The sequence below is a fragment of the Taudactylus pleione genome, unplaced genomic scaffold (genome assembly GCF_031769625.1).
Source record: "Taudactylus pleione unplaced genomic scaffold, aTauple2 ptg000017l, whole genome shotgun sequence".
Classification (NCBI taxonomy): domain Eukaryota; kingdom Metazoa; phylum Chordata; class Amphibia; order Anura; family Myobatrachidae; genus Taudactylus; species Taudactylus pleione.
The window spans coordinates 12,627,967-12,772,145 of NW_028284419.1; the positions used below are offsets into that span (position 1 = coordinate 12,627,967).

General features: G+C 43.0%; 1 protein-coding gene across 1 annotated transcript; it reads left to right on the forward strand.

Annotated features, from left to right (window-relative positions):
• The first annotated feature begins 832 nt into the window (after positions 1–832).
• LOC148540812 (calcium-activated chloride channel regulator 1-like) lies at positions 833–96,991 on the forward strand. The gene is made up of 15 exons (XM_088481971.1): positions 833–991; positions 12,591–12,731; positions 35,659–35,809; positions 45,972–46,080; positions 46,334–46,517; positions 49,461–49,685; positions 53,448–53,672; positions 60,808–60,988; positions 63,138–63,244; positions 71,034–71,255; positions 75,481–75,751; positions 77,378–77,542; positions 81,907–82,143; positions 94,578–95,072; positions 96,399–96,991. Exons 1-15 carry the CDS (start codon positions 833–835, stop codon positions 96,989–96,991), a joined length of 3,465 nt encoding a protein of 1,154 aa, XP_088338097.1.
• Positions 96,992–144,179: the final 47,188 nt, after the last annotated feature.

The following is a 144,179-nucleotide window of genomic DNA, read 5'->3' on the forward strand; positions in this document are numbered from 1 at the left end:
TTAATTGATTTGCAAATGTAATTCGCAAGGCAAATTTCCAGTGATTTCACCTTGAGGGACCAAACTCGCACCTAAATGAATTCCCCCCTTAGTCCGTGTGCTATGTATTTGACTCTTCCCATTAGAAAAATTACAAGGGGGACAGAAGTCCTGTTTGTGCATCTGTGAAGAAGCGAGATGCTATACTTCGGGAAAAACGTGAAGTTCATCCTCAGTGGAAGCTTTTGGCTAGATACGTTCTTATTAATACTATTGAACCATATAATATAAATTGTGTCTCACTGTAACAAATATTAGGGCATTGACCCACTGACATTGCTTTTACATAAAAAAGTAAAGCAAAGCTCCCATGTAAAAACAGATAGAAACACAATGTGCTTCCACATGCTTTTGTTATGTGGTACTGTATATCTGAGGTTGATATGTGCTTGACATGCCAAGGACAGCATTTAACCACCAGTGGGTAAGGGCACTTAGGAAAGTTGTATACTGTACAGTTTTTTAATATATAATGGATTACTTTTATTGCGCCCTCAGCAATCCTATAAGTGTAAATATGCTGCAATTGTTGCAGTTATTTCCTGCTTTCTAGCTAAATCAGCAAGATGTTACAGTTTTCCAATCTTTGCTCCATATGGGGGTTAGAAATGTAAATGTATGCAAATCAAATGATAATCTCAGTTAAGTTATCATTCCTCATTGTTACATGCTCTTGTCTGGGACTGAAAGCTGTTCCCATTCATTTGACTAATTTGTAGCAAAGGTCATGTGATAAGACAATTATATTGCTCTCGATGAGGTTATTTCATTTTTTGCTCGTGTAAGCTGTACAATGGCTCTACGCAATGTATTTCTTTTAACATTAATCTATCCACTGATGTATACAGTTGAAGGGTCTCTGGTGAAGGTTAACAACGGTGGATATGAAGATATGGTAATTGCAATTAATCCAGAAGTGAAGGAGGATAACAGAATTATTGAAAATATACAAGTAAGACTAAAATACTAGAGGCTAGAGAACTTCTTATACATGGTTTCTCTTAAGTAGGAAATCATAGGACTGTATTTTTGCCCCTTATTACAGTGGAAGTGCTATTATGCAGGGATTATTTTAGAAATATCCTGTAACAGAATTGTGAGGAGTATTGAATTTTTTTTTTTTTTTTTAAAGTGCTTGTAGGATTTTTAATTTCAATATTTATTATAAAATTGATTTTTTTTTTAGATTTAAAGGTTTAATTTAGAAATGTTACTTAAAACTCTGTGTAAATAAAAAGTGTTGTATACTTGACTCCCTAAATTTTATATTTTACTAACTGAATGCAGCCATTATCTTTAAGTGGGTAATAGCGTGCAATATTAGCTGAGATCAAACAGAACTCTATTTACACGTTGTTTTTAATGTGACAAGCAAAGAAAGGGAAAGGATTATTATAGTATACAATATACATAACAATTTGGTTGATGGCATTAATGATTTTCCGGAATTTAAGGAATGTAACTAGTATGGAAAACCAATCTCTGTTACAGATAGAATGTTTATTCAATAGTGTGGAATACAGGTGATATGTTGGAGGTTTGTTGGATGTCTAATTGTGTAGAATAAGAATTATTTGGATGGGGTATGTGGGGGTTTAGATATGGTGAAATATCACCAACAGAAGAAATATATAAGCAAAATGACTAAGCATTATAGAAGATGATTGTAAGATGTAAGAGGTATTATTTTGTTTTGACAGGGTGAGAAAATTGCAGCATGGAGATATTACAGTCAGAGGAGGTTTGATAATGAATTGCAAGGGATCAAGGCAAACAACAGAATGTAGCCAGAAATAAATGCAGCAAGTTGTTTCTTTATCCAGGGCAGTGAGGTGATGCCAGTTTGTTAATGTAACAGATTAAGATCATTGGGCCTGATTCAGAGCCGGACGCTCTTTCAGAGCTTTTTTGAGAGCTGGCCTCCTGGCCCCGGCTAAGATGTGGGCAACCACCCACAGCTTTTGCGAGCGGCCAGGTGATGGTCATGAAGGTCGCGACCTTGCGACCATCGGGCTTGCGATGAGACCCTTGTGGTAGGGTCTTGTCCATCGCAAGCTACAGTGCGTTTCCGGCTCTAATAGAGCCGGAAGCTCACTACTGAGGCCACCCCCAAATGGCAAGCATTCCTTTGGGAACGCCTCCGTTTGGCCAGCCACCCCCATGTCCGCCTCCAAAATGGGGCGAGCTGTCAATCACAATCGACAGCCGCCCCCTTTTGGAGCGAGACCCGTAGCAACGGAGCGCCCGTCGCTGGCCAGGTCTCACGCACGCGCACACCAGAACCACCTCCGGTGTGCGCATGTGCAGTGGAGGACCATCGACCCGCTTGCAAGAGGTATGTTATCATGTGCCTGATGTCATGATGCCGGGCGCTCAGGGGGCAGGGTGACACAGGTTGCTTTTGAGCCCTGCTTCAGCAATACTGCTGTGTGCCTGCCCAATATGTGAAGAGTTAAATTTTTACATTCCCAGACATGCATCACATCAACATGAGAATGTCAACATGGTCAACATGTCGACATACCACATGTCAACAGCAACCATGTGGACAGGGATGTAGTCAGGATCCCAACAATTAGGATGCTGATGGTCACAATACTGATAGCGGCATCCCAATGATCACACTTCAGTCAGATTCCGATAGTAAGTATTAGGGTTAGGCACTTGTGGCAGGGTAAGGGTTAGATAGCGGGAGGGGAGGGTTAGGGTTGGACTACAGGGAGGGATGGTTATGATTAGGCTGCTGGAGGAGTGGGTTAAAGGTAGGCTGCGGGAGTGGTGGGTAAGGATTAGTTGGAGGGTTAGGTTATGGGTTAAAATACTTACCACAATTTGTTGGAATTTTAACTGTCGGGATACCGCTGTATGATCATTGATAATTGATAATTGGCATCCTGACCATTGGGATCCTATACCCAAGCCTGTGGATATTGATCATGACTACACCAATGACATGTCAACATGACAGCATGTCAACCTAACATCCCTGGTGGCCCAGCAGTCACTTTCCTAATTCCGGTGGCAGTGTAGTTTCCAGCATCATCTTTCAGGTCCAGTTGGATGTGACCAGCACCTCCAGCAGAGGTGTCTAATTTCTGGGGATGTTTACATGATGCCAGTCAACATGTTGAACCATGTCAACACTCTACATTGTGGTGTTGACATTATGAATGTTGACATGATAACTGCTAACTATGTGACCGAATCCCATGCCTCATAGTCCCTTCTTACTCCTGTATCAGTCTAACAAGAGCTCCTTCAAGCCCCTATATATGCCAGCCCTGAGCCTCCTCATGCCCTTACATATAGCACATGCCTAACGGCACTAACAGCTGGGGTTTTCAAAGTAGTCCTGATGCTCCAGAAATTTCTAGTGCCTCAATTGAGCTGTGACTATTTGGATACAGAACAAAGACTAAATCCCCCATGGTGCACCAGGGGTGTCTCAGGATTGGGTGTATGTGCAGTTCAAGAGTCCGGAACATTAGGATCATATAAGGTGGAGTCTCAGGAACCATCACATGTGCAATCTGAAAGCCTGGAAGAGTAAGATCTTAGCCCATATTAGAAGCCTGTGAAAGACAAAAAAACCATGTAGCTGGAGCAGGAGGCATCTTGACAGAAGCCCGTGGGGGGTACGGGGAGCAATAATATTGTGCCTATGGATGGCCTGACCCCTAAATTTGCCCTTTGATGATGACAAGCTTTCCAATGTCCCCACCTACTTTAATTGATTTGGGAGGGTTGAACTGCTTCAGGATACATACTCATGTAATTTTTGGTGTTCTACCTAATGCGATTGCAGCAAAAATACAAACCCTCAGAAAAAGCATTCACAGTGATGACTGTAGGAAAAAAAAACAAGGCAGGCTACATGATACATCACTCTTCACTTGCTCTTCCCAGAATAGCGGAAGTCTTTAACATGGTGTCAAGCTAATTAGGAAACGGTCTGACAAAATGATCAAAAAACAAGTCCTACCTGGATTATGCCTGGGACTGTGCAGTGAAACAGAAGACCTGCGTGCAAAAGGGAAATTAATTTAAACAATCTCCATCTGAATTTAATGGAAGCCACGTCCAGGTCCCATACAATCCCTCCACACTGTCTGGTCTGCTCGTCCAACATATATGCGCACTGCACAGTTGACTGGTAGGCTGGCGACATCACTGTGATAGAGTGAATGATTAGTCTACTCATTCTCTCAGGAGTGTAAGAGCTGTGCCATTTTGCATGCTGATTGGGCTGCAGTTGGTGTCAGAGTCTTGTGAGACTCATGAGATACCAACTGCAGCTGCGCTGGAAGTTGTAGTTGATTTCTGGACATGTACTATCCATGAATATAACCTTCCCAGACTCTGGACAGTCTGGCTGATTTCTGAACTGTCTGGAGTAATCCTGGATGGGTGGTAATCCTAAATATGTCCTGCACCTCCCCATCCCCTCATCCCCAGCGGAAATATATAATTTCCCAGCATATCACATTGATTTGAAAGGATTTTCAAGGTAATTATAATGTTTCTTGATGCACAGTTGTTCTTTAACCACATAATAGTGTTTTTTTATGCTTGGATGGACATTTTGGGCTACATGTAATAGGGTGAGAGTTTAGAAAATATGAGAGTTTAGCAGTAAAACTACATTGATCGAGTTGTATTTTCAATACAGGAATCACCTGGATGAGAGTTTAAATCTTGAGAGTTTTTTGAGTATGAAAAACATGCAAGTTTGCATGTTCTGTGACTCTATTACATTGGCTGACTTTAAAAATGATAGAGTTTTCTCTTACAGTTTCTAAACTCTCACCCTATTACATTTGGCCCCATAAATGTTTAATTTTCTATTATATAATGCAAATATTGATAAATAACTCATCATGTTAAAATAATATACCATAAATATTGTGGGCCTGATTCTAAAGTCCAAAGGTGGTCTCATGTAGTGTTTTTTAATCAAATTGCCAGTGTGTTACTGCTAACATAGGCATATAAGAGTATCTACAAGCAATAGCGAGTTGGAAGCATCTCAGTTGCTTCTGACCAATGGAAGAATGGGCATTACTGGTGGCAATGAGTGACAGTAACAAGGCTGGCCCTGGACATAGGCAACCTAGGCACTTGCCTAGGGTGACCTAGGTCCAGAGGGAGCACCCAGAGGTGGGCTGAGTAGAGACCACTGCTCAAATGGAGAAAGAGCAGCACCACAGCACTGATTTGCATCTGATTCTGAGCACCGCAACCGCTTCCTTTAGTCTGCCCACCTCCACTGTTCCACCCACCTCCTCTGATCTGCCCACCACCTGCCTTCTCTGTTGATGCATTAGGCACCAGGCAGTCACATTGATTTGTATCATGCACCGAAGTAGCCCACTTTGAAGAACACCCTAGTCCAGGATGATGGAAGTGTTGGTGAGAGATATGGGTGGATGCAAGCTGGAGTCAGACAGTGAGGAGAAGGTGTTTGAAGATAGAGCTTCTGTAGTGGGAGTGGAAGAGATCCATGGCTTTTCTCAGTGCCTTCAGAGTTGATCTACCGCTGGGGATCCAGAGTCAAACTGAGACCACTCATAGGCTTGCTGTTACTGTGCCAGTACTATGTATACAACATAAGCCAAGGACAAGAGGGCAGGGGATAAATCTTTAATTAGCAGTAACAGCATATAAGATGGGTCATGAGGGCTATGGTATACAAGTGGTAGGTCAGCTACTAATGGCATAAAGACAGGCATAAATGCTGTCAAATAAAAATTGGTCATGAGTCGGCTCTGGCATAAGTAGGGGCATGAAGAGGCTCTATCCGGAATATGTAGAGGCTAGAGGGGGCTGTGACATATGAAGGAGCTTTATCTGGCACATGTAGGGCCATGAATGGGCTCTGTCATGTGTTGCATCATGATTTGGTCTGATGCCATATATAGGTACACAAGAGGGGTCTGATGACATAAAGCTGCAATTTAGGTGCTTCAGCTAAAATCTTCTCTCTTACCTAGAGTAGGATATTGGTGCTTTGACTTGCCATCTATTTCTGGGAGGAGGGCCATAAGCTAAAATCTTGCCTAGGGCACCAAATTGGTCATGGCCAGCCCTGGGCAGCAGGAAGCTTTTACATAAAGGAAGTGTCCCATGCACATGTAGTCAGAGTTGCAACCTATTCTGAGTTGTGTGCAGTGCTTGAAGAGAGCTGATATGCGACAGTATGACATACCGGCACTTCAGGACAATGCAAATTTAGAAGTGGGCTTCACAACAATCTACACTGTAATTTACACTGTAGATTGCTGTGCAGTACACTTCTAAATTTGACAGGTGCACAGCTGTGCTGCTGTTCAGAGGAGAAGAGTCTTGCTTGCAGAGCAATGTCACTGTGTAACATGTCTGAGAGGCACTAGTTGCCAAGCCATGTAAGGAATGTCTGGACGTCCCAGCCCACAGCCCACAAGCAGAACACTTGCCCAGAGTGTGACAGTCCTGTCCCAGTTCTGTTCCTGTGTTTAATTTCAAGTGAAACCTAAGAGCAGGATTCAGTTAGTCCCTGCAGTCGACACAGATTTCTGTTTGACTATGAGGAGGCTCGATCAGAAATCCATGTTTAATGCCCTGAACGCAGGTGCCGCAAATGTGTTAACCCATAGCTCTGGGAACTTATCCCGGATCTATGGGTTAACGCACATTAGCAGTTTATTTACCACACAAGGAAAAGGGGCTGTAATTGAATAACCCTAGGCAATAAAACCCAAGGCTACCACCTTTTTTTGGTGCGGTAAATTACAGCATCTAATTGAGTCTGACTATGGGCCTGATTCAGTTTGGATCTCAGTTGCTAATGAGTACACAATCGGATGATTGTTGCCTACTGTGCATGCTTATGCATCTCAGTGCGCGAACCGGACACTGCGATCGGGACTGCGATCACAGTGACAGCGTAGACCCATTGCAGAGTGATTGACAGGAAGTGCCGTTTGTGGGTGATTATGGGAGTGTGTTCGGCAAAACACAGGCGTGCCAGTGCGTTTGACCATCGTTGCAGGGGCGTGCATAAATTATCCAATGAGATGCTTTATGCAGCTTGAGGACTTATAGCATGCACTGAAGTTAGCAATTTCTGAGTAAGGTCAGACCTTGTGCAAGTGTGCGTGAGGCTGTGATGGTACTCGATTGTGCCGATGGTTTCGCAGTCTTGCTAAACATTACGGATGTGTGTAAGGTAAAGTGGGCATCCCATGTAGTGCTGCAGAGGCATAGCGATCACAATGAATTAGCATGCTATCGCAGTTGAACTGCTTGCATATTAGCAGCTGCGATCGCAATAGCGATCCTTGCTGAATCAGGCCCTATGTCTTTTATTTTTTAAGTCCTTTGGGAACCTATGTGTTTTATTTTTTAAGTCCTTTGGGAACCTATGTGTTTTATTTTTTTCCTATCTAGGCTATTGTGTTTTATATTTCTTCTGGGGAACCTATGTGTTTGCTTTTTTTACCTATCAGGACCAATGTGTGTGTTTTTTTTTCATGTGAAGCCTATTTTTTTTATTCTTCCTGTGTTCAGGTCAATTTGTTTTTGTTTTTTTCCTGTTAGGGCCCATTGTGTTTAATTTTTTTCTATCGAGGTCAATGTGTGTTTTTTTTTTCATGTGGAGCAAATTTAAAAAATAAATTCCTGTGGGGACCTATGTGTTTGTTTTTGTCCTGGTGTGGCCATTGTGTTATATTACTAAATATTTCCTTATGGTTGGATACATATTGGAACACTTTTAAAAAGGGGAGCCAAATGTATTTTCCATACCCCGACTTCAAATTTCCACTTAGACCACTGGTTGTGTGTATATAGGGCCTGATTCATTAATCCTGCTCTGGTACCATGAAAAACCTTACGTTGACAGTACCATGGGGTCAAATTGACCCCATGGTAAAAAAAACTTACTATATCACCAGAATAAAAACACTTTATTACAATATTTTGGTTTTCTCCAAATAATATTATACAACAAACGTTTGTACTTAAATCTCGACAAACAGAGGCGTATTTGTCTTTCAAATAGCCTATATAGAAGCAGATACATAAAATGTATTACAAAATCCAAATAATATTGCACAAGACTTCATGTGTGAGTTTCTGATTTTTTTACATTACTGTAAGCCTAACTTTTACTGCTGGCATTGGTTGCACAACCATTTACTGTGTTCTTCGCACACAAACTTATTGCACTCATTACTTATTGCACTGTCGAGGTCACAAACTTATTGCACTGTCGAGGTCACTTAGGTCACTTAAAATCACCAGAATGTCTTCGCCTGACAATCCCTGTCGTTTCGCCATTGTGTTACACTGTGCACATCACAGAATCTCAAAAAAAGAGAAAAATATTTTTAGCAAATGGGAGGTATTATGGGATCCATTTGATCCCAAATGGAAATAAACATAAATAAAAACTAAACAGAAAGACACGAAAACTAGTGAACATGTGCCACATTGTTAGGAAGGCCTTATAAAAAAATATGTGAAAGGGGAGGTCACTAATCGTGATAGTTTAAAAAAAACATGGGTCAAAGAGGAGTGGGGTCACATAACTTCTACCTCGCCATGTCTACCTCCTTCCCTGGCACACTCTTATACAGTCAGGTGCATAAATATTGGGACATTGACAGAATTTTAATATTTTGGCCTCTATTCACCACCACAATGGCTTTGAAATGAAACAAACAAGATGTGCTTTAAGTACAGACTTTCAGATTTAATTTGAGGATAATTACATTCAAATCAGGTGAACGGTGTAGGAATTACAACGGTTTCTATATGTGCCTCCCACTTTTTAAGGGGCCAAAAGTAATGGGACTATCTACTCAAAAGCTATTTCATGGACAGGTGTGGGCTATTTTCTCATTATTTCATTATCAATTAAGCAGGAAAAAGGTCTGGAGTTGATTCTAGGTGTGACATTTGCATTTGGAATCAGTTGCTGTCGACTCTCACTATGAGATCCAAAGAGCTGTCACTATCAGTGAAGCATGCCATCATGAGGCTGAAAAATCAAAACAAACCCATCAGAGAGATAGCAAAAATATTAGGTGTGGCCAAATCAACTGTTTGGAACATTCTTATAAAGGAAGAACGCTCCATAGAGCTCAGCAACACCAAAAGACCCGGAAGACCACGGAAAACAACTGTGGTGGATGACAGAAGAATTATTTCCCTGGTGAAGAAAAACCCCTTCACAACAGTTGGCCAAATCAAGAACACTCTCCAGGAGGTAGGTGTATATGTGTCAAAGTCAACAATCAAGAGAAGACTTTACAAGAGTGAATATAGAGGGTTCACCACAAGATGTAAACCATTGGTGAGCCTCATAAACAGGAAGACCAGATTAGAGTCTGCCAAACATCCCATGGAGAGATGAGACAAATATCAACTTGTACCAACGTGATGGGAAGAGAAGAGTATGGAGAAGGAAAGGAACTGCTCATGATCCAAAACATACCACCTCATCAGTAAAGCATGGTGGTGGTAGTGTCATGGTGGGGGCATGTATGGCTGCCAATGGAACTGGTTCCCTTGTATTTATTGATGATGTGACTGCTGACAAAAGCAGCAGAATGAATTCTGAAGTGTTTTGGGCAATATGATATGCTCATATTCAGTCAAATGCTTCAGAACTCATTGGATGGCGCTTCACAGTGCAGATGGACAATGACCAGAAGCACACTGCAAAAGCAACCAAAGAGTTTTTTAAGGCTAAAAAGTGGAATGTTATGCAATGGCCACGTCAATCCCCTGACCTGAATCTAATTGAGCATGCATTTCACTTGATGTAGACAAAATTGAAGGGAAAATGCACCAAGAACAAGCAGGAATGGAAGACATTTGCAGTAGAGGCTTGGCAGAGCATCACCAGGGATGAAACCCAACGTCTGGTGATGTCTATGTGTTCCAGACTTCAGGCTGTAATTGCCTGCAAAGGATTTGTAACAAAGTATTAAAAAGTGAAAGTTTGATTTAGGATTGTTTAGTTTGTCCCATTACTTTTGGCCCCTTAAAAAGTGGGAGGCACATATAGAAACCGTTGTAATTCCTACACCGTTCACCTGATTTGGATGTAATTACCCTCAAATTAAATCTGAAAGTCTGCAGTTAAAGCACATCTTGTTTGTTTCATTTCAAAGCCATTGTGGTGGTGAATAGAGGCCAAAATATGAAAATTATGTCAATGTCCCAATATTTATGCACCTGACTGTATATCTCTTTCTACAATTGTTCTAACATCAAAAGCAGGCATCTCAGGCATGGTGGAGACTGTAATTTTTCAGTAGTGAGGTTGCTTTCAATGACCTCCAATTCTGGTAATGCTTTTTTCTCGCATCAATCAACTCATGTGAAATGTCTTCCTATTACTCAATTCTCAGTAAACACCCCTCGTCACATGTGAGTGCTACATCCAGAGGTTACATGTACATTTTAATATTGATCATTATATTTTGCTTGTTGCAATAGATGGTAACAGGAAAATTGCTTCAACATAAATAAAAAAATTCTGGTTTAACATAAGAACAATATCTTTTTGTCTTCAAGATGGTTACAATTAAGCTTGTGTATTGTATGTGAAATGTTATTTTATGGTGTTGGTAACTGTGTATTAGAGATGAATGAAGATGTGGCAAAACCATTCAGACTGAATTATATTGTTGAACGGTCCATTTCCATAAATTGCTCTTTGGTGATAAGGGGCAATTCATTCTTATCTCTACTCTAATTTCTAATCATTTCCATCTGCAAAGTTTGCCAAGGTTTTCACCCATATCGAAGAAATCAGAGAAAAAAGGGTAAAGGTTTAAACTTTTTTTTATGAAGGTTTATCTTTTGTTACCTGTCAAACAGATTATTGCACTTTGCAACCATTACTTAACTGGAATTAACATTAATAGAACATAATAGAAAGGGGATAATTCAATCAACAACAATGTGCAGTCACAATGGGGAGATGTACTATGCTCTGGAAAGTGATACATTGGAATGTGATGAACTACCAGACACTTTCCAGAGCTTAGTACGTGTGCCCCAATGTATGGCTAAGCACATTACTACTATAAACTTACAATAATCCAACATGGTCTTGAGTTATCAAAAAATTAGTTGGCTTGATGATATCTTGCGCCCATTGCAACTGGGTGTGGTATAGAAGATCAACAGTTTCTAGATAGACACTAAATAGATTGACAACTAATTGTAGACACACAATAGGTTGACAGGTACAAAAGGACAACACAAAAATGGTCAACACATGTTTTTTTGTAATTTAAGGCTAATGTTCACCCATAGCCTAACCCTAATCCTCCCCCTAGTGCCTAACCCTAACTGCCCCTTCAGCAACTTAACGCTAATCTTACGGCAAGTACCTAACCCTCACTCATACCCTAACCATAACCCCAAAATTTCTTGAACACACATGTGTCGACCATTTTTGTGTTGACCATTTGTGTGTTCACCATTTTACTTGTTGACCATTTGCCCCTGTTGCCCATTTGTCCCTGATGATCCTTTGCACTGAAGACCATTTGTCAGTCAACATTTTGTAACTCTTGACCTTTTGTCCCTGTCGACCTGTTGACCATCTGGTGTTGATCTATTAAGTGTCTATATAGACACTGTCGATCGTTAATCTGGATACCATTGCAGCTAATTAAATACTCTGAAAAAAGTAATGCTGTTATCACATTTTCCTCATTGGAAAAATTAGTCTCTTTCAGGTGATATTTAATAATCACCATAAATATGGGAAATATTCAAGTAATCAGTCAAACTAGTAGCACATGACAAGCAGACAAAGTATAATTTCCTTAAATATACTCAGCATTGTTAGTCTATGACAAAGTTGATGTATACTACTGTCACACATCACCCCTCCTAACACCCTGGATTTATGAAAAAAAATTTGATGTTTGCTGATACAGCATCAATTTATTACCTACAGTGTACTGCAATAAGCAGCATTGTTACAAAAATCCCTGTGGTTGTTTGCAGTGACTGGTATAAGCCTTATGTTGGGTAAACAGTGAGATGACTGATTGGTCAGTAGACTAATCCGCCATCCGAGCGGCAAAACACTTACCAATCTGGGCTGACATCACAACTGCGGTGGCTGATAAAAGCAATCACTTCCTGGAGTGTTTAAGGCAGAAATTTAAAAGGACAATGCTTTTAATAGCAAAATTGTGGGTGTTTTCCATTTAAAAGCAATTCCTTTTTAAATTTTGGTCTTAAACGTAACTATTTAACTTAGTAAATAAACCCTTTAGTTTATATGTAACTGTTTTAAGAGACAGATTATATATTTATTTAAATATGTTCTCTAACTTCCACTAGTCCGGCATTACACAGGGGTTCTCTGTACTTCACAGTTATCTTAGTTCATTGATGTACACGTCAGGGTTCCCATGCACCACATACTGTATTGCCAAATATCAATTGTATAGTTTGGTGCAATGCACTCCATAGTATCAATAGACCAGAGCATGACATATTCCTGTTAAAACAGATTCTTTATCTTTTTTCTTTTCTAGAATATGGTAAAAGAAGCAACAAGTTATTTATTTTTTGCAACAAAGAAAAGGCTTTACATAAAAAGCGTTAAAATCCTTTTGCCGTCTACTTGGACACAAGTAAATAATTATACAAAGCCAACAACAGAAACATATGACACGGTAGGTCATTACAGATTTTTAGGAAATGGTGTGTGTGTCTTTGCAGCAGGACAATGGCATTTGCTGAGGATTTTACCCAGGTGATGGGAGTTGAGAGGTGCAAGATCTTTTATAGGTAAGTACAAAGTAGGCACACTGTTGCACCTAGTTTTGTGACATAGGGCACAAAAATGGAACACTAATAATGGAACACACTTAACACCATTCTTTTGCACTTCTGCAGATAAGCACATTTCCATGCAATGTAAAAAAAAAAAGTTTCAAATACACAAAACTGCCCCATGTGAGAAAGGCATTCTGTATCTTTTATTTTGCACTGTTAATTTAAGCTGTAAAGGAGAATCACCTGAGTGATATTTTAAAACAAAAGCTTAATTAATTCAGATAAAAGGAAGTTCTTAAGTGGAAGACAGCTGAAATTTATTGTTATGTTACTTTGATGTGATATATTATGCATCTTCAAATATTCTACCCCATGCTGATCTAGGCTTACTTCCAATTTTCAGAGATAACTCCAAAATTGGACAATCGATTAACACTTTAAAAATACACTGCCTGCAATTATATCCAGGCTTTTGGGACTTAGCAGATGAGTGTTATTGGCAGAATAGGTTGTACTGTATCGAAATGTTGCAAACTAGGTAACAAAGTTGGAAACTTTTTTGAATACTAAAAATGTTTTAAACCAAGAATTACTCAGTTGCTTACATTTTACTGCTATTTTATATTGCTTTGATGGTAATTTTATTATGGTTTCAGAATATTTTTTATGGATTAAATAATGCTATTGCTATTCCAAAATTAGTTGATAAAGACTGGAGATTGATAGAGCGATTCATAATAATTTCACCATGATTTCATGACAATGAATAATATGATAACAAGACAAGGAAATGCATTTTATGTTAATTATGTCACAGTGATATCATAAAGTTGTGTAAGAAATGTAATTTTGATTTATACTGATTTAAAAAAAATTGGACAAGTAATTGATTTTAAGGATTCATTTTTTATCAATTTATTGTTCTATTTTTATAATCATTTAAATTCACAGTTAATTTAGTTTGGTTCCCAATTGATTACATAATGGTTTCATATCGGTTTTATGTTCATTTTATTGTGATGTTATATTGATTTCTAGCTATTTCCTATAAAAGTGTCATTTTTCATGAATTCATAGAATTACTTTAGTCCATATTGCTTTATGTAATTGATTTTTATGTCATAATACATTTTATTTTGATTTAAAATGCATTTTATAATGATATCAAAATAGATTTAAAGTGAATTTATATTAACTTCAGATTGGCTTTATGGGAGTTTACACAAATTTTAAAGCAATGTCAAAGTATTCCAATCGTGATTACTAGTGATTTTGCAGCCATTTTTTAAAAATAAGTGATTTTGTATATCATTTGGTTTCATGTAGATTTGAAATTGATTTGCATTGCTTTTAGAATGTGTACAAAGTGGTCTTGAATTTTTTTAGAAAAAAAATGTTTAAATAATTTTTTATTGATTACACATTGACCTCAGGTTTATTTATTTTTTGTATTATTATTGTATTTAACATTTATTTATTAGTGTGTTTCAAAAACTTTGTATAATTATTTGAACATTGAATTCAAGTTACTGTATCTTACAGTGATGTAATATTAATTTTGCAGTTGTCAATTTTATAGTATTTCATGTGCAATTACTTTAATTCTACAACATTGAGAAATAAGTTTGGTATTTACATTGTACATTCACATGTTATTCTATTATGATTTCCTGTAGGAGTTATTTGATCTAATTTCACTATCATTTCAGAATTGTTTATGTTAATTGCAGTAGTAGTTTAGATTAATTTTGCTGTAAATTTCCAATAATATTCAGCAATTTCATTATTTATTATAAGACAGTTATGTCAGTTTTTTTTAGAGTTTTTTAATTGTGCAGTGATTTCACTATGGTTTTACAGTTATTGAGAGCATTTTGATTTTGTAGCTTTTATTTATTACTAGTAAACTAGACTTAATTTCAATTGGAATGAAATAGCTGTAACTTGGGCTCTGAAATGCTGCTTAGTCTATAACTTGGCACACCAAAACCTTTACTACTTTGACAAGAAAAAATTTGGACTAGTCCGCAAGCGCCATCCACCAAGACTCAATTAGTTGGTATGGTCCCCAACATCTCTTTTCGTAATTCTTTTTGAATTTTAATCAGCGGCTTTTTTTCTTCACTCTAATTCCAAAATGGATAGAACTCACCATCAAAAAGTATACAATGTTCCCTGAAAGGTTTCTTTAACACCTTCATTCAATGTACACATATCCTCCTTCCTAACACCTCCCAATTAGTGGAAAGGTACTCACCAATTGACCACCTTATTTTGTTCCCCAAAAGGTTTCTTTAAATATTCGGTCCCACAATCTCACACAGGCACCAAAAATCTTCTTATAAGTAGTGCATTTTAATAAAAATAGATATCAAGGAAACAATCCACATATTTTAATAAAACATATAGATGTAGTCACCCACTATTCAGCCAAGGAGCGTATCCTCACTTACCCGAGAAGTGAGTGTGCCACTCCTGTCAGTATATAAGTGGGCAAGCTTACATGGATGAAATAAAAAAGGTTCAGATCCACCACCATCAGTCCTTCCTCAGGATGATACCAACTAATTGAGTCTTGGTGGACTATTCCATATTTTTTCTAGACTTCATTTCAGGTTGCTCCCACTCCACCCCATCCTGTCTCCATTGCCTGCCAGCTATACTAACCTCCTGTCCCATCTCTGTTGAAGGCAACAGGAGTCACAGATGTGTTTCCTGGATCCCACTTCGCATGATGGAAATATGACAGCAATACACAATTATTATATTGATTCCCTAATAATTTTAGCATTATTCTAAAAGGCATTTAAGTGATTATAAAGTCATTTTAGAATAATTTCAGTTTCACTTTGGATAAAGGTTTGCTAATTTCTGAATGGTTTTAGTGACTTTTTTTATAATAATTTTGTACAAATTCAATGATATTTCAGAGTAAAAGCACAGTGATCAAAATGTTATTCTAAATGTTTTCATTTGATTTCAAGATTATTTCTAATTGTATAGTTATTTCAGAATGATAGCATAGTAAGTAAAGAATACTTATAGAATTTTTTGTAAACTTCATTGTTCTTTCATTGTGAATTTACAATAATTTTAAAACTCACTTTTAAATCACACATAATTTGTTGTAAACAAACTTTTTAAACTGCTGTACACTTACTATAAAATCAGTGTAAAAATAAATCTGAAACTAAGGACACATAGAAAAATCACATTATAAACTCAAGGTATTAGCTAAACATATTTATATATTTCTCTGAAACCCCTAAACTACACCAACCAAGACATCTGAATTGTTCCTATTGCATGTATAAATATTCACTGTGGACCATATTTAATAATTATTGGGACTTAGTCCCAATAATTAGAATTTCTTATATTAGGTATCGCCCCAGTGTATGACAAAACACATGTGGGGACAGGGGCTAATGCATTGAATTTACTTCTGATTCAGCTTTTGACATGAGAAGGAGCAAACTTGGAAAAATATGTGCCTCAAGTCCCAACTCCACATTTTAATTCGTCAGTGCAAAGTAGCAAACATCCTCATACCTTTCCTAGTGAGCTCCATCCACTAATTGTAGGAGCCTACAGCAGTTGCACTGCATTCTATGATGTTGAGCAACAGGGAAAGTGGGAGAGCACACTCTCCAGAGTCTCCTCCTTTTCCTCTAATTTGATAGCAAGTGCTGACAGTCCTTTTTAGGAGCATCAGATTGATGGTTGCAAACAGTAGAGCTGATTGGCAGGAGCACATCCTCTGAGACTCGGTCTTCATTTTTTAAAGTCCCTGCCAACACTGTCAGTTTTAGGTCAAAAACACACTATAGCAGAGTTCTGGATACTAGACTTCGGCTGCTCGGGCCAGCTGCATAGGTGTCATTTTTAAGACCTTTTCAAAATGGGTATAAGCTGCTCCCCTGCATACCCCTGGCAATATAACTGGCAAGAGACCATTGCCAAAAAGGGTTCTTACAGTAAATGTTAAAGAATTTGACCAAAGGCTACAATAAATTATTTTTTTTGTGACAGAAGTGCTTACATCAACATTAGTCTTACACAATTCCCAACATACTAATACCAAATACAAGGTTTTATTACTTTCTCAAATGATCTGGGGGCCTAACCCCACAACCAATCTCACCACTATCAACGTTGCTCCTTCTGCACACAGCATAAAGATACAAAAAGTACAGTAGCAATGCTGGAGGTGTGGGAGTCATGCAACAAATAAACAAGCTCCTATATATAAAAGCAGAATACATAAAAACTGTGGAATAGGGTAGAGTCTAGGCAATATCCTATGGTAGAACAGTATTGTAGCTCAATAGACTGTGTGGCCAATGCAGATTACGACATAAATATCACGCAAAAAAATAAATTCACTAAAAACGCCACAGATATATGTATACAGTAGATAAAATGCAACTATTGCAAGATACATGCACATTTGCACCAGTAGCATATGCACCAGGTTTACGCCAGGTATATACACTTGCACTCATGTTTTCAATCATTTATTTTTCTTGAAAAAACACATTCGCTACACGGCTTTAAGAAGACTTAAAAAGACCCTCTCTAATACATCAGGCACAACAACAACAAGTGAATATATGCATGAGCAACAAAGAAAACACTGTTCAATGTAGGCAGTGAATCCACAATCAGCCAATCAGAATCAGTTTGTTTGTGATGGCGACCATCTTCACCATTATTATGTATTTGTACTAGGGGTGAGCGGGTTCGGATTTCTGAAATCCGAACCCCCCCGAGCCCCCCCGATCCGAGTCCGATCCGAGTCAGGCTCGACTTTTCCCGCCTGACTCGGATCTGAAATCGAGGAAAAAACGTCATCATCCCGCCTTCCAAGTCTCGCGGGTTTTGGATCCTATATAAGGTACCCGCGTCGGCGCCATTTTCTCACTCGGCTGTGGACAGTGAAGAGGGAGGGTGGGAGTTAGGGCTGTGTAGTGTAGTGTAGTGTAGTGCTGCTGTTGTCCACTACTTCAAAGTCCATAGGGGCTGGCTGTGTTGTGCTGTGCTGCTGTTGTTAATAGGGGCTGTGTCCACTACTTCAAAGTCCATAGGGGCTGGCTGGACTGTGTTGTGCAGTCAGTTCTCCATAGGGGCTGTGTCCACTCCAAAGTCCTGTGCAGTGTCCCAGTCCTAAAGGGGTGCTGTAGTGTTGTCCAGTTGGTGCTCTGTCCATCAGCGGTGCTCCCCCCAAGTGATAAAAAAATAATATATTTTCTGTGTCTGTGAATTGTGTGCGCAGTAGCCGCACGTGCATCAACAAAGTAGTGCCAAGCGTGCGCCTGTGTCATAAGTAAAGGGCCGGCTGGCTTGACCGTTAAAGGGTGCTGTAACCCCCGAAAGTACACTCCAGTCCAAACAAAAAAAAAATTATTTTCTGTGATTGTGAATTGTGTGCGCAGTAGCCGCACGTGCATCAACAAAGAAGTGCCAAGCATGCGCCTGTGTCATAAGTAAAGGGCCGGCTGGCTTGACCATTAAAGGGTGCTGTAACCCCCAAAAGTACACTCCAGTCCAAACCCCCAAAAAAATTATTTTCTGTGTTTGTGAATTGTGTGCGCAGTAGCCGCACGTGCATCAACAAAGTAGTGCCAAGCGTGCGCCTGTGTCATAAGTAAAGGGCCGGCTGGCTTGACCGTTAAAGGGTGCTGTAACCCCCGAAAGTACACTCCAGTCCAAACCAAAAAAAAATGATTTTCTGTGTTTGTGAATTGTGTGCGCAGTAGCCGCACGTGCATCAACAAAGTAGTGCCAAGTGTGCGCCTGTGTCATAAGTAAAGGGCCAGCTGGCTTGACCGTTAAAGGGTGCTGTAACCCCCGAAAGTACACTCCAGTCCAAACCAAAAAAAAATTATTTTCTGTGTTTGTGAATTGTGTGAGCAGTAGCCGCACGTGCATCAACAAAGTAGTGCCAAGCGTGCGCCTGTGTCATAAGTAAAGGGCCAGCTGGCTTGACCGTTCAAGGGTGCTGTAACCCCCAAAGTACACTCCAGTCCAAACCAAAAAAAAAATTATTTTCTGTGTTTGTGAATTGTGTGCGCAGTAGCCGCACATGCATCAACAAAGTAGTGCAAAGCGTGCGCCTGTGTCATAAGTAAAGGGCCAGCTGGCTTGACCGTTAAAGGGTGCTGTAACCCCCGAAAGTACACTCCAGTCCAAACCCCAAAAAAAAATTATTTTCTGTGTTTGTGAATTGTGTGCGCAGTAGCCGCACGTGCATCAACAAAGTAGTGCCAAGCGTGCGCCTGTGTCATAAGTAAAGGGCCGGCTGGCTTGACCGTTAAAGGGTGCTGTAACCCAAGAAAGTACACTCCAGTCCAAACCAAAAAAAAAAATATTTTCTGTGTTTGTGAATTGTGTGCGCAGTAGCCGCACGTGCATCAACAAAGTAGTGCCAAGCGTGCGCCTGTGTCATAAGTAAAGGGCCGGCTGGCTTGACCGTTAAAGGGTGCTGTAACCCCCGAAAGTACACTCCAGTCCAAACCAAGAAAAAAATTATTTTCTGTGTTTGTGAATTGTGTGCGCAGTAGCCGCACGTGCATCAACAAAGTAGTGCCAAGCGTGCGCCTGTGTCATAAGTAAAGGGCCGGCTGGCTTGACCGGGAAAGGGTGCAGTAACCCCCGAAAGTACTCCAGTCCAACCAAAAAAAAAAATTATTTTCTGTGTTTGTGAATTGTGTGCGCAGTCGCCGCACGTGCATCAACAATGTAGTGCCAAGCGTGCGCCTGTGTCATAAGTAAAGGGCCGGCTGGCTTGACAGTTAAAGGGTGCTGTAACCCCCGAAAGTACACTCCAGTCCAAACCAAAAAAAAAATTATTTTCTGTGTTTGTGAATTGTGTGCGCAGTAGCCGCACGTGCATCAACAAAGTAGTGCCAAGCATGCGCCTGTGTCATAAGTAAAGGGCCGGCTGGCTTGACCATTAAAGCGTGCTGTAACCCCTGAAAGTACACTCCAGTCCAAACAAAAAAAAAAAATATTTTCTGTGTTTGTGAATTGTGTGCGCAGTAGCCGCACGTGCATCAACAAAGTAGTGCCAAGCGTGCCCTGTGTCTTAAGTAAAGGGCCGGCTGGCTTGACCGTTAAAGGGTGCAGTAACCCCCGAAAGTACACTCCAGTCCAAACAAAAAAAAAAATAATTTTCTGTGTTTGTGAATTGTGTGCGCAGTAGCCGCACGTGCATCAACAAAGTAGTGCCAAGCGTGCGCCTGTGTCATAAGTAAAGGGCCGGCTGGCTTGACCGTTAAAGGGTGCTGTTACCCCCGAAAGTACACTCCAGTCCAAACCAAAAAAAAAATTATTTTCTGTGTTTGTGAATTGTGTGCGCAGTAGCCGCACGTGCATCAACAAAGTAGTGCCAAGCGTGCGCCTGTGTCATAAGTAAAGGGCCGGCTGGCTTGACCGTTAAAGGGTGCTGTAACCCCCGAAAGTATACTCCAGTCCAAACCAAAAAAAAAATTATTTTCTGTGTTTGTGAATTGTGTGCGCAGTAGCCGCACGTGCATCAACAAAGTAGTGCCAAGCGTGCGCCTGTGTCATAAGTAAAGGGCCGGCTGGCTTGACCGTTAAAGGGTGCTGTAACCCCTGAAAGTACACTCCAGTCCAAACCAAAAAAAAAATTATTTTCTGTGTTTGTGAATTGTGTGTGCAGTAGCCGCACGTGCATCAACAAAGTAGTGCCAAGCGTGCGCCTGTGTCATAAGTAAAGGGCTGGCTGGCTTGACTGTTAAAGGGTGCTGTAACCCCCAGTGTACACTCCAGTCCAAACCAAAAAAAAAATTATTTTCTGTGTTTGTGAATTGTGTGCGCAGTAGCAGCATGTGCATCAACAAAGTAGTGCCAAGCGTGCGCCTGTGTCATAAGTAAAGGGCCGGCTGGCTTGACCGTTAAAGGGTGCTGTAACCCCCGAAAGTACACTCCAGTCCAAACCAAAAAAAAAAATATTTTCTGTGTTTGTGAATTGTGTGCGCAGTAGCCGCACGTGCATCAACAAAGTAGTGCCAAGCGTGCGCCTGTGTCATAAGTAAAGGGCTGGCTGGCTTGACCGTTAAAGGGTGCTGTAACCCCCCAAAGTACACTCCAGTCCAAACCAAAAAAAAAATATTTTCTGTGTTTGTGAATTGTGTGCGCAGTAGCCGCATGTGCATCAACAAAGTAGTGCCAAGCGTGCGCCTGTGTCATAAGTAAAGGTCCGGCTGGCTTGACCGTTAAAGGGTGCTGTAACCCCCGAAGGTACACTCCAGTCCAAACCAAAAAAAAAATAATTTTCTGTGTTTGTGAATTGTGTGCGCAGTAGCCGCACGTGCATCAACAAAGTAGTGCCAAGCGTGCGCCTGTGTCATAAGTAAAGGGCCGGCTGGCTTGACCGTTAAAGGGTGCTGTAACCCCCGAAAGTACACTCCAGTCCAAACCAAAAAAAAAATAATTTTCTGTGTTTGTGAATTGTGTGCGCTGTAGCCGCACGTGCATCAACAAAGTTGTGCCAATCGTGCGCCTGTGTCATAAGTAAAGGGCCGGCTGGCTTGACCGTTAAAGGGTGCTGTAACCCCCGAAAGTACACTCCAGTCCTAACCCAAAAAAAATTATTTTCTGTGTTTGTGAATTGTGTGCGCAGTAGCCGCACGTGCATCAACAAAGTAGTGCCAAGCGTGCGCCTGTGTCATAAGTAAAGGGCTGGCTGGCTTGACCGTTAAAGGGTGCTGTAACCCCCGAAAGTACACTCCAGTCCAAACCAAAAAAAAAATTATTTTCTGTGTTTGTGAATTGTGTGCGCAGTAGCCGCACGTGCATCAACAAAGTAGTGCCAAGCGTGCGCCTGTGTCATAAGTAAAGGGCCGGCTGGCTTTACCGTTAAAGGGTGCTGTAACCCAAGAAAGTACACTCCAGTCCAAACAAAAAAAAATTATTTTCTGTGTTTGTGAATTGTGTGCGCAGTAGCCGCACGTGCATCAACAAAGTAGTGCCAAGCGTGCGCCTGTGTCATAAGTAAAGGGCCGGCTGGCTTGACCGTTAAAGGGTGCTGTAACCCCCGAAAGTACACTCCAGTCCAAACCAAAAAAAAATTTATTTTCTGTGTTTGTGAATTGTCTTGCGCAGTAGCCGCACGTGCATCAACAAAGTAGTGCCAAGCGTGCGCCTGTGTCTTAAGTATAGGGCCGGCTGGCTTGACCGTTAAAGGGTGCAGTAACCCCCGAAAGTACACTCCAGTCCAAACAAAAAAAAAAATTATTTTCTGTGTTTGTGAATTGTGTGCGCAGTAGCCGCACGTGCATCAACAAAGTAGTGCCAAGCGTGCGCCTGTGTCATAAGTAAAGGGCCAGCTGGCTTGACCGTTAAAGGGTGCTGTAACCCCCGAAAGAACACTCCAGTCCAAACCAAAAAAATAATAATTTTCTGTGTTTGTGAATTGTGTGCGCAGTAGCCGCACGTGCATCAACAAAGTAGTGCCAAGCGTGCGCCTGTGTCATAAGTAAAGGGCCGGCTGGCTTGACCGTTAAAGGGTGCTGTAACCCAAGAAAGTACACTCCAGTCCAAACAAAAAAAAAAATTATTTTCTGTGTTTGTGAATTGTGTGCGCAGTAGCCGCACGTGCATCAACAAAGTAGTGCCAAGCGTGCGCCTGTGTCATAAGTAAAGGGCCGGCTGGCTTGACCGTTAAAGGGTGCTGTTACCCCCGAAAGTACACTCCAGTCCAAACCAAAAAAAAAATTATTTTCTGTGTTTGTGAATTGTGTGCGCAGTAGCCGCACGTGCATCAACAAAGTAGTGCCAAGCGTGCGCCTGTGTCATAAGTAAAGGGCCGGCTGGCTTGACCGTTAAAGGGTGCTGTAACCCCCGAAAGTATACTCCAGTCCAAACCAAAAAAAAAATTATTTTCTGTGTTTGTGAATTGTGTGCGCAGTAGCCGCACGTGCATCAACAAAGTAGTGCCAAGCGTGCGCCTGTGTCATAAGTAAAGGGCCGGCTGGCTTGACCGTTAAAGGGTGCTGTAACCCCTGAAAGTACACTCCAGTCCAAACCAAAAAAAAAATTATTTTCTGTGTTTGTGAATTGTGTGTGCAGTAGCCGCACGTGCATCAACAAAGTAGTGCCAAGCGTGCGCCTGTGTCATAAGTAAAGGGCTGGCTGGCTTGACTGTTAAAGGGTGCTGTAACCCCCAGTGTACACTCCAGTCCAAACCAAAAAAAAAATTATTTTCTGTGTTTGTGAATTGTGTGCGCAGTAGCAGCATGTGCATCAACAAAGTAGTGCCAAGCGTGCGCCTGTGTCATAAGTAAAGGGCCGGCTGGCTTGACCGTTAAAGGGTGCTGTAACCCCCGAAAGTACACTCCAGTCCAAACCAAAAAAAAAAATATTTTCTGTGTTTGTGAATTGTGTGCGCAGTAGCCGCACGTGCATCAACAAAGTAGTGCCAAGCGTGCGCCTGTGTCATAAGTAAAGGGCTGGCTGGCTTGACCGTTAAAGGGTGCTGTAACCCCCCAAAGTACACTCCAGTCCAAACCAAAAAAAAAATATTTTCTGTGTTTGTGAATTGTGTGCGCAGTAGCCGCATGTGCATCAACAAAGTAGTGCCAAGCGTGCGCCTGTGTCATAAGTAAAGGTCCGGCTGGCTTGACCGTTAAAGGGTGCTGTAACCCCCGAAGGTACACTCCAGTCCAAACCAAAAAAAAAATAATTTTCTGTGTTTGTGAATTGTGTGCGCAGTAGCCGCACGTGCATCAACAAAGTAGTGCCAAGCGTGCGCCTGTGTCATAAGTAAAGGGCCGGCTGGCTTGACCGTTAAAGGGTGCTGTAACCCCCGAAAGTACACTCCAGTCCAAACCAAAAAAAAAATAATTTTCTGTGTTTGTGAATTGTGTGCGCTGTAGCCGCACGTGCATCAACAAAGTTGTGCCAATCGTGCGCCTGTGTCATAAGTAAAGGGCCGGCTGGCTTGACCGTTAAAGGGTGCTGTAACCCCCGAAAGTACACTCCAGTCCTAACCCAAAAAAAATTATTTTCTGTGTTTGTGAATTGTGTGCGCAGTAGCCGCACGTGCATCAACAAAGTAGTGCCAAGCGTGCGCCTGTGTCATAAGTAAAGGGCTGGCTGGCTTGACCGTTAAAGGGTGCTGTAACCCCCGAAAGTACACTCCAGTCCAAACCAAAAAAAAAATTATTTTCTGTGTTTGTGAATTGTGTGCGCAGTAGCCGCACGTGCATCAACAAAGTAGTGCCAAGCGTGCGCCTGTGTCATAAGTAAAGGGCCGGCTGGCTTTACCGTTAAAGGGTGCTGTAACCCAAGAAAGTACACTCCAGTCCAAACAAAAAAAAATTATTTTCTGTGTTTGTGAATTGTGTGCGCAGTAGCCGCACGTGCATCAACAAAGTAGTGCCAAGCGTGCGCCTGTGTCATAAGTAAAGGGCCGGCTGGCTTGACCGTTAAAGGGTGCTGTAACCCCCGAAAGTACACTCCAGTCCAAACCAAAAAAAAATTTATTTTCTGTGTTTGTGAATTGTCTTGCGCAGTAGCCGCACGTGCATCAACAAAGTAGTGCCAAGCGTGCGCCTGTGTCTTAAGTATAGGGCCGGCTGGCTTGACCGTTAAAGGGTGCAGTAACCCCCGAAAGTACACTCCAGTCCAAACAAAAAAAAAAATTATTTTCTGTGTTTGTGAATTGTGTGCGCAGTAGCCGCACGTGCATCAACAAAGTAGTGCCAAGCGTGCGCCTGTGTCATAAGTAAAGGGCCAGCTGGCTTGACCGTTAAAGGGTGCTGTAACCCCCGAAAGAACACTCCAGTCCAAACCAAAAAAATAATAATTTTCTGTGTTTGTGAATTGTGTGCGCAGTAGCCGCACGTGCATCAACAAAGTAGTGCCAAGCGTGCGCCTGTGTCATAAGTAAAGGGCCGGCTGGCTTGACCGTTAAAGGGTGCTGTAACCCAAGAAAGTACACTCCAGTCCAAACAAAAAAAAAAATTATTTTCTGTGTTTGTGAATTGTGTGCGCAGTAGCCGCACGTGCATCAACAAAGTAGTGCCAAGCATGCGCCTGTGTCATATGTAAAGGGCCGGCTGGCTTGACCGTTAAAGGGTGCTGTAACCCCCGAAAGTACACTCCAGTCCAAACCAAAAAAAAAATTATTTTCTGTGTTTGTGAATTGTGTGCGCAGTAGCCGCACGTGCATCAACAAAGTAGTGCCAAGCGTGCGCCTGTGTCATAAGTAAAGGGCTGGCTGGCTTGACCATTAAAGGGTGCTGTAACCCCCCAAAGTACACTCCAGTCCAAACCAAAAAAAAAATAATTTTCTGTGTTTGTGAATTGTGTGCGCAGTAGCCGCACGTGCATCAACAAAGTAGTGCCAAGCGTGCGCCTGTGTCATAAGTAAAGGGCCGGCTGGCTTGACCGTTAAAGGGTGCTGTAACCCCCGAAAGTACACTCCAGTCCAAACCAAAAAAAAATATTTTCTGTGTTTGTGAATTGTGTGCGCAGTAGCCGCACGTGCATCAACAAAGTAGTGCCAAGCGTGCGCCTGTGTCATAAGTAAAGGGCCGGCTGGCTTGACCGTTAAAGGGTGCTGTAACCCCCAAAGTACACTCCAAACCAAAATAATATATATTTTCTGTGTTTGTGAATTGTGTGCGCAGTAGCCGCACGTGCATCAACAAAGTAGTGCCAAGCGTGCGCCTGTGTCATAAGTAAAGGGCTGGCTGGCTTGACCGTTAAAGGGTGCTGTAACCCCCGAAAGTACACTCCAGTCCAAACCAAAAAAAAAATTATTTTCTGTGTTTGTGAATTGTGTGAGCAGTAGCCGCACATGCATCAACAAAGTAGTGCCAAGCGTGCGCCTGTGTCATAAGTAAAGGGCCGGCTGGCTTGACCGTTAAAGGGTGCTGTAACCCCCGAAAGTACACTCCAGTCCAAACCAAAAAAAAAATTATTTTCTGTGTTTGTGAATTGTGTGCGCAGTAGCCGCACGTGCATCAACAAAGTAGTGCCAAGCGTGCGCCTGTGTCATAAGTAAAGGGCCTGCTGGCTTGACCGTTAAAGGGTGCTGTAAACCCCGAAAGTACACTCCAGTCCAAACCAAAAAAATAATAATTTTCTGTGTTTGTGAATTGTGTGCGCAGTAGCCGCACGTGCATCAACAAAGTAGTGCCAAGCGTGCGCCTGTGTCATAAGTAAAGGGCCGGCTGGCTTGACCGTTAAAGGGTGCTGTAACCCAAGAAAGTACACTCCAGTCCAAACAAAAAAAAAAATTATTTTCTGTGTTTGTGAATTGTGTGCGCAGTAGCCGCACGTGCATCAACAAAGTAGTGCCAAGCATGCGCCTGTGTCATAAGTAAAGGGCCGGCTGGCTTGACCGTTGAAGGGTGCTGTAACCCCCGAAAGTACACTCCAGTCCAAACCAAAAAAAAAATTATTTTCTGTGTTTGTGAATTGTGTGCGCAGTAGCCGCACGTGCATCAACAAAGTAGTGCCAAGCGTGCGCCTGTGTCATAAATAAAGGGCTGGCTGGCTTGATCGTTAAAGGGTGCTGTAACCCCCCAAAGTACACTCCAGTCCAAACCAAAAAAAAAATAATTTTCTGTGTTTGTGAATTGTGTGCGCAGTAGCCGCACGTGCATCAACAAAGTAGTGCCAAGCGTCCGCCTGTGTCATAAGTAAAGGGCCGGCTGGCTTGACCGTTAAAGGGTGCTGTAACCCCCGAAAGTACACTCCAGTCCAAACCAAAAAAAAATATTTTCTGTGTTTGTGAATTGTGTGCGCAGTAGCCGCACGTGCATCAACAAAGTAGTGCCAAGCGTGCGCCTGTGTCATAAGTAAAGGGCCGGCTGGCTTGACCGTTAAAGGGTGCTGTAACCCCCGAAAGTACACTCCAGTCCAAACCAAAAAAAAATTATTTTCTGTGTTTGTGAATTGTGTGCGCAGTAGCCGCACGTGCATCAACAAAGTAGTGCCAAGCGTGCGCCTGTGTCATAAGTAAAGGGCCAGCTGGCTTGACCGTTCAAGGGTGCTGTAACCCCCAAAGTACACTCCAGTCCAAACCAAAAAAAAAATGATTTTCTGTGTTTGTGAATTGTGTGCGCAGTAGCCGCACGTGCATCAACAAAGTAGTGCAAAGCGTGCGCCTGTGTCATAAGTAAAGGGCCAGCTGGCTTGACCGTTGAAGGGTGCTGTAACCCCCGAAAGTACACTCCAGTCCAAACCCCCCAAAAAAATTATTTTCTGTGTTTGTGAATTGTGTGCGCAGTAGCCGCACGTGCATCAACAAAGTAGTGCCAAGCGTGCGCCTGTGTCATAAGTAAAGGGCCGGCTGGCTTGACCGTTAAAGGGTGCTGTAACCCAAGAAAGTACACTCCAGTCCAAACCAAAAAAAAAATTATTTTCTGTGTTTGTGAATTGTGTGCGCAGTAGCCGCACGTGCATCAACAAAGTAGTGCCAAGCGTGCGCCTGTGTCATAAGTAAAGGGCCGGCTGGCTTGACCGTTAAAGGGTGCTGTAACCCCCGAAAGTACACTCCAGTCCAAACCAAAAAAAAAATTATTTTCTGTGTTTGTGAATTGTGTGCGCAGTAGCCGCACGTGCATCAACAAAGTAGTGCCAAGCGTGCGCCTGTGTCATAAGTAAAGGGCCGGCTGGCTTGACCGGGAAAGGGTGCAGTAACCCCCGAAAGTACTCTCCAGTCCAACCAAAAAAAAAATTATTTTCTGTGTTTGTGAATTGTGTGCGCAGTAGCCGCACATGCATCAACAAAGTAGTGCCAAGCGTGCGCCTGTGTCATAAGTAAAGGGCCGGCTGGCTTGACCGTTAAAGGGTGCTGTAACCCCTGAAAGTACACTCCAGTCCAAACCAAAAAAAAAATTATTTTCTGTGTTTGTGAATTGTGTGCGCAGTAGCCGCACGTGCATCAACAAAGTAGTGCCAAGCATGCGCCTGTGTCATAAGTAAAGGGCCGGCTGGCTTGACCGTTAAAGGGTGCTGTAACCCCCGAAAGTACACTCCAGTCCAAACCAAAAAAAAAATTATTTTCTGTGTTTGTGAATTGTGAGCGCAGTAGCCGCACGTGCATCAACAAAGTAGTGCCAAGCGTGCGCCTGTGTCATAAGTAGAGGGCCGGCTGGCTTGACCGTTAAAGGGTGATGTAACCCCCAAAAGTAAACTCCAGTCCAAACCAAAAAAAAAATTATTTTCTGTGTTTGTGAATTGTGTGCGCAGTAGCCGCACGTGCATCAACAAAGTAGTGCCAAGCGTGCGCCTGTGTCATAAGTAAAGGGCCGGCTGGCTTGACCGTTAAAGGGTGCTGTAACCCCCGAAAGTACACTCCAGTCCAAACCAAAAAAAAAAATATTTTCTGTGTTTGTGAATTGTGTGCGCAGTAGCCGCACGTGCATCAACAAAGTAGTGCCAAGCGTGCGCCTGTGTCATAAGTAAAGGGCCGGCTGGCTTGACCGTTAAAGGGTGCTGTAACCCCCGAAAGTACACTCCAGTCCAAACCAAAAAAAAATTATTTTCTGTGTTTGTGAATTGTGTGCGCAGTAGCCGCACGTGCATCAACAAAGTAGTGCCAAGCGTGCGCCTGTGTCATAAGTAAAGGGCCGGCTGGCTTGACCGTTAAAGGGTGCTGTAACCCCCGAAAGTACACTCCAGTCCAAACCAAAAAAAAAATTATTTTCTGTGTTTGTGAATTGTGTGCGCAGTAGCCGCACGTGCATCAACAAAGTAGTGCCAAGCGTGCGCCTGTGTCATAAGTAAAGGGCTGGCTGGCTTGACTGTTAAAGGGTGCTGTAACCCCCAATGTACACTCCAGTCCAAACCAAAAAAAAAAATATTTTCTGTGTTTGTGAATTGTGTGCGCAGTAGCAGCATGTGCATCAACAAAGTAGTGCCAAGCGTGCGCCTGTGTCATAAGTAAAGGGCCGGGAGGCTTGACCGTTAAAGGGTGCTGTAACCCCCGAAAGTACACTCCAGTCCAAACCAAAAATAAAATTATTTTCTGTGTTTGTGAATTGTGTGCGCAGTAGCCGCACGTGCATCAACAAAGTAGTGCCAAGCGTGCGCCTGTGTCATAAGTAAAGGGCTGGCTGGCTTGACCGTTAAAGGGTGCTGTAACCCCCCAAAGTACACTCCAGTCCAAACCCAAAAAAAATTATTTTCTGTGTTTGTGAATTGTGTGCGCAGTAGCCGCATGTGCATCAACAAAGTAGTGCCAAGCGTGCGCCTGTGTCATAAGTAAAGGGCCGGCTGGCTTGACCGTTAAAGGGTGCTGTAACCCCCGAAGGTACACTCCAGTCCAAACCAAAAAAAAAATTATTTTCTGTGTTTGTGAATTGTGTGCGCAGTAGCCGCACGTGCATCAACAAAGTAGTGCCAAGCGTGCGCCTGTGTCATAAGTAAAGGGCCGGCTGGCTTGACCGTTAAAGGTTGCTGTAACCCCCGAAAGTACACTCCAGTCCAAACCAAAAAAAAAATAATTTTCTGTGCTTGTGAATTGTGTGCGCAGTAGCCGCACGTGCATCAACAAAGTAGTGCCAAGCGTGCGCCTGTGTCATAAGTAAAGGGCCGGCTGGCTTGACCGTTAAAGGGTGCTGTAACCCCCGAAAGTACACTCCAGTCCTAACCAAAAAAAAATTATTTTCTGTGTTTGTGAATTGTGTGCGCAGTAGCCGCACGTGCATCAACAAAGTAGTGCCAAGCGTGCGCCTGTGTCTTAAGTATAGGGCCAGCTGGCTTGACCGTTAAAGGGTGCAGTAACCCCCGAAAGTACACTCCAGTCCAAACAAAAAAAAAATTATTTTCTGTGTTTGTGAATTGTGTGCGCAGTAGCCGCACGTGCATCAACAAAGTAGTGCCAAGCGTGCGCCTGTGTCATAAGTAAAGGGCCGGCTGGCTTGACCGTTAAAGGGTGCTGTAACCCCCGAAAGTACACTCCAGTCCAAACCAAAAAAATAATAATTTTCTGTGTTTGTGAATTGTGTGCGCAGTAGCCGCACGTGCATCAACAAAGTAGTGCCAAGCGTGCGCCTGTGTCATAAGTAAAGGGCCGGCTGGCTTGACCGTTAAAGGGTGCTGTAACCCAAGAAAGTACACTCCAGTCCAAAAAAAAAAAAAAATTATTTTCTGTGTTTGTGAATTGTGTGCGCAGTAGCCGCACGTGCATCAACAAAGTAGTGCCAAGCATGCGCCTGTGTCATAAGTAAAGGGCCGGCTGGGTTGACCGTTCAAGGGTGCTGTAACCCCCGAAAGTACACTCCAGTCCAAACCAAAAAAAAAATTATTTTCTGTGTTTGTGAATTCTGTGCACAGTAGCCGCACGTGCATCAACAAAGTAGTGCCAAGCGTGCGCCTGTGTCATAAGTAAAGGGCTGGCTGGCTTGTCCGTTAAAGGGTGCTGTAACCCCCCAAAGTAAACTCCAGTCCAAACCAAAAAAAAAATAATTTTCTGTGTTTGTGAATTGTGTGCGCAGTAGCCGCACGTGCATCAACAAAGTCGTGCCAAGCGTGCGCCTGTGTCATAAGTAAAGGGCCGGCTGGCTTGACCGTTAAAGGGTGCTGTAACCCCCGAAAGTACACTCCAGTCCAAACCAAAAAAAAAAATATTTTCTGTGTTTGTGAATTGTGTGCGCAGTAGCCGCACGTGCATCAACAAAGTAGTGCCAAGCGTGCGCCTGTGTCATAAGTAAAGGGCCGGCTGGCTTGACCGTTAAAGGGTGCTGTAACCCCCGAAAGTACACTCCAGTCCAAACCAAAAAAAAATTCTGTGTTTGTGAATTGTGTGCGCAGTAGCCGCACGTGCATCAACAAAGTAGTGCCAAGCGTGCGCCTGTGTCATAAGTAAAGGGTCGGCTGGCTTGACCGTTAAAGGGTGCTGTAACCCCCAAAGTACACTCCAGTCCAAACCAAAAAAAATATAATTTTCTGTGTTTGTGAATTGTGTGCGCAGTAGCCGCACGTGCATCAACAAAGGAGCAGCGCCAAGCATGCGCCTGTGTCCCATAAGTAAAGAGCCGGCTGGCTCATTTCTTAAAGGCTGGTGTAACCCACAAAGTGCACTACTCTCCAGCAAAAATTAAAAAATATTTTCTGTGTTTAGCCGCACGTATATATCAAATCGATATAACATAAATGGAGGACCAAACTTTCTCCGATAAAAATAAAATAGAGAAAGATCAAGAACCACTTCCTCCTAGTGCTGAAGCTGCTGCCACTAGTCATGACATAGACGATAACATGCCATCAACGTCGTCTGCCAAGGCCGATGCCCAATGTCATAGTAGAGGGCACATACAATCCCAAATGACAAAGTTCAGGAAAATGACCTTGAAAAAAACATTTAAATCATCTGAAGAGAAACATAAACTTGCCAATATGCCATTTACGACATGGAGTGGCAAGGAACGGCTAAGGTCGATCCCTAGTATGTTCATGACTAGTGGTTCAGCTTCACATGTCGATGGAAGCCCTCCTCCCACTAAAAAAATCAAAAGAGTTAAGCTGGCAAAAGCACAGCGAAGAACTGTGCTTTCTAAGAAGATATCACAAATCCCCAAGGAGAGTCCAAGAGTGGTGGTGGTTGCGATGCCTGACCTTCCCAGCACTGGACGGGAAGAGGTGGCTCTTTCCACCATTTGCACGCCCCCTGCAAGTGCTGAAAGGAGCACCCACAGTCCACTTGCTGATATGCAAATTGAAGATGTCACTGTTGAAGTACAACAGGATGAGCATACTGGTGTAGCTGGCGCTGAGGAGGAAGTTGGCGAGGAGGATTCTGATGGTGATGTGGTTTGTTTAAATCAGGCTCCGGGGGAGACAGTTGTTGTCCGTGGGATGAAAAAGCCCATCACGGTCATGCCTGGGCAGAAGACCAAACATTCCACCTCTTTGGTCTGGCAATATTTCTATCCAAATCCGGACAACAACTGTCTTGCCATATGTACCATATGTAAAGGTGAAATAAGTAGGGGTATGGACGTCAACCACCCAGGAACATCCTCCCTTATACGGCACCTGCAGCGCGTTCATAAAAAGTTACTGTCAAGTTCAGAAACTTTGGCTAAGACCGTAAGCAGTCCAGGGACAGCTAAATCCCGTTGTCCTGTTGTATCCAAGCGCCTGCAAACCACACCGTCAACTCCCTCCTCGTCAATTTCCTCCTTAGTCAGGATCGGAAGTAGTCCTGCAGGCCATGTCACTGGCATGACTGACTCTCCTATCCGGGATTCCTCCGGAGGATCCTGCATTGCTACGCCTCCTGCTGCCGCTGCTGCTGTTGCTGCTGCTGGGAGTCGTTCATCATCCCAGAGAGGAAGTAGGAACACCACTACTTTTACTAAACAATTGACGCTCCAACAGTCCTTACCGAGGAGGATGAAGTACGACAGCAGTCATCCTGAAGCAAAACGTATAACTGAGGCCTTGACTGCTATGTTGGTGTTAGACGTATGTCCGGTATCTGCCATTAGTGCAGTGGGATTTAGACAATTGATGGAGGTAGTGTGTCCCCGGTTCCAAATCCCGTCTAGATTCCACTTCACTAGGCAGGCGATACCGAGACTGTACAGAAACGTCAGAAAAAGTGTCCTCAGTGTCCTGAAAAGTGCCGTTGTACACAATGTCCACTTAACCACGGACATGTGGACAAGTGGAACAGGGCAGACTAAGGACTATATGACTGTGACAGCCCACTGAGTAGATGTATCACCTTACGCAGCAACAGCAGCAGCGTCACCAGTAGCAGCATCTCAGAAACGCCAGCTCATTACAAGGCAGGCTACGCTGTGTATCACTGGTTTCAGTAAGAGGCACACCGCCGACAACCTCTTAGAGAAACTGAGGGAAATTATCGCCCAGTGGCTTACCCCACTTAGACTCTCCTGGGGATTTGTGATATCTGACAACGCCACCAATATTGTGTAGGCATTACATCTGGGCAAATTCCAGCATGTCCCATGTTTTGCTCACACAATAAACTTGGTGGTGCAGAATTTTCTGAAAAGCGACAGGGGCGTGCAGGAGACGCTTTGGGTGGCCCGAAAAATTTCAGGCCACTTTCGCCATTCAGTGACTGCGTGCCAAAGACTGGAGCGCCAGCAAACACTCTTGAACCTGCCCCGCCATCACCTGAAGCAAGAGGTTGTGACGCGGTGGAACTCAACCCTCTATATGCTTCAGAGGATGGAGGAGCAGCAAAAAGCCATACAAGCCTATACATCCACCTATGACATAGGCAAAGGAGGGGGTATGCACCTGACTCAAGCGCAGTGGAGAATGATTTCCGTGTTGTGCAAGGTTCTCCAGCCCTTCGAACTTGCCGCACGTGAAGCCAGTTCAGACACAGCCAGCTTGAGTCAGGTCATTCCCCTCATCAGGCTTTTGCAGAAGCAGCTGGAGAAAGTGAAGGAGGAGCTAAGACGGAGCGATTCCGCTCGGCATGTGGGACTTGTGGATGAAGCCCTTCATTCGCTTTGCCAGGATTCCAGGGTGGTCAATCTGTTGAAATCAGACCACTATATTTTGGCCACCGTGCTCGATCCTAGGTTTAAAGCCTATGTGGTGTCTCTCTTTCCGGCCGACACAAGCCTGCAGAGGTGCAAAGACCTGCTGGTGAACACACTGTCAGCTGAAGCGGAACGTGACACGTCAACGGCTCCTTCTTCATTTTCTCCCGCAACTGGGGCTGCCAGGAAAAAACTTAGGTATCCTAAGCAACCCGCTGGCGGTGATGCAGGGCAGGCAGGACCAAGTTTGGACATCTGGTCCAGACTGAAGGACCTGGCAACAATTTCTGACATGTCTACTGTCACTGCATATGATACTGTCACCATTGACAGAATGGTGGAGGATTACATCGGTGACAGCATCCAAGTAGGCATGTCAGACAGTCCATACCTGTACTGGCAGGAAAAAGAGGCAATTTGTACAAACTGGCTCTATTTTACCTGAGTTGCCCCCCCCCCCAGTGTGTACTCCGAAAGAGTGTTTAGTGCAGCCGGGAACCTTGTCAGCGAAAGGCGCAGGAGGTTGCTTCCACAGAATGTGGAGAAGATGATGTTCATCAAAATGAATTATCAGCTCTTCCAGGGAGACCAGCCTCCAGAATGTACAGAGGGACCTGTGGTGGTGGATTCAAGTGGGGACGAGTTAATACTTTGTGAGGATGAGGATGTACACACTGAAGAGGGTGAGGAATCGGTGGATGAGGAGGATGAGGATGACATCTTGCCTCCGTAGAGCCAGTTTGTGCAGGGACACATTAATTGCCAGCTTGTTTTGTGGGGGCCCAAACGAACCAATCATTTCAGCCACAGTTGTGTGGCAGACCCTGGCGCTGAAATGATTGGTTTGTTAAAGTGTGCATGTCCTGTTTATACAATATAAGGGTGGGTGGGAGGGCCCAAGGACAATTCCATCTTGCACCTTTTTTTTCTTTGCATTATGTACAGTTTGGGGCCTAGTTTTTCAAACTGCCATCCTGTCTGCCACTGCAGTTTCACGCCTAGATGGGTCACGTGTTTGTGCCGCCCACTCGTGTCGCTTAGCATAGTCATCCAGCTACCTCGGTGCAACCTTTTGGACATAAAAACACTATTGTGAGGTGTGAGGTGTTCAGAATAGACTTGAAATGAGTGGAAATTAAGGTTATTGAGGTTAATAATAGCATAGGAGCAGAAAAACCTACAAATTCTGTGATTTTAGCTGTTTTTATGCTTTTTTTCAAAAAAATACAGATCCAAAACACAAAACCCAGAACCCAAAATACGGAAGGGTGGTTTTGGCAAAACCAATCCAGATCCAAAACACAAAGAAAGATCCAGATCCAAAACCAAAACACAAAACACGAAAAGTGGCCGGTGCACACCCCTAATTTGTACCTGACCTCCAACACCTGAAAAGGGATTTTCCATTCTCAGGCATATACAGCATGCATCTATGTGTTGGCCTGTGTCTCTGTGCAATTATGAAAACACACCCTTAGGGGTATATTTACTATATTGAGAGTTTTTAGAAGTGGAGATGTTGCTCATAGCAACCAATCAGATTCTAGCTATTATCTTCTAGAAGGTGCTAGTTAAATGTTAGGTATAAACTGATTGGTTACTATAGGCAACATCTACACATCTATAAACTCTCACTATTGTAAATATACCCCTTACTGTGCTTGGCCTACATTAGAATGCTCCTTCCCCTACCCTTCTTGCAAACCTGCATTTGAGAGTTATAATTATATTATGGTAATCCTGTATTATACACACCCAGGCCTGTGAATTAGAAACCTTTAAGCAGATGCATGGAAATGCCTTGTACGCAGTGTATATGCAAATCATCTGGACACATGCTTGACCACGTGATCATAGCAATGATAAAAGGATGTTGCTGGGCGGTCGGCAAACTGGCTGATCATTACCATACTCTAGCAATCTACAGCCCCGATTGGTTGGTGAAATCCAACATGTCGGGCAACCTGGTTTACCCATTCCGATCACTTTTTGGTCGGAATCGGCAATCAGTGAACCTCATACATTGCAGATAATTTTACACAATCATCTGCAAAACAGGAGATTGCCCCAATTGATTGCTAATGTATGGGCATCTTAAGCCCTTTTTTCTTGGCATATGCAGAGCGATTTTATGCAAGATACACTATGCGAACTGGCATAGGTCTCTGTATCAGGCCATGGGCCATTTTTCTAAAGTCAGTCAGCACATATCTAATAAATAGCAACCATATAGCCGAATGGTAAGGATATTATATACTGATAAGGAAACATCTATTTTATCTGAATGTTGTGTATATGCTTTTAAATTCACTAGGCCGATATAATTATTGCTAATCCCTACCTGAAATATGGAGATGACCCATACACTTTACAGTATGGACGTTGTGGAGAACCTGGAAGATACATTCATCTGACACCCAATTTCTTGCTGGATGACAGTTTGCTCTCAGTGTATGGACCTAGAGGTGAATTTTGTTTCCATTCATATAAGTCTGTAAATACCTGAATTGTGTGATATATTGCATTTCTGTTTTGATCCATTTTTTTTTAAATAAGCAATCAAGTCTACTTTCTCACTAAATAATAATTATTCTTCCATGTGGTGTTCCAAATATCAACAAGTACATCAGTTAACACATTCATCTTGTCACACAAATGAATGCATGCACGCAGAGGGTCTCATTCAGACCCACTCGTGAGCACTGTATGCTCGCAAGCGGGTCAATGGTGCCCAAGTGCGTATGCGCACGATGGAGGGAGCTCCGTCGTGCGCATGCGCGAGACCCGGCGAGCGATGGGGAAGCCATCGCTCGGGGTCTCGCACCAAAGGTGGGCATGTTGGGGGCGTGGCTGCCAGACGGAGGCGTTCCCATGGGAACGCCTACCGTCTGGGTCCCGTCCCACTGACATCACAAGTGATGTCAGTGGGAGTGATTTTGCCTCTGATAGAGCCAAAATCACTCCAGGGCTTGCGGCAACTAGGCCCTACCGCAGGGTCTCGTCGCAAGCCCGATGGTCGCGATGGTGTTGACCATCACGACCATCATCATGGACGCTCGCATAAGCTGTGGGTGGTAACCCACAGCTATGCGAGCGTCCAAGAGGCCACTCCAATTTAGCCCGTCTCTGATTCAGAGCGAGCGCTCTGGTCAGAGCGTCCGGCTCTGAATCAGGCCCAGAGTCCCATATATTTAAGAACCAGTCCCTCAAATGTCAGCACATTGTTGCCATATAGGTAATTGTATAAATAAAATATAATTTAAAAGGTGATATTAGGATTAGAGGGAATTAAAATATATTTAATGATGAAACATGATTTTAATCATAGTAAATAGTAGATACTATATATTTTATAGTTATATTACAATCTAAAATACAAAGGGCAGTATCTAATTAATTGATTGATCCCCGTGATTGGTGAAAAACAGGGATATTTCGCCAATGTTTTTTTTCACCCTATCCTATTATTTAGAACAAAATAATATGATAAATTTCATGAAAACTAAGGATATGCACTGACCCCCGTGTTTTGGTTTGGAGACATATCTCCTTTGTGTTTTGGATCTGGATTTTGTGTTGCCAACACTGCCTTTGCGTGTTTTGGTTTTGTATTTTTTTTTTTAAATTGATAAAAACTGCTAAAATCATATAATTTGGTCTTTTTTTTCCCTACAGTATTATTAACCTCAATAACATTAATTTCCACTAATTTCCAGTCAATTTTGAACACCTCACACAATATTGTTCACCAACATAGGGCAAGTACGTTCTATAGAAAACAATACAACACAGAAATGTAGTAAAAATCATACGTGGGATATCCTTTCTCAAAACAATTAGTCGTAGTCAACAAGCAGCAAACAAAAACCCCCTAAACCATGTGTAAATAGCAACAGCAGACATAAATGCCCCCTACACAAGGTGCACATGCCTATTCTCAGTGCTCAATCTGTATTTTCTTCCTGAGGGCGCTGGGCCACTGATGACTGGCCCATGTAAAGCCCCGATCAGTCAGCCTTTTTGTTGAGCAGTTCCCCAAAAACTCCCCAACCATTAAAAACAGTGCAGGGTACAGTGCAAGTCAGATACAGTGCACGTCAGATATAATGCGGATCGGATACGGGCCTGATTCAGACATGCTCGCAAGCGCTATGCGCTCACAAGCAGGTCGATGGTTGTGCATTGCACACTCGCGGCATGCGCAATGCGCTACAAATGACCATTGCGACCATCACCTGGCCGCTCGCAAAAGCTGTGGGTGGTCACCCACAGCTTAGCGAGCGACCAGGAGGCCGGCTTTTAAAAAAAAAAGCGACCGCCCTCATTCAGAGTGAGCACTCGGTTTTTGCGAGTGGCTCTGAATGAGGTCCATAGTGCGGTCAGATACAGTGTGAGTCGGTTACAGTGAGGGTCGGATACAGGGACGCAGTGTGGATTGGATACAGTGCAGGTCATTTACAGTGTGGGATACAGTGCGGGACTGATATAGTGCAGGATACAGTGCGGGTTGGATAAAGTGCAGGCTAGATACAGTGTGTTATACAGTGTGGGTTGAATACAGTGCAGGTCAGATACAGTGCAGGGTACAGTGTGAGTCGGTTACAGTGCGGGTTGGAAACAGTGCAGCTTATAGTGCAGGATGGATACAGTGTGGGTTGACTACACTGCAGGTCGGATACAGTGTGGGTTGAATACACTGCGGGTCGGATAAAGTGCAGGATACATAGTGGGTTGGATGCAGTGCAGGTCAGATATAGTGTTGGATACAGTGTGGATTTGGATACAGTGTAAGTCGGTTACAGTGCAGGTCGGATACAGTGTGAGATACAGTGCGGGTCTGATATAATGCAGGATACAGTGTGGGTTGGATGCAGTGCAGGGTACAGTGTGAGTCGGATACAGTGTGGGTCGGATACACTGCAGTTTATAGTGCAGGTCAGATACAGTGTGGGTTGAATACATTGCGGGTCGGATAAAGTGCAGGATACATAGTGGATTGGATGCAGTGCAGGTTGGATACAGTGTAAGTCGGTTACAGGGCAGGTCGGATACAGTGAGGGATACAGTGCGGGTCAGATATAGTGCGGGATACAGTGTGGGTTGAATACAGTGCAGGGTACAGTGTGAGTCGGATACAGTGTGGGTCGGAAACACTGCAGTTTATAGTGCAGGTCGGATACAGTGCAGGTCTGATACAGTGCAGGTCTGATATAGTGCAGGTCAGATACAGTGTGGGTTGAATACAGTGCGGGTTGGATACAGTGTGTTATACAGTTTGGTGTGGATACACCAATAGTGCACTTACTGTGACAACAGTGTCGGCAGTGCAGGGTGCTGCCGGTGTCCTCAATGCAAGAGTGCCAGTGGTGTCCTCAATGTGGGGGTGCCAGCAGTGTTGGCAGTGTGACGATGTTGGCAGAGGGGGGGTGTGCTGGCAGTGTCCTCATTGCAAGGTGCCGGCGGTGTCCTCAGGGCAAGGGTGCTGACAGTGTTGGCAGTGCGGGGGTGTCAGCGGTGTCCTCAGTTCAGAAGTGCTGACAGTGGGGGTCATTCAGACCCACTCGCGAGCGGCAGTACGCTCGCAAGTGGGTCAATGTTCCCCACTGCGCATGCGCACAATGGAGCTCCGTCGTGCACATGCGCGAGACCCGGGGAGCGACGGGCATTCCATTGCTCCGGGTCTCGCACCAAAGGGGGCCTGCTGTCGATGTTGATTGACAGCATGCCCCCTTTGGTGTGCATGCCGGGGGCGTGCCTGCCAGATGGAGGCTTTCCCATGGGAACGCCTACCGTCTGAAGCCGGCCCCACTGACATCACTAGTGATGTCAATGGGAGTGATTTTGGCTCTGATAGAGCCAAAATCACTCCAGGGCTTGTGGCAGGGAGACCCTACCGCAGGGTCTCTGTCGCAAGTCCGATGGTCATGATGGTCAAGACCATCGCAACCATCTTTTTGGCCGCTCGCATATGCTGTGGGTAGTCAGGAGGCCGCTCCATTTTCATGGAGGAGGGCCCTGATTCAGAGCGAGCGCTCTGGTTAGAGCGTCTGGCTCTGAATCAGGCCCAGTGTCAGCAGTGCAGGGGTGTTGGTGGTGTCCTCAGTGTGGGAGTGCCGGCAGTGTGGGGGTGCTGGTAGTGTCCTCAGTGCAGGGTGCTGGCAGTGTTTAAATACATACTGGAAACAAAAATTTGGGAAGCTTAAAAACAATGTGAAAACATCAATATGACAGAAATGAACACCACATTCATGAATGGAATATTTAAGTGAATAGATAGGACCTGAGGGCCACATAGGCTCCTAGAAACTATAGGGATTTTGATAGTGTAAAACAAATTTTAGATGTCTTTAACGTTCCTGTCACTAGTTGAAACTCAAGTGTTCGGGCAGTTAAAAATAACTTTCTACTCTTATTACTCTATCATTCTCTTCAAATGGTAAATTGTGCTGATCTTACCTTGTAAAGAGGGGAGAAGTGGAAGACCAGGGTGGAGGAGGTGTGTGGCAGTTGGACAGTATGTTGTGGGAGCAGATGGGAGAAAAAGAAGGGAAACATATGGGATGGGGAGACATACACACAAAGGGGGACACAGGGTAGCTCATGTGTAGGTTGCTGACAGACTAACATAAAAATGGTGACAAACACACAGGGCTCTATTTACTACAATCCGCATTAGTAATGCAGATTGTAGTGTGATATTACCGACTGAATTCGCATTGCGAACTCAGGGCCTGATTCAGAGCTGAACGCTCTGACCAGAGCGCTTGCTCTGAATCAGGGCCCTCCTACCTGTTTTTGGAGCGTCCTCATGGACGCTCGCATAGCTGTGGGTTACCACCCACAGCTATAGCGAGCGTCCATGATGATGGTCGCGATGGTCAAAGACCATCGCGACCATCGGGCTTGTGATGAGACCCTGCGGTAGGATCTCACTTCCGCAAGCCCAGGAGTGATTTTGGCTCTATCAGAGCCAAAATCACTGCCACTGACATCATTACTGATGTCAGTGGGGCCGGACTCAGATGGTAGGCGTTCCCATGGGAACGCCTCTGTCTGGCAGCAACGCCCCCGGAACGCCCACCAAAGGGGGCGTGCTGTCAGTCACCATCGACAGCACGCCCCCTTTGGTGCGAGACCCCGAGCGACGTATTTCTCGACGCTCGCCTGGTCTCGCGCATGCGCGCGACGGAGCTCCCTCCATCGTGCGTATACGTATTCGCACAACATCGACCCACTAGCGAGCACCCTCCTTCGCTCACGAGCGGGTCTGAATGACCCCCTCAGGCAATATCATAGGGATTTACTACAAATCCCTTGCAGGGACAGAGGGCCTGATTCAGAGCCGGACGCTCTTTTAGAGCGCTCGCTCTGAATCAGTGCCCTCCCTTTCTTTTTTTAGAGCGGCCTCCAGGCCGCTCGCATAGCTGTGGGTGACCACCCACAGCTATAACGAGCGGCGAAAAAGATGGTCACGATGGTCAAGACCATCGCGAACCATCGGGCTTTCGATGAGACCCTTGTGGTAGGGTCTCATTGCCGCAAGCCCTGGAGTGCTTTCGGCTCTATCAGTGCCAAAAGTACTCCCACTGACATCTTTTGTGATGTCAGTGGGCCGGCCCCAGACGGTAGGCGTTCCCATGGGAATGCCTCCGTCTGGGCAGCAACGCCCCTGGCACGCCCACCAAAGGGGGCATGCTGTCACTCAACATCGACAGCACGCCCCCTTTGTAGTGAGACCCATAGCGACGGTTTGCCCGTCGCTATGTGGGTCACGCGCATGCACACGACGGAGGAAGCTCCCTCGTGCGCATGCGCACTTGGCCAACATCGACCCGCTTGCGAGCGCTCGCGAGCGGGTCTAAATCAGGCCCTGAGCTTGCGAGAAAGCTCTCTCCCTGCGAATCCCCTCCGCACACTAGTCACGGTATTTTCTCCAAAAAATACCGTGACTAGTGCCCCGCGCATGCGCCGTCCAACCGTCGCTGCTACTCCTGGCGCTAAGCCCCGCTCCATCGTTAAGCCCCACCCCAATGATCGCGGACCCCCCCACAAACCCCCCTCTCCCTTAATTACACTTACCTGCATGATCCGGGCTCCTGTGATGTCTTCCGGTCAGGTGATATCCCATACTGCACTGGGACCCGATCACCTGATGACCGGGCCGCAGTGCAGCATGGGAAACCAGCTGACCGGAGGGAGTACATCACCCGCAGCCCCGACCATCGGTCCCTGCAGTCAGGTAAGTACATTTTTTTTAAAATATTTTCTTTTTCTTTTTTTTTACAGTGTATCAGCGTGTGGTCTGTTTAGACCACACAGATTATTACTGAGGCTGACTCCCGGCTCTGCTCTCCCCGTTAGAGCAGGGCAGGAGTCTGGTAACTGGGGGAGACCCTGGATAATGCCACTTCCAGGTGGCGTTATTATCACAAGGCTTTCCCCTGTATTTTTTTACAATTTATTTTTAGTAACTCTGGTCGGATCACATTTCCCATTACAATTATGGGAAATGCGATCTGCTTACTAAAAACAGAGGACAGAGGATGAGGACAGAGGATGAGACAAACATGGAGGGTGATAGAAACATAGATTTGACGGCAGATAAGAACCACTTGGCCCATCTAGACCGCCCTAAGCACATACACACGTACACTCTAGGGTTATATTTTATTTTTATCAGAAGCCACTTAACCAACCAGTATATTTTTGGCTTGTGGGAGGAAATCAGAGGAAACCCATGCAAGTACAGGGAGAATATACAACACCGTTTAGGGCCATAGTGGGAATTGTACCCATGACCTCAGTGCTCCACACATTCCTGGCAGTGCCCATCTCCTACACTCACAACACATTCCTGGTTGTGCTCAACTCCTACAATCCCTCCACTACACTCCTTCTAATGCTCGTCTCCTGTATTCCCTTCAAACTCCTGGTAATGCCCATTTCCTACTTTATATCCACATCACACTCCTGTCCATTCCTGTAACACTCACCCACATACATGGTGACTGGGCTCTCCTGGCTGTGGCATTACCCCACCACTAGAAAAAGATCGGTGCTGGTCCTGGAATTTACAGGGGAACCCTACGCATTTGTGTTTCCAGAACCAGGACTGGCTTAGTGCCCAGTGCTGGTTGTGCTTAAACAAAAAACAAAAACATTCTTAATACAGAAGACCCCTACGTCTTTGGTCCCCTGTATTTTAGCAACTAGGACTGCTTCTGAAAATCCCAGTGCTGGTTGTGATTCATATGGGGGACCTCCTGTCATTTCTCCCCTGTATTTAGCACAACCAGTACTGGGTCTCCAGAGCCTGGGGCTGGTTGTTCTTTTCTGGAGGGGGCCATGCGTTTTTTAAAAACACAGTACAGATGGATTTCACTGATCCTATCCATGCTTCTGTGTTTTATTAATACACAGATGAAGGCTTCACGGATCTTCCTGATTCGAGTCTGCTTCTGTTTGCCACTAATGCCCGCTACCTCCCCCGGATCATGCAGCCTGCACCACCACCGCACTCAACGCCGCTAATGCCTGCACCGCCACCGTTAACCCCTGCTATCTCTGCAGCCCGCACCTCCACAGATAACACCAGGCGTGTTGATAGTCGTGCCTGGCCTGGATAAAAGGGGCATGGAGTAATCATGGGAGGCGTGGCCACGCCCCCTTAGGAGAGAAAAAAAAGCATCTTTTGCAGCGCTGCGCGCTGGGGAGGGGGGCGCTGTGAAACCCTCAGCCTGGTGCATAGCCCGTGTGGGGTGTGATCAGTGTTAATGCTCCCTCCACAGGCATAGGAGACTGCAGTGGCTGCTGCTTAGCATGCGTGAGCAGTCTCCCAGTGCAGCCCAGCATACAGCAGCGTGTGCTGGGCTGCTGTGATGTAAGAAGGGGTGTAGTGCCGTGCCCGGGCCCCTCCGGCAAGCCCAGGCCCGGGTAATTAGTACCTGCTCCCCCCCTCTCTGCGCCCCTAGCTAATGCCCACTACTTTCCTCGGGTTCCGACTGCATCTAACGCCCGCTTCCTTCCCCCAAGTACCACCGCCGTTATCTCCCACAAAGGGCAGCCATCTTGGTGCACCCAAGTGAAGCCACTTTGAGTTCACCTCCCTGCTTGAGGCACCTACTGAGGCTGCAGAACAAAATTAAGCTTTCTATCTGTATACTGGTGCAATTGTGAGGTAATAGTATAAAAACTGTAACGTTCTAATTTACCTGAACCCCAAAAGCACCTACCTTGGAACAATAGCTACCTAATAAAACATACCACAAGTCTAAATTCGCCCTGTACCCTGAGTTGTGCCTTCCAAAAATCCCCCATAGAGAACAGCAGAAAAGTGGTCCTAATTGAGAGTGGCGGAAAGAACTGACAGTCGGAACTTTAAATTACTCCAAAATTCTGTTTGCCCTGAAATTTGGCATGCAGCACCGAGCGACAGTTCTAGCCGCCTGTGCCAAATTTCAGCTCGGTAACTCCAATAGCTTTTGAGGTTTAGCCCCTTAAACACCATGCCCCCCCCCTCAGGAGTTCACTATGGGAGAATGCCATTTTTTTTTTTATTCAGCCTTAATATAAAGACTGTGGGGCCGATTCAGACCCGGACGCTAAGCCGCGAACGCTTGCTGCCCGTCTGCGCATGCGTATGCATCACAGTGTGTGTGCACAAGCCAGTCATTGTGATCGGGAATCGTGCACTTGTTGTCCACAGACTGAGCGCGACTTTGAGAGACAGACAGTGCTGTTTGTGGGTGGTAACAGGGGAAGGTGCTTGTTAATGAGGGAGTGGTGGTGCGAGCACTGGCATGTCTGGGCGTCAAAACGACCCTTAATGGGCATCCATAATTAGCATGGAAGCATCATTGTACATGTCTGTATTTCAGCCTGCAGTGATCGCAGTGCTTGAAGCGTGGTAGGTCTACCTCAGGTGCTGCATCAGCTCTGATGGCTCTCGATGTTACTGATTAATCATACACTTCCTGGAGATGATGTGTGCTAAGAAAGAAAAGTGGGCGTCTTTACACCAGCGTGCGCTCACTCTGGCGGGCGTCCTTAAGCCAGAATTTGCATATCCGGACCCTTTTGGATGCAAGTGATCGCAGCTTAGTGTCCGGGTCTGAATCGGCCCCAGTGCCCTTATAATATATATTTATAGTAAATATAGTTAAGTTTCCCCTCCCCTGCCAGCCATACTCCAACCATGGCACTATTGCTAGTGCAGATACACTTTGATTTACTGTACCATTGCCACAATCAGCTCCAAACCAATAACCAACACTGTAACATAATAACTACATCTTTGCATCTAAAAAAAACTACTGTACTGCTTAGTTTAGTGCAGGGGTTCCCAACCACGGTCCTCAAGGCACACTAACAGTCCAGGTTTTAAGGATAGCCATAGTTAAGCACAGGTGACTTAATTAGTACCTGAGGTATTTTGATTTAACCATCTGTGCTTAAGCATGGATATCACTAAAACCAGGACTGTTAGTGTGCCTTGAGGACCGAGGTTGGGAATCACTGGTTTAGTGTGTAAGAGCAAACTCAAGAAGCACCCATATATTAAGTATTAAAAGAGATTAATAAGACATACATAACATAAACATATTGAGATTAAAACAGTTTATCTGTCATTAAAGGTTTGAGGGGGGGGATGTACTAAGCATTGGAGACAGATAAAGTGGAGAGAGATAAAGTACCAACTAATCAGCTCCTAATTGTCCTTTTTCAGGCTGTGTTTGAAAAAGGATAGTTAGAAGCTGATTGGTTAATGCATTTTCTCTCTCCACTTTATCTCTCCCCACGGCTTAGTACATCTCCCCCTCAATATTTGTATATATAGTTTTCATCTTTTAAAGAGAATATTACTCTTTAAAATACTATTATATTATTGCTGCTCTGACCCTGCCTCTATATTTTGCTCTTACACAGATTGGAACTTGACAAGTAACAGGTGTTTTTAGAAGGTGGCCATCTTGTTATGGGGATATTCAATATGATGGAGATCATTTACAGATAGGAATGTATCAGTTAAAGGGAGAAAATTGGCACCTAGTCAAACCATGTTGTGATGAAAGGCAGAGCCATAACTAGGGGTGTGCAGGCAGTGCTATTACCAAGGGTTCAGCATCAAGTGGACTGCGCTGTTACTACTCTTTGGCACATGTATTTGGTTTGATGGGAGCCTGTACTAGCTCCCTACAGCCTGTAAATATGCCAGAGAGTGCCGTCCTCAGGATTCTTAGGATGCAATGGATGCTAAGCTTCCTGGTATTGGCAACCTGCCATCCTGTTTATGATGTCACATGTCACAGGTGTCATGGCCTGCCCAGGGCACATTATTGCCCTGCTATGGCTCTGCTGAGGTGTGCAATTGCATTTTTTGCTTTTTCTTAAATTTTGGGAAAATACTGCCAATTTTACCTATAGCACACACATACTTATATTACAGGTCAGTGAGTAGCTGCATATACTGCCTCCATTATAGAAATACCCTTCTGTCACATCAATACAGGTACACTGCTTCACTACAGATACAATATAGCCCACAAAGAATATCGCACATGGAATGTTATGTATATACATACAGTATAAGATAGTGAAAAATCTTTGTCTTCTAATTTTGTTTTCTAGGAAGAGTATTTGTTCATGAATGGGCTCACCTTCGTTGGGGGGTGTATGATGAGTACAATGATGACAAACCTTACTATGTTGCAGAGAACTCTAAAGTAGAAGCCACAAGGTATGGAGCAGCACTATATATGCCCTCTGAGTACAGGACTGTCAGCTAGAGGGGATGGGGCAATAATTAGTATTTTTGCAACTGTAACAATGGAAGCTTCAGTAAGAAAAAAAAACATTTTACTTTTTAGAAGGAAGGTCCCTGGAACGGTCATGTGCAATGACCCAGATGAGTCACTTTTTTTATTAGAACATGGACGTGTATTAGATGGTTACAACTCTTTCCGTAATAATAGCTTGTTTGTGTTTCACAGGTGTTCTGTGGATTTCTTTGGGATCAACATAATCAGAACAGGTCTATGCAATGAAGAGAACTGTCCAACACAAGCTTGCAGCTTTGATGACAACACTGGCCTTTATGAAGAGGGATGTATATTTTTACCAGACAAATTCCAGTTTGTTCAGAATTCTATAATGTATTCACAGGCGCTGTCCCTGGTATGTATGCAGCCTTTCAAGTCTTAAGGCTAGAAACCACTGATGTCACTTACCTACAGTGGACACACCCTTTCTGTGCACTGAAACAATATTTATGATACATAATTCACCAGGGCTGTCTTATTACTGGTATCTAGGACACACCCTCATGATTTTTGGTTCAGCCTATCAAATGCATAGGCAAATGCAGGGGGGGTTCCAGTAGCCTTTAAACCCACCATGGCCAGCGGCATGAATCATGATCAAAATAGCAGTAGTATATCATACGATTTTGCTAGAGCAAAGGCCACAACATTCGCTCTAAGAGGTGAATAGGAGCTGTTGTGTATGCCCAATGGCAACAACTTCTCCTACCAAGCACACTGAACCAGAGAGCAGGAGTGAGCAAGAAGAGACAGGTGTCTTAGCATGAGGAGGGACAAAGTGTGCTTAGAAAGGTCAGCTATGTCTCCTACTGACAATGTATGCTTAATTATTATGAGATGTTTAACCTTTCCTGATCACTAATGGTATTGATATGAGATACAGTAAATACGGTATGTTTGATTCAGAAAGTTCACCTTTTATAGTATAGGCCAGTGTTGTTCAAACTTGGTCTTTGGGGAACTCTAAAGCTGTCCATACAATGACAAACTTTCATCCCACTAACCAACTGTCCAACTAAAATGTTACTCCACACACTGAACCATCTTTTCCAACAGACCAGCCAACTTTTTCAGCAGACGAGCCAACGTCTCTCCAACATGTGATGTCACAGAAGTAGGTTAGACTCTGTATTTTTATTGATAAAACATAGAAAAAAAGCTTGCCTGCCTCTAAACTATCAGTAACAGCAATTAAATTCACTATTGTTAGCATCAGATTATTCCAATCGCTTGCAGGAAGTTATCCGTTAAGGGTTCAATTTGCATCATCATGGTGGCCCACTGATTGGTGGACCGTTTTTTACTGGTTCCTGCTGGGAAGCATCTTTACAGATTTCACTGCCCCTGTGACTGTGACTGCTCTCTGATGCTTAATTTTCAGAAACTGTTTGCAATTTGCATCGCCCTCTTGCCACTACCTAGACTTGGCTACAGTCCATGAATAGGAACTGCTTTTGCAGTGCTCATTGGTCCCTCACATTGACAACTATAGGTCAAAATACCGACTGCTGGCTTCCCGACTGTCAAATCCCGGCAGGGCACTAATGACAGGCATCGTAATCCCCTTCGCCTGTCATTATACATATGCTGGGAGCCCGACGCCTGGCATACCGATCGAAGGTAAGCCGGACATGGACAGCCACACTGGGGGGAGGGTTAGGGGCTTCCGGGGGGGGGACTTAGGGTTAGGCACCCCCCCCTATGGTTAGGCTAGGGAAAGGGGGGGCTAGGCACCCCTGGGGGGAAGTTAGGGTTAGGGTAGGGAAAAGGGGGGGGTTAGGGTTAGGTACCCCTGGGGGGAAGCTAGGGTTAGGCACCCCCCATGGGAATCTTAGGTTTAGGCTGTGGGGAAGGGGGGTTAGGCTTAGGCACTTAGGGGGGTTAGGGTAGGCACTAGGGGGGAAGTTTAGGGTCAGGCACACCTAAGGGAGGATTAGGGTTAGAGGGGGGTATGGTTAGTTATACTTACCCAAATCCTCTGTCAGGATTTTCACTGCTGCCGGTCTTCCAGTGTCTGGATTTGAACCACCTGCCTTACAGCCGGCGGTCATTCATACTGATTCCGTGACAGAAGCCAATAAGAAAGGAGTGGACAGGGGCAAAGAGCTGATCACAAGGTAGAGAGGGGAGGGAATTAAAGAGGTGAGAAGTGAATGTAATCAATCTGACAATAAAGGGGAGGTGAGTGAAGATGATCCCAGATGAGGGCGGGCCGAAAAGGAGGCAATTTGGGCAGCATGATATTTATAGCCGTAACCTATTTAGAATATAGAGCAAACAAACTGAGATAAAACTAACAGGCTGCCGTCATACTGTGTAGCGACCCAGGAATTCGGGAACCGTGGATGGTGCCCTCTGTCCATTTCGGCGCCCGGAGCTCATGCTCCACTGGAACCACCCTTGCTACACCCCTGTCTACAACATTCCTTATATTCCCCAATTACCCTCCTGAATATAAATTTTAAAATTCTAGGTAAAAAAAGGACCTTTGAGAAAGTTCAACTGGATGAAACGCGTTGGGGCATGCCCCCTCACCCACACAAAACTTTTATAGACTACAAGAGACTACTCTTTGTATGAGGCAGACCATAGCTTGTTAAGTTTCAAGTATGCCCTTTTCATGGGTCTAGCCCTGCTCACTCTAAAATCAAACAATTGAAAGCCTGTGTTTACCCCTGAAATGGATGTCTCTGCGGTGCATAGGCAACGGATACTAAGTGGTGCAGCGTGTAGTACTAAGATCTCCATTTTAAAGAAAAATAATTCTTACAGTAATGCCGTGAAATAAAACTTTTACTTTTCAAGTTTTGAGTTCACTGTTTTGTTATTTCTCTTCAAAATACATCTTTGGAGCCTAACATACAACAGCCTGCAGATGTCACTGTTATGTTTGCTTTCTATAGAAATACAGTAGTATACTTTTCATGCAATAATGTGAGCATAATTCCCAGGAGAGATTATAATATAAAAGCTATTATTGCAATGATATACATTTTATAGTCCAGCTTGCATACATATTTTCTATAGTTAATATATGTTGCTGTGCTATTATTCTAAACAGTTGAAGAGTGTAATTGTAGTTTTATAATGAATGATGTAACCTGTAGTGTTTAAATTATAAGCATATTAGAAGGCAGCTTGGAATTCTATGACCTTTATAGACATTTGGAGCTTTAGAAAATCCTTACGATCTACAGCACAATGTAACATTTATTTAAATATTTTAGCATAACATCAATTTTTTTCTATACATGTCAGAAATTTTAATTCACTAATTGTCATTACATCTTGTTTTCAGATAACTGAATTTTGTGATGCCAGTGACCATAACACAGAAGCTCCAAATCTACAGAACAGAATGTGTAACTATCGCAGTACATGGGATGTCATCATGAACCACGTCGATATAAGCTCCACTCCACCCAGAGAAGACACCAATATTCCTGTCCCCACCTTTTCGCTGTTGCAGTACAGAGGCAGAGTGATCACTCTTGTCCTTGATGTGTCTGGAAGCATGTCTCTGGTGAGTACTGATTGGCAGTGTGCAACTGGAAACTCTCATGTAATTTTTACTCCATACTTTCAAGAGATAAATGAGTCAGGATGGGACAGAAATAGCTTATCCAAAGTCTAAAACAATCTAGTATGACAGAGACATACGGTATAAAACAATGATGTGTTGGAAAGCTTTACCTGTTGGCTTCTATTAGGGTTTATGTTGCTTAATTAGTTCTAGCCCTTGAAGGTTGTTGTTTTTGTTTTGTTTCAAGTTCTTTTGCTCCACTTGGGTGGAGGAAATCTGGGCCCAATGATTATTTCAATCTGCCACTGAGGCTTTCCTCAGGGGTAATTAACCATACAAGAGTGGAAGAAGAGACGTCTACTTGTGTAGCATACTAAGGCCCTCATTCAGAGCCGTACGCTCTGAGCAGAGCGCACGCTCTGAATGAGGGCCGCCCTCCATAATTCTGGATCGTCCTCCTGGACGCTCGCATAGCTGTGGGTCACCACCCACAGCCTATACGAGCGTGCAGTTTGATGGCCGCGATGGTCGTGACCATCGCGACCATCGAAACTGCGAGCCGGAGCCTGCGGTTGAGGTTTTCAACCGCAAGGCCCGGAGTGATTTTGGCTCTATCAGAGCCAAAATCACTCCCACTGACATCACTAGTGATGTCAGTGGGCCGGCTTCTGACAGGAGGCGTTCCCTTGGGAACGCCCCCGTCAGGGAGGCACGCCCCCGGCACGCCCACCAAAGGGGGCGTGCTGTCAATCAACATCGACAGCACGCCCCCTTTGATCAGACACAACGAGCGAAGGACTTTCCTTCGCTCGTCGCGTCTGGCGCATGCACACGATGGAGCTCCCTCCGTCGTGCGCATGCTCAGTGCAGACCATCGACCCACTTGCGAGCGGACAGCCACTTGCAAGTGGGTCTGAATCAGGGCCTAAATACATACATAAGAAATATACACTTACATAAGAAATATCTGCAGTGTGCCTGTGCATCAGGGCTGTAACTAGGGGTGTGTGAGTGGTGCTGACGCACAGAGTGCAAAACCCTGTGGGCGACACTGCCCTCCCCCATGGCCCCAGCATCTGCCCAGCATGGTGCCTGGAACTACACACATCACCTGGTCTGGTGACACCCATTACACACTCGATAGCCGCTCATCTGAAAATGGGGGCATGACTTAACAAAGAGGGTGTGGCCTCTCAGGAAATCCTGATTGCATCACTCGGGAGTGTGTCCAGCATCCCCTGAGATGCTCGGTTTCCCCTGGAGACCTGTGCTAACTGTCGGCTGCTCCTCTGTGACAGGAGCTGAGTGCTTCAGGATAATGTCAGAAGCCAGCATTTTGGTGTGAGGGTGACACCCTGGGGTGGCCTGTACCCCCATTCTGACACCACTGCATCCAGACATGTACACTGAGGGGTATATTTACTAAAGAGCAGGTTTTTAGAAGTGGAGATGTTGCCAATAGCAACCAATCAGATACTACTTAACATTTCTCTAGCACAGTGGTTCTCAAACTCGGGGCCTGATTCAGACCCACTCGCGAGCGATGAGCGCTCGCAAGCGGGTCGATGTTGGCCCAGTGCGAATGCGCATGAGGGAGCCGGCTCCGTTGTGCGCATGCGCGAGACCCGGATAGCGACGGCCAAGCCGTCGCTCCGGGTCTCGCTACAAAGGAGGCATGCTGTCGATGGTGAGTGACAGCACGCCCCCTTTGGTGGGCGTGCCGGGGTCGTGGCTGCCCAGACGGAGGCGTTCCCATGGGAATGCCTACCGTCAGGGGCCGGCCCCACTGACATCACAAGTGATGTCAGTGGGAGTGCTCTCGGCTCTGATAGAGCCGAAAGCACTCCAGGGCTTGCGGCAACGAGACCCTACCACAAGGTTCTCGTCGCAAGCCCGATGGTCGCGATGGTCTTGACCATCGCGATCATCTTTTTGGCCGCTCGCTATAGCTGTGGGTGGTTACCCACAGCTATGCGAGCGGCCAGGTGGCCGCTCAAAAAAAACAGAGGGACGGCCCTGATTCAGAGCGAGCGCTCTGTCAGAGCGTCCGGCTCTGAATCAGGGCCTCAGTCCTCAGGACCCCACACAGGTCACGATTCCCAGCAGGTGCAGCGGTGTACTCATTGCTCACTGACACATTTTAAAAGTGCCACAGGTGGAGCTAATTATTTCACTTGTGAATCTGTGAGGAGATATAGAAAACATGAACTGTTTGGGGTCCTGAGGACCGAGTTTGAGAACCTGTGCTATAGCACCTTTAGAAGATGATAGCTAGAATCTGATTGCTTGCTATGAGCAACACCACCAAGAACTCTCACTTTACTAAATATACCCCTGAAGCTCTTACAGTCCCACAGAGCATCCTGAGGATGCTCAGGGTAGTGCTGTAATTCACGATGCTGTTGGCCCCGCCCCCTCCACATGATATCATGCGGGAATGGCTGGAATGGCACAGAAAGTAATTTATACAGTACTTTATATTGTCACCACCTGTTTGCTGTATGAGTCCTCTGGGTTTGTCGTTCAGTACTGCACTATCAGAGTCTTTTTGTTTTTAATACTTTTACTAAGGTCACTCGATTAAAGAGAAACAGTTCTAGAAGTCTTTTAGAATTCACAAATATGATTCTGAGATAAGACCATTTCACATGGAGTTTCTATACACAGTTACCTCCAGGGTAATACAAAGATTTAAGTTCCTCATTGTTAAAGATCAAAGCTATAGCACACACATACTGTATATTTATATATGATCAAAAAATAGAGGGTCCCTTAGGTGAACGTCCTCTATATTTTGATCTTATCTGAATATTTGGATATCTTATATTCCTGCTGGTTGCACCCTAGCTAATGTCGTTTTAATAAATGATGTGAGTGCAGACACTATATATATGTATATAGTAGTAATTATATGTATATATAGTAATTATGAACCAATGTGACTATTTAGAGGAGGTTAACAGACCGCTCTCAGAGGCAGAGTGTTATAAGCACTTATCATACGATCCTACCAATACTTACAAAAATTTTACGTATTAGATATTTGACATGGGAAAGGTTAATGGTTGATAGATGAGCATATATTGAAAGTTCTTAAGCAATAGTCTCCAAGATACATATCTTGCCAAAAGTCCACAAAACATTGGTAAAACCCTCCTGTAGACCCATAATATTTTCCCGTGGCTCCCTGTATGAGACCATCTCACAATACATTGATTTCTTCCTCCATCCCATTTCCCAGAACAGTAAATATTATTTAAGAGATGCAACTGATTTCCTAAATAAATTTATTGAACTTTGTGCACCCTCAAAAGGTTGTATGCTGGTCACACATGACATACTTCATTTGTATACTAACACACATAAGTTAAACATATGTGCATAGTATCATTATTTGCTGCTAGAGATATACAGGTTTTGTTTTTACATTTCCTAGTTCCTGTTTATGATTTTGAGAGTTTGGTTATTACAGATCATTTATGGCTATTTACTTATATTAAAACACAACAACTTATAGACCACAAACAAAAACACAAATGATAACAGTTTAATGGATGTGGTAATATATACAATAAACTATATTTATGCAAATGAATTCTAATTAGAAAATACAGACATAATGTACAAACAAATTGTATATAATTCTATAGTTCTAGCTTTAAAATAGACATGTCTTTTAAATATCCCATGTGACTTAATTCTTTATTCATTTTCTAACTCATATAACACTACTGTAAATAATAAGCATGTCTTTAATTGCAGAATGACCGTATAGAACGACTACACCAGGCAGTGGACTTCTTCCTTACAGAGATAATTGAAACCTCAGCTTATGTTGGGATTGTCCAGTTCTCAAGTACTGCATCAGTCATTTCTTCACTGGAGAGAATCAATGAGCTGCAACGTGAGAAGCTAAAATCGCTGGTTCCTAATTCAGCAACGGAGGAAGGGACAAACATTTGTTCTGGAATTCTCTCTGGACTTGAGGTAGTGCTGAATTTTAAGAGTAAGAGCTTTGACATAACGTTAAATACTAAGTACTACTTGTTTTACAATTGAAGCATCTACTAGTACACTATTATAAATTTGTTGATTTCAAGAACTTGCGTTTTCAAGAATTTAAGATATGCTGTATTACATGTGAAGTGGTGATTCATGGATGAAAACTGCAATGACATAATTCAAGCCTTTACAGACACTAATGGTATGAGGTTAACAGTAAACCTAACACAGTTCTTATTAGAGATGAGCGGTTTGGTTTTGCTGAAAACCGAACACACCCAAACTTTGGGGTTCCAAATAGAAAATAATCCTTGTCTTCTAGCCAAGGTTGAAACTCGGATCTAAAAAATAGGATCTTACGTGTTTTGGATTGCATTTAAGTTCCTCCCTTGTGATTTCAGGTGCTGTGTGTTTACAATTTATCTGGAAATTACTGGAAATTAATGTCATTGATGTTAATAATACTATAGGAACAAAAAGAGGTCAAAGTTACATGATCTTAGGCTGTTTTTAGCAATTTGTAAAGAATTCCAAAACCAAAACTGAACCAAAACATTCAAGGGTGGTTTTGCCAAAACCAAAACACAACAATGATTTAGAACCAAAACACGTGGGGTCTGTGCACATCTAGTTATTATTAGGCCCAAGCACCAAAGGAACAGATTCTCAAAGTGTCCTGTGTCATAGTCCTTGTAACTTTTTTAAAAATTGATTTATAGCTACTAATCCTAATATATAAAATCAAACGTCCAGACTTACTGACTCATCAATGCCCAGCCTAAACCCCTGGACCTAGAAACATGGAATTTGGGGAATATACTCCTTCCATAATGTAAGCACCCACTAAGCAGTGTTTTTTTTTAATTCGACTCCTTTGAGGCTGAAAATGTTTCTTCTCGACCAAGGTGATTGGGTGACAAAGCAACAGTGCAGTCCAATATTCAAAGGGGGAGCAACACCAACTGCCAGTGTTTGGCATTTGGGGTGGCAGTTGGTGTGGTTCCACTATTTGAATAGGACCACAAGTGCTCAGATTAATACTTTGACTAGGTTTTTATTTTTAGAAAATTCACTTGATTTGTATTTGGATTTTGAAAACTTACCTTAATATGGATTATAATACTGTGCTTCACTTGATTTGCGATTGAGATTTTAAACATAGCAATTGAGTTTTTGAATGTTAATGGGGAGACTGTGCCTCACACCATTGTCCCCATACCAGGAGGCTAAGCCTGCCTGTTCCTGACCCTCTCCTATTTCATGTATGACACTCAGCTAATGGCTAGGGAGAAGTGTGAGCTAATTTTGTGGCACATGGTGGACAACTGGGCAGTTTTATGTGGCCTGCTCCAGAGTGAGCTCACCCATCAGCCTGGTGATCCTAGCACCTGAGGAGAGAACATCCAATATGGTTTACAAATAAATCCTTAAGTAGAGAGAAAAAAAGTTTACATACATCTTATAACTCATCTTCAATTCATTCACACAATTTAAAAAAAAAAAAACGACATTTATTTAATCTTGGTACTACCACGCTCCTTTACTAAAAAGAATAAGTATACTTTCCTCAGTATTGTACACAGTCAGTCCCGCATGTCAGATGATATTCACTACGGAAGGCATAACTCATTTCATGCAAAACAAAATATTGCGGAAACCATAGTGTAATATGTCAACACTATATTTATTTTCTTCATAAGTAAATCATTAAAAATAGTGCATATATATCATCGAATTAAAGATGCACATACAAAAAAATGGGTACAAATATGGTAATGAGTTGGAGAATTACCAGATGTCCCTTTATTTAGATCCTGTATCCTAGTATGGACAGTTCATGTCCACAGGTAAAACCAGCACTAACACACTAAATGCAAATGGACGATTTATAATAAAAAGTTTCAAGGTTATATTACCATTAAAATTAACATGTAAGATGATAATAATAATAATAGACCATATATGTAAAAGTTCTAGCTCAAATGGACCAGTAGTCGATTAAAGTTCCATAGTATCTTACGGCACATCAGATATAGGCTCTCTCATTGATGTATATCCATGTACTACCATAAAGCAGCAAGATGTTACCCATTCCAGGAATCAACCAATACAGTCCTTTAACAGTTGATACTTGCACAGAGTTTGGGCTGATGTAGATCTACTGGATAGTCTTTAAAATGCGCCACTAGGTAAAGGTAGTTCCAAAGTCCATATGAGGATGCCAAAGAGGTTATTTAAATCAGGTCTGGAGATAGCAAATCCTGCTCAACATGTTTCACTGGTATAATGGTGTCCACCTTCCTCAGGAGCATAAGCAACTTGAAACTTTTTATTATAAACCGTCCAGTTGCATTTAGTGTGTTATCGCTGGTTTTACCCTTGTTTATCCGTATAATATAGTTAGGAGTTGACACTCCCTTTACCAGCATCTCTCAAATAGCGCTCTTTGCTTTATAGAGTTATTTTACAGTTCGTGTCCAGCACACTGCATTGGAAGAGACTAAGGACAGTCACACTACCTTGAAGAAGAGAGGTGTTCCTCTTGAAACACGTCAGTGGAGTGTGACATGTCCATACTAGGAGACATCCAGATAAAGCCCTCTGTGAAGGACCTTGTATGAGGTTTCTGGAGACCCCAACCTTATTACACCTACAGGCCCTAAATAGAGAGACATCTGGTAATTCTCCAACTCATTACTATATTTGAAGAAAATTAATATAGTGTTGACATATTACACTATGGTTTTCACAATGTTTTGTTTTGCATGATATGAGTCACACCCTCCAAGGTGAATATCATCTGACATGCGAGACTGACTGTGTACAATAGTAAGGAAAGTGGCCTTATTCTCTTTGGCATACATTGTGTGACACTAGCCCAACTTGGTTATCAATATTACTGTAATTTCTATTGTATTGAGGTTGAGGGGTGTGATCTACTAGATAACTAGGTTGCCGCTGTGATAGTGTCAGTGCACCGAAGCCGACTTCATATATTATACTATATACTGTGTACAGTATAGCAGTTTCAAGAGCAAACTACAAGTTAATGATTAAACACAGTCCCCTAATAGTGGTCATCATGAATTATTCTCAATTTATTAAAAGCTGTGGGTGCATCATAACAACACGGCAATTACAGTACTGTGCAGTACAGTATATGTACTCATTTGCGTCCCATTTAGTGAGTTTCTGCGATATTATTAAAAAGATTGGTTGTGCGAACATGCAAAATGCAAATCCTGCCCTGCTTACACTGCAGTAGTGTCGGGAACGTGATTGGCCCACTTGTCAGGGATCTACATCCACTTCTACAGTATGATATTCAGTAGTGTAAATTTCATCAGTGGAGCACTAGCCACCCAGCGGTTAAGTTGTGTATTGCATTCCATGGATCCTCTATGTTGTAGAATGCCACGGTACGCCACAGTAAAGCCAGCATGCAACTATACAAGATACAACTCAGAAGCCTGAATGTTGCGCTATGAGGAACAAGCTAGCTGGGCCCATCTGTAACTATGATAATGTAATATAAAGAAAGCTTCATTAAGCCAGAGGATGCGATGATTTGTCTGGTTCAGGTACATTGGTGCCTTACAAAATTTTGTTCTGTGACCCACAAGTATTTTTTTAGGCCCCTAGATCATTTGTAAAGACAGTATATTAGATATTCTAAGACTAAAATAAAGCTATTAAATTGAACACATGTTGAATGGTAAAGTAAAGCACAACGTTTTCATAGTAAATTTGGTGTTTGGGCCTGTGTACAATACATGTGAAGATTAATATTATAAGTAAAAGCTAATGTGATTTTGATAAATAGATATAAAGTGATCTTTGTAGAAATATCATTAGTTGCACCATGAAACAGTTGCATCATGATACATAGGCCAGAAAATGCTATTGAAATATACATATGATATATCTGATTCCATGTCACAAAAACCTAGCTCCCTCCATTATGTAGAACACAACTGAAAAGCTGTTTGTGATTTTGGATTTGAATACAATTCTGTAGTGTTTAGTTTTGTTTTATATATTTATGCTGAAAGCAATTTCTGTGCTGTTGTTACTTGGGGGTAAATTTACTAAAGGTCAATTTGCAGCTCGATTTGAGGAGTGATTTAGCACTTCTCAAATCGACTCAAATGGAAAGCAGTGAAAACCGTTTTTTCACTGTATTTACTATGATTCGATTTGTTTTGCGATTTGCAAAACAAATTCGATTTGAGTCAGTTTTGAATAGTGATTTGCAGTTTGATTTGACATGTTCATGTCCAAATCGAACGGCAAATCACTCTTCAAAACGAACTGCAAATCCCCGATACATGAACTGCTTCATGCTTTCACTTTCAGCATGAGCAGTTCGTTCTAACACAGATACATGCAGACATCAGTGAGATGCCTGCATGTATCTGCCTGGAAAAAGTGTTATAAAGAGTTAAAAAAAAAAAAAATGTGAGGTCACCCCCTAAATCAGAACCAGCCCCGGACTGCTGAAACCCAGTTCTGGTTGACTAAGAACAGGGAAAAAATGACGTAGGGTCTCCCTGTACTCAGTACAACCAGCACTGGGCTATGGGAAGCAGGGCTGGTTCTGGATTTACAGGGAAAAATTTGCATAGGGTTCCTCTGTAAATCACAGAACCAGCCCTGGACCCTATCTACCGGGGGACTGATGCCACAGCCAGGGGAGCCCTATAACCAGGCCCGCCAGCCGCAGCATCAGCCCTGAGCGTTAGTGAGCCTGGGCAGGGATCCCTGGGGAGTTGGAGACCCCTTCAAAAAAAGGGGTCTCCCTCTCCAGGGCACCCCTAGTCTGGGCTGATAGCCCGGGGCTATGCCTGCCACCCATGGGCGGGTTGATTGGGTAGGTGTTTAAAAATAGATAAAAATAAGCATTGTCTTTCCAGTAGAACTGCAGGTTCTCAGCAAGTCTCCCCCGCATGCTGGTACTTGGAGAACCACAAGTACCAGCATGCGGGGCATTAAGGGCCCACTGGGACTTGTAGTTCACCTGTTAAGAAATGTTGCAAGAAACACACACACACACCTTACAAAGTATAAGTTTAATACATACATACATGCACACTCACACATATTCACCTATATTACCTCGAGTGGTCCCCTTGTCCAGTATGCATCCATGGGTTAAAATAAGAAAATGAAAAACCCGACCATTGCATTAAGGAGTAATCATTCTAACCAGAATGATTACTCCTTCCCAAATTAACCGCACAGATGCGGCTTCATCCTTCGAAGCTCCGTGTCTGTACGTTCATTGGCTGAGAGAGGTCAGGCCCCACCTCTCAGCCAGTGAACGGCTCCATCCATTGAAGTCAATGGTGGGAGCCACAGGATAAACTTTAGTTACCCTGCGGCTCCCACCATTGAGTACAATGGAGGAGCCATTCATTGGCTGAGAGGCGGGGCCTGACCTCTCTCAGCCAATGAACGCACAGACACGGAGCTTCAAAGGATGAAGCCACGTCTGTGCACTTCATTTGGGAAGAGGTAATCATTCTGGTTAGAATGATTACTCCTTAATGCGATTGTCGGGTTTTTCATTTTCTTATTTTAACCCATGGATGCCTACTGGACAAGGGGACCACTGGAGGTAATATAGGTGAGTATGTGTGAGTGTGTATGTATGTATGTATTTATTAAACTTATACTTTATAAGGTGAACTACAAGTCCCAGTGGGCCCTTAATGCCCCGCATGCTATTACTTGTGGTTCTCCAAGTACCAGCATCTGGGGGAGGCTTGCTGGGACCTGCAGTTCTAATGGAAAGAGAACGTTTATTTTATCTATTTTTACACAAAACCTACACAATCAACCTGCCAGCCACTGTCCAGGGACGGCGGGGGGTAGCCCCGGGCTATTAGCCCAGGCTAGGGGTGCCCTGGAGAGGGAGCCTCCTTTTTTTGAAGGGGTTTCCAACTCCCCAGGGATCCCTGGTCTGGGCTGACTAATGGCTGGGGGGCCCGGTGATAGGGCTCCCCTGGCTGTGGCATCAGTCCCCCGGTAGAAAGGGTCCAGGGCTGGTTCTGTGATTTACAGGGGAACCCTACGCTAATTTTTCCCTGTAAATCCAGAACCAGCCCTGCTTCCCATAGCCCAGTGCTGGTTGTACTGAGTACAGGGAGACCCTACATCATTTTTTCCCTGTACTTAGTCAGCCAGAACTGAGTTTCAGCAGTCCGGGGCTGGTTCTGATTTGGGGGGGGACCTCAAGTCAATTTTTTTCTAAATTTAACTCTTTATTTGCTTTTTACAGCGAGATACATGCAGGCATCTCACTGATGTCTGCATGTATCTGTGTCAATCCGACCTGCTCATACTCAAATCGAAAGGATGAAGCAGGTCTATTCTATTGGGGATTTGAAGTTCGATTTGAAGTCAGATTTTGAGTTCAATTTCTAATTTAATAATAGTAAATAAGGGTTTTGTGTCTTGGGCTATGTAAAAGTACCAATGTTTGTCCGATGGTCGATTTGAGGCCAATTTGACTCAAAATTTGATTTGAAGTCCGATTTCACATTCGATTTGGCCTTTAGTAAATACCCAAAAGTAAAATCGAAGTCAAATCGAACGAAAATCGCACCTCAAATCACTCAAAATGCCAAATCGACATTTCGTAAATTTACCCCTTAGTATTTGATCTTGGTATAAATGTATGTGAATTTGTGACTTACTATTTAACACTAAGTTCAGGTGTGTTTGGACAGCTACTATAGAATTAATGGATTATTACATGAGATGTCTTTGATACCCAATTGTAAAGCACAACAGAATATACTGCGCTATATAAGTAACTGTTAATACAAAAAGTGACATTAATAACAGTAGAGTGGAAGCTCTAATGTTATAAAACATACAATAAACATCCTCCAGAAGTACATATTACTAATGTCATTATATTAATGACATTAATAACAGTAGAGTGGAAACTCTAATGTTATGTACTTCTGGATGATGTTTATTGTATGTTTTATATTACTAATGTCATTATATTAATGACATTAATAACAGTAGAGTGGAAGCTCTAATGTTATGTACTTCTGGAGGATGTTTATTGTATGTTTTATATTACATTTCTTCTCATTCACAAATGAAGGTGAACAGATGTCTTGACGGTTCAGCATATGGAACTGAAATAGTGTTACTGACAGATGGAGAAGACAATTATAATACCAGACTTTGTTTCCCTAACATAACAGCAAGTGGAGCAATTATACATGTTATAGCTCTTGGGCCTTATGCAGAAAAAGAACTTGAACACATTGCAGAAATGACTGGTATGTTTTTATAACTGAAACATCATATGGACTACTGGTGTATTACATGTAAAAGAGTTTATCGTACTACATGTAGAGTTCAAGGCAATTTTGCGGTCTAAATGATAGGGAATGATTCTGATGCAAAGTGGCTGTTTTTCCATGATGCCGCAGAAGCCAGATTTGCTTCCTCATACTAATGCAAGGATCTGTATGGCTTCAAGCAAGAAGCCGCAACGCCCAGTCATCATCATAAGCGTAAGGACTTTTAAAGGAGCTGCAGAACTCAGCCCCCCCCCCCCTATACAGGCATAGAGATTGCCTATAAATGCCCAATCAGAGTTACTTCATGTGGACAAAAAGTATGGATTCCATGTGGCATATGAATTAAGTTTAATGTGTACTCAATTACCTGAAGTAGCTTATTCAAAGCTCCAGCCAATGACTGAATAGAGGTTTGTTTTTTCTTAAAGTCTTCAGACTAACAAAAATAAAAGAATGGTTAACGAAGGTCCCTGAGGATTTAGGCAACCAGGAAGGGTGAAGCCAATGGCATACAGTATATACAGTATATAATGGGTACAGGGTGTGCGGTGCACATGATACCCTGGGTCCATGGGTTGCAAAAAAGCACATATTGCACCCATATATAGTTATATTTCCCGTAAGCACAAATGGATGTTAAAGTAATATGATCTACTATCTACTTGTGTAGTACAGTCCCAATACAAAAAAAGAATGGAGATAATAAATATTGGACATTTTTTTTCTCATGGTTTATTATAATTTTGTTATGATAGCTTGGAGTTATATTCTTTATATAATGCTCAATGACTGGTATATTAAACATCATTTGAATTCCATTTTTGCTCTAAGCATCTACAAAGAGCTATTATGCAATCTAAAAGAAGTGAAGGTGCATTTACATGGAAGGGATGAAAGATGGTAGGTTGGGAGCTGCACATGGCCCCCAAACCTACCATCTGACAGGCCTGACTAACCCTTGAAGGTCACATCTGGGTCATTCGCAGCTTGAGTAAAAGGATCAGATCTTATGGAGTCCAAAAGGCTAACCATGAACTTTCCCCAGTCCTCATCTCACTTGCAGGCACATTGTAGTGCATGACTTCAGTATGTCTACAAGACCAAAATGAGACTAAGTACATGTGCAACAGACATTGTACCTGATTCAGACCCGGTCGCTAAGTAGAGTTCGCTCGCTCTGAGCGATTTTCGCCCATCTGCGCATGCTTATAATTCGCAGTGCGCGTGTGCAAGCCAGTCTTTTCAATCTGTTTTTAGTTGCTCGTAAGCCACTATCAGGTCGCTACTTTGAGTGACAGATAGTGCCATTTGTGGGTGGTAACTGGGGAGGGTGCTGGTAAATGGGGACGCAGGAGTTTCAGGCTGCCAAAATGCCATTTAAAGGGTGTGCATAATTAGCAAAGTAATGTCATTGTACACGTCACCTGCATGTATTTCAGCCCGCACTGATTGCTGTGCTTGCGGTGGGTTAAGGCAACCGCAAGGGCTGCTAGCAGCTCTGATGGCTCTCGATGGCCCCGATTAATCCTACATTTCCCGGAAATGTGTTGCGAGTGGCAAGGGGGCGTCTTTATACACTTGCGAGCGCACTTTTCCGTAGCTCGCTAAAACATAGTGGGCGTCCTTATGCAATGCAGTGCGAGCACTTCATTTAAATATCTGGCCCCTTTTTGCCAGCGAGCAGCCGCAACTTGCGAGCGGGTCTGAATGAGCTCCATATTACACAAGTAACAGTAAACAAATAAAAGACGTGTTTACACAATAGTAAGAATGTGTGGTACTTAACCTGTCAACATGTAATAATAGTACAATAGACATAAAATACATACATAAAGACAGTTGGAACAGGAAGGAGTGTTCAGCAGCCTATATCCCTATATTCAGTACCAGTATATTCAGTACCAACTTGTGGCATACATCCTAACTCACAGGGAATGTTGGAAGGCATGTCCCATTGACCTCCAACCCACACAGCAGAGTGGTGGTGAACAGATGGGGAAGTGACTCCAAAGGAGAGCAAATTTTGGGTGTATTTTGAGGGTACAGCTTTATCACTTATAAGCAGGTGTCGCCATTGAAAAACCAAAGCATATTTAGTAATATAACTTAAAATCAACAATTTCAGGAGGACTCCAGTTTGCTGCATCAGATAATCGTAATGCTAATGGCTTGATTGATGCCTTCAGTGGGATTGTATCTGCAGATGGGAATGATTCACAACAGGCCATTCAGGTGATGTATCTGAAATCTGGATCAAAAGATAGTTACTGTTATTGACTAGAATTGCTATCAATTGTCAATGTGCCCATAATGATTGCCTAATTGGCCAGGCCCCATTGTGTGTACTTACTTTAAAAATAGTTACTGTCTCAAACACATACAAATTTGCATTGCATGCCCCTTTGCTGTTCAACACTGTAGATATGTAATTTTTGTGGTGATGTCACTATACCCAGTGGAGAGAGCTGTTTAAACATTTAAATATATAGTGGTGGCCTCTCTCAGCATAAGAAAGAGAGATGCCTTTGTTGAGACAGAGGCCCTGATTCAGAGCCGGACGCTCTGACAGAGCGCTCGCTTTGAATCGGGGCCGGGCTTTTGTTTTATTTGAACGGCCTCCTGGCCGCTCGTATAGCTGTGGGTGACCACCCACAGCTATTGCGAGCGGCCATGATGATGGTCGCGATGGTCAAGACCATCGCGACCATCGAGCTTGCGACGAGACCCTTGTGGTAGGGTCTCATGGCCACAAGCCCCAGAGAGATTTCGGCTCTAACAGAGCTGAAATCTCTCCACTGATATCACTCGTGATGTCAGTAGGGCCGCCCCCAAACGGTAGGCGTTCACATGGGAATGCCTTCGCTTGGGCAGCCACTCTCCCAGCCCACCCACCAAAGGGGGTGAGCTGTCACTCGACATCGACAGCTCGCCCCCTTTAGAGCGAGACCAGCAGCAACGGATTGCCCGTCGCTAGCCGGGTCTCGCGCATGCGCACGACGGAGCCGGCTCCGTCATGCACGTGTGCGCACTAGCCCACCATTGACCTGGTTACGAGCGCACATCGCTTGCGACTGGGTCTGAATTAGGCCCAGATACCACTAAGAAAATACCTGCTGAATATCCATGCAGTTTAGAGGTAATAACTCACACTGAAATTTAGGGCTCTATTTCCTACTTGCCAACTTCCTGGCTGCCCCCTCAGCTCAGGGGAAGGGTGTCATATGAAAGTGGGTGTGCTGATGAGTGTGACAATGCAATTGCATCATTGTGGCCTGCCGCATGCCACACAATGCTGTGATTACCGGCATTGTGAAGTGGGGGTGGGTCAATGATGACGCAATACATTGGCCTTACGGACCACCCACTTTTACTTGGGAACTAGGCAACTGCAGGCAGGTGGCAACCAGCTCTGGGAAACTTGCCCATCCTTCAGGTTAGCCAGAAGCACCACCCAATATTCGGGAACCTCCTGGCCGATCAAAGAGAGAGTAGGAAAGTATGATTCTATTTTAAAAGGAAGACCAATGTGAGTTGTAAAATATCATCACCTTTCATCTGCCTTTTTTCTCCATATTTATATTATTTGTAGTATTGGAACAGTCCAAGTGACAAAAGGGGAGCCGTGAGCACAATGCACTGTGGGAGACTACACTAAGAAAACTGTCTTGTCCTGCTCTTTTCCATCATGAGTAGACATATCGTCATCTTCACATTATGATGCATTATGTTTTTTACAGTAGTTTTGCATTGCAAATCTTTTGTGTTTAAGGGGCAGAAGTTCCCGGACCCATTTGTAAGTGAAGAGAAACAGCAGAAATCGGAGTGTTTCTCTGCTGTTTTTGTTTTTTATAGGTTGTATGAACCTACTACCCCTGTTAAAGCGCAGGAAAAAGGAAAAGTAACATTAAAATGTATCAACTGTTCTGTGTCAAAATATTGAATACAATCACACCAAATATTAATTACATCTCTGTCAAGCAGTTGTAAATTACCAGCAGTTCTGTATAAAGTGTAAACGGGAGTCCAAATAGCAAAGGGACCTTCTTCTAATTGTTCACCGATCCACTTCTGTTACCTGACAAGCTGGAATTAGTATATAGGTTTAGTGGCAGCGTGAGTAAATCAGTAAATCCTGGATGACTGGCTGTGAATCCAGGCTCTTAATAGAGTAGTGTCTAGATTCCCTTCACGGAGAGGACCCTGATGTTATCAGCTACTGTACAACGTCATTCTCTTCCATCCACGTGGACATGGAGGGGGAATATAATCTTGTGGCGAGCGTAGCGAGCCTGCGAGGGGACAAGTATTTTCTCTAGGTGGACTTTAAGGGCATGGAACAGCACTTCCGCCCTCACTGCACGTCACTTCCAGGTCTATAGCGCGAAGGGGAAATAAGTTCTACCCTCTTAATAGCTGCATTAGTTGTTATCCGATGTGATGTGCTCCAGAATAAGGAGCCTTTGATCTGTGTTGTAAACACCAACTACCGCTGTGTATCTCCTATGTGTCGATTGTAGCGTCAGCTGACAGTGCTAAGGAAGAGGTCTGGGCCAACTGGAATCCCACCACCTTACTCGGCTCACAGCGCTGGCTCACTGCTAAAGATGGTAACAGTGGCCAGTGAGCGCTAGCGAGTGCCGGACCACATCGGAGTGCTCAAATACAGTCAGCAGATTCACAGATGAACAGTTGATGAATAGCGGCATGCACCTGATGCGTTTTTCCATGGCTCCACCCATGACTTTGTAAGCATAATCATTTAGTTTTGCTGAATGTTCTCATGGCTGTTAAGTAGTTTTTGGTTTCTGTAACCAACTGGGAGCTTGAAATTATATTATTTTTATAGAATCACATCATATTGGCCTCATACCTCCCCCACGGATTGCAGTATTTTCCCCATTCAGCTCACTACACTAGGATGTTAGCAGAATATGGGGGGACTGCCTACTTTTCCGGGAGATGGGGGACTCCTCAAAATATCAGTCTACCACGGGTTCTTGGACAGTAGGTATGTATGCCATAGGGACATAATTAAGCCTTTATGGAGCAGGGATATTCCATGATCTGTTACCAGCTAGAATGGTAAGCGTCACAGTTATTACTTGTCCCTGGTATCCTTAATACTCCACAGTGGGTTAAAGGGTCACTGAATCTAAAATGCAAGTTGGTTTAATACACATATAAATATATACTTCATAGTTCCAGGATATTTTTAATCACTATACACATCAGACTTCCCATAGGTTAGTCTATTGAAGGACATTCAAGATAATATTTATACATATGAATTACATCACAACAGTATGAGGTAGATAACAAACATACAACATCAAATGGTATTTTAACATTTAAAAATACATTTGTAAACATAATTTTTTTTTCAAATAAAAGCAACTTAACTGAAGGACCCTTCATTTTTATATACAAAATCATATTGTTTTATCCCAAGACAGGGTTATCCAATCATCTTTGTTTCAGCTACATTTTTGGGGGGACCACACCTGCTTTCACAAAAATATCCAGTCGCTAGTACATTAAACCAAAATATGCATTTATTATACATATTAACATGACAAAACTCAGCTTGGTTAACAGAATGGTGTTAATCTCCGGTATACTTTAATAATTGTGGAAGTATCTGTTGAGGTTATTTTCAAAACAAATATCAATTATGTGTTTATTGTTACCTTTCTAAATTGTTCAGCAATTAATAAAAATAAATAGAGATGAGCAGTTCGATTTTTACCCGGTTCTTTTCGCTAAATTAGTGCAAGTTCGGATAAGTTAGTATTTATCTTATTGGCTATCCAAAACACTTGTGAGATGTATAGCCAATATGGCGCCATTTTTGAGATCCGAACATTTCCAAGTAAAACCGGACAGCTCATCTCAAAAATAAAACATGTCGTTATTAGATTTTACTGGTTTCCCCGGTTGCTTTTATGTTACTTTATTTATCCATACTGGATTTTTGAATGATATGTATATATTTAAAAACCTGTACATAATAAGCCCCACCCCAACATGTGCAAGCACCACACCGAGTTCACACCCCACCCAAATCTCACTTTCGGGCTAACCACGCCCACCTTATGGTGAAGCCCCACCCTTGTAAACCATGCTATGTTCTGGGTCAAAATTTTATATATGCATTCATCCCTCCTATCTATAAGGGCTACAAGTCATTCCTGTAAAGTTTTGTCATGTAGCCCATGCACTAATATATATATATATATATAATATATATATATATATATATATATATTCCAGAGAATATCCGCACTCACATCCACATCATTGGCAACCTTATGGGGTGCTCGCCCTGAAGCAAAAGAAGTAATTTCCTTGTTCCAGAGTAATACAATCAAATAGTAAAAGGGGCACTCACCAGAGTAGTTCAAATAGAAAAAGGACTTTTATTTCTTACATATATCGGTCGATGTTTCAGTCATCCCTGACCTTTATCAAGACCATCAATATAGTCACAACTGTGCAAATGGCTGCATATGTCACAAACCAGCATCACCGATCACCTTACCTGTATCCCCTTAAATAGCCAGCCTTTCCCGCATATAGCCATGCCAAACAGCGCCAGACCAGAAGTGTCATGTGTTCCACCCAGTGGAATGCAAACACATGGCCAAAAGTGACCAAACATCCGGTCACAAGTATATATCAGAAGGCTGGACTCATTGCCGTGGAAACCACTAACCGAAGCCACACTAGCATCGCAAACAAACGCTATCAACAAAATTACCAGGGCAACAGGTCACGTGGTCCTTACTATAGTCAAAAATAAAGATTTAGGGCATATCATATTGTCTACAAACAACTCAATAAAGTGCATCATCACAGAGCTCCAGGTGCTATACTGCGAGAAGCACAAATCAGTGTACACATTGTTGTATGAGCATGGCAATTTGGGCAAAGCGGACCATCATCAAGGAAACATAGGGGACCAAAGTTTCCAAACATATAAGTGCATTAAGTATTCACATCGATAGTGTGTCTTCATCATATTCCATCAAAAATTTTTTTTATATATATTAAGCGATATTCTTATACAAAAAATATAAATTTTTTTATAAAACCTTTTTCTAAATTTTATATAAAAAAAGGGCTAAGATGTCCATAAAATAGACAACCCATAATATAATATCCTGAAAGGACACCTTGTCAACCAAAGCATCCCTATCACAAACCTATATACAAAAAAATATATATACGGAAAACAGACACAAAATCACATAAATGTCCAAAGCAAAATCCACATATAAAAACACCACATAAAAAAACCAAGGCAAGTATCTTATCTCAAAAAAACATTAAAAGGATTAGATTAATTTAGACCACTGGGGGCAACGGTGTCCAGATGAAAAATCCACTTAGCCTCCTATTTATGAAGGATTAATTCCCGATTCCCACCTCTTGGGGATTTCTGGACCCAATCTATGATGCAGCATTTAAGAGATGACACTTGGTGACCTGCTTGAAGGAAATGTATTGCCACCGGTTTATCTGAGCTACCTGTAGTGATAGCTTGTCTAATGGAACAATGGTGGTTAGCCATCCATTCACGAAAGACTCTTGTTGTCAGGCCAATGTAGGCCAAACCGCATGGACACATGAGCAAATAAATTACATGGTCCAATAGGCAATGAAGTTTGTATTTCAACTTAATTGGTCGTCCACTGTGAGGATGTGGGAAAGTAGGACCAGTTTGTAGTGATCTGCAGGTGGTACAGTTCGCACATCTAAAACATCCAGGTTTGGCATCCTGGAGCCAGGTCTTGACTGGTCTTCTTGGGCGTTTTGTAGTACGCATCAATATTTCTTTCCAATTTTGCCCACGTCGAAAGGCCATAAGTGGTGGTTCATTGATCCTCCCAATGAATACCGGGTCTGTGGCCACAACATGCCAGTTTTGTCTCACGGCTCTCCGTACACCTTTAGACATACAATCAAAGTTGCTAACGAAGGTCATCCTGGCATTGCCTGAGGCCTCTCTCACCATGGTTAGTCTTTTTCATGCTCTGGTTAAACAGCTCTCAATTACACTGTTTGAGTAACCCCTTTGAACAAATCTCAGTTGCATCTCTGTGATCTACTGTTCTGCCACTTCATCCTCAGTATTATTCCGTAACACACGTAGAAACTGTGATGTCGGTAAACTGTTTGTTTTTTAGTTCAGGTGGATGATAACTAGTAGCAAAAAGTAAGGAGTTGCAGTCCGTATCTTTCCGATAAAGGGTCATCCCAAGTGAAGATCCCTTCTTGAAGATTGTTAGATCCAAAAAGTCCAATGAATTTCCATCAGCTTTCATCGTAAAACAGACAGGGCTGTCCAGCGTGTTAAGATGCTGGACCATATAGTCAAGTCTCTCAATCGTATCTGTCCAAATAAAAAATATATCATCTATGTATCTTTAATAGTGATGAATACTCCCCCCAAAAAGAGATAAAATATCATCCTCCTCATAATCGTGCATATATATATTAGCATATGCCGGAGCGAGGTTCAAACCCATCGCCATCCCGGCTATTTGGAGGAAGTATTTGTCACCATACATAAAATGATTATGTCTAAGGACTATATCCAACAGATCCAAAATTAATTCAGTTGGAGGGCCCTTTATAGGGTTGGCTTGTAATGCTTTTCTCACTGCCATAATAGCCTGATCATGCGGAATTATAGTATATAGAGATGATACATCGAGAGACACCAATAGAGCACCAGCAGGTGAATCAGATATATCCCAAATCTTACTCATAAAATCCCCTGTATCCTTCACATAACTGGGAATGGATATCACCAACTTCTGTAGATAACTGTCAATCAGTTGGGCAAGTGGCTGGAGGAACGAACCCTTAGCCGAAATTATTGGATGGCCCAGAGAATCTATAAGGGTCTTATGTACTTTCGGTAAGGTATACAAGATAGGACATACTGGCGAATCAACCAATAGAAAGTTAGAAATCCTCTCATCCAGCCACCCACACTGTAGAGCATTCATAACCATATTAGTAATGATCTTCTGTATTGCTGGCATAGGGTTCTCAGAAAGCCTTAAATATGTCCCAGTGTTAGACAGTTGGCATTTGATCTCATGATCATAATTTTTTTTGATGGAATATGATGAAGACACACTATTGATGTGAATACTTAATGCACTTATATGTTTGGAAACTTTGGTCCCCTATGTATCCCTGATGATGGTCCGCTTTACCCAAATTGCCATGCTCATACAACAATATGTACACTGATTAGCGCTTCTCTCAGTATAGCACCTGGAGCTCTGTGATGATGCACTTTATTGAGTTGTTTGTAGACAATATGATATGCCCTAAATCTTTATTTTTGACAATAGTACGGACCACGTGACCTGTTGCCCTGGTAATTTTGTTGATAGCGTTTGTTTGCGACTCTAGTGTGGCTTCGGTTAGCGGTTTCCATGGCAACGAGCCCCGCCTTCTGAGATATACTTGTGACCGGATGTTTGGTCACTTTTGGCCATGTGTTTGCATTCCACGGGGTGGAACGCATGACACTTCCGGTCCGGCGCTGCTTGGCATGGCTATATGCGGGAAAGGCTGGCTTCTTTAAGGGGATACAGGTAAGGTGATTGGTGATGCTGGTCTGTGACAAATGGAGCCATTTGCACAGTTGTGACTATATTGATGGTCTTGATAAAGGTCAGGGATGACCGAAACGTCGACCGATATATGTAAGAAATAAAAGTTTTTTCTATTGGAACTGCTCTGGTGAGTGCCCCTTTTACTATTTGATTATATATATATATATATATATATATATATATATATCCTCCTCTTCCAGTTTCTAATACCTCTTTCTATACAACCAGGTATTTTACCTTTTGTTTTCCCCACTGCTTGCTTATCCTTCTATCAACTGAAACCACCTTTCTTCTATTGTTGTAATATTATGTACTGCAAACATTCATTCTCTATTCTGCTTTGAAAAGATTGTGTTCACATTAATTGTATATTGTATTTCTCACAGCTGGAAAGCAAAAGAGAAAATCTTCAACCAACAGCATGTTTGAATGGTGCCGTTTTCATTGACAGAACAGTGGGGAATGACACATTTTTCTTAGTCACATGGCAAACTGCGGTACCAAGTATTAATTTACAAGATCCAACTGGAAACACATATACTGCTTTGCACTTCACTAATGATGTCACTTCCAAATTATCTAGACTTGAAATCCCAGGAACAGCAGAGGTAAAGTTATACTAAGTGCACACCAGCTATTTTATGTAATATTCAAATGTAATGCAGGGGAAACCTGTTTCATTACCAGACAAATCACACATCCGATTTATGAACATGATTAACAGTCCTGTTTTACAGTTTAAAAAAAACAAGCGCATTATAGACTGGCGGACTTCTCACAAACTGTTTGCTTTAGGAGATAATTACACAAAGGCGCTGATGCAGAGATGAATGCAAGTACATTTGCGGAACATGCACTGGAGCCAAGCATACACAAGCACAGTCTTATGTCCTAACACACCTCCACTTACAACTGAGGAGGAGTAACTGGGTTGTTTGGGCGCGGTCTCATGTAGGTAACTTTCAGAGAGGTCTATGCAGAGTTGTGTATATGCCTTTTTTCTATTTAACCTTTTGCACCTGGGATAGGGCTGGTGCAAGTGCATACCAATGATGATGATTATGAAACCAAGCCTAAAGATAGAGGTGTCCAACTCTGCATCAGGCTCAGAATGTCTAAAATTGTGATCAAGGCCAAAACCAATGTGATGTATAAAATCTTCAAGTTCTACAAGCTTTGACAAATACAGACCAACTCGCCAGAATCGCACCTGTGCCTGAACCTCCCAGGCTATTACATAAGGCCCCTGGTCTGATGGGATATGTTGGCCAAGGATGTACTCAATAAGTGACTAGATGGAGAGGTTGTGCCAAAATTCTGGGTCTTAGCATTTCTGACAAGCTCAGACACTACTTCATTGCTGTATTCAGGCCTGTGCAGAAACATTCCATTGCAATTACCTCTGATGCACCTGAGCAGCTCAGCAGTGCTCGCCTAATCCTCTGCTCCAATGGGAATGGACTGTTTGCTATTTAAATCTGCACATGGAGTCAATTGAACAACGTGTTTCCTTCCCAGGATTCATTCCTTGTGCTCTGATATTATGTCTCCTATGATTTCCATTACTATATCGTGGACAACTCGCTGGTTACCATCCTCAGCTATTTCTGTCAGTGTTGCAGCTTCCACGCTGCATTCAAACTTATCCATTTGCTATTGTTACCTGCATTTTATCTGCTTATACTCCAGCTTCCATGCTGCCTACACACCAGCTCCTAGTACATCTCTGTGGACTCCACTCTACATCAGTGCTGCTGGGTCAGTGCATGCAAGTTACCTTTATTATATTACTCTGTGCTCTGTGGTCATTCAGGTTATACTATTGTGCTGATCTTGTATTGCTTTCCCTGTGCTGTGTGCTATTGTCTTGCACTGGTTCAGAGAAGGGAGCTGGTTCCAGGACTAGGGTTCAGTGTGCAGTATACAGTCTTTACACTGAGGTATTCAGTAAACTGTATTACTAATCCTGACTCTCAGTTTCTGATTTCCTCTCTGGGTTCCAGTTCCAGGTCAGCTGTAACCTGGCTACATTAGACTCTGATTCCTGGCCTGAGTCCTGGAGTTCACCTTTGTCTCAAGAGTGTATCCCATGTCTAGCTGGCCTTCACAGGTCACTTAGGCAAGGGGTCACCCAGTGGACCTGGTCTGTTCACTTCAGTTCCATTTCAGTATCCATACATATCACTAGCCTGTGGTTCCTACATTGTCATTACTGTGCCTATACACCTGTTTGTACCGATGAGCCAATGTATCATTAAACCTTCACGTTTCCTATGCACATCCATCATACCCAAGGGTCCCATGCCAGATCCACAGAATATCATAACTGTGACAAGTTGTAAAAGGTATATTTTGGAACCCCACTGATTGGAAGGAGAGGAAGAATCTAGAGACTCAGGGCCTGATTCTGTATTCATTGCAAGTCTAAATGCAACTGGAACTCACAGATATCTGCATCCTGTGCATGCTCCATAAAAAGAAATCTGCGACTGCGCATGGTCAGGAGAGGTGATAGGAATTGTTTAAGAATTGATCCATCCATCGATGGAGCATGTTTTCAGTGAAATGGGCATTTCTAGACAGTAACTGGGTGGCAACCATGTGACTGATCTGTCTCGTGGGAGTGCCATGGGCATGTAATCTGACTTCCATGTTCATTCATAGCATGTGGATGGAGATGGGACTCTGGTCGCTGCTGGGCCTTTTGCACCCAGCAGTAGTTGGGTGCAAGTCTCAATACTTTTGATGACAGATGTAAAAACAGTGGGCAGGAGAGACTTCCCCATGCAGATGCATGGATATTCGGTATACATAGGCGGATTATGACATTGGCCAATGGAAGTAAGAAGGCCCGTGGTGTATTTCTGTGATGTACTATGTGCCTGGAAATTTGATTATTCTCCATATGCCTATGGTATAAAAGATAGGCACTTTACTACGCATCTACAGCAGTATTATATCAACCTGTAGCATTGAGTTTGACACTCTTCAGTCCTTATTTTCTATCCAATTTGGGTAACTCATAACCAAATGTACACACATTCAAATGACTAGAATAAGAGGTATTGATAGTGACAGTAAGTGAATCTCTCAACCTGTGAGCAATAAAAATAAAAATATAAAACAGACCTGGTCAATGCATTCACTTTGCACAACATACATGGACTCCTCAATCTATACTATGCATACCATAAGTAGCTACTTTAGATTTAATCTCAATTCCGACCACTTGTATAATCTATTACAGATACAATGTTTACATGACAAAAATAAAGTTTCATGATGCAGGAGTTTGATGGACATCACTGCGATGTCTCGCTACTTACTTTGACGCTATTGTAGCATATCTTCGCTCATTTTCCTGTGCACCTCTATAGGGTTAATGAGAAATGACTGAAGTTATTAGTCACTGAGGACTTTGCCAACATTGAATCATCACCCCTATCCATCAGATACAGTAAAGTCTTGCAGTAAGGGTACACAAAGAGAACGTGAAATTGTTTCCAAATGGTTCATTGTAATGGTTCTCCCTGCTCCAGCCATCAGCATCCCACTTCCAACACCATGAAATCAAGTAATTGTTAGGGCAATTTGGTAGACAATTTTAGAGTTTACTTTTTGATAAAAGAATTCTGGTCATTTTAAAGTATAATTGATATAATTTAGAGAGGAATCCTACAAAAACTGACATGGTGTCCCCTTGCATTACAATAGCTCTCCTACAAACATACAGTACATATGTCTAATATATTGTTGACATTATGTGTAAGTAAAAAAAACATAAACATAAGTCAAACAATGAATAGTTTGATAAGAATTATGAAAGTTTTCAGACTAACATTAATCTAGAATCTGTTTGAAATATATTCCAATAATCAGAAAGCTAATGTCATCTAACTAACCAATGTATCAAATAAATAAATAAATTGATGGCCTGATTCAGCATTGCAGGTAAAGTCAATGCTGAATGCAGATCCCCGATTATTGGGAATCTGTGCGTATGCATGACCTATTCTGCACATGTGCAGAACGGATCCTGCATGATCGCATGCAGCCCCTGATATGTCTCTGCCTGATTGGTATTGCCGGACAAGCGTGGCTGTTGGCCATGTTTTCCAGGAGTGGCAAGGACAGAGGCTGCATCCATGGATTCAGTTTCCTGGCCTCACATGCCAGCCAGCCTGCATAAACTGAGCCTTACACAGCTGGCCGGCCCTCTCCGCTATCGCAACTGATGGTCACAATGGTTATCCCAGCCGTTGACATTGGTCGCAGTACTGGGATCGCAAATGCGGCAGGGATGTCATACACTAAAGACAACCAGGACAGTCCAACATTTTTATACATAACCTGGCTATGCTGGGATGTTGTCATTGGCATTTTTAGAATGGATGCAGTGTGTGCACCCTGCACCTGTAATTATACTTACCTCTCCAGAGTCCCGTGATGGTCTGCTCTTCAATACAGCAGAATTCACTGGGAAAATGGTGCGGCAGTTATTTTCCCAGGGTTTGTGCACGTGCAGTAGAGAAGCCAGGGTCTACTGCACTGCCTGAGAGGAGGAAGCCCACACAGACCCTCTCCTCTTTTAAACAACCTCTGGATGTTGTTTGTTATTATTAGATTAACTAACACTTGTGTGGAAGCCATTGCTTTCAATTAGCTTGTTGTTTCTTATTTAACCAGGTGTTCCAACTTATTGTCCACTACCTGCATCTACAGTTCATTCACATTAGGGAATGTTTACATTTCAAAGGCATCTTTATAGATGTAATCAACTATGTAAGCAATAGCTTGTCAACTCCAATAATGACTGTCTTTTCTGGTTTTCAGAGAGGCCGCTGGGATTACAGCCTTTGTAATTCATTTACATCACACCAAGTTATAGGTATAACCGTGACATCCAAAGCCGCAGATGAAAATGTGCCACCAATTATTGCAAGCTGCCACATGAATAAGAACACAAATAATTACCCAGACCCAATGGTTATCTATGCATCTGTAAGCCAGGGCCTGCTGCCTGTGACAGGAGTGAAAGTGGTGGCCATCATTGAACCAGAGAGTGGCGACTCTGTCTCTGTAGAGCTTTTAGACAATGGAGCAGGTAATTTTTGCTTTGCAAAGGCTGCCATGGATATGTTGCCATTATGTGCAAAATATTTTCACAAAATCACAAAAAAGTAAGAAATATTGCATCTGGATATATCAACAAAAGTTAATCATTTTTCATTGTTAACTACTTGATGACCAGAGAGTTAGTTGCAAAACTGAAAGAGTGAATACAAAATGATTTGTTGATCTGCATGTCATTAATATATCACTAGATGAAGGTGTTACACCCATGCACAATGTACACACATCATACAGTGGGGGCTGACTTTTTTGTTCTAATTTCACTTTTTTTAAATTGTATAAAATCTGTTTCCACTTTTTCCTGTACTGGAGAACACAGTCGTGAAGAAGCAACGTGATTAATATTACCATGACCCTCAATGATATTCGTTAATATCTAATAATGGTCTAATGCTAACTTTATACCCAATATCCAAAATAGTACAGCTGAGGGGGTCAAATAATTGATAGCTTGAGTACTGGAATAAAGTGCGAAGTCCAGGAAATGTATACACCCTCCTGTATATCTTCTCTTCTTCTAATCTCCGTTCCAGTCACCCTGCTGTTAATACAGGGCCTGATTCAGGTTTGTACTGAAACGCAATGGTTCACATTCAAATCCAATGGTGGGGCATCTGTGCATGCACAGGACCTACTCTGCGCATGTACAGCACGGGTCCTGTGTAATCGCATGCAGTGCCCCCTAAGCCACAGCAGCCATTTGAGTACAGGAAGGGGGCAGCGACCATGTCCGTTCCACAGAATGGAGGCACATTGTCTCCGCATTGTGGAAGTGCAGATTTCCTGGCCCCGGCTGCATCAAGGGTTACTCAGATGGCCAATGTTTATGCAAGTGATTTGATGGCTGCATCTTCGGACACATCTGCAGATCACAGAGAATGCAGGAGGTATCTCTTTTCACAAGACGTATCCTGCTGCTTTTGCATATTAGAGCACAGCCACTTAGCCAAAAGATGCAGCAACTGTGCTACTTCATACAAATGTAAATCAGGCCCACAGTGACTTCAGAGAAAGCACAGGTGCTGATTTTACACTGTGCTTTGTCCTTCAGTAAAGGTTTCAGGAGCAGGGTAACTGATGGGTGGAAAAGGTGCAGCAGAAGCAGGCTGGGGCGAAGGAAGTGAGGTAAGAACCTAGTTTTTGCTGCCTCTGGAGTTGTCCCATCTTACAAAATTGGATAATTAGCCCTGTACTCAGTGCTTCCCCATGGGTAGAATCATTTTACTGTAAAAGATAAGCAGGAAGGTTGTAGTTTCATCTGACTGCTGTGAGTAGAGACTCCTGATTAGCTCTCACTGAAGAGAATTGACAGCTTCAAAGTGGCCACAGTGACTCACAGACAGACTGGTATGTCAATGTACGATGGTACTTAGAATGGTCCAATATAAGATAAAGGACAAAAGAAATACAACTGATCTCCACAGGGAAAAATGTTAAACATATATTAGAAAGTATTCTAACTTGACTATTATTTAAGGCAATATATGGAAGTTGTATGTATGTAAGTAAACAATTTATGAAAATTATTGTAATTGAAAGTTCTGCCATTGTTAGACTATTCTATTCATAACTTTAATATTTAGTTTACTGTATTAAGCTGCCGATGTAGGCAAGAATGATGGAATCTACTCCAGATACTTCACTACTTTCAGCACCAATGGAAGATACAGCTTAAAAGTACGAGCTATAAGAGAAGATAAGAAAAGTCGACTGACATTGCCCAAGAGTCGTGTTCTTTACCTACCTGGCTATTTTGATAATGGTGGGAACCCAATGTTCATTAATAATTCTGTGCATTAGAAAATATATAAATGAATATAGTTATATTATAAATTAGTCTATGTGTGGCATATGTGCTCAGAGAGGAGGCATGTACCCATTCACTTTCCAAATATCCCTCATATCTTCTATACCAATAATGGATGACTAACTACCTCCAGTTAATTTGAGTTGTTGGCTTCATAAGAATGGTACTGTTCTCATTATGATGGACATTAGAACAACACCTATACTACACATTATAATTAGGGGTGTGCACCGGCCACTTTTCGTGTTTTGTGTTTTGGTTTTGGATCTGGATCTTTCTTCGTGTTTTGGATCTGGATTGGTTTTGCCAAAACCACCCTTGCGTGTTTTGGGTTCTGGGTTTTGTGTTTTGGATCTGTATTTTTTTGAAAAAAAGCATAAAAACAGCTAAAATCACATAATTTGTAGGTTTTTCTGCTCCTATGCTATTATTAACCTCAATAACCTTAATTTCCACTCATTTCCAGTCTATTCTGAACACCTCACACCTCACAATAGTGTTTTTATGTCCAAAAGGTTGCACCGAGGTAGCTGGATGACTATGCTAAGCGACACGGGTGGGCGGCACAAACACGTGACCCATCTAGGCGTTAAACTGCAGTGGCAGACAGGATGGCAGTTTGAAAAACTAGGCCCCAAACTGTACATAATGGAAAGAAAAAAAGAGATGTAAGATGGAATTGTCCTAGGGCCCTCCCACCCACCCTTATGTTGTATAAACAGGACATGCACACTTTAACAAACCAATCATTTCAGCGCCAGGGTCTGCCACACAACTGTGGCTGAAATGATTGGTTCGTTTGGGCCCCCACAAAACAAGCTGGCAATTAATCTGTCCCTGCACAAACTGGCTCTACGGAGGCAAGATGTCATCCTCATCCTCCTCATCCACCGATTCCTCACCCTCTTCAGTGTGTACATCCTCATCCTCACAGAGTATTAATTCGTCCCTGCTGGAACCACAGGTCCCTCTGTACGTTCTGGAGGCTGGTCTCCCTGGAAGAGTTGATAATTCATTTTATGAACATCATCTTCTCCACATTTTGTGGAAGCAACCTCCTACGCCTTTCGCTGACAAGGTTCCCGGCTGCACTAAACACTCTTTCGGAGTACACACTGGAAGGGGGGCAACTCAGGTAAAATAGAGCCAGTTTGTACAGGGACCTCCAAATTGCTTCTTTTTCCTGCCACTACAGGTACGGACTGTCTGACATGCCTACTTGGATGCTGTCACCGATGTAATCCTTTAACAGACAGACGCACGCTTGTCGCTGCTGCTTTGAGGATGCAAGTGCGGCTACAGCCCACACAATTCACAAAGACAGAAAAAAAAAAAGAATATTTTTATTGTTTGCAGAGCGCACTTTGAGGGTTACACCACCCTTTAACAGACAGACGCACGCTTGTCGCTGCTGCTTTGAGGATGCAGGTGGAATCTAGACGGGATTTGGAACCGAGGACACACTACCTCCATCAATTGTCTAAATCCCACTGCACTAATGGCGGATACCGGACGCACGTCTAACACCAACATAGCAGTCAAGGCCTCAGTTATACATTTTGCTTCAGGATGACTGCTGTCATACTTCATCCTCATTGCTAGGGACTGTTGGAGGGTCAATTGTTTGGTAAAAGTAGTGATGTTCCTACTTCCTCTCTGGGATGATGAACAACTCCCAGCAGCAGCAACAGCACTAGGAGGAAGTGGTTCTTGATCTTTCCCTATTTTATTTTTATCAGAGAAAGTTTGGTCCTCCATTTATGTTATATTGATATATACGTGCGGCTAAAGCGCACACAAACACAGAAAATATTTTTTTATTTTTGCTGGAGAGTAGTGCACTTTGTGGGTTACACGACCCTTTAAGAAATGAGCCAGCCGGCTCTTTACTTATGGGACACAGGCGCACGCTTGGCGCTGCTCCTTTGTTGATGCACGTGCAGCCACAGTGCACACAAGTCACAAACACAGAAAATATATATTTTTTTGTTTTGGAGTGTACTTTGGGGGTTACAGAACCCTTTAAAGGTCAAGCCAGCTGGCCCTTTACTTATGACACAGGCGCACGCTTGGCACTACTTTGTTGATGCACGTGCGGCTACTGCGCACACAATTCACAAACACAGAAAATAATTTTTTTTTTGGTTTGGACTGGAGTGTACTTTCGGGGGTTACAGCACCCTTAATGGTCAAGCCAGCCGGCCCTTTACTTATGACACAGGCGCACGCTTGGCACTACTTTGTTGATGCACGTGCGGCTACTGCGCACACAATTCACAAACACAGAAAATAATTTTTTTTTTGGTTTGGACTGGAGTGTACTTTCGGGGGTTACAGCACCCTTTAACGGTCAAGCCAGCCGGCCCTTTACTTATGACACAGGCGCACGCTTGGCACTACTTTGTTGATGCACGTGCGGCTACTGCGCACACAATTCACAAACACAGAAAATAATTTTTTTTTTGGTTTGGACTGGAGTGTACTTTCGGGGGTTACAGCACCCTTAATGGTCAAGCCAGCCGGCCCTTTACTTATGACACAGGCGCACGCTTGGCACTACTTTGTTGATGCACGTGCGGCTACTGCGCACACAATTCACAAACACAGAAAATATTTTTTTTTTTGGTTTGGACTGGAGTGTACTTTCGGGGGTTACAGCACCCTTAACGGTCAAGCCAGCCGGCCCTTTACTTATGACACAGGCGCACGCTTGGCACTACTTTGTTGATGCACGTGCGGCTACTGCGCACACAATTCACAAACACAGAAAATAATTTTTTTTTGGGTTTGGAGTGGAGTGTACTTTCGGGGGTTACAGCACCCTTAACGGTCAAGCCAGCCGGCCCTTTACTTATGACACAGGCGCACGCTTGGCACTACTTTGTTGATGCACGTGCGGCTACTGCGCACACAATTCACAACCACAGAAAATAATTTTTTTTTTGGTTTGGACTGGAGTGTACTTTCGGGGGTTACAGCACCCTTAACGGTCAAGCCAGCCGGCTCTTTACTTATGACACAGGCGAACGCTTGGCACTACTTTGTTGATGCACGTGCGGCTACTGCGCACACAATTCACAAACACAGAAAATACATTTTTTTTTGGTTTGGACTGGAGTGTACTTTCGGGGGTTACAGCACCCTTTAACGGTCAAGCCAGCCGGCCCTTTACTTATGACACAGGCGCACGCTTGTCACTACTTTGTTGATGCATGTGCGGCTACTGCGCACACAATTCACAAACACAGAAAATAATTATTTTTTTGGTTTGGACTGGAGTGTACTTTGGGGGTTACAGCACCCTTTAACGGTCAAGCCAGCCGGCCTTTTACTTATGACACAGGCGCACGCTTGTCACTACTTTGTTGATGCATGTGCGGCTACTGCGCACACAATTCACAAACACAGAAAATATATTATTTTTTTAGCACTTGGGGGGAGCACCCCTGATGGACAGAGCACCCCCTGGACAACACTACAGCACCCCTTTAGGACTGGGACACTGCACAGGACTTTGGAGTGGACACAGCCCCTATGGAGAACTGACTGCACAACACAGTCCAGCCAGCCCCTATGGACTTTGAAGTAGTGGACACAGCCCCTATTAACAACAGCAGCACAGCACAACACAGCCAGCCCCTATGGACTTTGAAGTAGTGGACAACAGCAGCACTACACTACACTACACTACACAGCCCTAACTCCCACCCTCCCTCTTCACTGTCCACAGCCGAGTGAGAAAATGGCGCCGACGCGGGTACCTTATATAGGATCCAAAACCCGCGAGACTCGGAAGGCGGGATGATGACGTTTTGCCTCGATTTCAGATCCGAGTCAGGCGGGAAAAGTCGAGCCTGACTCGGATCGGACTCGGATCGGGGGGGCTCGGGGGGGTTCGGATTTCAGAAATCCGAACCCGCTCACCCCTAATTATAATATGCTTATATAGTATAATAAGCTTTGCTTATGCAAGCATCTGCAGCTTTGAAAGTTGGATATAAAACGATAACAGAAATAAATGCTAAGCAAGCCTATTTTGAAAACATGCTGGTTAGTAAATCTACCCCTTAGCTTTCAAATCAAAACATATATTTATAGTGTGCTTGATTTGTTTTAAGTACTTTCAGCTGAAAAAAACTGGATATAATACATTTATGATTATGGATAAGCTACCATTACTATATAGACTTCAAGTGATATATTTAAGTTATTTTTTAAATGTAAAGAATCAATTGTTCTATTATATAAAATTAAGTTGTAAACAGGTAAATAGTTATAAAGTAGTAAAATTCATACATAAATTTGAATTTTTACTCTAGGTAAGATAATTATGAATCCTCCCAGACCCACTGTTAATGATGATGATCTTCAAATTAATTTTGGACCATTCAGTAGGACAACCTCCGGTGGTTCTTTCTTGGTGTCCAATGTGGTGTCAGGCGAGCAACCAGATATCCTGAAGCCAGAGAAAATATCTGACTTGGAAGCAAACCTAGTAAATTACAGGACTGTGCTGTCTTGGACAGCAACTGGTGATGATCTAGACAATGGAGAAGGTAAAGTACATTATTAAATTACCAGATTCTAACTGAATTAACTGCCAAATAGAGACTAACATAATTGATATCACTATTTTTGAAATTAAACAGATGAAAAATTTATGCATTTTGTTTATCACAAACAAAAAGGGAGCTGCAGTCATTAGGTACAAACTACAAACGCATGCTGTCTATAGCAGTAAATAACTGCAGAATATTGTATCACCAATTATTTTCTGCCCCAATTCAATTCAATTCTTTGAATTCCACCTCTTGGGGGAAAAATATTATCATGCATAATGTATGTATTGAAGCCGCCACTGCTCACGGTTTTCTCAACCCTACGCTGAACCCATTTTTTGACATTTGCATTTGTCAGATTCCAACATCAATATTGTAATATCGTTTTTATACAATACCCACACAAATTATACCTTTTTTTCTTTCAGAAGACTCTGGGCAATACATATTTAAAATGTCAACACTGTAATGTCAACAAGAGAATGCTGACACAATAGTTATGTGATTCAGAGCATGTTAATCACGTCGGCATTATAACTCTAAACATGATAACATGATAGCAATACACCATGTTTAAAGATATTAATGCCTAAACAGTTAACATGCTTGAAATCACAATACTAACGCATCATCAACCTCAAACTGTCGACTTTTTGATTGTCAACAACATACATATAAACAATTTAACTACATCCCAACTCTGGGGTATATTTATTAAGCATTGATTTTGCATTCAATTGTGTTTAGTGTCTAGAAAATTAAATACATTTACTAAGCATTGGTATTGAATTATTTTTAATATGCCATAAATGCCCATCGGTTTCTAAAGGGTTTATCTACTAAGCCTTGGAGAGAGATAAAGTGGACGGAACTAAAGTACTAACCAATCAGCTCCTAACTTTCATTTTTCAAACACAGCCTGGAAAGTGACAGTTAGGAGCTGATTGGTTGGTACTTTATCTCACTTCACTTTATTACTCTCCAAACGTTGCTAAATCCTTCTTTTGGCCCCTATCTGCAAACCCGCTAACATATCGATGAGAATATGCTGCAAGCTTATGCAATGCAATATTTTTTAATACATTGCAAGGATGTATCAACTATCACATTCAGAGACAAAGGGCCTGATTCAGAGCCGCTCGTAAGCGGCTGCTCGTTCGTTCCGAGCGATGTTTGCCCAACTGTGCATGCATACGGATTTTAATACGTATGCGCGAACCAGTCAGTGCGGCCGAAAATTGTTTGTTCGCTAAATAGCGAATGCCTGCTATTTTGAGTGACAGGAGGAGGCGTATGTGGGTGGTAACAGGGGAAGGTGCTTGAAAACGGGGAGTGGAGATCCAAACGCAGGCCTGCTTAAAGGTCAAAATGGGCGTTTTATGGGTGTGCATAATTTATACAGCAGCGTCATTGACCACGTCACTGGGTTATTTTATAGTCAGAAGTGCTCGCAAGATTGTGGTAGGAAAAACCAACCACAAGAATAGCGAGCAGTTCATACGCTGGTCGATGTACTCGATTAATCTAATAAATAGCGGACATGACGTAGGATGCGAGCGGCCAGGGGGCGTAGTTATCCCAAAAACAACCGCAAGTTTTGTTTGCTCGTTCAGACATGGAGGCGTCAACAGACCGCAAAGAGCGAACGGTTCATTTGAATAGCCACCCCCTTTTCCTGAACGACCGTCCGCAAATAGCGTCCGGCTCTGAATCAGGCCCAAAGCTTGCAAATAAGCTCTGTCCCTGCAAATCGCTCCCCTACACTTTTCATAGTATTGTTCACAAAAATTACCCTGAGATTGTGACTGCCTGCTACCCTCCCCAGTCACCACCCTCCACTGCAAGCTCTCCCTCCCCACAATCCTCCCCCACCCACTCCCCCGCTAAGCTAACACATGGTGTTCTGCATAGTGATCGGTGATCCGTGAGCTCCTCTGTGACTCTGGTCAGCTGATCACAGGGCAGCTGCTCTGTGCTATATACTGAGCTTACGGCATGTCAGTTTATATCACAGAGCAGTTGACCAGAGGTCAAGGAGCAGGAGTCCAGCGATCAGCTGACCGGTTCACGGAGGAGCTTGCCAGATTATCGATCGCAGGTTCTTGGTTGCAGGTAAGTTGTTTTTTCTTAAATATCTTGTTTTCAGTGATCAGCTTATGGTCTTTTTATTAACAAGGCTTATCACAGGCGCTGGTTCCCAGCTCTGCTCTGTCAGTCAGAGCAGAGCAGAGCAGAGCAGGAGTCTGTGAAACGGGAGGGAAATCCTAATAACGCCATCTCTAGGTGTCTTTATTATCACAGGGTTCCCCTGTTATTTTTTTACAATTTTATTTTAGTAAATTTAAGCAGATCATATTTTACATTACAAGTATGGAAAATGTGATCTATTTTCTAAAATAATGTGAATTTAAAGGCTTAGAGTATCATTTTATGAAAACTGCTCCAAAAGTCCCTTAATTAAATTCAAGTGTTACTAAAATAATGTGAAAAGGATGTAAAAACACCCGTTTTCACAATATTTTAATAAAATTAATATTGATAAATATGCCCATATGTAAGAATAACTAGTTACTATACTATTGCTTGTTGCTATATAAACATAACTAGTTGCTATGATTACTATGTAAGGATCTGTAGTTGCTATAGTTTCTGCTTGTTACCATGTAAGGATCTGTAGTTGCTATAGTTTCTGCTTGTTGCTATGCTAGAATCTCTTGTTGATATGGTTTCTACTTATTGCACGATCACTGTATGTTATGGTTTTGGTTTGTTACTATGTAGTTGCTGTGGTTTCTGCTTATGGCTATGTGAGTATCTTTAGTGCTATAGTTTCTGCTTGTTGCTATGCAAGAATCACTAGTTGAAATGGTTTCTGCTTGTTGCTATGCAAGAATCACTAGTTGATATGGTTTATGCTTGTTACAAGATCACTGGTTGTTATGGTTTTGGCTTTTGCTATGTAAGAATGCTGACTTGTCATGGTTTCCACTTGTTGCTATTTAAGGATAACTGGTTGCCATTGTTTCTGCATGTTGCTATTTAAAAATCAATGAGCGCTATGGTTTCTGACTTTGCAATACAGTGTAAGGATACCTAGACACAATGGGTGTGATTCAATTCATAGTGATGTGGAATAGCCCCGGGAAGAAGGCTGGAATAAGTGGAATATATGTATTGATTAGAGGAGTCAGGATACATGTATGGAGCCCTATACAATAGACTTTACTTTACATGTCAAGATTGGATATCGTATATTAACTAGTTTCCATATGAACAACCTGAAGAACATAATTCCCACCTTCTCATTACCTGTGTGACCTAAAGTCTAACCTTAATATCCTTTTATATACCACATAGCAATAATAACACAGACACACGGCAGGGTCAACTTTATTTTATTGCACATCCTCTATTACATTTCTTATCACTACTTTTCTATTTTTTAACCTTTATTTCGCTGGCTCATGTCCTAAAGATAAAAGAAATTTTTAAAGTATACCTAATAAATATTAAGTTTTTATAAAATAAGATAAAATTTATGTGTGCGGCCTAAAGAACAAAACCTTGTTTCTCCTCTTGTACCTAATGTATCATTACTCTTCTCCATGGTAGTACCCCTGAATGAAATCACAACTTATTTAAGATATCAATACAGGGTTTTTCATAATCATTATTGCAGGTGTGTGCAGATGTATATATTCCTTTGTATCTGTCAAATAACATCCATAAAATGTTAAGATCTAGTGTGTACTGTGTGTGTGTGTGTGGTGGTAGGCAGGGGTTAAAATGAGCCGGCACAGGGCAAAACTGTGTTGCATCTGTTGTATTTGGTTCCACCTTCGCCAGCTCACCTTGTAGTTGTAGTTGTAGTTGTGTGTGTGCAATGCACCTTTAGACAGTATGGGGTTTAGGCCCTTTGTAGATTTCGGCTCCAGGCCCATGTGGACCTCAATTTGGCACTGGGCGGGGTGAAGTTTTATGACGAGAACTTAATTGCAATGTTCTATACTACCGACTGAATTCGTTTAAGACAATGTTTTATAATAAATGTAGGCAGAATACATTACTTTAAAGAATATGAAAAAAAAAGATTTATTCATAAACACACGTTTTGCAGAAAAACGTAATGTGATATGCACAAATGGGAGTCATTGTTTTGTGTTCAGAAGCCAAAAATCTATAAGTATCACAAACATTTGTTAAAAAAGCTTTTTCATCGCAGACCTGTGTTATTCCTGAAGATTTTTTACAGTAGGATAAATTGTAAGGACATTTTTAATTCCTGAACTTCCACTTTAATTTGTTAAGCTTAAAAATTAAAAGTGTGTATCAGTGTACTTGTGTATCAGGAAGTCAATATTAGAAACTAATTTTTGTTTTTGGGCAAAAATATTGAAGGCACAAAAATGGTAGGAATTTTCTGAAATGTCAGAATTCTAATTCTCATAATTAATGGAACTGAGCATTGTGTATATAGAATTTTACATGTACTAGGCAAGTATAGATAAACAATAAATTACGTTGCAATGGAATATCCTATAGGTTCTGTATAAGGCAGATCTATATAATCACTACTTTCAGAATATCCAGCTGATCCTCTTGGGAGTATTGGATGTTTAAGGCACTCAAGACGAGTTGAGTACGGGATGCCGGCGCTCAGGATCCCGGGTGTCACAAACCCTGATGCCGGCATCCCGACATGGTTAGGATACCAACATTTGCTTGAAAGTATACTAACACTACCCCTACCCCTAAACCTAACCCTCCCCCTCCCCATTCCCTAACCCTAACCCTCCCCCTAGTGCCTAACCCCTAACCCTGACCCCAATAATTGCCGTCGGGATGCTGGCAGTGGGGATGCTGGTGTCGGGATTCTGGTGCTGCCATTCTGAGCGCTAGCATCCCGATTGCCAGGATATGAACTGCATCCCCTTAAAACCGCTAACTTGCAGAGAGGTCCTGTTTTCACTTTTGAATTTTTCAACAAATTAGAGTTTGTACAGTATTTGGGGGTATAGAAAAGTGTATGTAGGGTGATTTTTCTGTGATTTTATACAAGCTTGTATAGAGTTGAAAAAAACACTTTGGACTTAATTTATACTCACCCGAAATGGCCGAAAGGGTCCCCTATATCAGCTGGAGCTCCCGGACCCCCGCAGGAGAGGTCAAATCTCCTGGACTGGCCGCAGCATCCCGCTCTGGGGACAGTGGCAGTTGGGGAGTTTGACTGGGGCGGTACACCTGTCAAACCGTAATGCAGGTGTCCTAAGGCGAGCTCAGGGAGGACCGAAACCTCCGTGGAGCAGAAGGGCACTTGCCTGTCGAATGTTGGCAGTCCAGAGTGGTCCGAATCATCCAGAGTGGTCTGAATCGCTTTATTGTAGCCTCAGCCCCTGTTTTACAATACTGGAAATCTCAGCATTATATAGCTGGGGGCAGGGCCATGCCCCCGCACTGCCCACCATTACCACCACCTCCCCCCTGCAATGCCGACCTGGTTGCCACTCCCGGAGGGGGCAGCCAGAAAGTCAGCAAGCCATGCTAAATTTACTAAGCGGCAGTTTTGGTGTAATTTAGAATCCATCATAAACAGCTGTCAATTGATGGCAGTTTCTGTATCTAATTGAGAGCATTTACTAAAGGTCAGTTTTGATGTCTAAACTAAAACCTGTTGATCCCTGGAGGTTTTCTAAATGACAACCCTCCATGGAGTGTTCTATTTGTCAGTGGTTGCTATGCAAACTAGGGGTGTGCACCGGCCACTTTTCGTGTTTTGTGTTTTGGTTTTGGATCTGGATCTTTCTTCGTGTTTTGGATCTGGATTGGTTTTGCCAAAACCACCCTTCCGTGTTTTGGGTTCTGGGTTTTGTGTTTTGGATCTGTATTTTTTTTTAAAAAAGCATAAAAACAGCTAAAATCACAGAATTTGTGTGTTTTTCTGCTCCTATGCTATTATTAACCTCAATAACCTTAATTTCCACTCATTTCCAGTCTATTCTGAACACCTCACACCTCACAATAGTGTTTTTATATCCAAAAGGTTGCACCGAGGTAGCTGGATGACTATGCTAAGAGATACGAGTGGGCGGCACAAACACGTGGTCCATCTAGGAGTGACACTGCAGTGGCAGACAGGATGGCAGTTTGAAAAACTAGGCCCCAAACAGTACATAATTCAAAGAAAAAAAAGAGGTGCAAGATGGAATTGTCCTCCCACCCACCCTTATGTTGTATAAACAGGACATGCACACTTTAACAAACCAAACATTTCAGCGCCAGGGTCTGCCACACGACTGTGGCTGAAATTATTGGTTCGTTTGGGCCCCCACAAAACAAGCTGGCAATTAATCTGTCCCTGCACAAACTGGCTCTACGGAGGCAAGATGTCGTCCTCATCCTCCGATTCCTCACCCTCTTCAGTGTTGTGTACATCCTCATACTCACAGAGTATTAATTTGTCCCCGCTGGAATCCACAACCACAGGTCCCTCTGTACGTTCTGGAGGCTGGTCTCCCTGGAAGAGTTGATAATTCATTTTATGAACATCATCTTCTCCACATTTTGTGGAAGCAACCTCCTACGCCTTTTGCTGACAAGGTTCCCGGCTGCACTAAACACTCTTTCGGAGTACACACTGGAGGGGGGGCAACTCAGGTAAAATAGAGCCAGTTTGTAGAGGGACCTCCAAATTGCTTCTTTTTCCAGCCAGTACAGGTACGGACTGTCTGACATGCCTACTTGGATGCTGTCACCGATGTAATCCTTTAACAGACAGACACACGCTTGTCGCTGCTGCTGTAAGGATGCAGGTGCGGCTACAGCCCACACATTTCACAAAGACAGAAAAAAAAAGAAGAATATTTTTATTGTTTGTGGAGCGCACTTTGAGGGTGTCACCACCCTTTAACAGACAGACGCACGCTTGTCGCTGCTGCTTTAAGGATGCAGGTGCGGCTACAGCCCACACATTTCACAAAGACAGAAAAAAAAATAAGAATTTTTTAATTGTTTGTGGAGCGCACTTTGAGGGTTACACCACAATTTAACAGACAGACGCACGCTTGTCGCTGCTGCTTTAAGGATGCAGGTGCGGCTACAGCCCACACATTTCACAAAGACACAAAAAAAAATAAGAATTTTTTAATTGTTTGTGGAGCGCACTTTGAGGGTTACACCACCCTTTAACAGACAGACGCACGCTTGTCGCTGCTGCTTTGAGGATGCAGGTGGAATCTAGACGGGATTTGGAACCGGGGACACACTACCTCCATCAATTGTCTAAATCCCACTGCACTAATGGCGGATACCGGACCCACGTCTAACACCAACATAGCAGTCAAGGCCTCAGTTATACGTTTTGCTTCAGGATGACTGCTGTCGTACTTCATCCTCATCGCTAGGGACTGTTGGAGGGTCAATTGTTTAGTAAAAGTGGTGGTGTTCCTACTTCCTCTCTGGGATGATGAACAACTCCAAGCAGCAGCAACAGCACTAGGAGGAAGTGGTTCTTGATCTTTCCCTATTTTATTTTTATCAGAGAAAGTTTGGTCCTCCATTTATGTTATATTGATATATACGTGCGGCTAAAGCGCACACAAACACAGAAAATATTTTTTTATTTTTGCTGGAGAGTAGTGCACTTTGTGGGTTACACCACCCTTTAAGAAATGAGCCAGCCGGCTCTTTACTTATGGGACACAGGCGCACGCTTGGCGCTGATCCTTTGTTGATGCACGTGCAGCCACAGTGCACACAAGTCACAAACACAGAAAATATATTTTTTTTTGGTTTGGACTGGAGTGTACTTTGGGGGTTACAGCACCCTTTAACGGTCAAGCCAGCCGGCCCTTTACTTATGACACAGGCGCACGTTTGGCACTACTTTGTTGATGCATGTGCGGCTACTGCGCACACAATTCACAAACACAGAAAATATTTTTTTATTTGGTTTGGAGTGTACTTTGGGGGTTACAGCACCCTTTAACGGTCAAGCCAGTCGGCCCTTTACTTATGACACAGGCGCACGCTTGGCACTACTTTGTTGATGCACGTGCGGCTACTGCGCACACAATTCACAAACACAGAAAAAGTATTTTGTTATTTTGTTTGGAGTGTACTTTGGGGGTTACAGCACCCTTTAGCGGTCAAGCCAGCCGGCCCTTTACTTATGACACAGGCGCACGCTTTGCACTACTTTGTTGATGCACGTGCGGCTACTGCGCACACAATTCACAAACACAGAAAATAAAAATATTTTTTTATTTGGTTTGGAGTGTACTTTGGGGGTTACAGCACCCTTTAACGGTCAAGCCAGCCGGCCCTTTACTTATGACACAGGCGCACGCTTGGCACTACTTTGTTGATGCACGTGCGGCTACTGCGCACACAATTCACAAACACAGAAAAATTTTTTTTTTTTGGTTTGGACTGGAGTGTACTTTGGGGGTTACAGCACCCTTTAATGGTCAAGCCAGCCGGCCCTTTACTTTTGACACAGGCGCACGCTTGGCACTACTTTGTTGATGCACGTGCGGCTACTGCGCACACAATTCACAAACACAGAAAATATTTTTTTGTTGGGGTTTGGACTGTGGAGTGTACTTTGGGGGTTACAGCACCCTTTAATGGTCAAGCCAGCCGGCCCTTTACTTATGACACAGGCGCACGCTTGGCACTACTTTGTTGATGCACGTGCGGCTACTGCGCACACAATTCACAAACACAGAAAAAATATTATTTTTTTAGCACTTGGGGGGAGCACCCCTGATGGACAGAGCACCCCCTGGGCAACACTACAGCACCCTTTTAGGACTGGGACACTGCACAGGAGTTTGGAGTGGACACAGCCCCTATGGAGAACTGACTGCACAACACAGTCCAGCCAGCCCCTATGGACTTTGAAGTAGTGGACACAGCCCCTATTAACAACAGCAGCACAGCACAACACAGCCAGCCCCTATGGACTTTGAAGTAGTGGACAACAGCAGCACAGCACAGCACAGCACAGCACAACACAACACAACACTACTCTGCACTACACTACACTACACAGCCCAGCCAGCCCTAACTCCCACCCTCCCTCTTCACTGTCCACAGCCGAGTGAGAAAATGGCGCCGACGCGGGTACCTTATATAGGATCCAAAACCCGCGAGACCCGGAAGGCGGGATGATGACGTTTTGCCTCGATTTCAGATCAGAGTCAGGCGGGAAAAGTCGAGCCTGACTCGGATCGGCCTCGGATCGGGGGGGGCTCGGGGGGGTTCGGATTTCAGAAATCCGAACCCGCTCACCCCTAATGCAAACCAATATGATTTCCATTGAAACCACTATGGAATAGAAACTAAGCAATTGAAAAACACTGCACAAATCATTATGATCTGTGCAGGCTTTGTTATGTGTAAAAGTGTAGAAATAGTAAATAAAACTGTGTGGGGTCTCACCTAAATTCATAACCAGCCTGGACCTGACAGCTGAAGCAACTGGGGGGGGCTTACACTATAGCAGGGAGCCACTCAGAGTGGGGTCCCTCTGCTATAATGTAAAACCATCCGCAACCTGGTGAGCCCAGCACTGGAAATCCTCAGAAAGTCAGGACCCCCTCCTGAGGAGTAACCAGCATTTGGATGACCAGTTTGGGGTTGAGCTATTAGAGAAAATCTCCTGAAAACTGACATGTATTTATTGGTCAACTTATACTATAGAAGCACTTTCAAGTGCTTGATTATTTGTTTGTAGGAGTGTACCAGAGGTTCTGCACTGTGTCCTGACATTTTTACCTCTCTTTTCAAACTGAAATTGGTCATGTACAAAAATCTGTTTGAACATAAAATTGTAAAATACTAATCGTTTAGATTGTGAGCCTGATTCTAAGTCACACGCAATCTGCAAGCCATACCAATGTTCACAAAGTTGAGTGTCTATTTGCAACTGTGCATGCGTGAAGATTTCTGAAATCCCCCATGACGCATATGTTACACAGAGGGTACACACAAAGGTGCTGTTACCATCGATTCAGACAGTATCAGAAAGGTGGTGGAAAACTGATGGGCATTCCTGGGCGGTGGCTACTAGTGCACACAAAAATGGTCCGTTTAGTGTTAAGGTGTCTATCCACTAGAAGACAGGCAAGAGACTGCTTGATTATGACATTGTAATCGTGTAGTCATTTGTGAGTCTGTGATATGCCTACACTGAATAGCAGTCGTTCAGTGTAGGCACAATCAATCATCTGCAAACATGCTGAACCTGACCGGCATGTTTGCCCGATAATAGATGTCTAAACGACCAGCGGGAACGCTCGTCGTTGGTAGTTTTAGAAATCTTTTAAATAATCTGCCATAGATTTTCAAACGATGATCGAATGATAACAATATCGTTATTGTTCAATTGCTCATTTTAATCGTCTACTGGATAGGCACCTTTATGGGATGAACTCACAGATGAGCAACCGCCAATAGACGCTGCTGCGTACGCTTTTGTATGTCACTCAGAATCAGGCCTTGTATGTCTGAGAAGGTACTTCTAGGATACTAAACATTGGGTCTGATTCAGATTTGGGAATAAAGTAACACTGGGTACACACTGGAGCATCATGCATTCGTTTAGACATTGGAACGAATGCCCGTGAACAGTGATTGTGCTTCCACACTGGATAACTTTAATGAATGGTGGAATGATCACCTTCTTAGATTGTAAGCTTGCTAGCAGGGCCTTCCTACCTATATATCTGTATGTTATTACCTACTTTTGTTCTATTAATGTTTCCAATTGTAAACCACAACGGAATGTGTTGCGCTATATAACAAACTGTTAATAAATAAATAAAATAATGTAGTTCATTAATAATGCACTGGCCGCTAGCGATATAGCTATGTTTGGTGTGCAGTACATCAAACATGGGGACCATTGCTAGCAACCACAGGAGCATGCAATCGCCGATACATACTGAGCGATGTAGGCGATATATCATTATCGGCCTGACAACACTCCAGTGTATACCCAGCTTAAGATAGCGCAAGTAACTGTGCACCTGGACAAACCATGTTGCAATACAAGGGGTACAAATACACACATTGCTTTTGCATGCAGGGTAAATACTGGCTGCTTTTGCATGTAACCCACAAATGCTGGGCTGCTTTATTTTTACACTGTAATTTGAATTTCAGTTTGGACACATCCCTCCCATATCTAAATCTCTCTGCACATTTTACATCTATCCCACCTGCAGTGCAGCATGGTTTTACCAAAGTGCACAGATACTTGTTCTGTCTTACTCTATTCCCAAATCTGAATCAGGCCCTCTGTTAATTAGACATGATTCAGAGTTGAACGCTATGCTGATGCGTCTGCGATCCCATATTCAGGAAACATTGCTCCAGCGTCTCAGTTACACTGGTCATTCTGAGTGACCATAGACTCACTTAAGAAGTAGATGTTTGCATAATCTGCATCCGTTGCTGAATATGTGTATGCAGTAGTGGACAGCTGCTATAGCACAGGTGGATGTCTCAGTACACTGCTGTTACATTAGCATATTTTTGCACATTCACATCTGCGAATATTCCATCTACAGGAGCATTAAGGCCCTATATACCAAATTTTGTATCACACAATAGTGCCAATTCGCAGTGCAAATATTGTTTTTTCTATTGCACATCGCTGCTTTTACTCAAGTGCACCCAATACTACCTAAACACGTTATATGTGGCCAAAATGGCAGTAGCTTTATGCATACACTTTCTAATGGGTAGAGTGTGGAAGATGAGGACAGATATAGCTTTGCAATAAAATAGAAAGAAAGATATTGTTTTGTTGTATGGCACCCTTGAAGTTGCTAGGAGAGAACATGGTGCATTTAGGAGGGATTCCCGATCTTACAGGTAAAAACGCAGCATTTGTCTTCACACAAAGGAACATATTTTTCAGCCTGCTCTGAGGTTTTATAAACCAGGACTCAGCATGTGCTTTAATGGATGGCATTTTGATTAAAAAGCTAATTTTAATGTACATATCAAGCAATAACCTAAACACACAAAAGTGAGATATAAAGACCGTACCGATGCCTCCTTACTTTCATAATTAAAACACAAATGTGGCTAAACTAAGCAGTTTGTTGTGGAAACCCATAAAATATTAAACAAAGGGTGTTACTATAATTATAATAGGGTGGGCTTTGTAGTAATGTTTTTAATGTGTCCATCAAGTACATTTGGAAAACCTTTAAATGTAACTACATTTGACTCTTACATGAGCATTTACAAGGACTGGTAAGTGGGTGTACTCCTTGAAATGCACTTAGCAGATAACTGGGTGTAATTCTGGGTCTACTTGTTGTGCACTTCATAAGGGTGCCATGAAATCTCATTAAAGTTATAATTTAGAATTTAAAGAAACAATTTAAAATATGTACTTTTGTTTCCTATGGTTTCAGCTTCAAGATATGAACTAAGAATGAACACTGACCTAAAGAATCTCAGAGACAACTTTGACACTAGTACACTGGTTAACACTGACAACCTCATTCCTCGGCCAGCTGGAGCCAGGGAAACCTTCACATTTGCACCACAGAATGTAAACATAAGAAATGGCACACTCCTGTATTTTGCAATAATTGCTATTGACAAAGTTTCTCTGAAATCAGATATGTCGAATATTGCACACGTTGCCTTCTATGATGTTCCACTGCTGCCTACTACTAGTGCACCTCCTACTACATTTGTATCTACTAAACCAAATTCAGAAACAACTAATACAAGTCCCACCAATGCTATAACAAAACTCACCACATCAGCTGTAAATGCACCTTCAACCGACTCTGGTGGACTGAACTTATTAACAACAACCCTGATAATTTGCTCTACAGCAGTTGGAATTTGTTTAATTGTATGTATTATTATTTGTATTACCTGCCGGAAGAAGAAAGCATGTCATTAATAAATTTGAGAAACTTAATGTACTAAAATTGTGCATGATCTGCTAATAACAAATCATTTGTACATTTTCAACTTAAGCGCTCCCTATTTGAGGTGCATAAATCTGTGGGGTCATCCATCCATCCAGCAATATGTCACAAATAAATAAATATCAGAATAGTTTGCAATGCAAATTTCACTGTGTTGCAAATGACTCCTAGGGGTATTTACTAAAGTGGAGGTTTTTAGAAGTGGAGATATTGCCCATATCAATAAATCAGATCCTAGCTATTATACTCTAGGAGGTGCTAGATAAATGTTAAGTAAAATCTGATTGGTTCCTATGGGCAACATATCCAGTTCTAAAATCCTGCACTTTAGTAAATATACCCCCTATTGTCTGCCTGTGATGATTGTATATTTATTGCTTGCCATTTGAAGAGCGTCATTGTTGTGTAATGTTGCTACAAAGGAAAATACAGTTTTTGATTCATCCTAACTAAAATTGTAGCCAACTCTTTATCTTTTCCTTTCAAAACTTTAGTTAAACACAATGTAATGTAGCTCCCAGAATTGGGGGCTGTACTTTTAAATCAATGGTGACTGCCTACCTTCAAAGGGCTGTAGCGAGATCAGTGAAGCCATGCCGCTGCCTGTGGTGCAATGCTGCTGACAACCCGCAATGAAATGGTGGACACCGGCAGCTGTGTTTAAAATGTGAGTGGCACCACCAGCTGCCCCCTGCTTCCCTACTACTGTGTATGGGGGGTGCTAGTTGTGATACAGGATAATGAGATGCCATAATGTCTCAGAATAGCTGTAAGGTGGAACAAACATCGCCCCAGTCAGCCTGAGCAAAGCCCAAGAGCAGAGGGGAGAAAATAAAGGTAATAATTACCTCACAGCACTGATGTCGTGGGTTTGATTCACACTACGGCCCTAACTGTGTGGAGTTTGTATATTCTACCCATGCTTGTGTGGGCTTCCTCCAGGTACTCTGGTTACCTCCCACACTCCAAAAATATACTGGTAGGTTGATTGGCCCCCAAACAAAATAAAACTCTAGTGTGTACTGTATGTGTGTGTGCATGTGGTAGGGAATATAGATTGTGAGCTCCACTGGGGCAGAGACTGATGTGAATGGCCAAATATTCTCTGTAAAGCGCTGCGGAATATTGGCATAACCAAGTGAAACATCACAAAATTAGAACAAATAGCACTAAAAGAATTACAAAATGACAAAGAATTGGTAACCAAACTGGTTGATAAGGGTGGGGGTATAGTCCTGTTGGATAAGAAAGATTACATCAAAGAGTCATACAGACTATTGAATGATACAGATACCTATATAAGACTAAAAAGGGACCCAACAAAGGACTTCCAAAAGGAGCTTAGGGCATTGATAAATGAGGGAGAGACACAAGGTATACTAAACAAACAAGAACTCAAATTTTTAGATACACCATTTCCAACAATCCCAGTTTTCTATCACCTGCCCAAGGTTCATAAGAGCATTACACAACCACCAGGAAGATCCATAACATCTGGAATAAATTCAATCACCTCACCCCTCTCAGAGTATATAGACCATTTCTTGCAAGAACACGTGAAAAAACAAAAATCTTATCTTAGGGATACTACGCAGGCAATCAATACTCTCATGAATATTGAGTGGGAAGAGGACTATTGGATGGTAACAAGTGATGTTGCTTCACTCTATACTGTGATTGACCATAATCAGGGTCTTCACAGCATAGAGTATTTCTTAAAACAAGATCCAGAACTTAAGTTAGATCAGGTCAACTTCATCCTAAAAGGAATAGAGTTTATTCTTACACATAATTACATGTGGTTCGAGGAAGAATATTTCCTACAGTGGAAGGGGACAGCCATGGGAACCAAATTCGCCCGAGCTATGCAAATCTTTTTATGAGTCGCTGGAAGGATGATAACATCTGGTCCAACCATGAGCTCGGTGCGAATCTGGTTCTCTGGAAACGGTATATAGATGATGTGTTATTCATCTGGAAGGGGGACGAAACATCATTAAAAAACTTCTTGACCTATATAAATAATAATGACATGAATTTACACTTTACATCAAACTACAGTAAAAAAGAAGTACAATTTCTAGATCTAGACATTTTCATTTCTAATCAAAATATTCAAACAAAAACACATTGCAAAATAGTCGATGTGAATAGCTATATTTTGTCCAGTAGTAATCACCATCCAAGTTGGATCAGGGGAATTCCTAAGGGACAGTTCACGAGACTGAGGCACAATTGTACGAATATGGGGGACTATGTCATGCAAGGACAAGACCTCAAACAACAATTTGAATATAAAACATACAATATGAGGGAGGTTGAAATAGCCTACGAAACACTGGAAAAAACACCCGGGGACACATTACTTAAAGACACAGTGAAACAACAGAGTAACAATAGCGAGAAAATATATTTTATAACAGATTATAATGGAGCAGGTCCCACTATTAAAACTATTTTACAAAAACATTGGCATATTTTGCAGATGGATAATAACCTGAGCAAAATACTGCCAAATAAACCAGACCTCATGTTCCGTAAAGCTCCAGACTTGAAGAAAAAATTGACACACAACCATTTAAAAGAAGTAAAAGATCAAAAACAAAGTACACTAGAGGGACAGACAGTGGCAACAGATTTCTTCCACTGTGGAAGGTGTTCCAACTGTAAAAAATTGAGCTATAAAAGCACTAAACCTACAAACCAGATAAGATCGCAAGTGACATCATCAGAATATAAGATAAGGGACATCATAACCTGTGATAGTGACAATGTGATATATATGCTGGAATGCCCATGTGGACTCCAGTATATAGGTCGCACGATAAGAACTCTCAAAACTAAAATTAGTGAACACATTGGGAATATAGAGAGAGGATTCATGAACCACAGTGTGTCGGAACATTTTAGGGAAATACACCAATGTGACCCCAAAGGATTAAAATTTGTGGGCATTGAAAAAGTAAAATATAATTGGAGAGGAGAAAATAAACTAAACAAGATTAATAATATAGAGAGCCGTTGGATATTCAATCTACACACTTTGAAACCTGAGGGTCTAAATATAGATCCATGAACAACAACACCACTCTCTATATGACAAGTTAGATCCAATTAAGGATTGACCTGTCCCCCAATAATACAATCCCACTTGTTTAAATTTATACTCCAAATATCCTAGGGGGAATACCCCATATGTAAGACAAAGATACATTAGTTAATCAGCTAACTTAGCATGCAACAAGCAGAGGATGTCATGGGATATATGTGTATGTGTATATGTATGTGTATGTGTATTTATATATATATATATATATATATATACACACATATATATATATATATATACACATATATATATATATATATATATGTGTGTGTGTATATATTTATGTATATATATGTGGTTCAAAATATATATATCTTTGATTTTGTTAAAAATAGGTAACAACACCCATGACATCTCAATCTGAATGCTATATGACCTTTAGAAATGTGGGCCACCAACAAATCTCAACTGAATATGCATATAGAATATTATATATTGGAATAGAATATTCCACACTTCATTTTATTCAGTATATTTATTCGACTCTAGCTATGCAGATGATGGAGATAAAGAAATGTACTTGTTATGTAACCACATTTATAAAAGGCGGTTAGTTGTGAGGTAACAGAGATTTCCCAAACACAAAAAATAAACATTAACAAAAGGCAGACTGTATACGAGTCTGTGGCATTGTAAATATCACTTAAAAAATGGCCGCCTCCAGGGTAGAGACCGAAGCCTTACCACTATGCAGGTCTAAATACCATATAAAGCACTGTTAATGAGAAATATAGGGGAGGTATTAGGGATAGACCAGCGCTACATATTGTGACCACATACACCTATCGGAGCATGTGCAGTAGGAATGCATAGACATGTGATGAGTCACGTGAGCAGCAATACTGACAGAACCGGGAAGTAAGGCTGATACACACACAGTTGCTGCTATTTCCTATGTGGCTAAAGGATCTCTGTGACGTATCCACCACGTGACCGCTGCAGGAGGCTGGACCGCTCCTGCGTTGCCATCCACTAGGGCATAGAGGGGGAATAAATATCTGCCTGAAGCATGGCGAGCATAGCAAGCCCGCGAGGGGACACTTTTGGTCCCCCGTTAGCATCCCCGCCCCTCCCCCTTTTAGGCCGGGTCACGTGGGTGTGACGTCACAGGTCCATAAGTGCTGTATAGTCTAGACCTAACCATACACACACACAGAAGGGATTCCCAGGTTAATTACAGTGGGTATAAAGCAGGGTAAGTTACACCATCACCCCATTTGCCCTTGAAAAGTCCCAAAACGGGGACGATACGCGTTGGTACCACCAGGACATTTGTTGCATTGACTTTAAATATCTGGAATTTTTTGTTAATAGCAGCAACACACAGCTGCTTTTTTAGTACAAGCCTACAATAAAAGGTTTTTATTCAGATAAACATCAGCTCCATAGTCACATCATTTAGCCTCATATGCATGAAGTTACAAGTCAGCAAGCAGGGGGACCAGCAGAAGCCACTATTTGGTGAGTACTTTCCAATCTACTAACAATCTGCATATATAGTGTCCAAGTACCCTGATACTGCACTCATTTCACTTTGAGGTATCCATGATGTTATAAAGAAAGGAGGGAAGAAACACTCAGAGACTTCCTGCATACAAGGACAATTGGATCACAGCTGTTTATGCGTTTATTTCACCACCTATTGGACACACTGCCCAAAGTTATTGTCCACCTGGTGTAAGAACACAGAGTTGTTGCATATTTCACCATCAGAACACACTGCCGAAAGATATTGCTGAGCTGATATAGGACTGAAGTGCAAGGTCTTTTTGCATTATTAAGGAATATCCAGCCTACAGATGTTGCCTACCTGACATAAGCCTACTAGGAACTATACACAATCATTAGGACGCTCTATAGAATGACCACGACACACATTAGGACGTGAATAGAATATTTATTGCAGTACCATAGAGCGCTTAGTTTAAAATTTTCTTCACAATAGCTGCGGAATATGTGTGCGCTATATAAAGAACTGGTAACAAATAAATAATTGTGTATGTTGGCACTTGTCAGGGACACCAGCAGATATCCCTGATATTTGCACTCTGACTTTGGCCAGAGGCAGTAATTTGATTCAATTGCATTGTATCACACTAGCACAAGGATTGTGATTGCGCAGATCTTCAAGTTCTGATGCATTGAGGGCAGAGCCAAATATTAGTACCAGTTATTTATATATAGAGTGCACACATATTCTCAAATATAATTCTCAAACTAAATATTCTATCTTTCTGCATTGTCACGATCCTGAGCTGACTCTCAGGGGTAAATTTACTAAGATTTGTGTTGGTCTGAGATTTCTATCTCGGGTGAAAAGATCACTTTTTTGTAAATCGGGAATTCACTTTCAATAAAGTCGGGTGATTTGTTCATCTTTTGGGGGTGAAATCGGGTGAGTTAATGCCGCAAATTCGGATGTTTTTATCACTAGAAATGAATTCACCATCGGCTCAAATCGGAAGTACATTAATTGCAGCCTCTATCGGGAATTTACCATTATTCGTTTTGCTATATTCGCCCGTTTTTACAGCCAAATCGGGGAGTCAATAGAGGTTTCAAATGCACCACCTCCTGAGCTGCCATCAAACATACACAAATCGGGGTGATTTGTGTACAGTAAGTTTAATAAGTAATAGTAATAGTTTTTAGGGTTAATTTTATGGAAATAATTATGTGGGGTCACCCCCCAAAAGCCTACCCATCCCCGGTTTGGTCAGCCAGTCCTGGTTCCGAAAATTACGGGAAACAAAATTAGTAGGGTTCCACCATAATTTAGGAACCAGCACCTGGCTGCAGGGCCAGTGCTGGTTTTAAATATAGGGTGAAAAAAATTGCGTAGGGGTCCCCCTAGATTTAAAACAAGCACTGGACCCAAACCAACCGGAGTGTAATGCCACAGCCAGGAGACCCTATTTCCAGTTCTCCTTGACCAAAGCATTCTCACCCCTAGCCATTCAGGCCAAGCCAGGGATCTCAGGGGAGGTGGGGACCCATCAAAAAAGGGGTCCCCCCTATCCCGAAACCCCAGGCTTGGTCTGAAGCCCGGAGCACTTCCCCACACCCCTGGATTGGTGGGTACGGGGGTAATAAAGTGTTAAATAGTATTAAACTATTGTATTTTACAGTGGAGCTACAGGTGCCAGCATGCCTGTCCTTTGGCACTTGTGGAACTACAAGTGCCAGGAGGCAGCCGGTACACGTATCCCCACTGTAAAATAAGTAGTTAAAAAGACACAACACACACACTGTAGATAGTATAACTTTATTACACACCTACCTCACTCACACATACTTACCTGCTGCCAGATGTTCACAACCACTTCTCCCATGTAGAATCCGTTTGGATGTACCTGAAAAAAAGATCCTTTACTCACCTCTAAATTTACAGCAATCTGGATCAGGTGGTTATGATGCCGGCGCACCTTGGTCACTTACCTAAATACACAATTTCTCTGCCACCATGAAAGTTTTTCTTCTGGAGTCTTTGCGTTCTCACCTTCAGTTACACACAGGTATGTAGCATGGGCCTCACAGGCTCACAAGCTCAATAAGAATCATGGAGAATATGCTAAATTAAATGTGTTTAATCCAAAAAAATTTTAAAGACTTATTTACAAAAGGTATTAAAATTAAAAATGACACACAGGTTATATATGCAAATAATTTCAGAAATCAAATAAAAGGGAGGAATCAGAAACAAGAACTTACAAGTAAGACATAAACCTCTGTTGTGCAGAAGATCACAGAATTTTTTTGGTACATCTCAGTTTAAAGACTTCTCCCTGGAAATGGACAAGCTGGGTATGGAAAGTTGAACTTTTATGCTGCACAGGGGTCCGCCTAGCCCCCACCTATCTGGTTAACTCTCCCAGTGCCAGCTGTTAATGAGTGACACAGGACAGTTTTTCACATTTTAATAATCTGGTGAAAGGGTCCCATAACTGCCTGTATAAGAGATGAGACACAGTTATATAAACATTCCTAAAATCGCAAGAATGGTTATCTAATCCTCTTTCCTTGCCTGGCTGGCTTCAAAGAACTCAGGGGTCGTAAACCTTAGTGTACCCATCAGCCCCTCTGCAGCACAAACCTAGGTCAGCTATAGGGCATTAAATGCAGTTGCTTCATCACACAACGTCCAGAAAATATAATATCTGGTGATTCTTTCTGTGCCTATTCGCTACATGCATGTTATACCACCACCAGTTGTAATTACACCATAGATGCCGACATTCTGGCTGCCCCTTCCGGGAGGGGGCAGCCAGATCGGCAAAATCAGGGGGCGTGGCCATAATTTGTGGGTGGGGCGGCGGCGTGGCCGTCATTTGGCCTCATCCCTGCTACACAGTGCAGAGATTTCCACCATTGTGCAGCAGGGGGCGGGGCTAAACTTTCACTATTCAGCGTGAATTGCATCACCTGCACCCCCGCTGCGGGGGATTCTCATACAATTGTGGGGGTGGGACAGGAGGGGTCGGCGGCTGCCGGGAGGCTTGCCTGCCTTACCGGGGGGGCCAGGAGCGGCACCCGATTTTTGGGAGGCTCCCGGCCAAATCTGGAGGGTAGGCAAGTACACATAGGATCACAGGTCCACTAACACTCTATCACAATTGTGCAAGGTTAGTGACAAGCTTCCACACAATAATTTTGTCTTCCCCTGCTTTTAGCAATCAATAACCTTTATAGCATGACCTTAGTGATTTAATAGCTTCCACAAAAAGTGGGTTCTAGAGCTTATATGAAATAGACTAATAAAGAACACTTTTTTAATAAAAGAAGCTCAATACATAGTTACAGACATGTTATAAAGAACAAAAGGGTTACAGGTGGCATAGACAAAACATGTGTTACAATTTCATAATCAAAGGAGAAACTCACAAGAATATAACACACAGCTTATTCTGGCATTCTGGCTGGGAGGAATGGCATCCAGGTACAGGCTTCAACTTGTAGATTGATCCCCCAGTCTGACACAGAACAAATGACTTCCATACCTTTTATCACCTGCCCCCCTACCCCATAGATGATGTCATGACCAAGTCTCTGATGACTGGCTGGTTTGTTAATGAACTCAGGATCCATAATAGAACTGCCCACGTAACTTTTAACTTAAGTACAAATAAATTAACGTAATTTCCCCTGTGTAATAACTACAAGAAATATGGTATGATCACATTAAGCTCTATGATTTAAGCTATAATATAAGTATAAATATGACATAGCTGGGATGTGTTATGGTTTAGATACCTCATCGTTCTCAAACCATGAATCTTATTGATTCCCGACTTGCAATAAAACCTGGTTAGAGACTTCAGATATTTATATGATTTTCGAAGCTCCTAGCTGTTATTTAAATGTTAATTTTAGGTAAAAATCAGGTAATATATGGTTTTGTCTTTGTTCACTATCTGCAGTCTGAAGGCATCTTTTGGTAGACTGCTGTCTATTTATTCCTGCATACTCCTGCTGGATTCTGTGTCAGCAGGTCCAAGTAATCAACATGTGTCACAGGCAATAGGCCTTGTTTACGAGTCCCTGTTCAGTTAATTGGGTTTCCGGGTCACAAGATGTCCTCACGGATATACATTCTAATGAACTACTCCAAGCCTCCTCTCCTGAGTGGCATTAACATACTATTGATATGTGTGGGGCAGACGTATAACTTCAAAAGACACCTAACAAAACCTCTCAAAAGGGCATTCAGATTACCTGCTCTTTATGTACTATAGTTACTAAAAACAGTTCATAAATATAGTGATCATTTGCAATAGTTGAATTATTATTAACACCAAAACAAGAACAAAGAAGAAAAGTATTCCTATATGGGGAACTCACAAATATTATATTATCAATTTGACACATACATATCAACTGATTGAATATACCACATATAAAAATCATGCTATTCATGCCCCTCATCTTAGCACAGTACTATGCAATTATTGGTGTTGTTACACAGTGGTACAGGTTGTTACATTCTTTCCATGCCCCTTATAGTAGTACAGTGATGCCGGGGTAATTCTTTATGCAATCATTCAGGCATCTGCGCTTGTGCTCTAGTTACAATACTAAGCCGGGATTTTTACTATACAGTAGTATACGGTCCTATCTCTCTTAGTACTTGTTGTAATGGGTGCATTCACCATATGAATAAACCTATGATTAAGCTGTTAAGCGAAACGCGCATCAGGGCAACACATAACACATGCCGGTATTGTGTAAAAATTTTTTTGATTATTGTTGTGTTGTGACCTGTGACCAGTATGTCCATATACTCCTCATGAATATGAATGTGGTGTACAGTGCACGACTGTACATTATATAAAGGTCTCTATTGCTGTTTATTCATATGATGAATTAAGCCTTTACATCAAGTGCTAAAAAGATGGGGCCATAAGTGATTTGTATCAGTGTATGCACATGCTATAGTAAAAATACCAGCTTAGTATTGTAACTAGAGCACAAGCGCAGATTCCTTAATGATTGCATACAGAATTACCCCGGCATCACTGTGCTACTATAAGGGGCATGGAAAGATTGTAACAACCTGTACTGCTGTGTAACAACACCAATACCACTGTGCAAGGATGAGGGGCATGGATAGGATGTTTCGCTGTGTAATATGATCAACTGGGAATATTTAAAACTGAAGTAACCACAATAATAGTGGTATTATGATTCACTAAGGAATGCTGTTTCAATTAAGAGTCATCCTCTCATGTATAACAGGGTACTTAGCGCTCTCTGACAGGTGGCAGCAAAAACCTTATATAGAGGTCCCCACCTCCTTAACAATATTATTAAGTAAAAACAGTACTAGGAATTGCACCTCCTTGAAGAAGGCACCAGTGCCGAAATGCGTTGGAAAATCAGCACACCCCACCAACCACCAGAACTCTGACCATTGTACTCATTACCACACCACAAAGAAAGGCTGCAGAGGATCCAGCACCACGCTGCAAGGCAGACCCTGAGTCCCCCCCAGCAGCCTCATCACTGTGCCCAATACCACCCATTGACTCCACGGGACTCCCTCATTTTTAATGTAACTGTGTACCAGATGTTTTTTAAAAAACATTACATTCAAAATGAGGGACAAGTACAAAAAACACTTAATGGCAAAAAAAAACCTCAGCACAGGCTTTTTCAACTATGGAAATTGCCAATATTGCAAATTAAATCCCAGAACCACAAGAAAAACAGTCTCTTTTAAATCCAATAAAACACAACAAGAAGTTAACATAAGGGAACACATAACATGTAATAGCACTGGGGTGATTTACCTTTTAACATGTCCATGCCAACTTCAATACATAGGTAGAACCACGAGAAAACTCTAAGTGTGGATATCTGAGCACATTAGAAACATCGACAAAGGCCCAGAAACACACAAACTATCTAGGTATTACATGGAGAAACCAAAGACCCAAGCAGCTTTCACCTAACAGGGATACAGGTAGTACCGACCCACTTGAGAGGGGGGAACTTCACCAAAAAGATTAATAAAGAAGAACTCAGATGGATGGTGACACTTAAAACCATCACACCACACGGCTTCAATCTAGACAATGAGGTGAAGGCAGTAATTACAGTATGACCCACCCCTACAAATGTCCCCCTATGATACCTATGATTCAATTTACTAAACAGGAGAAGGAACCACACTCTCCTAAAAACACAGCCTAGGATATATGAAGAGAACTACATACAGTTAATGAACACCCTTTGTTCCCTAAGAAAAACAACTTAGTTTAGACACCCAACCATATCATATGTGGTATACATGTTAATCTAAGGAATATACCTCTCATTCTGACCAGAATACTGACAAGTGCTTGGAGACTTTACCAATCAACCTCTTGCCGACCATACACCCCCTGGCCATATTCAGAGATACAGAATATAATAGAAGAAACTATCCTGAACTCATTTTCCAATACATACATAGCGAAGCCGATCAACAGACACACCTCCTAACAACCAAAATGCACAACTACGGATGGACCAATCACAAGGGAGGTGACATCATGACAACCAGGACTTAAGAATCACACCAAATATGGCCACCACACACTCTCTCCCTGAGGAAGGCGATCTAGCCGACATGCATTGGAGGACAGAAGCACACTCACTGAATCAAACCCCAGACAGACCTTGAAGAAAGACCGAAGTCTCCTTGCCGCGAGGCGACCGGTAAGTCGAGCGCACAGTGTAGCCTCTGGAACCCGAATCACCGCACAGAGTCCACGTGACTCCGGGAAGGTAAGCCGCGGGCACCCGGAAGCGTAAATATCACTGCGGGGACCAAGCCAGACAACTGACAGTGCGTCAGGGCAGCGGTCCAGGCACATCCAGGTGACCCGAAGAAAGGAAGACAACTGCATACAGATTATCAGGTGAGGCCTCACTATTACTGCATATACGGATTGAGACTGTTTTAACCCCTGCTACCATGACGCCCCCTCGTGGCACTCATTGACTTACAGTGGAGGTGAGGGACGCCCACCTACCATACTTAATAAACACTAAAGAGACATATCATACTCACCTTTACTGATTGTACTTATCCACCCCTTTCACCCTCCCCTGCAAATAGAAGGGGTTTCAGTATACCCTATCACCTATATAATTTTTACATCAAAAAGCTAAAAACATTTGTGGCCAGCCATTTGCCACACAGCTTCATACCATATTCATTCAAATCTCCAGAGCATTGTGACTCCTAATTAAAATAAAAGGTCCACACACCACAATAATATCTGTGTACTTTTTCTTCTTTATACCTTTGAATCTACTATGTAAACACCACCCCTCACTCAGGCGCAAATCCTAATACTTTTTTTATCCTCTCATGTAATTGAAATCATGGCGGTAAAGAATTGATAAACCTATAAATACATGAGAGGTGGTAGAGAGACATGATTCCACCTAACAGGTTGTGGAGAAATGTGGTCAGTTGCCCTAGGTTATTTAACCATTAGTTTTTATATACAATTTTTGTAGGGCTACTGATATTCATGACCATTTAAGACAATAAGGAGTGTGGGATAAGTATGATCCAGGTGTTAAATCAAGCTAAATTCCCTAGAGACCACTTGGCAATTTATTTTAGTGTGGTCCAGCGAGTTGAAACTTTATAAGGATATATTAGAGTCATTAACTACCTGATTAATCTCAATTTAAACATCGATCTATTGCATACCTCCAATTTTAGATGGTCTATAGAGCCCCCCCCCCTAAGTTGTAACGGTACTCAGGGGGATAATTGGAATTATTATGCATAGGAATAGTCCTTGATTGTTGTTATTGGGGTGCACTGTACTGTAGAGATAATTCCAATATAATTTATTTTCCTGTAGTGACTCTTTGAGATACACTTTATATGTCAATCTAGGCCATCTATATATAATAAAGCAATAATCACTAGGAATAAATTTGTTTTATAAATTTTGGAAGGTCATCATAACAATTTTATTTCACCTCTACACTTTTAAATATTTCGCTGGCAACAATTTTAATAAATCAATAAATGTTATGTTTTAATTTGATTTTCATATGTGGTATATTCCCTCAGTTGACATTTATGTGTCAAATTGTTAATATATTGTTTGTGAGTGCCCCATATAAGAATACTTTTCTTCTGTATTTGTTCTGATATTTATCTATTCCTGGCAGGCCCGGCAACAGGGGGCAACTAAGGGTACACCTGACCCGGGCTCCGAAGTTCAGAGGGGTAAAATTGGTCAGCGGGGTCTAATTGTAATGTATAAACTGATGGCCGAGGAGAGCAAATGGCCAGCAGCTGCCCGTCCTTTCTTCTCGGTCACCTGTCACATCACATGGTCCGGGTGCATATGAATGATGTAGCAATGTCATTACATTGCAGCTGGTGGGTCCTTTGCCGCTCCTTCCTCTCAGTCTCAGCAGCCGAGGTCCACCTCAGAAGAGCAGAAAGCTTGATGAGAAGCGCGATTTTCATCCAGAATCTCCGGCCAGCATCAGCAAGTAAGAGTGTTTCTTTCTCTCTCTCAAAATTATATATTTTCTGCTCTGCTTTTAGAATATATATATATATATATATATATATATACACACTCTCTCCCCCCCCAGGTGGCTGATAGATTATATATGTATATATCTTAATTGTGTTTTGGGGATAATTGTATTTGACAGAGGAAAAGCTACTTGTTTGGGGGGGCCCAGAGGTATAAGTGTACCGGACCCCAAGATTTCTGTTGCCGGCCCTGATTCCTGGGTGCACCTCCTTGAGTTATTCTTATAGCATACACATATTCAGGGAAGAACCACTTGCATATATGAGAGTTTGTGCAGGTATTTTGTTTTTTGATTTGAATTATTATTAATGCGAGATATTTCCTTGCAACAGTGCTCTAACATGCCTATAAACTTTACAATACTTAATAGCTAAGATGAAGATCCTTAATAACACTGACTTTTAGTTGTGTGAAAAACTATTATGCATTCACAAGTTGAGAGGACGGCACTCCTTATTTCCCAGATCTTTAGCAGAAGGCATATTTATTCTAGAGATTTGTGCCAACCCCCATGTTTTGGTTTTGGATCTGGATCAACTTTTGTGTTTTGGTTTTGCAAATCGGCTCTCACGTGTTTTGGTTTTGCTAAAATCACCTAATTTAGGCTTTTTTTGTTCCTGCAGTATTACCAACCTCAATAACATTAATTTCCACTCATTTCCAGTCAATTTTGACCACCTCACAGTTCACAATATTGTTTTCATCCAGTTTAGGCCAGAAGGTTGCACCAAGCTAGCTGGCTGACTAAACTAAGCAGCAGCAATGGGCAGCACAAACACGTGGCAGTTCAACTTCCAACATGGCAGATCTGGAAACAAATGTTTTTATTAATCAAGTGGCCTGAGGGAGATGGAGTATGTATGTAGTTGAAGGCAGGGAAAGGAAGGTTTGATTCGTAGTAAATTTAATTTAAATTTTGGATTCCAAAGCAAATTTATGAGGGAGGAGGGGAGGCATTTACAAAAAGTTGAGCTCTTTGGTGGTTACGAATTTTTTTTTAAATGAAAGGGGTATGTAAAATATGCTGTCTGTGGCCATAAACATTTCTGGACATTTTTGTCATTCATCAACCACATGTAAAAGATTTCAGTGGCTGTGGCAGTTCAACTTCCAAAATGGCACATCTAGGAAACAAGAGTGGCAGTAACTTTTCATTAATGAAGAACTAGATTAGTGGCCCGAGTGAGGTAGAGGAAAGGAAGGGTTGATTTGTAGTAAATTTAATTTAGGTTTTGGATTCCAAAGCAAATTTATGAGGGAGGAGGGGAGGCATTTACAAAAAATATATTACTCATTCACATCACTCCTTGCCCCAGTTGAGCTCTTTCTTGGTTCCATTTTTCTTATAACGAAAGGGGCATGCAGGAGATGCTGTCTGTGGCCATAAAAAATATCTGGATATTTTTGGCATTCAACAACTGCATGTAGAAGATTTCAGCAGCTGTGGAAGTTCAGTTACCAACATGGCACATCTAGGAAAGCGAATGGCACTGCAGTTGCAGACAGGATGGCAGTTTAATAAACTAAAACAATAATGTTTGCCATCTACACAAAAAGACAGTCAGCAGTGCCCCAAACAGTGCATAATGCAAAGAAAAAAGGTGCAAGATGGAATTATCCTTGGGCCCTACCACTGCCGGGAGTAATGCCGGCGACGCAGTTGCCCATTTTGATTCTTGAATGGGTGAAAGAACTATTAATCTAGCTGCACACAAAATGGAAGCTCTAAGCAAGAAGGGGACAGAGGGATTATATAAAGTCTGGTACTAAACATCTCTCATCATTGTGCTTCTGGGATTATGTATGGGATGGCTGGGAGGTGAGGAGGTAGAACATCTCCACATACCATCATAAATAGCCTCTCCATTTGGTGCTTGAGTTGCATCTGACCAAACATGGCTGTTATGATCAAGGAAAGCCAAGCCCACCAGGTTGGTATCTACAAATAAAGGTTGAAACAAGCATAAGAGTATTTTGCAAGTATACCTATTTGTCATTTTAATTGAAATAAATACAGTATGAAACTAAAATAGAAAAAAGGAAGCAGCAAAGCAGCTGCACAAAAGCATGGCAGTTCAAAATAATATAGGACATCTATGAAACACAGCACTGGCAGACGGGATGGCAGTTTAATAAATTATAAAATTTTAAATGTCAGTCAGCAATGCCCCAAACAGCGCATAAGGCAAAGAAAAGAGGTGCAAGATGGAATTTTCCCTGGGCCCTCCCACCCACCCTTCTGTTGTATATATTATACAGGACATGCACAGTTTAATAAACCAATCACTACAGCAACAGGGACTGCCACTTGTGGCTAAAGTGATTTGTTGGTTTGCGCTCCCACAAAACAAGCTACCAATGGGCAGCTGACATTGCTGGCAATGATATCACACAACAACAAGGAATTGAATCCGCACTAGAAAAAATATATTGGTCTATACAGATGAGCCTATAATTGGCACATAAATATTTGTTACACTAAAACCAACTCAAAGTATTCCATATACAGAAAACCTGTATTAAATTAAGTGTTGGTGGTGCTCCCTCTGAGTCAGAATACACAAAATTTGTACAAAGAGGAGAGAAAGCAGACTTTTTTATGGGGCATCTTATTTGTATGATTCAGCTAAAATATAACCTTTATTAACGTAAAAGTTAAAATGAATGAGTCAAAAAATTAATTAGACAAACTATGTTAATAATTATGCTCGGGGTATACACAGCAAAATTTTTTGCTCAAAAAACATCAGATCCGCAAATATCACTTGACATGAGTTTAGTTTCTCTCATAAATAATGTGGCTACCCAATTCTGCCACTCCTACTAATCATCAAATATATAGGTAGGACATGCAAGCAACAGCGAATTTTGAGTTCCACATAAATGCACCCACATGTAATAAATTGCGTATTAATTGCAAAAGAAAAAAACTCAAAAGAAAAAACCTTTAGTGCAAAACCCTTCAGTTCAGCACTAAATCGTGTAGGCCGACAGAGCAGGTCTGATTTATATCATATCACAAAACCATGTAATGGACACATAGTTCCAACCCGGTTTATCACATTCGTTAAATATACCCTGTGACTTTTACACTTGTGACATGTACCACTTTTGCTGGTAACTGAATAACTAGTGTTCTCAGTATATTATCATAGGATTAAATCCTGTTTATAGTAACACAATTACCACATCCATATATCCATTATAAACATGAGCTGCGGTGTTAAATCTCTGAGTGCCGGTGTCATATGTATCAATTTATACAGAGAAAGCATGTGTTTGTGCGCCACTGTTAAATCCTCCAACTACTGTCCGTATATCAATTGCCATAATATTATTAGTAAGTGAATAAAGGAAAAAGGACATAACAACCTCCACTCTCATGACATCTGATCTAATCTCAGCATGCCCGTAGATATAAACATAATGTCAGAATATAACACATCAAACCACACATGCTAATGAGTGCTCTAATTGAGATAGGACTCTCAGAGCTCTCAGTTCCTATATCACATGAGATTAATGCTCATTTAGTGGGTGTAGGTATGGGAACAAATGCATATCACCGTCTAATAAGTCGCAGTGTCTGAAGGGCTGGTTCCCATGTCAGCTGGTCCCAGCTAAGGTAAATGGAAGACGATCGTTTCGCCTGAGCAGCTTGCTTACTTCCTCACCAGTGAGTAGCCAATGCAAAGTACCCTCCTTATATAAGGGAATCTATCAAACAGGAATCCGATTAGTATTTAGCATCAATTTAGGCACTTCAGTGTGGCTATTCTTAATAATTATAGGGTCACTGTAACTTAATCATATCGTCCCATTGACTGTAAATATCCAAAATAGCCCAGCATCAGACCCATAATAGGGTGCATATTGCTGAACATTAACCATATAACAACAAAAGAAGTTAGCTACAAAAATCTAATAGCAGTCAATTACAGAATCAATCAATTACTCAGTACATCAGATAATATGGCCCTGCAAGGTCTAATAAAATATGTGGGAGAGGGAAACATATGTAAACATGGCCAGTAATACAGCAATGTATAATCATTAGAGCACCTATGGGTCATAACTAGACAAAAACATATAAAATATACATTTCATGGAGATTTCGTACACTTGTGGGAAATCACATATAAATACAAATACCATGTCCTAAAACACAAATTCAATGTTAAAGAAATTACATTTTCACTAATATGATGTGATTCGTGATTACAGCGAGCACTAATCAGGTCTTCACCATGCTTCCTCATCTGGGTGCATTGGCATGCCAGTGGTCAGGATCATGTTATCATTAGAGCACCCATGGGTCATAAATAGACAAAAACATATATATATATTATAAATGTCATATTATGTTACCTGCAGAATAAGTACATTTGATGAAAATCAAATATATATACCAATGCTTAATCTTAGGACACAGGATCACAAAATCATGCTATAGCTGTTAAAGAGATTATATTGCCACTAATATGATGTGATTCATGATAACAGCGAGCACTGACCAGTTGTCCACCATGCTTCCCCATCTGGGTGCATTGGCATGCCAGTAGTCAGGATTAGTCATGGGACAATATAGCATGTAGCATGGATTGTCTGATGACCCAAAATCTGCTAACAGACACTGAATGGTGCAGACTCTATAGCAGTCATATGGGTTATCCGAATAAATAGATATCAAATGCAAATTCCATATGTAATCAATCATTATAAATCTATAGCGAAAAATAAACCACTTTATATACATTTATTATAGAGCTTCCCAGTTTGTTATTGAAAGGGAGAAGAACAGAAGGAAAAGATAGGGGTATGAAATATCCAATGTGTAGCTATTTTTAAGTAAACAGGGATATAAGATGTTAATATCCAAAATTAGCCCAGCACCAGACCCATCATAGGGTGCATATTGCTGAACATTAACCATATTAAAACAACAGAAGTTAGCTGCAAAATCTAATAGCAGTCAATTACAGGATCAATCAATTACTCAGTACATCGGAAAACATGGCCATGCAAGGTCTAATAGAAATGTATGGGAGAGGAATACATATATCTAAAGTGGCCAGTCATACCGCAATGTGTTATCATTAGAGCACCCATGGGTCATCATAACTAGACAACAACATATATATTATAAATGTCATATTATGTTACCTGCAGAATTAGTACATTTGTAGAAAATCAAATATACTGTATATACCAATGCCATATCTTAGGACACAGGATTATAAAATCATGCTATAGCTGTTAAAGAGATTACATTGCCACTAATATGATGTGATTCGTGATTACAGCGAGCACTGACCAGGTCTCCACCATGCTTCCCCATCTGGGTGCATTGGCATGCCAGTAGTCAGGATTAGTCATGGGACAATATAGCATGTAGCATGGGTTGTATAATGACCCAAAATCTGCTAACAGACACTGAATGGTGCAGACTCTATAGCAGTCATGTGGGTTATCCAGATAAATAGCTAGACATCAAATGCAAATTCCATAAGTGAAGTCCATAGCGAAAATTAGTCACTCTACATACATTTGTTATAGAGCTTCCAGGTTTGTTATTAAAAAGGTAAAAGAAATATAGGGTTATTGATTACCCACCTTTATAACTATTTATTAAGGGAAACAGGGATATGAGATGTTATTTAGGGATAGACCAAGTTCAGCGGACTAGATGATACAATGGTAGTCATAAGAATATGCTATAATTGATATTCTCGTTAAGTCCTTTGGGTGCTAAAGCTCCAAGTGTGAATGTCCATTGACTTTCATGCCTGAGCAACTCTTTTGTTAGGTCACCACCTCTAATGCCCATCTTTATCTCCTCAAGACCTCAGGCCTAAATGCCTTTCAAGTCGCCTTGGAGTTGATAGTGGAAATGTTTGGCTACTACTGTTAGTTGTTTCATTTTTCTCAAGTCATTAGCAGCGTTCCTAACATTCCCGACATGTTCCAGGATCCGTTGCTTCAGTATTCTGGTGGTCATGCTGACATATTTTACACCACAATTGCAGAATATACAATAAATTACTCCTTTTGTTCTGCAGTTGATCTTTAATCTTGATTGTAGTGCCAAATCTGTCCAAAACTTCCTTCTTCTTCGTCATGAATTGGCAACAGCGGCAGGATCCACATGGAAACGATCCCATAATCCGTGGAGGTCTTGTATAGTACTTGTGTAGTGACTTTGTCTCAGTTGATCCCTTAAATTTGGGCTGCATCTCCAACTCATAGAGACTTTGCCCCCCAGAACCTGAGAAAGGTCTTCATCTAGGAGCAGTACATGCCAATGTTTCTGAATGATCGTCTGAATGGATATCCATTCTTGGCAAAAGTTGCCTACAAACAAACCTAATTGTTCCTGTATCTCTCTCCATTTTCTTCTTTGTATCCTGGAATACAAGTGATTCTCTTTGGGTCCTCATCACAGCTGTTTTTGCTTTCTTAATCGAATTGTGATTGTAGCCTCATTCTCTTAATCTGTGCATCAGTTTTTCATACTGTAGTTTGAAAAGGATGTCCTCCGAGCAATTATGTCTCAAGCGTAAGAATTCACCTTTTGGAATATTCTCCCCAGTAGGAGGAAAGTGCGAGCTAGTTTGATAAAGCAAGCTGTTTGTTGCTATACTTTTACGGGAATTGCTGCCAATGATCTCTACATACACAAACTGGCTTTACAGAGGCAAGTTCTCAGAGGGTTGTGGGGGAACTGTTATATCTCACACAAACAGTATAGCGGCCTGAATTTATCCCCCAATTTTTTTTTTTTTATAAAAGAAAAAATGTGCCCACCGACTGCGACACACAGTTGAAACCTTAGCTCTAGGAGAGTCTGCGATGATAGTCTCTTTAGACACAAGATATGGAGCAGAAGACTTAACTGTGTCAGGAGTGTCACCAAGGGACTCAGGAATAATATAAAAAGGCCTTGTAACTGTTCTAACAGTTGATAAAGAGAACCTACATGTTCAGATCTCAGAGCAATAGTGAACTGAAAAGTCCAAGAGCAATTTATAGGGTGAGTCGCCTTCCCAGGAGAAATTGCTTTAGAAGTGCCACTGAATTTGTTTGGAATAAACAGTTGAAGATGGTTTGCATCTGTAGAAATAGATGCAGAAGGATTCTGGAAGGCTGTCCTGGATGCCCCAGGATCTCCAAGTGTATTTTAGATATTGTCCAGCCGATTGGTCAGCTCTTGCAGGAACTGTATCACTTAAAGAAGGAAGGAAAGAAAGGCAGTATCGTGGTGCACAAATCGAAAAATTTATAATAAAAATTAACCTTTAATATATATTTATAAAAAATATGTCCCCTGAACAAAATACATAAATTGGTAAATATTAAACAAAATATACACTAATAAAGAAAAATAAATTTACAAGCAAAAAAATATGTGAAATAATAAATTAATGAAAATATGCACTAAGGGTCATACCCGTATAAAGTGGACTTCCTATGTATGTCAATTAATGTCAGAGATATTATACAGATAAATAGAAAGGGGGGCCCTAGACTGCACACCCTGAATATATATAAATATATATATAATGGGAGGTGCTACCTGTGGAGACTATTGTTGCAAACATAAGAAAAGAAAGTACAAGTGCACAACTCCAACATTACTAATTATATATAATACATTATGCAAGGGAATTTTGCAATACATAGAGGTTTTAGCATAATCATGGCCATGGTTATGGGCCTACCCACCGCGCCCAGGTAAACTCTGAGGGTAGGCCCCTAACCTACTGGGGTTGAAATCCAGAGCACAGGACACCCCCAAACAGGCCCAGCAGAGCCACCCCAGGGAATCACTCTAATGAGAGAAAGTAAAGTGTAAGAAAGTGTAAGATAGATAAGAGCAGCTACTGCTGCATGTATAAGAAGGTGAAAAGTACTTACAGTCAGGTCCATAAATATTGGGACATTGACCGAATTTTCATATTTTGGCCTCTATTCACCACAATGGCTTTGAAATGAAACAAACAAGATGTGCTTTAACTGCAGACTTTCAGATTTAATTTGAGGGTAATTACATCCAAATCAGGTGAACGGTGTAGGAATTACAACGGTTTCTATATGTGCCTCCCACTTTTTAAGGGGCCAAAAGTAATGGGACAACCTAAACAATCCTAAAATCTAACTTTCACTTTTTAATACTTTGTTGCAAAACCTTTGCAGGCAATTACAGCCTGAAGTCTGGAACGCATAGACATCACCAGACGCTGGGTTTCATCCCTGGTGATGCTCTGCCAGGCCTCTACTGCAAATGTCTTCAGTTCCTGCTTGTTCTTGGGGCATTTTTCCTTCAGTTTTGTCCTCATCAAGTGAAATGCATGCTCAATTGGATTCAGGTCAGGAGACTGACTTAGACATTGCATAACATTCCATTTTTTAGCCTTAAAAAACTGGTTGCTTTTGCAGAGTATGCTTTGGGTCATTGTCCATCTGCACTGTGAAGCACCGTCCAATGAGTTCTGAAGCATTTAACTGAATATGAGCATATAATATTGCCCGAAGCACTTCAGAATTCATTCTGCTGCTTTTGTCAGCAGTCACATCATCAATAAATACAAGGGAACCAGTTCCATTGGCAGCCATACATGTCCAAGCCATGACACTACCACCACCATGCTTCACTGATGAGGTGGTATGTTTTGGATCATTAGCAGTTCCTTTCCTTCTCCATACTCTTCTCTTCCCATCACTCTGGTACAAGTTGATCTTTGTCTCATCTGTTCATAGGATGTTGTTCCAGAACTGTAATGGCTTTTTTAGATGTTGTTTGGCAAACTCTAATCTTGTCTTCCTGTTTTTGTGGCTCACCAATCTTGTGGTGAACCCTCTATATTCACTCTTGTGAAGTCTTCTCTTGATTGTTGACTTTGACACATATACACCTACATCCTGGAGAGTGTTCATGATTTGGCCAACTGTTGTGAAGGGGTTTTTCTTCACAAGGGAAATAATTCTTCTGTCATCCACCACAGTTGTTTTCCGTGGTCTTCCGGGGCTTTTGGTGTTGCTGAGCTCTCCGGTGTGTTCTTTCTTTTTAAGAATGTTCCAAACAGTTGATTTGGCCACACCTAATGTTTTTGCTATCTCTCTGATGGGTTTGTTTTGATTTTTCAACCTAATGATGGCTTGCTTCACTGATAGTGACAGCTCTTTGGATCTCATATTGAGAGTCGACAGCAACTGATTCCAAATGCAAATGTCACACCTAGAATCAACTCCAGACCTTTAACCTGCTTGATTGATAATTAAATAACGAGGGAATAGCCCACACCTGTCCATGAAATAGCTTTTGAGTTGATAGTCCCATTACTTTTGGCCCCTTAAAAAGTGGGAGGCACATATAGAAACCGTTGTAATTCCGACACCGTTCACCTGATTTGGATGTAATTACCCTCAAATTAAATCTGAAAGTGTGCAGTTAAAGCACATCTTGTTTGTTTCATTTCAAAGCCATTGTGGTGGTGAATAGAGGCCAAAATATGAAAATTCTGTCAATGTCCCAATATTTATGGACCTGACTGTATATATTAAACAAACAATAAAGGTGCTAAAAGTGCAAAAAGGAAAATGTGTTTATAATGCGATGCCCTGAAGCAGCCCAACCAAAGCAATATGGGGACCCATGCCCCAAAAAATCAACCCATAGCTGCACTGCAGTATAAAAATTTTTAGGACTTACCTAAGATTGTGCCTTGTACTAAGGTGCAGTCAAAATGCCTGAATCCCTGATTAAAACCAATGGGGGAGGGGTGATAATCTAGGCTGAAGGCGTCTCAAACCTTCATGTGTGCATGGGAGCACACTAAACAGAGTATATAGAAAGGGGGGCCCTAGACTGCACACCCTGAATATATATATAATGGGAGGTGCTACCTATGAAAACTATTGTTGCAAACATAAGAAAAGAAAGTACAAGTGCACATTATATATAATACATTATGCAATAGAATTTTGCAATACATAGAGGTTTTAGCATAATCATAGCCATACGAAATATATATATTGTACATTAATGAATTATCTAAATGCCCTACTTAAACAATGAGAGGAGGATAATTATTACCATCTTTTGCATAGGAGAGTTGTATGTTTGCTAACAAGCAACAATACGCTGGAATAACCTAACAACAATTGTAACAACTCAATATACAACATTGTATTGTATGTCTGCTAACAAGCAACAATACATTGTAACAACTTAATATGTAACATTGTTTTTATAAGTTGGCCTCATAGGGAAGAGATATTCTGCTATTTATTACCATTAAACAATGATAATATAAATACAGAGCAGTCTATCTGTATAATATCTCTGACATTAATTGACATTCATAGGAAGTCCACTTTTATAGGGGTATGTCACAAATTCATGGGCAAATAGTGGATGCTACTCGTATTCAGGGAATTGGCTAGACCTATTCCTGAGGCATGGAGTCTAATGTGCCGGCGGTATTCACCAGGGACCCTCGCAAGAAGGTATGGACTTGGCTGCGTCCGGCACACATGTCGCGGCCCTCAGGTTAGATTTCCCTATACAGGTGCTGGCAACTTATACAGAAGACTTGAGTGTAGTCGACTTAGCCGGGTCAGAACCAAATGGACGAGGCGGTACCAGGGAGCAGACGTAAATGGGTCACAGAGAATAGCCGAGGTCAGAACCAGATATCAACGTAGAACCAGGAGTCAGGCAGAATCAAAGTCACAAACACGCCAAGGGTCAGAACCACTAATCAGGATATGCACAGGAACGCTGGAGTATGGTAATGGAGCCTATACTCTGACACTGGAGTGCTCCCAGGAACTTCTTTTATAGGCCAGAGTTCAAACTAGCCCCAATCAGCGCTTCCATTTCAGGTGCCTGTCCCTTTAAATGTTTTAACAGAGCGGCGCGCACACTCCTAAGGAAGCCGCGGCCGCCTGCACACAGCCACCGAGGGAGAAGAGGAGCAGCTGACAGCGGGTGCCGGGGATCTCCTGCCCACTGTCACACACCAGCCCGGACTCCAGCGTCGCTGGACCATGTAAGAGCAACCTGGATTCGGCGGCGCTGTGACATTACCCCCCCATCTAGGGGTGGGCACCGAACACCCCACAAATGGCTTGCCAGGGAACTTTTGATGAAACTTCCGAAGGAGTTGGGGTGCATGAATATCTGAAGCCCTAACCCAACAACGCTCCTCAGGACCGTATCCCTTCCAATCCACCAGGAATTGAACTGCTCCTCAGGACATTCTGGAATCTAGAATTTGTTTGACTTCATACTCCTCATGGTGATCCACTGGAATAGCAGTAGGAGGGTTTTGAATATTGATTAAGCACCAATGGTTTCAGGAGGGAGGTATGGAACACGTTGGGAACCCTAAGAGTACCAGGAAGTTTAAACGAACAGCCACCAGATTGATGACCTGCAGAATCTGGAAGGGACCAATGAATCTAGGAGCAAACTTCATGGTGGGAACTTTTAATTGTAAGTGTTTAGTGGATAACCAGACTTTATTGCCAGGATTCAGTACAGGACTCTTTTCCCTTTTCTTATCTGCCACCTGCTTATACCTAGAAGAAGCTTTACACAAATTTTTTTTTACATCCCTACAAATCCTGAAGAAGCGACTCGCTGTGCCCCCAACAGCTGGGAGAGACACTGACTGAACAGCAGGGACTTCTGGTATCACGGGATGTAGCCCATACTGAATGAAGAATGGAGAGTACCCCGATGACTCATGGTACAAATTATTGTGAGCGAATTCAGCCAATGGCAACAAGGAAACCCAATCGTCTTGATTAGCTGAGACATATATCCAAATTAATTTCTCCAAATGCTGATTTACACGCTCCATTTGACCATCGCACTGAGGATGGTACACAGATGAAAAACTCTAGTTGATATTAAAGCATTTACATAACGCCCTCCAAAACCTGGAGGTAAATTGTACCCCACGATCTGACACAATGTCTTTGGGGAACCCATGTAGCTTGAAAATTTCCTTTATAAATGCCTCAGCCAACTTTGGGGCCGACGGTAACTCTTTTAATGGGACAAAGTGAGCGACCTTGGAGAACCTGTCCACCACTACCCAGATTGTATTAAACCCCTGGCAGGAGGGCAGGTCTGTTATAAAGTCCATGGATATATGGGACCAAGGACGATCAGGTATTGGAAGTGGACATGAAGACTCCGAAGGAAATTTAGGAGGCACCTTATGCTGAGCATAGATAGTACAGGCTGCCACAAAGTCCTTGACATCACGACATACAGTCGGCCATCAAAAACTCCTATGGATCAGTTACAAAGTTCTCCCCATTCCTGCATGACCTGAAAAACGAGAAGAATGGGCCCACTGGAGTAACTTAGACTGGAGTTCGGGTGCTACAAATGTTTTCCCTGGTGGGATTTTGACCTTAGTGACTGCAGCAAAGCACCCAGGATTTGAAATTGGTTTGTCTTCCTTTACTTCATCCTCCTGGGCTATATTGAATGCTCGAGACAGGTCGTCAGCTTTTACATTCTTGTAACCTGGATGATAGGTAATAACCATGTTAAAACAGTTGAAAAACAGGGACCTGGACTGCCGATAATTCAGGCAATGCATGGTTTTGAGATAAGTGAGGTTTCTGTGATCTGTGTAGACTGTCACCGGAAATTTTGCCCCCTCCAGCAAATATCTCCACTCTTGCAATGCTAGCTTAATAGCTCCCCTTATCCCCAACTGCATAATTTTTTTCTCTGGAGCAGAAAACTTAAAGGAAAAGAACCCACAGGAGTACCACTTGCCCCACTCATCCTTCTGTGACAGTACTGTTTTAAAAGAACAAAGGCCTCTTCAGCTGTGGAAGACCATCTCCAAGTATCTTGTCCTTTTTTGGTGAGGGCGGTAATTGGAGCTGCTATGATTGAGTAATTCTTGATGAACTGGCGATAGAAATTGCAGAATCCCAGGAAGCATTGTATTGCTTTCAACCCAACAGGGTGAGGCCAGTTAGTAATGGCAGCAGGCTTTGCAGGATCCATCTGAAGGCAGGAACCAGAAATAATGTATCCCAGAAACATTAGCTCCTTTTGTTCGAAGGAACATTTTTGAAGTTTGCAAAACAGCTGGTTGGCCCCAAGTGGTGTCAGCACTTCACATACATGCAGGCGTGACTATTCACATCCTCTGAGAATATTAGGATGTCATCTAGATACACCACAACGTATTTATAGAGCAAATCCCTGAAGATTTGATTCATATATTTTTGGAAGACAGTGGAGCATTGCTTAACCCAAAAGGCATGACTAGGTACTCGAAGTGACCATCACGAGTATTGAAGGCTGTCTTCCACTCATCTCCAGCCCGAATCCTGATCAAATTGTATGCCCCGTGAAGATCTAGCTTGGTAAAAATCTTTGCTCCCTTAATTCGATCGAAAAGTTCGGATATCAGAGGTAATGGAAACTGGTCTTTGATGGTTATAGCATTCAGGCCCCGTTAATCAATGCATGGTCTCAGACCTCCGTCCTTCTTTTTGACAAAGAATAGACTGACACCCGTGGGTGATTTTGACTCTCTGATGAACCCACATTCCAGATTCTCCTGGATATACACAGTCACTGATTGGGACTCGGGAAGTGAGAGAGGAAAAGTTCTTCCCTGAGGTGGCTCTTTCCCAGGTAATAGATCAATAGCGCAATCCCAGTCTCTATAAGCAAGAAGTGTCTCAGCGGCTTTCTTACTAAACACATCTCGGAAGGACTGGTATGAAGCTCGAAGCTGAGTTTCTGGAGAGATGACTGAACTCCAAATGGCTCGCTGGGGAGGTTTGACGGTTGACAAACAGGAGTCATGGCATTGAGGACCCCACACCAGGATTTGAGGTTCTGCCCAATCTACCACAGGAGAATGTTCGCGAAGCCAAGGAAGAACCAGGATGACAGGACTCTCGGCTGATGGAAGTATGTAGAATGCTATTAATTCTTGATGAAGGGCCCCTACTTGCATGATAACTTCTGTCGTCTGAGAGTGGATGGTTGCTGTAGGAAGTTTATTCCCATCCACCCCGATGATGCTGAGAGGTGTTTGAAGTGGCATAATAGGAATTCCCAGCTCTTGAACCTTCTTAGCTGTAATGAAGTTGCCATCGGCACCTGAGTCCAGGAAAGCCCTAATGACTTCAGAGAACTTTCCCAGGACCAGTGGTCACATCAATGGAGAATTGAGGAACTACACGGTTCTTTGGGGTGTGTTGAAATGTACCCAATCTGACCACCCCTCGATCAGTTAGGCCTTTTCGTTTCCTGGACGTTTAGGACAGCCAGAGAGAAGGTGACCTGGTTCACCACAATACAAACAAAGTCTGTTTTTAAACCTCCTTTCTCTCTCTGTGACAGGAAGGTGAGATTTCTGAACCTGCATGGGTTCCTCTGGAGGTTCCACTGGTGCCATGAAACGTGAAGCGACCTTAAAGGTAAACCGACGAAACTGTTCCTTTTCTCTTGTTCTCTCCCTGTGGCAAAGATCCACCCAGATACACAGGGAGATCAAGTCATCCAAAGATGTTGGCAGTTCCCTGGATGCGAGTACATCTTTGATCTGATTGGACAAACCCTGCATGAAGGCGGCTACTAAAGCTTCATTGTTCCATCCCAATTCTGAAGCAAGAGTACGGAACTGCATAGCATATTGTCCTGCAGATTGATTGCCTTGTTTCAGCTGTAGGATAGCTGATCCCGCAGAGGTTACTCGGCTGGGCTCATCGAAGACCCTCCAGAAAACCTTCAGGAACTCGGTGCTATTGTTAACCAGAGGATCATTTCTTTCCCATATAGGAGAGGCCCAAGCCAACGCCTGACTGGACAGCATCGAGATCACGTAAGCCACTTTCTTCCTTTCTGATGGGAAATTTGCTACTTGAACCTTAAATTGAATTGAGCACTGGTTCAGAAACCCTCGACAGTCCTTTGGGTTCCCACTGTACTTCGTGGGGTTCGGAATGCGTAATGGTGCAGAAGCACTTGCGGCCTGTACAGTCACCGTAGGAGGTGGGACTGATAGTGACGGTGCCGGCTGAGCGGTACTGACTTGTTGCATTAAAGTCTGGAGACACTGCATAATCTGGGCTTGATCCTGTTCCTGCTTCTCGACTTTAGCAAGTAGGTTCTTGAGTAAGTCTCGGGGCGATGGGTTACCAGCAGCATCCATGTTTTTGGCCAGAGTATTCTGTCACAAACTCACGGGCGGATAGTGGATGCTACCCGTATTCGGGGAATTGGCTAGATCTATTCCTGAGGTTTTCACCAGGGACCCTCACAAGAAGGTATGGATTTTCCTGTGTCCGGCACACAGGTCGCGGCCTCAGGTTAGGTTTCCCTATACAGGGTGCTGGCAACTTGGTCAGTATACAGAAGACTTGAGCGTAGTCGACTTAGTCGGGTCAGAACCAAATGGACGAGGCGGTACCAGGGAGCAGACGTAAACTAGCACAGGGAATAGCCGAGGTCAGAACTAGACATCAACGTAGAACCAGTGGTCAGGCAGAATCAGAGTCACAAACACGCCAAGGGTCAGAACCGATAATTAGGATATGCACAGGAATGCTGGAGTATGGTAATGGAGCCTATGCTCTGGCACTGGAGCGCTCCCAGGAACTTCCTTTTATAGGTTTGAGTTCAAACTAGCCCCAATCAGCGCTTCGATTTCAGGTGCCTGTCCCTTTAAATGTTTTAACAGAGCGGCACGCACACTCCTAAGGAAGCCGCGGCCACCTGCACACAGCCGCCGAGGGAGAAGAGGAGCAGCTGACAGCAGGTGCCGGGGATCTCCCTCCTGCTGTCACACACTAGCCCGGACTCCAGCGTCGCCGGACCAGGTAAGAGCAACCTGGATTTGGCGGCGCTGTGACAGGGTATGACCCTTAGTGCATATTTTCATTAATTTATTATTTCACTTATTTTTTTGTTTGTAAATTTATTTTTCTTTATTAGTGCATATTTTGTTTAATATTTCGCCAATTTATGTATTTTGTCCAGGGGACACATTTTTAATAAATATTTATTAAAGGTTAATATTTATTATTAATTTTTCGATTTGTGCACCACGATACTGCCTTTCTTTCTTTCCTTTTTTCTGTTCTATTAATTGGCAGCAGGTAGCACATCCCATATAATATATGAGAGATATACATCAATTATAGGGGTATATCGATTTCAACTGGTGCTGTTGTCCCTTTTTGTTGTTCAGAATAGAAACTGTATCACCTAAGCCTGTGCCGCCTCTTGATATTCTAAGGGCCTGATTCAGAGCTGGACACTCTGAAAGAGCTCTCACTCTGAATCAGGGCATTTTTTTATTTTTTTTGTGCGGCCTCCTGGCTGCTCGCTTAGCTGTGGGTGACCACCCACAGCTATTGCGAGTGGCCAGGTGATGGTCGCAATGGTCTCGACCATCGTAATCATTGGGGCTTGCGACGAGACCCTTATGGTAGGGTCTCGTTCCCGCAAGCCCCAGTGATCTTCCGGGAATGCCTCTGTTTGGCTAGCCACCCCCCCTGCCTGCCTCCAAAACAGGCCAGCTGTCAATCAAAATCGACAGCTGCCCCGCTTTGGTGCGAGACCCGTAGCGATTTAGCGCCAGTCGCTAGCCAGGTCTCGTGCATGTGCATGTCGGAGCCGGCTCCGGCGTGCGCATGCGCAGTGGCCAAACATCGACCCGCTCGCAAGCGCATAGCCCTCCTCCCTAAAAATGGAGCGGCTTCTTGGACGCTCGCATAGCTGTGGGTTACCACCCACAGCTATGCGAGCGTCCATGATGATGATCACGATGGTCAAGACCATCGTGACCATCGGGCTTGCGACGAGACCCTGCGGTAGGGTCTCGGTGACCGCAAGCCCTGGAGTGATTTTGGCTCTCAGAGCCAAAATCACTCCCACTGACATCACTAGTGATGTCAGTGGGGCCGGACTCAGATGGTAGGAGTTCCCATGGGAACACCTCCGTCTGGCAGCCACGCCCCTGGCACGACCACCAAAGGGGGCGTGCTGTCACTCACCATCGACAGCACGCCCCCTTTGGTGCGAGACCCCGAGCGACGCATTCCTCGTCGCTTGCCGGGTCTCGCGCATGCGCACGACAGAGCTCCCTCCGTTGTGCGCATTTGGGCACCATCGACCCGCTTGCGAGCATCCTTCGCTCGCGAGCGGGTCTGAATTAGGCCCTGAATCTGATGTTGAAGAATTGATGAACTTGATTGGTTTGAGACTGACATTGAAGAATTGAAGAACTTAATTGATATGAATCCAATATTAATGAATTGATGAACTTGATCGGTTGGTCCGATGTTGCTGAATTGAAGAACTTAATTAGTTTGAGAACGATGCTGCTGAGATTCTGGGCCTCATTCAGAGGCGGTCATAGGATGCAAGCGGTCGCTCAGAAACAAGGTGGCCATTTGCATCCTGAGCGGCCGCCTCCATGTCGGTCATTAAGGGAGATGGTCGCGATGGTCAAGACCATCACGACCATCGGGGCTTACGACAAGACCCTAGGGTAGGGTCTCGTCAACCTTAAGCCCCAGGGAGCTTCCTGCTGTGTTTCAGCAGGAAGCTCCTCAGTGACATCACTGATGATGTCAGTGCGGCTGCCAACAAAAGTTGGCGTTCGCAAAGGAACGCCTCCGTTTTGCAAACCACCCCCCCGACCTGCCTACTAAACGGGGGCAGCTGTCGATCAACATCGACAGCCGCCACTTTGGTAATGAGCTCCGGAGCGACAGAGTTTCTCTGTCACTCCGGGGCTTGCGCACGCGCAGTGTGGCCGCTGCGTCTGCGCAGGCCAAACCATCGAGTCGGTTACGAGCGCATCGGCACTCGCTCGCGACTCTGAATGAGGTCCAGAGTACTTGGATCAGTTTGGCACCGATGATAATGAGTTGCAGTACTGGGTCAATTTGGAACCGAAGATGATGTATTGTGTTTGTTTGGAACAGATAATGGAAGTATCAGATGGACCGATGGTTGGAGGTATTGGCTGGGACCGATAGTTTAAAATATCGGCTGGTACCGATAGTTTAAGATATCGGCTGGGACCGATGGTTGATTATATCGGCTGGTACCGATAGTTTAAGATATCGGCTGGGACCGATGGTTGATTGTATCGGCTGGTACCGATGGTTGGAAATATAGCGAGGAATTCAATGCGCTATTGGATAGTGACGGGAGGACTCCCGAAACTATTCAATACACCGCGCTGTTTGTGCATGCTAAGGAATTCTTCTCGCACCCCCCTGGAGATGCAAAGAGAAATCCGACCAAAGTGCCGGGTGCGCGGCCGTTTTTCTGCATAGCGCAGCACTAACAGCCGCGTGCCCCGGCACTTTGATCAGAAAATACTGGTTACCACGCCTTAACAACCTTGTTAAGGCGCAAAAAAACGGCATTCTCTTACCACACAGAGCACTGAATTGAATAGCTCCGGGAGATCACTCCCGGCGCTATTCAATTCGTGTTGAATTGAATCGCCCCCATAGGCTGGGACCTATGGTTGGAGATATTGGCTGGGATCAATGGTTGTAGTTAGGAACAAGTCTCAGTGGATAACCCAGACTGGAGCACAGATGGAATGGAGACTTGCAACCACACTTGGAACTGGAATAATATGGACTAGAACTGTTCAGAAACAGTTTACCTGGGAGCTCAGCAAATAGCTGTAACTTCAGCAGAAGCGACGTTGTACTGGCAATGGAGGCACGTCAGGAAATGGAATCTATAGGGGTGGAACCCTAGGGATTGGATGCTGTGATCAGCTTGTCTGGGAGCAACGCTCTAAAAGGTGGAGGAGAGTCAGGTGACTGAATCCAACATGGCTGCACCCATACAGAGTTTTGAAGGTAATTCAGGTGTGCAGTCTTAGTTTTAGCATGCTGAGTAAACACACTAAGAGCACAGAGCAGGAACCATGTAGACCAGGGGTCTTCAACCTTTGACCCTCCAGCTGCTGTGGAACTACTCATCCCAGCATGCCCTACCACCATTTTATTATAACAGCATGCTAAAACTGTGGCAGGGCATCCTGAGATCTGTAGTTCCACAGCAGCTGGAGGGCAAAAGGTTGAAGACCCATGGTGTAGACAGACTTCATAGCCAGCTGGATGCGATGTGCAGTGCAGGTGGACCTTTGCATCTTCTGGGAGTGATGTGTGGACACAGGGTGAGTGGACCTCAGCGCTAGCTGGAATAATACCGCAAAGGTAAAACATAGGAGAATTTGGGAAAAAATAGTCAGGATCGTGACACAATGGAGGTATTTTTTTACACTGCAGTCCTCTTTTCTGAATGTTCATGTTTGAGGGCACTGTTTAATGTAAAATCTTTTTAGAAATATATTTAAAAAGCAAACAAACCTATATATTGTATATATTAAAATTAAACATATATGGACCTCATAGCATAAATGTTAGATTTTATCTTTTTCCTCTTGAGCATATCATATTTATTTTTTGGTTATGCGGCAGTGTCTCCATCTCTACTAGGGTGCCGACTCTGCCAAGTTATTACTTTGGCGCAGCAGGGTGACTTCCTGCTTTTGGAAGTTACCCCTTTTCCACTGACTTGAAGATCCTGGGTTATTGCTTATGAACGCTCAACAACCTGGGATTTTTTTGTCAGTGGAAACTGCTCCACCATTGTCCAGTCACCCGGGAATCCTTCCTGGGTACATAGCAGGGTTTTCACCTTGAAAAAGACTTCAGTAAAAATTTGAAACGCGTAGGTGCTTGTCCTCAGTTTGCCTACCTACTAAGGAGCCCAACTGCACACCCTCTTCACGCCTCAGGAGCATCCCATCTTACCAGCCCGGCTACCCCATTCCACATGGAAAATCGAGCGGCTTTTAGCTCCCCAGCAAGTGGGTAGAGCTGGACTTGCCAGCCACCGTGACCGTGGCTCTCACTACATCACCGCGATTTTGGAGGACACAAGCCGATGTGAGAACGGGACTACCTTTAATGAGCGGTTGCACAAGAGTCACAGCAACACACGCAAGCTCCCTCCGGCAGCCTCACCTGTCATCAACTCCCCGCTGGTCGGGTTGAGTTTTAGTTTGGCTCACGGAGTGTCCATTTCATTACTTCAAGGGCTGTGATTTGGTATGGAATTTACAAGAGAACTTTCTTCTTTTCTCACTGCAAAGGAACACTGATTGTGTGTCACACATTGGATATAATTAACATTACATTTATCTTGTTCACCTTACATCCCAGTGACATTTGGGCCCCCTTTTTTCATTTAGAATTGTTTTGTGCATAATATATTTGTCATATGGTAACATTGATTTTTATCATTTAGAATAAATCGATAATTGATTTAAATCAACTTTTATTAATACTTTCTCTCTCTATGGTTGCTTTTATATGACATAGCAGGGTTTTACATGGGAAGGACCCAGGTGTGCTGCTTGTAAATGGGTAACCTGGGTCGTTCGACCCGGGTTCTGTTTACATCACGGGAAGAGCTGCATTCCGCCACAAGAACATGATGTGCAGTCCAGGCCCTCCATCCCCCGAAAATATTTGATATATTATGTGTATGTACACACACATGAAGGGCGAGACTCCTTCAATCTGGACTAGCACCCCATCCACCTGCCACTGATGTTTTTAATTAGGGACCCATCATTTATTGACTGCACAGTGTATATAGCAAAGTCACTGGTAAGACCAATATGCATTTAGTACTATGTAGCAAGTCAGTTATGGGGTGAATTTTGGGCCCCTTGAACTGCTCTGGCTGGACTTCTTTGGGGGATCACCACTTAACACCTATTTTTAACACTTTATATCACTCTATTTTGTTTTCCATTTATGTTACATTTTCACACATTTATTTCTATTTTTTCTAACACTTTCAACACTAAGCAGCCACTTTCACTTACCTAACACCTCAACACTTCACTGCTATTTTTTGTTTTATTTTGTGTGATGCCCTGGGGTGGTTTGGCTGGGATGATTTGGGAGTGCTCCATGCCCCAGACATGAACCCCCATAGTGTTAGGGAACTACCCGATGAGGTTACCTTGATGCAGGTGGGTAAGCTCATAATTTTGGCCAAGTTTATGCCAAAACCTTGCATATTATGTATAATTATTAATGGTTGTATGGTGCATCTGGTCTCTCTTTTTTTATGCCACCATTATCTTCCACCATCCTTCTATCACCTGAAACCCCCCACTATTTGCCACCCTATGCCAGTCATCACCATGATCTGCCACCCTCCCTCTGCCACCTACAGATTGCTAGACCCCATTACCTGCCACCTTCCTATCACCTGTCACCAGAGGGCAAATTTAAAAAGGAGCCCTCCCAACCTTCCTATGTGCGCGCGCCTAAGGCGTGCGTGATGAAAAATGGCTATGGTCAAAAGGGCATGGTCACTTAAAAATGGGCGTCTCAACATGACACACCCCTGTCTTGTCACACTGCACCTTAATGCAGTGCCCCATATACAGTCCCTCTATGCAGTGCCCCCAGTAGTGATCCCCCCAATGCAGTGTCCCTTATATAGAGTCCCCAGTAGTAGTCCCACCCATGCAGTATCCCTAGTATTGGTATACCCTATGCAGTGCCCTTTACATAGTGCCCCCTGTAGTAGTCCACCCCCTAAGCAGTGCCCCAAGTAGTGATCCACCCTATGCAGAAGCCCTTATACCTGTAGTGGTCCCCTCAGTACAGTGGCACTTGTGCCCCCAGTAGTAAGCCCCTTATATAGTGCCCCCAGTAGAAGTCCCCCCATGCAGTGCCCCCTGTAGTGGTCCCCCTTATTCAGGCCCCCCAGTAGTGATCCCCCTTAACCAGTGCCCCTTACACAGTGTCCCCAGTAGTGGTACTCCCTATTTATGTCCCTCTAGTGCAGTGGCCCTTGTGCCACCAATAGTAAGACCCTTATAGAGTGCCCCCATTAGTAGTCCCCCCAGCAGTGCCCCCAGTAGTGGTCCCCCTTATTCACGCCCTCAGTAGTGATCCCCCCTATCCAGTGCCCCTTATACAGTGCCCCCTGTAGTGGTCCCTACAGTGCAGTGCCCCCAGTAGTGATCCCTACAGTGCAGTGCCCCCAGTAGTAAGCCCCCCCAGTAGTAGTCCCCAGTAGATGTCTTCCCTCCTGATGAAGTGCCTCCAATAGTAGGTCCTCCCTAATAGTAGTTTCCCCCCCAGTAGTGCCCCAGTGGTAGTTGCCCCCCAGTAGTAGTCCTCCCCCTCACAGAAGTGACCCCAGTAGTAGTCGACCCCCCCGCAGTAGGGACCCCAGTAGAGCCGACAAATACAAAAAATAAAAATAAAAAAAAGATCTTACCTGAATCCCCGCTCCGGCTCCTACTGTCATCCGCACGTCAGTCCTCCTTGGCTGGCATGCTGTGCATTATGGGAGAGATGTCATGACATCTCTCCCATTACCCACTGCAGGAGCCGGAAGGTGGAGTTCATGAGTGAGCTCCTGTCTGACTCTCATTGACTACTGATTAACACACACTTCACCGCCGGGCGGCGGCGATGTGTGTGCAGCAGCAGCAGCAGCAGCCAATGAGAGTCTGTCTGACTCTAATTGACTACTGATTAACACACACATCGCTGCCACACTGGCGGCGATGTGTGTGGAAAAATGCACAGCGTGAGCCAACCTCCCACCCTCCGCTGGCGCTATTGGGTAAGCGCTCAGGGAAGGGGCTCAGCTGTGGAACACAGGACCAGCACTGGGTGCAGGGAAGCCTAGCGCCGGTCCTGTGTAAATGTGTAGTGCTGACTGCACTCACTGCGGTCGGTTCTACACTGGGCAACTAGGCCGGGCCAGTATCATGGCTGGTGGCACCCCCTCCATGCTGCCAGTCCCACGGTGCCCAGGGCACGTGCCTCGCCAGCCCTACCCTAGTTATGCCACTGCCTGTCACCTCCCCTATCTACCATCCTGGGAAGAGTGTGGGTGGACGATGAGCGCAAACCTGGACTCATGTGCCAGCTGATGTCAATGGGTGCCCAAACACACTGATGATGGTGCCTACCTGTAGACTGTACTGTACAGACTATATAGTGCCCACCTGCAGACAGACTATATAGTGTGTATAGTGCCCACCTGCAGACTGTAATGTTAGGGCCAACTTGCAGACTGTACTGTTATAGTGTATATAATGTCCTCCATGCCCTGACTGGGGCAGAGGCACAAATGCTTTCTTGCACAGGGCATCAAAATGTCTAGTTATGGCTCTGCCAGTGGTAAGGGAAAGGTAAGAAATATTGGCGGCTGGAGAGCCACCGGTTCAAATCCCGACCCTGGAAGCTTGACTCTTCAGAATCCAGATAGCAGCTGGTAAGTAAGCTAACCATATCCTCTCCCCCCCTAACCCACCCTTGGTTGTGTCTAACCCCAAACCTCCCGGGTTGGTGCCTAACCCTAAGTCCCCCAGGGGTTACTTAACCTAACCCCTCTTTCACGCACCATAAACCTAACCTTCTCTGGGGGGTGCCTAACCTAACCTCCCCCCGGTGGTGCCTAACCCTAACCCTAACTCTCCCTGGGGATGCCTAACCCTAAGTCCCACTAGGCAGTGGCTAAACCTAACCCCCCCACGGATAACACTTACCTGGCTCCGGTGTCTTATGATCAGGATGCCGGCTGTTGGGATTGCGACGCCGGCATCCTGATCATAAGGGGGATAGCGGCGTCTGCATTTTGCCCCGCAGTGGGATGCCAGTGTTGATATATTGATGGCCGACATTTTGTTCGCCGGGATATACACTACATACCCAGTGGTAATCCTTTATATCTATGTATTTTAAAGTTTACTACACATAACTGAAAAAAGGGTTGATGATCCATCTACTGTACACCAAAGTATTACATTTTTCTAAATTCTGAATGGGTGAAACCTTGTTTAAGATGGTTGAAGTAGCCAGTATCTGCAACTAGTAATGTTCTAGATCTGGCAAAATTACATTCATAACCTGAAATTGATATATATGTTTCAGTAAATTATATTTGGAAGAAATTCCTCAAAACTTGACACAAAACGCAATACGCTGTTTGTTAGAGCAGGGGTTTCCAACCACGGCCCTCAAGGCACACTAACAGTCCAGGTTTTAGGGATAGCCATACTTGAGCACAAGTGACTTAATTAATACCTCAGTAATTTTTATTTAACCATCTGTGCACTATCATGGATATCACTAAAACCAGGACCATTAGTGTGCCTCGGGGACCGAGGTTGGGAATCACTGGCTTAGAGGGTTGTACTATTGTCTATAATCCAATCTCAGATGTTAAAACAGAGCAATTCTGCTATATTGCACCCAAAGCTACTGTATATCAAATACAGTAGAAAATGGACACCCCTCTCTCTATATATATTATTTTCTGATATATATATATATTGTTCTGAATGTAGTCAGTATCCCAGCAGTATCCCAGCAGTCGGGACGTGGACAGTCAGAATACCAGTGCCGGAATCCCGATTGTAGTCGGAATCCTGGCTGCAGAATCCCGACCACTGACATCCTGATAGTAAGTTTTAGGTTTAGGAGTTAGGGTTAGGCACTAGGGCAGGGGTCAGGGAACTTTTTTACCTTACCCCCTTCATTTGAAAGGAAGGAAATCCTATAGTAGTGCCCCCATATAATGCCCCTGTAGTAGTGCCCCTGTAGCAGTGCCCCCATAGTTATGCCCCTGTAGCAGTTCCTCCATAGTTATGCCCTGTAGCAGTGCCCCCATAGTTATGCCCCTGTAGTGCCGCTAGTACAAAAAACAAAAACTTACCTTAATCCCCGCTCCTGCAATCGCCGCCGTCCTATCCGCCCAGCTGCTCCTCGGAATTATGGGAGAGACGTCATGATGTCTCACCCATAGTGCGCATGGAGAGAGGCGGAAGCTGGAGTTCAGAAGAGAACTCCAGCCTCCGGCTAATGTGGCGCTGCAGGGAAGGGGCCCGGCGCCCGCTGGTAATAACATCTCAGCGGGCGTCCGGCTTAGAGCCTCTGTGCGGCGCCGGGCTGGAGGTCACTGACCGCCCCGTGCACCCGCAGCACCCGGTGCCAGTCACCTCCATTCCTGGGGGTAATGGACGGACAGCTGGGCATGCAATGATTCATATGCATGCCCAGCTGTCCTTCCATTACCCCCAGGAATTTCAGTTTTACCCCAAGTGGGGTAATTTAACCCTGTCCCCCAACCACTGCACTAGGGGGAGGTTAGGGTTAGGCTACGGGGGAAAGGGTTATTGTTAGGCTGCAGAAGAGGTAGGTTTGGGTTAGGGGTAGGGCTAAGGATTAGGGTTAGCATACTTACCTAATCCTGTCGGGATTCTGACTGTCGGGATGCCACCGGGATCCTGTACCCAACCCATAATGTTCAAATCACTAATAAATTTTCCTCTCATTCTAAAATTGTTTTTTAGTGTTACTCTATAACCAAATTATCCCGATGTGTCAGATCAAATGCTTGTTCCACTGACAAGTTCAAAATGTAATTAGGTGTTTGTAACCTGTATATATATTATAGTTGCTTAGTAAAAATGTTTGCTATAATAATATATTCTGTACTAAATAATTAGCTATATGGGGGAATGCCAGTACAGGTTTGGGCAGCACAAATGGTGTAATGGTTAGCCGTTAATAAATAAATACAATAATTAGATGATTCAGGGTCTGAAGGGTCACACCTATGTTTGGTAACCTTCACAAAATTTAGCATTGGAATTCACCAACTGTTGTTTTGAATTATTACGGAAAATCTTCCTTTTTATGAAGTATGCCATACAATTATAAGATTTTTTGAGAATATATTCACAATAAATTTCATAACAATTTACTTCCACTGTTCTTTCTTCTTTTTGATCCATTACAAAATTCAATTCCTTCCTTTTCATTCAATATTTCTCTTTACACTGTAGAGTTATATTTGGGTACTTATTATGTCGACAGTTGTCAAATCTTCTTCTGTCTTAAGACAAGTCTGGTCAATCTTTTATTTTACTTATGTGTACATGACACAATATTAATATTTTTAAAAAGAGAGAGTAAATTAAATCTAGTTTCTGAAAAAAAAATTAAATAGCAACAAATGTATTATCTATTAAAAATCAGCACAACTTTAACTAACTTAAAAACAATTATATTATACATATACTAAAATTGTACTACTACAGCCATGGCCACAGTGCTTAAAGTGGTCCTAGAGAGGTGGTGGAACTCACCCCCCATAGGCCCTAAACCCACCTGCGGGAGCAAAAATCCTAGCCACACCTTTCTGCCCATCTAGCAGATGCCACACACCCAGCCACGCCCCTTTCTGTCTATCTAGCAGTTCATTCTGCAAGTATGTTCTAAAGAGATTTATGATAATTTGAAACAAGCCCTTTGCATTTTCTCTACACTGGTATAAAGTATACCCAACATCCATGCAGTACATACTATATACAGTATATAGCAAGATGAAGCGGCACTCAGACGACTTTCACAAACTCCATGTAGCCAGATGAATGGTCAACGTTTCAGAATCTTTATTGATTCTTTCGTCAGGATAAGGAAATAGATACAAAAAACACCCTTTATATACAATACACCACGTGACATTGCCGGAAGTCTGTGTGCAAAACAGCTGCTCAGCGCAGCAGCTGTGTTGCACACAGACTTCCGGCAAAGTCACGTCTGAGTGCCGTTTCATCTTGCTATATTTCTGGTTAGTGTCTGGTGTCAGCCGGTATGCTAGAGGAGGGCAACGGACGAGGCTGATTGTTTACAGCATGGGAGTGCCTGCCATTGCACTGTTTATATATATATATATATATATATATATATACATACATATCTGTGTATGATATATATATATCTATATAAAGATTAGTAAAAAGGACACAGCATATGCAGGGTCAGTGGAAGCAGGGTGAACACGCACAGTGGGGAGGGAGGGCAGAGGGAGTAGGGTACACACACACAGTGGGGACTCAGGAGGAAGGGGCAGTGGGAGCAAAGTGAACACAGTGGGGAGGGGGGGCAGTGGGAGAATAGAGAACACACAGTGGGGAGGGGGCAGTGGGAAAATGGGGAACACACATTGTGGAGGGGGACAGTGGGAAAATGGAGAACACACAGTGGGGAGGGGGCAGTTGGAAAATGAAGAACACACAGTGTGGAGGGGGCAGTGGAAAAATGGAGAACACAGTGGGGAGGGGGTCAGTGGGAAAATGGAGAACACAGTGTGGAGGGGGGAAGTGGGAAAATGCAGAACACACAGTGGGGAGGGGGGCAGTGGGAAAATGGAGAACATACAATGGAGAAGGGGGCAGTGGGAGAATGGAGAACACACAGTGGGAGGGTGGGCAAGGTGAACACACAGTGTGGAGGGGGGCAGTGGGATATGGGGTACACACAGTGGGGAGGGGGTCAGTGAGAAAATGGAGAACACACAGTGGGGAGGGGGGCCATTGGGGGCAGGGTGAACACATAGTGTGGAGGCGGGCAGTGGGAGAATGGAGAACATACAGTGGGGAGGGGGGCAGTTTGAAAACACAGTGGAGAGGGGGGCAGTGGGAAAATTGAGAACACACAGTGGAGAGGGAGGGGCAGTGGGAGCAGGGTGACCAAACAGTGGGGAGGGGGGCAGTGGGAGAATGGATAATGCACAGTGGGGAGGGGGCAGTGGGAAAATGGAGAACACACAGTGGGGAGGGGGGCAGTGTGAAAATGGAGAACATACAGTGGGGAAGGGGGCAGTGGGAAAATGGAGAACACACAGTGGGGAGGGGGGCCATTGGGGGCAGGGTGAACACACAGTGTGGAGGCGGGCAGTGGGAGAATGGAGAACATACAGTGGGGAGGGGGGCAGATTGAAAACACAGTGGAGAGGGGGGCAGTGGGAAAATTGAGAACACACAGTGGAGAGGGAGGGGCAGTGGGAGCAGGGTGACCAAACAGTGGGGAGGGGGGCAGTGGGAGAATGGATAATGCACAGTGGGGAGGGGGGCAGTGGGAAAATGGAGAACACACAGTGGGGAGGGAGGCAGTGTGAAAATGGAGAACATACAGTGGGGAAGGGGGCAGTGGGAAAATGGATAACACACAGTGGGGAGGGTGGCCAGTGTGGGCAGGGTGAACACACAGTGTGGAGGGGGGCAGTTGGAAAATGGAGAACACACAGTGGGGAGGGGGTCAGTGAGAAAATGGAGAACACACAGTGGGGAGAGGGGCCATTGGGGGCAGTGGGAAAAATGAAAACACACAGTGGGGAGGGAGGGGCAGTGGGAGCAGGGTGACCACACAGTGGGGATGGGGGCAGTGAGAGAATGGATAATACACAGTGGAGAGGGGGGCAGTGGGAAAATTGAGAACACACACTGGAGAGGGAGGGGCAGTGGGAGCAGGGTGGCCAAACAGTTGGGAGGGGGGCAGTGGGAGAATGGATAATGCACTGTGGGGAGGGGCACAGTGTGAATACACAATGAAGAGGGTGCAGTGGGAAAATTGAGTACACACACTGGGGAGGGAGGGGCAGTGGGAGCAGGGTGACCACACAGTGAGGATGGGGGCAGTGGGAGAATGGATAATGCACAGTGGGGATTTGGGCAGTGTGAATACACAGTGGAGAGGGGGCAATGGGAAAATTGAGAACTCAAAGTGGGGAGGGAGGGGCAGTGGGAGAAGGGTGACCAAACAGTGGGGAGGGGGGCAGTGGGAGAATGGATAATGCACAGTGGGGAGCGGGGCAGTGTAAATAGACAATGAAGAGGGGGCAGTGGGAACATTGAACGCACAGTGTTATCCTGATCTGCTCAGCCTCAGTGCACTGCTCACCAGTGTCACCATCACACACAGCAATGCTTAGCATCCACGTGGACTGGGTCCTCTCAGGGCCGCTCCTCTTAACACAGGGTGAGAGACAGGTGCTCGATGACGGATTGGAGGAGACATCGTGGGTGGCGGGCCAAATGTCAATCATCATGAGATGAGAGACAGGCTAGTCATCAACTATAGTAGTAGCGCCGCTCCACCCATCACCACATTTATTGATTGGGGCGGGCAGCACTGGTGCGCGGGAACCGGCTGGGACAAGCCCGATGTGATGTCACATTACAGTACAAAAAAAAAAAAGAAAACATCCCTTACATTTTGGCACTGCGCAGCTTAAAAGCTCCATCACCACACCACAACGCCACCAGTACTGCGGGTGCCAGGCAGTCTTATCAAGTGAAAACAGACCCCACATTCAGACTGACAGCCGCAGGCCTGCAGCCCGCAGCTGACAGTTTCTAAAGCCAGGCTAAGTGGGCGGACGGATGCGGAACTGGTTCCGCCTCCCATTTGAAGTGACAGAATGCAGTTCCGCCCCGTTCCGGCCCACTTTAACCCCTGCATGGCCAAAAGTTTTGAGAATCACACAAGTATTGGTTTTCACAAAGTCTGCTGCTTCAGTTTTTATTATGGCAAATTGCATATACTCCAGAATGTCATGAAGAATGATCAGATGAATGGCAATTAATTGCAAAATTCCTCTTTGCCATGACAATAAACTTAGGGCCTGATTCAGGTTGGTTCGCAAGGCTGCGTTCGCAGGCACCCCGCTTGCTGCAAAAATATGCGAATGAATGCAATTGCATGGCAATTGTAGCACTATACCAAGATGCCCATCGCTGTATAAAGCCTGCCCACTTCCCATTACATGCGTCCGCAAGTCAGCGAAAACATCGGAACCATCCACACAGTTGTTTTTTACCCGACCCTACAGCAAGAACTGCTAAACATCCTGTCGCCATCTAGACTTCTGCCAGCATATGCTATCGAAGGGGCCTAATTATGCACGCCCCTGTTATGACTTATAAATGCCCAGGCACTCCTGCGTTTCTCTGACCACCCCCGTCACCACCCTCAAATGGTCACTTCCTGTCAATCACTATGTGAAGACTGCGTACTTACTGTGATAACTGTGGCAAGTTCGCGCAGGCATATCAAATGTGATTAAAGAAAAATGGCGCTGCACAAGTAAGTGCTGCTGCCTCCCCTCACTAGGAGACCTTCCCTTTGGTCTAAGGAGTAACTAATATCAAAAATTGTATGAAGAGAGGGTATGGCGCTGCCTTTACTAACCAGATTAGAAAAAGAAGATGGAATAGAAGGTTTTCTACCCTAAATGGAATCAAAAACAAGTATAAATACTTATCTGTCAGTATTGTTCAGCGTGTTTTCCTATTTTGTGTCCACCGTGTTCATATTATTCATTCATGTATGTAAAAAAATTTATAAAAGATCCAACATGTGTAGTATTTCTCAAATATTCCAAGTTGTATATATACACAATGGTATAGATGTAGTGGTATAATAAGTCACCTCCCCACTGTGGGATTGTAAACTTCTAATACGTGTATATGCACATACACACCTCACTTACATATGTGAAGTGTATATTCAAGCTTATATTGGTTTCTTTTCCCACACTTCTATAGGTATATTTCAATCACTTCATATGTAATCTATATATAGATACATATACACACACCTCACTTACACATATGGAGTGTATGTTCAAACTCGTAGCAGTTTCTTTTCCCGCACACTTCCAATTTGTATATCCTAATTCACATATATTTCTATATGACAATGATCGATAAGTGGCGTACCTGTACTCACAAGGTAGTTTGATTTCTTTGCATATATCAAGGTATCTTTATCACACAGGTCTCCTTCTAATTGGTTTTAAAATTCATTTATTGGACAAAGCATTGCTTCAAATGTACAAAGATATATATATAAGTAAACTTCACAAAAAATAGTATAAATGCAACAATGTGCCAGCATTGGGGGTCTGCACTGAACTAGAGTGTGGTATGTGCCAAAAAAACTTTTTACAATAGGTCCGGTTCCTAATGTTTTCAAAATATACAAAAAGCACATACCTCTCTGTTCAAGTAGCAGTGTAGATTCCCCTCTAACAGCACTAACACCAATGTGTTTTGACAGGAACTGTCTTTTTTTTGGCACATATCACATCCAAATGTAAATTGGCCCAAAAGCAGCCATGTTGACTTATTTGTTGATGTAAACATACTGGTACTGTTTAGAAAATGCATGTAGCCATAAGCAGGGAGCCAAGGAGATTGCTGCTATTTCAGGGAGTGTCCCTGACAATGAGGGAGAGTTGGCAAGTATGCGGTAGATCCTTTCACAATCTAACAATATACTGGTAGGCTAATTGGCTCTTGACAAAAAATAACTGTAGTGTGTATGTGTGTGTCCATGTGGTATAGATTGTAAGCTCCACTTGGGCAAGGACTGATGTGAATGGCCAAATATAAACTTCCCATCGGTAACTTTGAAGTTTTATTTTTAAACTGCAATTTAGATTTGAGTATATACAAGTCCCTCTCAAATCTAAATTTCTCTGCACATTGCACACCTGCCCCACCTGCAGTGCAACAGGTTTTATCAAGGTGCAAAGTTACAGTACTTGTTTTTTGTTTTGCTTTACTCCCATTCTCAAAATCAGCCCATTAGTGTTCTTCTCAATCATGTATAACTATAAACTGATATAGTGCACAATGTGCTTGATTCAGAGATGTGCGTTCATCCGATGATGAACGTACATCTCCGATGGCTTGGCGCCTGCGTCTGTGCAAGAACCCGTTCTGTGCATGTGCAGATTTGGTCCTGCGATTACACTCACAGACCCCCCTAAGCCACAGCATGACTGACATGCTGCGGTGTTTGTGAGGTGGAGTGGAGGCATGGCTGGTCACCGTTCCTGGAAACGGTGGCGTGTCTCCCCTGTTTTGTATATTATTTTTGGGTACTGGAAGCGCTTCATTTTTGTTTGTTATCAGGGCCGGAATATAGGAAGGGCGACAGGGGCAGTCGTCCCGGGGGCCCCCACATAAAGGGGGCCCACACACACTGTCCCCGGCTCCCGGCCACTACTACTAACTAAAACAGGACTACAGCATTTAACTGTCTCCACTGCAGTCCTTCTCGGCAGTCAGCTGTTTCTATCTCTGACTGTGTCAGTCTCGTGAGATTATGATCTCAAATCTCGTGAGACTGTGAGAGGTCAGCCGACAGCCAAGGTTGCCTGCACTGAGGATAAGTGTTTCCCTGAGCCATGGTGGTGCAGTATAATGGCAGGTAGCCCGGTGTTTGTGTATTTTATATATAAAATACAAATATATACGTTTTTTACTATACATATATATTAATATATACAAACAGTATACACATAGTTCATAACTCGAATCCCTCAGGTTTGGTATGTCAGGCTATTGGACAGGTTAAACTAAACACAAGGGGGGGTAATTTAGATACCCTCCTCTCCCAACGGGAGATGTTTTGGTTTTTTAAATACATTTTGCTTAATCCCAAAGGGCTAAATATTATTATGAAATTGCTCCTTTTCTCTAATTTGGTGCTATATAATTGTTTACTGTTAGTTTTTAGATTTTTTACTGTAGTCCTTTCTAATTTTAACATAATTTTTTATATAGATTTTCCTCTTACATTTATCGTATTTAGGTTGCCACTGTTTTAATACTGTGATTCTTTCTTTCTGTGTATGTATGTATCAGGAGATTTGCATTAGATAGGGCATTTTGCCCTTAGTCAAAATGGCACCCCTGTATATGTGTATAGTGTGTGTGTGTGTGTGTGTGTGTATATGTATATGTATATATATATATATATATATATATATATATAATTCAGATTTTTATGCACTCTGATATCTTTTTATCTCTTTATTTGGATTAAAGTTTGCAGCAGTCTAAAGGGCTGCTTAATAACACTCAGAACCATATCAATATATTGGGAGATTATTTGGACATTCCGCGCTTTATGTCAGCGGCCACTTTGCCAAGGGGGGAACCTGAGGATGAACATGTTTGTTAAAAGAGGGTGTTATTGCTGAGTGCATCTCATGGATATTTCCTTGTTTTGGGCCGGAGACTTCCGGTGATAGCGGCCATATTGGTACTCCAGTGGCAAGAACACACCCTAGGAAGAACTATGTGATGGAGATGAGCTCCCAGGGAGAGTTTTGTTTGGAGCACATCTCATAAACACAGAAGACTTCAGGTTTTCGGGAGTACCGTGAAACTATCAGGTTTTGTAAACATGTTCACCTTGTCTTTCTTCTTAATGTATGTGGTGATTATGCGGGTACAGCAATTTTGTTGTATTGTAGCAGGAACAGTGGATAAGGATGGTCTTTTAAGTTGGAATACCGGATGTTTACATTTGAGAACAGGAAATCCGGTTTCGGCCACCTTGGATTCTCTGTGTAATTGAATAATTGGGAGTGCTTTATAAACCTGCTTTGTATGTGAGAGGTTATTCATTACCCCTGAGGAAGTCCAGGAGATGGGAAATAACCCCATCCAGACGAAACGCGTTGGGTACTTCTAGATGATCTCATTCAGATAAGTATTTTTTGTATTTTTGATGTACGGGCATTTTATATATGTACATTGTGCACAAACCATCTTGCACTATATGTTTTGTTTTTGTTTTTATCCTATGGATGCTTTTGAAGTTCCATTAAATTCTATGAAAAACCTAATGGTGGAGACATCCGTGTGTACCTGTGGGATACATTGAGATAAGCCTATTTATCTTTTAATTGGTACGGGTTCACTTATTAGTCATATTGAGCTCACATTGGTGGCATTTGCACTTTATTGCATGAGGAGATGCCTTTGTCATTTATTTTATTTCATATATATATACAGTATAATATATATATATATCTATATATCTATACATAGAAATAAATATATATATATCTACTATATAAATGTGAAAATTTGTCCTTCTGTCATTCTGTCTTTCTATACAAATCCACAGTTTACAAGCCAAGATCGTGAAATTTTACACAGAGGGGGGTAGGTTCAGGTTAGGCACCCTAAAGGAGGGTTAGGGTAAGGGGGTAAAATTAGGTTATTTTATACTTACCTGGGGATGATTGGGATTTCCTCCTCTGTCATTCTGCTGCTGCCGGGTGGTGAATCATATCGATACAATTTTGTGTTGTCATGTTTTGTCATGATCTTAATGTTTACTATCGAAGAGTTTAGCAGGATTACGCAGCAGGATAGCACAGTGCAGATTTAGCAGGAGTATGCAGCAGGAAAACAGCATTGCACAGTGCAGGTTTAGCAGGATTACCCAGCAGGATAGCACAGTGCAGATTTAGCAGGAGTATGCAGAAGGAAAACAGAATTGCACAATGCACATTAGCAGGACAGCCCTACATGATATCAGGACTGCACAGAGCATGTTTTAGTGGAATAGCCGAGCAGGGTAACAGGATAGCACAACAGGATTCACTATGAAGCACACATTAACAAGCAGCCTGATTCCTTTAGGAGGAAACGACTTTATGCGCTAGCTGTCGGTCATAATGTGCAAGAAGTGTCGGTCAGCTGTGTTGTCTCTTCTGTTCAAAAAGATACTTATGGGTATTCTATTAACCAAAAATGAAAGAAGAATGGAAGAGCGAAAATGTGTCCTTCTGTCTCTCTATACAAATCCACAGTTTACAAGCCAAGATCGTGAAATTTTACATACGAGCGTATTAAAACATGGCGGAGGCAACTAAAAAATTTGAAGTCGAAATTAATTACTGTTCATTTTTAATTAGTTAAAAACCACCATTTTTGTATAGCATTCGCCCTCTACAGGTCAGGTACAGAATTAGAAAAGGAATTAGCTTATCTAAAAAATTTTCACGGCATATGGGTAGGGCCTCGGAGCAAGCGTTTTGTGTTGTTATGTTTTGTCATGATTTTAATGTTTATTATTGAAGAGGGCTTTAGCAGGCATTGCCAGCATTCTCAGCTCTCTGACTGTACCAAATTACGCAACAACATTGACTTCTTTCTTCGAACTGTGTCAAAATGATGACTTTGCAAGGACCCTGCTGTACTGTGAGCTGCCAAAATATTACACATGGAATGCTTCTCAAAAAGTTTTTATGCGCAGAAAACAGGGAGTCGCGGTAGATGGTCATCCTGGTATCAGAGCAACAGAAGCTCTTGGCTGTGTTTACACTGTACATCCGACAAATTTTGAATGCTTCTATCTCTGAAATTTGCTTTACACCGTTACAGGTCCTACTTCCTTCGAAGACCTTAGGACTGTTGATGGGGAAGTTTGTCACACTTTTCGTGAGGCCTGCCTAAGGAGAGCTATGGTTGGACGATGATGTGTAAACAAATATTCTTAAAATCCTGGGCAACGCCGGGTGTGCTAGCTAGTATAATTTAATAATACTGTATCAGCGCTACTTAAAACCAAATATAGTCAGTGAGTGTCACTTATTTTCAACAAGGTACTTTCAAATGAGTGTTTTTGCTAAACACTTCCTGTAATCAGGTGGCTGCCATTTATTCTCCTGGGAGACCGTAGTTGTATTGTCTCAGAAAGAAGATATCCAGAAAATAGTGAGGAAGAGGTGCTCTCTAGTGTAATAACTATGTTAAGGGAGAAGGGTGATATAGGTAATATGCATACCACTATTGAAGAAAAATCTGGCTCAACAAACAGGTATTTCTTTGTAGAAACAGAGACGTCCCTCCACACTTTTTCCCAGATACCTGTAGGGGTGATGATTACTAGAGGAAGGGTGAGCAATATACACTCCCTAGTGTATTAGTTTTTATTTAAAAAGTAGAAGTAATAAAAAATATTTTGTGTACTGCAATCAGATGTTACATATGCACATAAGCATATATGTCTTTGCTGGAGTCCTGCAGTGCTTTCTTCCACCAGTCATCGAGTGTTAATACCAAGATGTACCTAGTATTCTAGATTCTAAGTATCTTATAATTCATTAACTTCTCAAAACTCTAAATATTATACCCAAGTGGGTACAAAGAATAGCCTTGCCACTGT

Bases quoted from the DNA above. Each gene is read 5' to 3' on its own strand.
- LOC148540812 (XM_088481971.1), top strand. From the start codon at position 833: ATGGCTCTACGCAATGTATTTCTTTTAACATTAATCTATCCACTGATG. The intron at 35,810-45,971 runs GTGAATTTTGTT...TTTGTTTTCTAG, and splicing joins CTCAGTGTATGGACCTAGAG to GAAGAGTATTTGTTCATGAA. The intron at 95,073-96,398 runs GTCATTAATAAA...TGAATGATACAG, and splicing joins CTGCCGGAAGAAGAAAGCAT to ATACCTATATAAGACTAAAA.